A 116,929-nucleotide genomic window follows, 5' to 3' on the forward strand; every position below is an offset into this window, starting at 1 on the left:
CATGATGAATTTACAGATGACCTTTGTATTAGTCAGGGTTCTCTAGAGGAGCAGACCCAACTGGATTTGTATATATATATGTGTGTAGGTTTAATTATAAAAGGGGTTTCAGATTGACTTATGCCCCAGATGCTGGACAGTCCACAGTGGCTGTCTGCGGGCCACAGAGCTGGGGGAACCAGTAACTGTGCAGTCCAAGCAGCTGGAGCCTTAAAACCAGAGGGATCAGCGATGCCACCCCAGTCCAGGATGGAAGGCCTGGACACTCCCTGGAGAGTGGTTGGAAGAGTCGAGGAGCCGGAGTCTGAGCGCTCAGGAGACCAGGACGGCTGTCGAGAGCCCGCTGCAGAAGAGCGGAGCTTGCGTCTGCGCGTCCTCCTCCTTCAGTTGTTGTCTGGTCCAGGCCCCCAACCTATTGGACAGTGCCGCCCACACTTGGGGGAGGTCTCTGCTTCATTCACTGTTCCACCTGCCAGTCATGCCTGGAAACACCCTCGCTGAGACACTCAGAAGCCTCTTAATCTTAGGCATCTCTTAATCCAATCAAGTTGACGATTCCAATCAACCACACCGCCGCGGAGCACACAGGCCAGCGTGTGCACGGTTGTGATAAGCACACGGCCCAGAGTTCCATCTCACCGTTTCTAAACGTGCCATCAAGCACATGCACATTGTCCTGCAGCCGTCACCAGTGTCCCCTCCGGCACTTCCTCTTCCCAACCTGAAGCTCTGGCCCCATGACACAGGAGCTCCCGCCCCTTGTCCGTCATCCCTGGCCCCGAGTTCTCCATGCACACTGCAGCAGGTGTCTGAGTCCCGTCTTCTTGGGCCTAGTGGCTGTTCCATTGCCCGTGTGCCCCTGGTGGTGCTTGCCCCTGCAGGTGGACGCCCAGCTGCCTGCACCAGCTGCTGTGGACGGCTGCTGTGTGCGTGGCGTGCAGCTATTGGAGCACCCGTGTTTGGTTCTTCAGGGTGGAGATCCAGAGGCAGGGAGAAGTCCAGTTTGATGTTTTGAGGACCCCCACACTGTCCTCTGTGGCTGTGGCTTTCCCCGTGCGAGGACTGGAAAGCGGGCCGGAGCCTGCAAACGGTACTGCACTCCCGAGCTCCGCTGTGCCCCTGCCCTACAGGTCCTTGCTGTGACTGGACTCCATCCTGCGCCTGGCAGTGGCTTCATTCTCTGGCCCGATCCTCCAAGGCCTCCTGTGCTCAGATAGGAGGACCCCAGTGACTACTATGAGAGTGACCGTGTTTTCAGTGCCGCCGGGCACTGGCGATGCGAGGAGGGGCCGGGGGCCAGCAGCCTGCAGGCCGGTGTGAGTGAGCCCAGGGAGCCCAGGTGCTTGTCCCCTGGGCAGCTTGGCTCCTGGCAGAGCACCGAGGGGTGGGTGGCAGATTGGACAACAACTGCTGCCCTGTCCTCCCTCCCCAGGCCCGTGCCTCCCAGATGAATGAATGCCCAGTGTGGTGCCTTCACCACTTGCACCCGGGTCCTGGCCACCACCTTCTCTCCTCTCCAGGTGGGGGTTGGTTGGGCTGTGCTGACCTTGTACCGGGACAGAGTTCCTCAGCGAGGCCTATCCTGCTCCCCCGTTTGCTTTCTGGTTTGTTCTGGCAGAAGGACTGCCTTCCTCTGTGGTCCCTGGCCGACTCCTTCATGCCATTAGTCTGTGGCGTGGCCATCTCCACAGGGTGGTCCCAGGTGCTGTGTGCATCTCTGTGCGTAGAGTAATGCTTGCTGCATAGAAGGAAACTTTGTGGGTGTACCAGCCTCACCCTGTCTGCTCCCCGGTTCTGAGTCAAGGCGTGCCTGGCATGCACTAGGTGCTCATTAAACCCTTATTAGGTGACCAGTCATCGGTCATTGTTTCTCAGCGTCCACCATGCCAGAGTGTGGCTCCTTGCTCTGTGACTCTCTCTCCCCTCTTCCCTGCTGGATGGGGTGCAGCCTGGGCGCCAGCACGTGGCGGGCACTTGCAGGCTGTGCGCTACCCCTCGGGCCGTCAAGAGCCTGGAGGAAGACTGAACTCTCCCACCCTCACGGGACCTGGCATCTAGCCAGGGGCCAAGTGGACCTGGAGGGATTTTGTTTTTGCTTCTCCACGTAACTTGTTCACGGGACTTCACATTTTGCAACAGAGGTGTGAATGCAGGGCTGTGGAGTCGCCGGCCAGGCCCTGGGCTGGGGTGATCTGCCAGCCAGGTAGGAGCTTCGCCTCGCCAAGTGCTGCTCTAAACGCCGGGAGCATTTACGGCAGCCCATGTTGGGCTCGTGAGTATCCAGGGCGTGGCCTGTAGGTGAGCGGCCCCTGGCCGCCACTGGGCCTCGTTGAGGTAACTGGAAGCTGCCGGAAGAAGGAGATCAAGGCTGAGTTACTTGGATGCTGGATTTGCCCGGGACCAGGAGCTCCTCTGGAATCTGCCTGGTGCTGGGCTGTGTTGTGGGCCAGGGGTGCCTCCAGGGCTGCACAAAGGCCTCCCAGACCCCCTCGCATCTCCGGGCTGGCCCGCCAGGCCACTCAATCGGTCACCATGGGCCTGGAGGACCATCAGGGTGCGTCGTGTCCCGGGGGCCCACACGGGGACTGGTGCCAAGTAGATTTCAGAGACGTCCCCGCCCCTGAGACCCAGCCCCTGGGTGCGCCTCTCGCCCGGCTGGTTCTGGTTGGGCTGCTCTGGTTTCTCTGGGGTCGTTTGGAGCGTGCAAGGCCCCTCCCTGACACGGAGGGGCACCTGGCTGCCGGGAGGTGTGGCTGGGCTGGTGGCTGTCCAGAGCTGGCTGTCCTTTGTCCTCTGGGATCCACCTCCCTTGCTGGCTGGCTGCCTCAGGTGGCATGTGGGTGGGAGGAGCAGCCCAGCACTCAGCCTAGGTGGGACAGGAGTGTGCAGGGCGGCGTGGGGATGCCTCTCCGAGATTCTTCTGTCCCTGGGTCCTGGCCTGACAGCGACCCCGCCTGGTCCGCCCCGTCCTTAAGAGCACCCCACAGGTGGCAAGGCCCATGCCAGGTGTGACACTCAGGCCCCTGAGAGTGGGACCCAGGGCTTCTGGGAGGGCCAAGTTCTCCTGGCCTGCTGCTCCGTGGATCAGTGACTTAGCTTTCTTGGAGCTTTTATCACCCAGGGTGGGAGGGTCACGTGATCGCCCCTCCCCCAGCCTGTCCGCTGCCGCCTGTTTCTGTGACTGTTTCCCCGGCACAGCTGTGCCCACTGGGCTCTGCAGCAGGGCTGGGCTTTGCATGTGGCTGTGCCACCAAGCCTGCAGGGCTCACCACCTGCCTCCCGTGGCACAGGCTGGGAGCCCTGCTTGGAGCTGCTTCCCGCCCTGCGGGCAGTGCCACCTGTGTGCACGCAGGTCCTGGAGAAGGGCCTGTTTCAGGTGACTGCAGGCTGGCACCTGCTTCCTGTGGTCAGGAGCACGGGCAAGGGCAACTGCAGGGAGAGGGTCGAATCCAGGGCGTCAGAAGCTGCTTCCTTCCAGCTCTCTGCCTGCCTCTCCCGAGCTCTGGCTGCCCGGAGCGGTGGAGAGTTGGAGGAAGAGTGCCTGGGTGCAGGAAGGAATCCTGTGGGGCCTCAGGCCTCACTGATTGGCATACGCAGCAGAGGTTTTTGCCGCTCCCTGCTCCTAAGATTTAGGCTTTCTTGCTGGTTTTGTTTTTGTTAAAGTCGTGACCCCTCTGCCACACAGTCCTACAGGCAGAGGGGCCTGGGAACTGTCAGTGTGAGGGTCGCATTGATAGAGGCACCTGCCGACGAGGGCGTGGCCGACAGGAAGCTGTGTGTCTGCTCCCCAGCACGTGGCCCTCTCACCTTCCTCCCAAACTCAGTTCTCCACGTCAGTTGGTTTAACAGTAGCTCCTCCCTCTCGGCCTTGTGACCAGGACAGAGGGAGACGGGTGTGGGGAGATGGCCGTTGCAGGAGCTTGTCACCCTCGCCCTTTGTCCTGTCCTCCTGTGGGTGGAGTGTCCGTGTTGTTGTTGTGACCTTGACTTTCTTGCTTTGCTGAGGACCAAGATTCAGATGTGTCCTTAGCACGCTGGGAACAGGTTCTCTCTCCCTGGCATCAGGTATTTTGGGCCCTGAGCAGGCTCTGGGGTGCACAGAGGTCTGCAGGGAGTGAGGGTGCTGGGTGGGGTCCCCAGGAAGCCTGGTGGCAGCACTGGGCCCCCGTCCTCCAGGGGCTTCCTCTCGGGCCTGTGCTGTGTGAGCTGGACTGTGGCCTGGCTGCCCCGAGTTGTCCTCAGGCCGACAGAGGCATGCCTGTGCCAGGTGCTCACTTCCCTCTGCGTCAGGCCAGGGCATAGGCTCAGGGAGGGCGGCTGAAGCCTGCAGCGGCCTGGAAGCCTCACGCTTAGCTAGCTGGGACCAGTTGAGGGACCGGGTCAGGGAGCATGGCCTGGCATGTCCAGAGCTTTGGGGACTGGTGGCTGACCAGAGGGTGCTGTGCACTTCCTGAAGTGGCCTCTTGCTTCCCAGGGCCTCTGGCCTTAAGCTCTGCTTGTGCTTTGGGTGTTGGGGTCCTCGCTTCCTGCTGCCTGCAGCTCCCTCACCTGCAGGCCCTTCCTGTCCCGCCTGAGGACCTGGGGGTCTCTGCTGGAAGCATCAGTGAGGGGCCAGGGTGGTCTTGGAAGCTCCCCCTGCTTCTCTCACCTGTCGCTGATGCCAGCATGGTGCCCAGGTTCTGTGACAAGGCCCGTGGGCACTGTGGAGCAGCGTTGGCTGGCTCTGTCACTGAGCTGCCAGGCGTATTGCTGGGTCCTTCTGGCCCATTTCCTGTCACACTCTGACCACCTCAGCAACACAGTTACATCCTGCGTCCAGGGACCCTGGGGCGTGGAGAAAGGTCACGTCATGTCGTGCAGCCGAGGTCACGTGGCCAGGGCTGCCCGTCCACCTTTGACCACAGCTGAGTCAGAGCCCCATGGGTTCTTTGCCCACTGTGATCCTCAATGAGTGGAAGCAGGTGCTGCTCCAGCCCCGCACGGCGTGGGCGCCATGAGGGTCAGGTGCCCGACCCTGGGCGGGCAAGGTCACGTGTGGTGGTGGCTGTGGGTCCCCCTGGCAGGGTGACATGACTGCAGGTGGCAGGTGGTGGTGACCGGGAGACGTCTGGACAGAGGCAGTGGCCAGGCAGCCTCCTGTGAGGAGCAGTGAGAGCCAAGGATGGCCCCGGCGCTCCTGGCCCCTCCACTGGGCCTGGTGGTCCCTGCTCCCCAGGGCTGCTTTGCGCTCACGCCGGCCCCCATTGTGCACTTGGATCCTAGCTTCTGCCTCCGGATCTGCCCCCGAGCCTGCTGTGGGGAGGGCTGGTGGTGCGTGGCTGAGTCCTGCTCCCCAAGTGGCCGCCACAGCCTGAGCAGGCTTCCCAGGGTGGTGCCGACTGAGCGCTGAACTCTCAGGAGCTCTGTGAGCTGGCCATCCATCAACATCAAAGTAGGCAAACTTAAATTTAGATAAGATCAAAAGCAAGCAAGGTGTGGAACACCCGAGACGCCTTTCTGTGTCATGTCAACTCTGCTGTGGCATGCGCTCCCACTTTGTTCAGGTCCTTGTGCTGTGGATGTTCTCGGTGCACAGCGAAGGCCCCTGGCCAGGGCACTCCCTTTTGTTGAGCACCCAGACTTGGAAGGCGATGGGGTTGATGTGAGTGTATAGTGGGGCACAGGTGGGGAGGCCAGGCAGGCGTGGAGTGCAGAGCATATAACATCCGGGTCTCCCCACTGCCCAGCCTGCAGGACCAGGTGCACCCTGGCGGGGAGGTGGCTGCTGGGCACCAGCAGGTGTGAACCAATGCCCAACAGTGCCCAGGGCAGAGGGTGGGCTAAGGGCCAGTCCATAGGCCACAGGGCCTCTGGGATCAGACTGGCCTGGGAGACAGGCTGGCCAGTGGGAGCTGTGTGCATGTTGACTCAGGTGCTGGGCCTGTCCCGTGGGCCATCAGAGGCACAGGTGGGTGTGGGAACACGGGTGTTGGACAGGACCAGCCCACATCCTGCTGCTCCCTGGTCCTCTTGTTCACCTTGCAGAGCCACAGACTCTGCCAGTTGCTTGGTCCTCATATCCTCTCTGGCTGTCCCAGTTGACTGTCCTTCTAGGGGTCTAACTGTGATCCCAGGCCTCTCTGACCTTGAGCTTTAGGGCCACCTTCTCCAGAGGACCGCGACTTGGAAGAGGGCCAAGCAGTTGGGTCTTGCTGGCATCTGTGAGCCCCAGGCATGTTTAGGAGAGCAAGCTGGTGCCTGTGGGCGTTTTCTAGGATCAGCGGGCGAGGTACCCATGGTGAGGGCTGTGTGGCTGGAGGGCCGCGGTTCCAGAACTGAGGCCAGCCTTGGTGGGGCGTGGCGTGGCAGGGCCTGACTCAGGCAGGCTCTGGGGACGAGTGACCTTTGTTTTCAGTCCTGGCTCGGGAAGGGAAGCAAAGCCGGTGGTTTCCAAGCCCAGACCCCAGACACTGCCTCCTTTGTGTGCGGAAGCCGTTCAGCGGGTCCAGTGCTGCGTGCCTTTGTGCTCCTCTGAGGGCGCTGGGAACCTGGCGGGGTGCCGCCTGAGCTGAGGCAGGCTGGCCACTGAGCTCCCACCTCACCGGCCGGCCCACTACAGTGTCCTGGAGGTCAGGCAGCAGGCACCTCCCTGGGCCTGTGGTGTCGAGTGGGTGACAGGCATGAGGTCCCTGGGGGCACGTCCGCATGGCCACAGCTAAGGAGATTCCAGGCTTCCAGATGAAGGTACGGGGTGGTGGCCTGGGGAGGGTGGACCCTGCTCAGAGGAGCTGCTGTTCCCTGTGGGCAGGAGGTGTCAACCCTGAAAGGCACACTCCCCTCCAGGTCGGTTGGACAGATCCCGGTGCAGCCCAGGGAGGGGTCTGAGGAGGGAAGAGACGGCGCGGGGGCCACCCGAGAGTCCAGTGGCACCCAAGGAGCCAGCAAGGGAAGGAACTGGTTCCCTCAGGTAGCATTTGGCGTCAGTACCCAAGTGGAGCTTGGCGGGACAGGAGGAGGGGAGGCTGGGTGGGCCTGCGAGGGCATGGGGAGGCCAGCGGGTGAGGGACTTTGCTTCCTCCCAGGGACTCTGGGGCTGTGGGCAGCTGGGTGGGGGAGGGCAGTGCAGGACACAGGGCAGCCACCACAGATGCAGCTGTGCGCTTGGGAGTGGGTCATGGCTGGTGTCGGGACAAGGCCATCCTGGTGTGGGTGGAACACTGGTGCCCGGCACAGGGGTGCTGATGTGGCTGTGGGGTCGTCTCTCCTTGGGGGGCGTGGGGCCCTGTGCTGGACCAGGTGTGGGTGGAAGCACAGCCTGGACCCGTCCGTGGTTGGTGGCCTAGACTCGGGCCTTCTGGACAGCAGCGTGAAGAGTCCATCCTTTTGCGGAGCCTGAGGGATTTGGGCTGGGAGGGGTCTGGAGGGCATCTACATGTCAGTGTCCCCCCCAGGCCAGGTATGGGGCTGAGAGACGGTGCAAAGTGGGCGGCAGGCGTGTTCGACTCCGACGGCAGGGGCGCTTGCCGCCTTTGTCCCCTCCTGCTCCAGCCGCCTCCTTGGCTTGCCCAAGCCGAGTGGGGAGGCAGCCCTGTCCAGAATCCCGGACAAGGGATTTCTAATGACCACCGTAGGGTCTGCGGTCACAGGCCTGGGTGGGACGTGGCCTTCAGGGTTTCGGCTTCACGAGGTGAAGCGCTCTGAACGTACGCGACCTTACTGAGCTCTGAAACCTGAGAGCGGCGCGCCGGTGAGTGTCACGTCGCGTGCATCCTACCATCCATGATGGGTTAGAACCCAGCTTGGGCCGGAGCGCAGCCTGGAGCGCCAGCCAGGGCTGGACCCGGCTCTGCAGGAGGAAAGAGCTGTTAGGACGACCGCGCTGACATCCCGTGGGGCCGCTGCCGGCGTCTCCTCCACGTCTGTTTGCAGGATGCCACCAGCAGTTTGTAACTGGTAACCTACTTGTGGTGGGCGGTGGTGTGGGTGACACTCGGGGTCGCCATTTGCCACTGTACCCGAGGGGCCTTTCCACGCCTGAGACGCGTCTTGGGCCAGATGTGGGATTCTCTCTGGCAGGCGGACCCCACAGTCGGAGTCCTGCCAGGCAGCCCGGCAAGCGTGGCTCTTCTGTGGGGCGGTGTGCTGGGAGGTGGCCTTGTCACGGCCCCAGCTCCCTCAGGCTCTCGTGACAGGGACGGTTGTCCTGTGTGCCACCCCAGCTGCTCCTGGGCTTACCTCACTGTGCATTTTTTCATTTTCTTTTTAGCACAGGTGTGCTTTTTACATTTGTCCACTCGTCCCTTAGACTTTTCTACTTTGTAATTTCATTTTTCGGTCTCTTAATAAGAGACAGTTATTTTCCCCCTAGGGATTTGCCGAGGACAGACTTCTCTTCTTTGGCTGGTGTATTTTAAGTGTACTGTCCCTCGGTCCCCCGGGGTCCTCAGTTCCGGGATGTTTGTCCGCGTGGCCAGCATGAGCCCCACCCCGAGCTGTGGCCGCCCGCTCCACCCCCAGCTCCCAGGGTTCTGTTTCCTTTGTCCTGCACCAGCGTCAGCAGCAAGCTGCCCGTTGTGCCCAGTGGACTGGTCTGCTCGGGAGCAGCCCCGGCCCCTTCCCTGCCAGGTACTTTAACAGCCCTGTGGCTCTGCAAGTTCTGGTACATCCAGGCTGGGGTCCTGGGGTCCCCACGGTTAACTCTGGCCTGAGCTGTGATGCCAGGAGCCAGGAGGGGCTTAGGCTGGTCAGGGCTGTGGACGGGCGCCTCCCCGTGCAGTGACAGCCCTGCGAGGACTTCCTGCTGCTGCCCCAAACAGGAAGCTCTTCCCACCTCTGTGCTCCACGGAGTCCAGCCTGCGCACGCCCAGCCCTCTCTCCCCGTGTGGAAACCGCCTGTTTCGTTGGGCCCGGGGCCAGGGTCAGGCCCTCAGTGTGTGTCATCTTGAGTTCCCAGAACACTTCTGCCTTGTCAGGATCGTTCCTCTTTCAGAAGGAAAACCTGGGCTCAGAGGTGGCGAGCAGCAGACGGGCTGGGAGCCCAGGGGTGTCAGAGCCCTACGCTCCTGGGGACCCAGGGCCTCTTGCTGCAGTCGGGGCCAGAGCAGCCTGTGGGCCTGAACCCCAGCACTGGCCCGGGAGCTGGTGACTGGCACTGGGATTAGAGCTGAGGAGCCTTCCCTGCCTGGCCAGCCCTGCTGCAGGCCTGGGAGTGAGGCTGGCTGGACGCTGGGGAAGAATAGTCACCCTGCTGCCCTTGGGGTTGCCTTGGCTTCCTGGTCCTGTTGGGCCAGAGGTATGGACTTACACATGTCCTTCATGTGGCCCAGCAGGCGCTGTGACATGCACTAGGCTTCTGCCAGCCCTGGGCTGAACAGGGGCAAGCCGAGGGTGTCCAGCACCCTGCGTCTGTGGGCCAAGGGGACTCCTGACCCGGCCGGCTCCTGATCCGGCCTCCTCTGGGAGGGCTTCTCTAAGGAGGTGGGACCCAAGCCGAGCCAAGTCTCCAGGTGGGCGTGGCTGGAGGAGGAAGGTTCAGGCAGAGGAGAGACTTGGGCAGCGTCTGCTGCAGCCGTAGATCCACCCTGTTCTTGATGGTTCTTAGAATTTTGGAGAGAGGTCAGCCCTCCTGCTCTCTCAGTGCCGAGTCCTCGCCTTGCCCTTGAGTCTGGGGGCTACTTTGTGGGCCAGGCTGGCTCATCTGGACAGGAACATTCCCTGGCTTTCCTTCTGCCCTGCTCAGGCCAGGGGTCCTTGCTGTGCTGGAGGTGGCCAGAGGTGCTCAGCTGTCAACTGGGCTGGCATGGGTGGGTGACAGGCCACCCATCCTGCTGGGAGCAAGGTGGGGGTCTGCAGGTTGGACCGTCCATTTGGAGGACAGGGGCTTCTTGAGAGCCCAGGGCACAGGGGGTTGGAAGGTGGTGAGCAGGTGTGACCATGCCCCCTCTCTTCCAGGGAGCCCGCCCGTCATGTCCAGGTGAGGCAGAGGCACTCGGTGCTGAACATGCTCAGGAGGCTGGACAAAATCAGGTTCAGAGGTCACAAGAGAGAGGACTTCCTTGACCTAGCGGAGTCTCCAAATGCCTCAGACACCGAGTGTGGAGATGAGCTCCCCCTGAAGATACCGCGGACCTCGCCCCGCGACACTGAGGAGCTCAGGGATCCTGTGAGTACACTGGCCCTGAGCGTCCTTGTGGGTTCCTTGGAGCGGGCTGGGTTGTCTCGTCCTCAGGTGGCCGAGGGTGGGTGTAGGCAGTCTCCCATCCTGCCCTGGCAGCTAGAGACGGAAGCCCAGCCTGATTCCCCAGTGCACGACTTGCTGCCCCCGCTGCTGCCCTATGGGCCACACGGGGCCGGGGCTTGTCCTGGGTTACTGTCCTGCACCAAGGTTTGTCCCACAGCTGGGCTCCTTGCTTCCTTGTTGGCTTTCTGGGTGGTGGGCACACATCTCATGCTGAGCTTCTGCCTGGCCTCTAGGTGCAGCCATGTGGGCAGGGCAGGGCCCCTCTGGAACCTGCTGGTGCCTGGCTGGACTGCCTGGCCATGCCAGGGTGTGTCACCGACCCCTGGTCCCTTGTCCGCCTCTGCACTTGACAGTCATGGGGTGCCTTTCATCGGGCAGCAGGCAGCCCCTGAGCGCCTCAGCTGGGCCTGTGGCTGGGGTTGGAACAGCGCCGCATCACTCTGCCCTCCAGGAGCTTGTGTTTCATGGGGTGGGGTGAGTGCTCTGGGCTTCTTCTCTCCCCCGCCACTGTGGTGCCCGCCTCGGCCTGAGTCCTCCCATCAGCCCAGAGCCAGCTGTGGACGCCCCAGACGTGCACATCCAGTCTGGTGTGTTTTTCTTCCAGCCCTGAGCCTGGGTTCCTTTCCCGATGTGGCCGGTGATCTCCGCCTTCCCTGGCTCCTTGTGTCATTAATGCTTCCTAATAGGGATGGTGACGGTGCATTGCTCCTGGGGAGGATTAATAATTCACTGGCACCGCCTTCCGAGAGCCTGGCTGCCCGCCTGTGCTGCCCGTCCTGGGAGTGTGATGCTGTCCCCAGCCTTCAGAGGCCGTGGTTGGTCCTCTGGGTTTTGGGCGGGGGTGGCCTGGGCCCTGGCTTGATTCATCGCAGTGCGCAGGGGATGTCACAGTGCAGTAGGGGTGCGTCCTGTCTGACGGAGTTGTCTTGTCTCGCGCTGGCATGGAGGGCTGTGGCCACAAGTTTGGAGTGGTAGTCTTTGACTAAGCACCTCAGGAACAAGAATCTGTCCCCCCGAGTATGTGCTTCTGAGTTCATTGGGGAGGGGAGACAGGGACCCCACATGGAGGTTGAAGCTGGGCCAGTCTGTCCATCTATCTGTCCGGCCAGGGCTGTGACAGCTGCCTTGCCCCAGGTATGGTCTAGGCAGAGGCCTGGACTGCACCTGGCCTGCCAGCTGGGGGTGTGTGCACTGGGGTGGGTGTGAGGCGGTGTCGGAAGAGACGGCGGCCTGGGGTCTCCAGGGCCTGCCACCCTCCGCTTGGCTCCACCCTGAGGCTGTGGGCAGGCACCATCAGTGTAACTGCCCACCGGGCCTGCAGGCCACGGCACAGTCACCGCAGAGCAGTGCAGCCTGCCCAGCCAAGGGTCTTCTCCCTGAGGTGGTCTCTGCATGTGGCCACTGGGCCGCCAGAGGCTCTGAGGTTGTGATCGGCATGGGGCCACGTGCAGGGCAGGAAGCCTCCAGCAGGCCGTGCTTCTGTGTTGGTGATGGTGGGCTTCAGGCATGGGTGGCGTTGGGGTGGGAGCTGTGCCCCTGGACCATGCTTTAGCCACTGCCATGCTGTGCTGGACCACGGTTCTGGCCACGGTGGGGAACGCCTAGGTGGAGGCCTGGACGGTCCAGCTCGTGAGCGTGAGTTCTGGGGCTTTGAGCCCAGGTCCTGCCTTCAGGTACTTCACTTGGCCAAGGCCCTTACAAGAAGTAAGGTGGTGTGGGGGTGCGGTGGTGGGCGAGTTGGAGGGTCGGGCAGACCGTGGCTGGTCCAGGGGTGTCAGGTGCAGGTCTGGTTGGAGAGCAGGAGGTGAGGATGCAGGAACATGGCCTGGGCAGAGCATCTGGGTTTGGGGGCACTGGGAGTCCTATAGGGGAAGGTCAGTGTTGGGACTGACCATTCTAGATCAGTTAGTTAAAGAGTGGCCTGGAGAATGTGGGTTCCTGGGGCAGCAAAGGGAGGGACACTGCCAGGGCATGGGGCTGACTGGATGGTGGGTCAGTCACAGGAAAGGCAGGCTGTGGTCTAGACCAACTCTGACGTGCCAGCCAGTTCATGAGGCAGGAAGTGTCCCAGGTGACATGTTGTTTTGGGAAGGGGCGTGGCACCCTGGGTGTGGCTGAGGGAGGGGGTGCCAATGCTGAAGAGGCTTGGGCACAGCCAGACTGTGGGCCTGGGGTCCTCTCCTTGGAGCAGGGGTGCTGGGAGGGAAATCCCCACCCTGGGTTCAACCCTGACAGAGAAGCAGGCCCAGGGGCCTCCAGAGAGACGAGGCCAGGCTGTTTGGCTTTTTTTTTAAAGATATTTTTTAGTTGTCAATGGGTTTTTTATCTTATTTATTTTATGCGGTGCTGAGGATCAAACCCAGGGCCTCACACATGGCAGGCAAGCGCTCTACCACTGAGCCACAGCCCCAGGCCCTGTTTGGCTTTAATCTGAGACTCTGCCACAGGGTTTTTGTGGAACTGGTGATTGAACTCAGGGGCTCTCTGTCACTGAGCTGTACCCCCAACCCTTTTTATTTTTTATTTTGAGACAGGGTCTCACTAAGTTGCCCAGGCTGGCCTCAGATTTGTGAGCCTCCTGCTGTAGCCTCCAGGTCACTGGAACTACAGTTGTGCTGTGTGCCTGGCAGTGCCCTTAGCCTTAAACAGGGGCAGTGACAGCATCTGCCTCCTGGGTTCTGCTTTTAAGAATGAGGTGAGAAAATGCACAGACGTGTCTGGCCGGCCTCTTGCCTGTTGTTCGCATTCAGGTAGTTGTAACTGTTAATGACCGTGAAATATTAATTCAGAACTCTCCAGCTTTGGGCTCCCTTTGGGAAGCCTCATTCCTGAGGTCATGCTCCCAAGGGCCTGGGGTGGGCATGCCGTGGTGGCTTGGCCAGGCCTGGGGCCACCTTGCTTTGCCCTTCTTGAAGGTGACGGGAATTCGCACAGGTGCCTTCTGGCGTGCCTCAGCCTGAGCCGGAGTCTGGCCACCCTCAGCGGGAGTGCTAGGCGGGGGTCTCCATGTGCATCCTCCCGAGGGCTGCTGTGAGCTTCTTCCTATGGACTGTATAGCTGGTCCTCATGCCCACCCAGGTGCCCGCATGCCCTCTCCCAGCATGGTGCCTGCAGGCTCCTCTCTGCTAACCGGTGGGCAGCAGTGGCAGCTCCGAGCAGCTTCAACGCGCGTGGCTTGTCAGGAGGGCCGTGGGCCATCTCTGCACGCAGTCTGGCTTCTTTCATTTTATTTTATTCTGATAAAATAAAGTGGCAAATGTGGTAAAACACATGACATAAAATTTGTCACTTTCATATTGGGTCACAGCTCAGTGGCCTGAAGCCAGTACAACGCTCACTCTTCTCCGCCCTCCCACCAAACAGCCCTGCTTCCCTCCCTCCCGGCTCTCCACGCTACCTTCTGTCTGGACGGTGCTCAGGGACGTCGGTCCTTCTGCAGGACGTTTCCCCTGCAGGGTCCTCTGGGTCCCTCCATGGGAGGGGGCCTGGGTGGAGGCCCAGGAGGTGGGTGTGCGGGAAGGTGCAGGGCTGGGGCTGGGGTGGGCGTGAAGACCCAGGCTGGGTCGTGCCTGGGGCAGTACCAGCCCTGTGAGGAGGGGACGAGGAGAAAGTGGGCTCCAGAGTCCTCAGAGCTGGGGGCAGGCCAGGGCAGCCCCACCCACGAGGAGGCAGAGGGGCAGATCAAAGGGTCCCCAGAAGGTCCCGTGCCCCCCCGGTGCTGGGGCACCTCCCAGCTTCCTCGTCCCCTACCCAGAGAGCTGCGAGGATGGCCTGTTTGGTTCAAAAAATAGCTCTAGGAAACAGAAGAATGGCGGAGTGCCCCGCCCCCGCCCGCGGGGCTGGGCCAGCTGCCCGTCCTCTGTGCCCCGTACAGGCTCCTGGCTCCCTCAGGGTTGCTCCTCTTACCTCTGAGAAGGGCCGGCTGGGGGCCCCACGGGGCTTGCAGAGGGTCAGCCCCAGCATTTCAGAGCAGCCCCAGGGGTCTTGTCATCCTATTGGGGGCCCTGACCAGCTGGTCAGCTCCCCCAGAACCTTCCTTACTGCCCCTGGTGCCCAGGGGAATCCCAGCTGAGCTGTTACCTCTTCTGGACTAAGGCTGCCAGAGTCCTCAGGGCTGGGCAGAACCCAAGGCCCAAGCAGGCCTTCCTGGGCCCAGGTGCCAGGGACACCCATCGAGGGCCATGGAGTGGCATGCTCAAGGGTGACCAGTGGGCTGCGGGCACCGCTGGCTTTGGTGGAGGTTGCTGGGTGCAGCAGGTTGGGGCCGAGGCAGGGCTGAGGCAGGTCAGGGGCCAAGGAGGGCAGAGCTGCCCTCCACACGGCCTCCCATCTGCTCTGTGCCTGGCATGTGACCATGCCATGGCCTTTGAGGCACATTGGTTGGCAGGGTGCACCTCTAGCTTCCTTGCCCCTCAGTCGCCTGGAACCGGCCCTACCGGGCGGCGTGCTAAGAACAGGGTGGCATCACCAGCTGGTTTGCTTGGCTGTCCCGGAAACGTGACTTGGGCCCTAGGCCCCAGGAAGCCAGGGTGGGACCAACTCCGTCCAGTCTGCCTGCCGGCCTGTCTTGCTGCTGGAGGGACAGCGCCTGCATCCAGGCTGTTGGGGATGCTGGGTTGCTACTCTGTAGGCTGGGCAGCTCCTTTCTGGGGCTGTCACCCCCAGATGATAAGGAAGCCGAGGCCCTGGTGTTTGTCACAGCAGAGCCCAGCTGCCCCAGGCACAGGCCCCAGGGGCCCGGCTTAGCCACAGCTTGCTCTCCCCCAGCCTGACCCCCACCTGTGCTGGCCGACCCTTTGTCCGCACTCCTCCTTTCCCTAGAAGCCTTCACCTGTCTCCTGGTCACAGGTGAGCACTGATTGGGGGCACTGGGACATTTCCTGGGGCAACAGTCACTTCGAGGGCAGTTTGCTCTCCTTCCTCCCTGGGGAGCCCCCAGTAGTAAGGCTGGACTGGGGGGCGCGGATGTGCATTCTGGCCTTGGCCCCGGTTACCCGCTGACTCTGCCTCGCGGCCTTCCTCTCTCCTGGGTGGGTGTGGCGTGTGGGACGTCGGGTTAGGCACCGTGGGCTGGAGTGGACAGGGCTGTGACCACTTGCAGAGCTGGCTGACGTCTCCACCTTCCGCAGCCTCTCGCGGGCCTGGGGTCCTTGCTGTCGACTGCAGTCCTCAGGAGGTACGGTCCAGGCCACTGGCAAGCCCCACCTCCAGGCGGGTGGGTGGCTGTTTTCTGTGGGGCTGCACCTGGGGATCCTTGCTTCTCATTCCTGAGTTCTCTGGTCTAGAATATTCATAATGATGACCTCACATCTAGAAGTCCCCCATGCAAGGTGACCTCTGTGCCCCTGCCCATTCCTGGAACAGCCTCTGCACCGGTCACCTGCGGCAGGGCCTCTGGGCAGTAGGGAGCAGCGGACAGACCCGCCAAGCCTGGTGTGGCGCTCATTCTGTGTGCAAGGTTTCTTAAACACACAGTGTAAGTGAAACACGGAGAACTCTGAGGGAGGGACAGGCCACAGCAGGAGGCGGAGGGAGGGCAGGGTGGAGCTGGAGGAGCTGCTGGGCCGGCTGGATCACATTTCCATTCAACATTTATCACCGCCTTGTCCTTGAGACTTGCCTTGCCATGTGGGGGTGGGTGGCGAGGGGTGACAGGGGTTTAGGGAAGGGGAGATGGAGACAGAGATCAGTGTTCCTGTCCCAGAGCCGGCCTGAGGTGGGGCAGGGACAGGGTGTGCTTACCTGCTTGGGACAGGCAAGGGGGTGAAGGCAGGAGCCCGTGACCAGCCAGAGTCAGCTCAGAGGCCCCGAGCTGCCCAGGGTCCCTTGGGATGAGCAGGTTGCATGTGGCTCAGCATCTGTTTGGGGGATTAAAAAGGAGCGGGTTTTTTTGTATTTTGTCTTTGTAATAGAAAACGTCTCAAGCACCCAGCGGGCTGGAAACGAACTGAAGGGAGTGTACGTGAACCCTGGTGTCCTTCGTGTACAGCGGTCACTGCCTGCCCTCACCCTCTGGGTGACTCTAGATCAGATGCCAGGCCTTTGGCCCTTCTGCCCATCTCTAAGGCAGGAGGAGTTCGTCTGCACGCTCAGGGCTGAACAAGGCCGTGGCGGGGCTCCTGCAGGGGGCAGTGGCCCTGCATTCCGGCTACGGCCCACCCTGGGCTCGGTGTCTTCTCCAGGCTTTGTGACCTGTTGGGGCTGGCTGTGTGGAGCCACCTGTGGACGGGCGACCCGTGGTCCTGAGCCGATGCCTGCCTGCCTCGTGAGCTTCCGCGGGCTCGGCCTGGGTGCAGACTGAGGTCTGCTGCACCGTCGTGGGGCACAGGGGTTACCTTTCCTCGGGGTCCTTTTGGAGCATCTGTCCTCTGGACAGTGTTTTGGGGTGCTGCAGCACTTGGACTCCCAGCACCCAGAGCCTCTGGTGCCCTGGAGCCCCTTCTTCCTGGCTGTGGCCTGCAGGTGGCAGGTGACAGAGTAAGCTGTGCTGCTCCTGGCCACCCTGTTCAAGCACACGCTCCTTTACCATTGCCCAGCCCAGGAGAAGGTCTGGGGACCAGGTGGGGAAGTCGGGTCTGCCGCCACTGGCTGGGCACTCAGGTCAGCAGCAGGATGCATCCGTGGCAGTGACCATGTGAGGGTCCGTGTGTCCCAGGCAGGCCTGGCTGTTGATGGGCCTCTCCCTTCCCTGGGAAGGGAGCAGGGTGCAGAGCAGCTGCTTGCTCTGGGTGCGTGGCAGGGGGCAGCAGTGGCCATAGCTGGAGCCTGCCCTCGCCTGCTGGGACAGGACGTGTTCGCCTCAGCCCTCCTGCAGCTGGCGGATGAGGCCCCTCAGTGGACTTCACTCACCCTCATCCCCCACAGGCCTCGTCCTACCTGGAGCCCAGCTCTCCGCCTTGCTGCGCATGGTGTAGACATGGCCCTGGGCCCAACCCCACCGTGAGGGTGACTCCTGGCCAGGCCGCAGCCCAGCTCCCGGGTTTCTTCCTCTGCTGCTGAGATCAGTGTCAGGACTGTCTGGAGACTGGGCACCTTGCTCAGAGTTGAATTTTGGTGTCTTAGAGTTGAGCTTGCGTTGGCTCCACGGGTGTCTTGTGGTCCGAGAGACCGAGCTGCTGGCATGGACCTTATGTTATGGTGCAGGCCTGTCTCCTGGCCTCCTGGATCAGGCACATGGGGCCCTGTGGGCCTCCGTGCGACCTCATGTCCAGGAGGCTGTGGCCCCGTCCGTCACAGGGCTGCTGCTGCTGGCCTGAGGCCTTGCCCCGTGGAATTGACTAGGAGAGCGGCTTCTGTGCGTCCTCTGAGCGCTGGATGTTTTTCTTCTAGGCTGGTCCAGGGACCCTCATCATGGCCTCAGGGGTCCAAGACTTCAACCGGACAGAGTTTGATCGGCTGAATGAAATCAAGGGCCACCTGGAAATCGCCTTACTGGAAAAGCACTTCCTACGTGAGTACCGGCCAGCTCTTGTAGAGAATGGGCCGTTCCAGGGTTGGGGGCTGAGCTGGGGACGTGGTCTCGCTGACGTGTGCTGGGGCTCTGCCGTGGACGTGGGGCTGAGGATGGGCACGGCCCGCGTGGCTTTTGGAAGTCCCTGCCTGGCCCTTTGCCTCTGAGCCTGAGGCTTCGTCTGTTGCTCCTCCGAGCCTTTTGCCTTTGCTCAGTGTGTGGGGTAAGAGAGGCTGTCACGGAGAAGGGGTAGAATGTTCCATGAGAACTTGGATCGCTTCAGTCTGGCACGGTGCATTTCTAACGATTCGGAATTTATCCAGGGTTTTGTAGGAGTCGAGTTTTGCATCCTGTGAGCTACAGATTGGGGACAGTTTCCTGGTTTCTTGGCCTGTCCTGGGCAGCTCCTGCTCACTGGGCCTGCCCTCTGGGGCAGTAAGACTAGAGATCGTCTGGAGGGGCCTGCTGGGGTCCTGGCAGCAGAGTCCCTGGTGGCTCACTTTAGATCCTCTCTCCTCACCTCCACGTCCCCCGGGCGCTACGGGTGAGGTAAGGAAGCAGGGGCGCCACGTCACCCTATGCTGGGAGGATCCCCTGACTAGTAAGGGCCTGGACCAGGCAGACCAGCCCAGAGCCCGCGCACCTGACCCCGCTGAGGGCTCGTGTCCACAGCTGGCGCCACGGCTGAAGCTCTGCCATTGGGAAGAAAGCGCAGGAAGGAGCAGCCTCAGCCCCGCGTGCCCAGACCTGGGCACTGTGACCTGCACAGAGTGAGGCCCGGGTGGCCCACTGTGACGGGCAGCCCTGGGCAGAGGGAGGGCTCAGGCTGATGGGCAGGTCCCTCCATTCTGGGACTCCTCATGGCTGCGGCCTCCTCGAGACTCTGAGCTGCTGGCCTGTCCTGGTTCTGTCTGTCTGTCCTGTTCTGACTGGTCACAGGCTGGTCCGCGGTCTCTCTGTCTCTCCTCTTCCTGGCCCAGGGCCTGCATTGGGAGCCCTCAGTGGATCCGAGAAGATGCAGACATGCTAACACTAATGTCCCAGGGGACAGGTTCTTTCATTTGTTATATTGTCCTCGGCTCCGCTCTGGCGGACCCTGTGGCGCTGGGCTTCAGGCTCTAGCTGTGAGGCTAGAGGGGACAACCAGGGTGCCCTCTCCTGAGCTCCCACCTGCCACTCCTGCAGGTGGGGCCTGGCTCGGGAGAGCTGCACACTCACCTGGTGGACGGGCCAGAATCGCACAGGGGGCTCTGTGGGTTCACCTGGCGACTGGCTGGAGCCGTGTGTGTGTGTGTGTGTGTGTGTGTGTGTGTGCGCGCGCGCGCGTGAGCAGCCGGGTGCCTGTACGCATGAGTTCTTCATCGTGGCTGTAGTTACCTGCGTGCGTATCCAGCCGTGGTGGGCCGTGGTGGTAGTTGGCCCTGTGTGCGTGTGCGGTGACGGAGTGTTTGCATGCACCTTCCTGCCCATATGCCCGCGGCTGCCCCGGGCCTCCAGCCGTGGAGCAAGAGTGGTTCTGAGGCGCTGATGGCACAGTGGCCGTGCTGGGGAGTGACGCCATTTCCCTGAATCTGAGGTTGCCCTCAAGCCCGCTTGGCTGGAGAGGGGCCGCGTGGTCAGCCCTGCTGGCTACAGTCCTGGGGACCTGCTGTCTCTGGCCCTGGCCAGCTCTATTGGGTTTGCACGGACCGTCCTTGCCCTCGGCAGACGCTGCTGTGCGGAGCTTGTCCTGGGCTGGCCAGAGACCCCAGCTGGCGCCGGGTCAGCAGCCGTGGAGGCGGCCTTTTCCCTGGCCGAGCCTTGTTACAGTGCCTTTTTGTGGGCCAGAGCTGTCCGGCGTCACTGTTTCATGGGGCTGGGTGAACCTGCGTGGCCCTCAGTGAAGGGAGCGAGCCTGTGGGAGTATCCACAGGGGTTTGTGGGGACAGAGTGTCCAGGAGAAGCCATCCAGGGAGGGTCCACAGGACACTGTCTGCTCCCATTCACATTCACTTTGCGGCAGGTCAGGATGAAGTTGGAGAATGGAATGACCAGACCCAGGGGTGTGCTTTGGAGCTGTCCGGGTCTGAGGAAGAGCGCAAAAGAGGCTGCCCACCACCAGACGTCGTCCTTGCGTCCCAGGACTGCTCTCAGGTTCTGCCCTCAGTGCTGCCTAAGAAGCTGATTGTACTCCTGGGTGGCTCTTGAAGAGGCAGACTGAGCCGTGGGCTCTCCTTATGGAGAGGTTCCAAACGCGCACCGATTGAGCAGATGCCTCAATCGGTCTGTGCCCACCGTTGGCTGGGGAGGGGTGATTCCTGGCAGCCTGGCGCCCTCCGCCCTCCTCCCGGGTGCTTGGGACCCATCCCAGCCAGCACCTGCTGTCTCATCTGTGGCAGCAGGTAGCCCAACGTGTTCTAGACACGCCCTGGGCCCAGTGGGCGACCAGGAGCAGCTTTGATTCCCTCAGCGTCCGGGGTTGGTTCTGTGATATTTGGCCCCTGCGCTGGCCGCGCCAGGCACTTCTGTTCTTGCTCCACTCATCAGCCAGCACGATTCTGAGCACACACTACTTTGTGACTGTCCAGTGGCCCAAGGTTCTCCTGGGAAAGGCTGGGCCCTGCATGACTCTCCCCCTCCGTTTTCCAGGTGTGAAAGAATGAGCTCGTCCTCCCCGAGACCAACGGGGATGGGGGGCTCCTGCATGGCCTTATCCTGAGGTCACCGCTCTGGGCACATCGGGCGTGTTCACCACGAGCTTGCCTGAGGGGGTCTGATCAGTGGCTTGTGGCCTCTTCACCATGTAACAGAATGACTCCAGGCTCAGTGAGACATTCCCTGTCCAGTCCTGGAACTGACCGCCTTTTAGTTGGCCCTCATTCATTGGTGGAAAGGCACTTAGGGACGAGGGATCCCAGGATATGCTCTGCAGCCTGTTGGTCATGGTGTCTGGACCTCCTCAGTGGGCACGGCCAGGGCATCGTGAATCCACGCAGCTAGTCCAGTGGGAACTCACTTCCAGGACCCCTGGGTGTCTGTTCACCTCATCAGATTCTTACTGGGTCTCTCTTGTGCCAGAAATCCTGGTTCTCAGAGAGTGACACCACATTGCTCCCTAGCTTTATCCCACAATAATATACACACACTTCAGAATAAAACGCCAGCGCTGCCTGGCCAGCGTAGGTGCTGAACCAGCTGGTATTTGCTCCCAGACCTTTGGCTCTCAGGGGCTGCTCCACTGCAGAGGTATGAAGTATTCTGGTTGAAAGTCGTTCGCCCTGGCCGAGTTAGCAAGTTAGCACAGCGCTGGCTTCCTTGTTTCTTATCACTTTAGGTTTTTAGAGATTGCCTTTGTTTTCTTATAACTTTTAATTTTGACACAATTTCAATTTCAGATTTACAGAAAAGTTACAGATAGTACAAATGATCCCTATGTGTTCTTCATCCAATCATTCCTCAAAGGTTAGCATTTTATCCCATTTGTCTTATCTCATTTATCTGCCTATCCACCACAGACCCATCTGTCCATCTTATGTGCTTACATACACCCACCCAAGCCTCCATTCATCTGTCCATCCATCCGTTCAATAATTCAGTCATCCATCCATCCATCCATCCATCCACCCACCCATCCATCCATCCATCCCTCTACCCACTTGCCCACCTATCCATCCATCCATCCACCCATCCATCCATTCCTCTACCCACTTGCCCACCCACTCATTTGTCAGTTCATCCATTTCTCCACCCTACTTGCCCACCCACCTCCATTCATCCATCCACCCACTTGCACACCTACCCATCCATCCATCCATTCCTCCACCCACTTGTCCGTCCATCCATCCATCCATCCATCCATCCCTCCACCCACTTGCCCATCCATCTATCCATTCATCCATCCACCCACTTTCCCACCCATCCATTCATTCATCCATCCATTCTTCTACCACTTGTCCACCTGTCCATCCATTCATCCATCCATCCATTCCTCTATCCACTTGCCTATCTATCTGTCCATCCATCCATCCATTCCTCTACCACTTGTCCACCTATCCATCCATCCATCCATTCTTCCACCCACTTGCACACCTACCCACCCATCCATCCATTTTTCCACCCACTTGGTCACCTACCCATCCATCCATCCATCCATTCCTCCACCCACTTGCCCATCCATCTATCTATCCATTCATCCATCCACCCATTTTTCCACCCATCCATCCATCCATTCCTCCACCACTTGTCCACCTATCCATCCATCCATCCATTCTTCCACCCACTTGTCCATCCATCCATCCATCCATCCATCCATCCATCCCTCCACCCACTTGCCCATCCATCTATCCATTCATCCATCCACCCACTTTCCCACCCATCCATTCATTCATCCATCCATTCTTCTACCACTTGGCCACCTGTCCATCCATCCATCCATTCCTCCACCCACTTGTCCATCCATCTGTCTATCCATCCATCCATCCACCTATTTCCCTCCGTCAGATACTGTGATGTGGTTCTAAAAGCAGGGATGTTCTCTTACCTAACCACAGTTCAGTTATCGGAATCATGAATTTGACAGTGATATGATACTACTGTGTGGAGTGAGATCTTATTCCAGGTCCCCTGGGGGTGTTCTGGGTGTGAGTTGTGTTCATTTGTCATGCCTCTTTGGACTCCTTTTCCTTGGACAGTAGCTCAGCCTTTCTCTCTGTGTCCTGGTTTGGTGTTTTCGAGGCATGCTGGTCAGTTACTTTAGAATGTCCTCCATTTCTGTTTGTGTGCCATTGCCCTGTGGAGAGACTCAGGGTGTGCCACCTCGTCCAGAGAATTAGAGAAGTGGTGCTGTGTCCCCTGATGCCGTCTCATTCCATTTCACGTGGGGTCAAGAGCTTCTTCAAAAATTAAACTCTTGGGGCTGTGGCTGTGGCTCAGTGGTAGAGCGCTTGCCCGGCACGTGTGAGGCATTGGGCTTGATCCTCAGCACCGCATATAAATAAATGAATAAAACAAAGGTACATGTCCATCTACAACTAAAAAAATTTTTTTTTAAAAGTTCTTATAGTTGCTAAAACCGTTTGCCGTGGGTACACCTGTGGTCCCAGCTGCTTGGGAGGCTGAGGCAGGAGGATCACTTGAGCCTAGGAGTTCAAGGCCAGCCTGGGCAACATAGCGAGACCCCCCCCCCCATCTCAAAAATGACTGAATTAATTTATTTATATGGATCCAAAGTTGGGGTGTATTCAGAGAACTAGAGTTTCTCTCCCTGACCCCCACATCCACTCTCCCTCCCCCATCGATGACCAATTTTTAACTCCTTCTTTCTACTGATATTTATTTGTTTGTTTGTTTGTTTTGGTGCTGAGAATTGAAGCCAGGGGCACTCTTCCACTGACCTACACCCCCAGCCCCTGTTTCTGTTTATTTTAGGACAGTTTTGCTAAGTTACTGAGGGCCTGTTGAGTTGCTAAGGCTGGCCTCAAACTTAGGATCCTCCTGTCTGAGCCCCTCAAGTCACTGGGCCCGGCCCTTTCCACTGAATTATTTTCCTCCTCCTTTCTTCCCTCATCATAGTTGGACATTGTAGTTGGGTTCATCCCACAAAGCTGTGTGTGCCTGGAATTCCCTTTCGACCCCCCTTCTCTCCCGGCCCCCCTCCTCTACTCCGCTGGCCTTTCTCCCCTCACCTCTGTTTGTTTGTTTGTTTAATTTCTTAGTTGTAGGCAGGCACGATACCTTTATTGTGCTCCTTGCTGAGGATGGAACCCAGTGCCTCACACACAGTAGGCAGGCGCTCTACCACTGAGCCCCAGCCCCAGGCCCTGTATTTGTTTTTGATTGGTTCTCTCTACGTATACAAGAAGGTGAAAGTCCCTGTGCTATATTTAGATGTGCGCCCAGCATGGTATTTAAAGTTCATTCCACCTTTCCTCCCCTCCCTGCCCCTTCCTCTCCCTCTCCATCTCCTGCTCCGCTGATCCTCCCTGTATCGCTGCCTGTCGCCCAGTCCTCCCTCTTCCTTCCCTTGCTGTGCTTTAGTTTGGTGTGTAAGAGAAAACATCCGACCTTGACTTTCCGGGTCTGCCTTATTTCACGCAGCATGCTAGTCTCCACTTCCATCTGTTCACCAGCAAGCGCCATGATTTCATTCTTCATGGCTGAATAGAACTCCATTGTGTATGTGAACCACATTTTCTTGATCCGTTCATCCATTGACAGGCATCTGGGCTGACTCCATAACTGGGCTGTTGTGAATTGTGCCACCATAAACATTGAAGTGGCTCTGTCACTGTAGTGTGCTGAGTTTAGTTCTTTTGGATAAATACCTAGGAGAATAGCTGGGGCCTATGGTGGCTCCATTTTGGGGAGTCTGCACACTGGTTTCCAGAGTGGTACTAATGTGCAGTCCACCAACAACATAGGAGTCTGCCTTTTTCTCTGCCTCCTCTCGCCAGCATTCCTTATGTGTGCTCCTGATAATTGCCGTTCTGACTGGAGTGAGATCAAGTCGTGGTGCCGTTTGGGTCTGCATTTCCCTTTGTTGGCCACTTGTGTGTCTTCTTTTGAGAAACGTGTTTTTCTTTTGCCCGTTTATTGAGTGGGCTCTGTTTTCTTCCACTAGGTTTTTAATAGAAGCAAAGACGTGTCTTTGTTCTTTTCTTATCCCTTAGGTAACTATCAGCACATCCACACTTAGATTATATCCTGGCCATCACTCCAGAATGATACTGAGATCGTCCCTGTTCGTCTGTAGCAGCGCCAGTGTGACGGTGTGGTTAACCCGCCTCCTCCCATCCCTGACTGTCGCACAGTCTGCGACCTTGGGTCCTTAAGCCGACCCTGCCCTCCTGGTGCACTGGGGATGGAGTTTCTGAGCAGGGCCGGGACCCTGGCTTCTGGTTCTTGTCCCTGCCACTTGTTAGCGGGCAGTTGAACAGTCACCGCTAAGGACCTAGCTCCCCGTCCATGAGCACCTAAGTGACCGTGATGTGTTGAAATCCCATTCAGTTATCTTCAGCCCTTTCTCAGAAAGGAGCCCTTACCCTTCGCGGGGGAGAGGAAGGCCGAGTGCACGCGCCCTGTTATTGACTGGACACAGGCCGCGTTCCCGTGGGAGCATGGCCCCGCTGGGAGGCGGGGTGAGCTGCTCAGGGCTCAGACTCCTGCGTGACCCGAAGTGCGATCCAGCCGCGCAGGGCGCGCTGCAGTCTGCTGTCTGTGCCCGCGTGTCCTTCACCAACCTCTGGCTGGTGCAGGCTCTGGAAAGTGAGCACACACGGCCTCTGCTCAGGGCAGGGTGGTGTGGCGCTGGATCTGAGGGGCAGGCGCCTCTGGGCCCCTCCAGGTCTCAAGGCTTCCCTCCTGCTGGGCTGCTCTGCCGAGGCCCTGGGGATCCAGGTTCTTTCCTCCTTGTTGACACGCAGGCCTGCAGAGGCTCCCCTAGGGTGCCGCACCCCATTTCTGGGCCACTGGTACCCACAGTGAGTAGAGCCTGCCACTGGAGAGAAGGTGCTTGTGCTCCTGAGCCCCACGCTGCTGGAGGCTGCCTTGCTGTGAGGGTCAGAGGGGCCGGCCCCCACCTGCAGGAGGGCTTCTCCGGGAAACTGGCTGGGAGGAGCAGGTGAGTGGGCCCGCCGCCCCCACAGACTGAAGGACCCTCCCTGCATGCAGCCTTGAGGAGGCCCCGCCGGCTGAGTTTTGGCATGGGCAGCCTGGGTGGTCCGAGTTGAGGAGGACTTGCTCACCGCACTCGAAGACAGGAGGGTCTCGGGAGCCAGCGCCATGAGGCCTGCTGGAGCTGGGCCTGCCCAGCTGCGTCTGGACCCGCCCTGCGCTCCTGGGCCTGGGGATGGCGCGTGAGGGCCCTGGCCTCTCTTATCTCCTCCTCCCTTCAGTTCAGTGGTGTTGAGCTGAAAAGGAGACCCTCCAGGGACAGAGGCTCGGTGACTCCGGTTCTGTCCCCAGGGTGCCTGCAGCGGGCAGCAGATGGGAACCGGCTGGGTTTGCAGGTGAGGACAGATAACTAAGATGGGACTGGACATCCATATTCTGTGGAATTGTTTAGGAAGAAGACGAAATCAGCCCCCAAGAAAATTAAAAGTTTGCTTCACTGGACACAGGATTTCCTATTTCTGCGGCTGGGACAGGGCTCAGTGGTGAAGCCCTTGCCTGTCATCATTGTAAGAACCCAGAAACCACTCTGGACGCGGGAACTCACATAGGAGAGTTTATTAAGCAGATAGGCAGAGTGTCTCCCTGCAGGGTAAGAGAGAAAACGAGAGGAAGAGAGAGAGAGAGAGAGAGAGAGAGAGAGAGAGCGCACAAGACAGCGCAAGAGAGAGAGAGTGAAAAGCAGGAGGGGAAAGCATGAAATCGAGGAGGAGAGAGAGAAAATGGCGGGGAGCCATTCTTAAGCAGTGGAATTCGCGGGTAAGGGGACCCTAACGAGAAGGCGACGCGCAGGCTGACTGATGAACCAGTGGCTGGCTAGGATGTCCACAGACTGACAAGCTAGGTCGTAAGCTGGGAGGCAGAGAAATGACTACAGTGTAAAGGGCCGGGGGCAGCTTCATATTATATGATATTCCCCCACTTTTGTTTTTATAAGATCTTTTGTTCGCAGTTCTCTCCCCCCTTATCTCTCCTTCCTGCCTACGTGACTAGGCCTGGCTTTGCAGGTGAGATGTAAAAAGTAAGAAGCGGATGGGGCAGGGGGAGGGCCAAAGTGATTCAGCCAGGCAAGGGCCCAGGGGGCATTAATTAGCAGCTCCTTGCTTGCAGTTCTTGATAAGGCCAGGGGAATTTGGTAATCCATGGGCTCGGAAGATCCTTACAATTCCATTCTCCCGGGGCAGTCTCCAACTTCCAGACTTCCAGAGGCAGATGGCTTTCATGGACTTCATTTCCCCAATTTGACCGATCCCCTATTTCTGCACTAACTGCCTGTCCCCAATTCTGGCTTCATTCCCCCCTCTAGTTTTAGGAACTCCTTTGCTGTAGGGCAAGGGGGCGACAACCGCTCCGGCTTCTTCGAGCTGGAAACGGGCAGCGAGGGGCAAGCAGGGGCAAGGAGTTCCCTTTTAGAAATCAGGTCAATTGAGGGGTCCAAGGTAGAAGTCTGATTGGGGAAGAGCAAGTTGTAAAGGCATCTGGGGGCGGGTGCTTCTATGAGAGAAGAACAAAAAGACATGAGCACTGAAATGAGATTAGTACAAGATAAATGTTGCAGAGTCTGGAACATATCAGTGAATATCATGAAGATGACAGAAGTCAATAATCCCTCACCCGGAGGTGGAAGAGCTGAGAAATTGTTCCCATAACAAGGCCTAGCAAAGGCTGGAGAGGACAAGGCCTTTATTTGGGAACTTTAACATTGTTCAGGTTATCAGGAATGTAAGCACCACATTTAACTCTTAATGTCATAGAAGTCCCCAGAAAATATAGTTAAGCTACTTAATGTCATCTGATTTTTGTAAAACAACCTTTTATTGGTATAACCTGTGTTTAGTAGAGATCTCTATATCTGCTCATGCTAGCAAACATAGATTAAGCCTACCTGTGTCTGTAGGCCCTAAACTGACTAAAAACTTCTGACTCTGGCAGTTTCTCTTGATAATTATCAGGCACATTTGCCTAAGAATCTCTCTTTTGTAGCTCTCTTTTAGTCTGTACATTTTAAGTGTACATTTTAAGTTACATTTAACTATGGTTTCTTCTAAATGCCCAAGAATGGCTATATTTTGGTTTTAACTGTTTTGCTAGGTGTCTAAGATAAAGCTGGTCAAATTGACCTGTTCCTGTCTCTTAAGAGTCCACTGAGTTCCTACAGGGGTGAACTTGAGTAGCTTCTTAGCTCCTTAGTGCCATTCACCAGGTAGGGTCCCTTGGTGAAGTGGCTTCCCTTGGAAGAACCAGGGATGTCTCCCTTTTTCCTTGACCCTCCTCTGCAACAGGTGCACTAATTGGCTTTTCATCCTCTAGTGGCCTCATCAATCTCCCTGCTTGGGAGGTCGTGTGCCCCAGAGTTGCAAAGCTCCTTAGAGAAGTCCTCTTGTTCCCTGGGTTCAGGCTGACTTTGAGGGCAAGATATGGTTTTCTTGGCCTCTGTATTTAATTTCAATCTCTAAGTTTGATCTTAACCATCCAGCAAGCCAGTCTCACCAGTCATAAAGTAAGAGTGTTGGGCTTTAACTTCAATTTTTATGACTTTACAGTTATTTACCCTTTATTTAACTGGAGTCTGTATTTGTCCTGGAAGTTACCATTATATACTGTCTGTTTCTGTAGGTGATGGCTTATCATCACAAGTTACCTAGGTTCTGTGTTCTTGAAGCAGTATCTCTGCAAAACAGGTAACAGTTTTACAAAGTGAAATTAGCAAGAGTAAAAATATATTCGGCTTGTATAGTAGCTATCTTGAATTTTTGGCTGAGCTCTACATTATATCCCATTTGAGATCACAGTAGTTTTACAACAAGAACCGATCTTCTGAATATAACTTTAAAGAAGCTGGAGTCTGGCTTATTTTGGAGCCACTCTTTACATGCTGTAAGGTGGGAGGGGAGGCAGAGCCTCATCTCAGGTAAGGCATGGCTCTTTACAAATCTTAAGTGAAGTGTTCTAATTCTGATGTTGAGCTTTACTTCTTTCTTAAATGTCATTTTAGGAAGCTTACATATATTGATTCCTGATTCTATATGAACTTTAGTTAACACAATTTAACATTATATGTAAAACATGAATTAAAGAAAGGCTGAGAGAGCTTTTGACTTTCCTCTTGTGTGACAAAGTGGCAAAATGCTTTCATGTTTCATGATATCAACCTTTAAACAAATCAGGCTCTCACTAACTTTTAGAAATACATTTACATTTAAATTTTTTATCTCAGTGTAAAAAGTAATGTTTTATATATACCCTATTTTTTAAATTTATTTTTATTGTAAACAATGGGATACTCTCTGTTTGTATATGAAGTAAAGGCATACCATTAGTGTAATCATAAATTTACATAGGGTAATGGTGTTTGATTCATTCTGTTATTTTTTCCTCCCTCCCACCCCTCCCACCCCTCCTTTCCCTCTATACAGTCCCTCCTTCCTCCATTCTTGCCTCCCTCCCACCCCCCCATTATGTGTCATCATCTGTTTATCAGCGAAATCATTTGTACTTTGGTTTTTTGAGATTGGCTTATCTCACTTAGCATGATATTCTCCAATTTCATCCATTTGCCTGCAAATGCCATGATTTTATTATTCTTTGTGGCTGAGTAATATTCCATTGTATGTATATATCACAGTTTCTTTATTCATTCATCACTTGAAGGACATCTAGGTTGGTTCCACATTCTGACAATTGTGAATTGAGCAGCTATGAACATTGATGTGGCTGCATCACTGTAGTGTGCTGATTTTAAGTCCTTTGGGTATAGGCCAAGGAGTGGGATAGCTGGGTCAAATGGTGGTTCCATTCCAAGTTTTCTAAGGTATCTCCACACTGCTTTCCAGAGTAGCTGCACTAATTTGCAACCCCACCAGCAAAGTTGAGTGTACTTTTTTCCCCACATCCTTGCCAACACCTATTGTTGCTTGTATTCTTGATAATCGCCATTCTAATTGGGGTGAAATAGAATCTTAGGGTAGTTTTGATTTGCAGTCTCTTATTACTAGAGATGTTGAACATTTTTTCATATATCTGTTTATTGCTTGTAGATATATACCCTATTGATAACAGGTCCTAAAACAGAACATTAGAAATCTAAGAAAATTTACTCTTTATAAGTTTAAAATTACCATTACAGAAACGTTTAATTTGGAGAATAGCAGCTTGATAAATTTTCTGCTTTAAAGGCTTATATACCTGGAAAATATGAACACATTTAATATACAAAGAATGACCATTCCAAATTTAGTTTTTAAAGAAAAATTTAGACTCTGTAACACAGTACAATTCTCTAACAGTTGTTGCTTAACCATAATTGTATAAGCCCCAATTAAGATGAATTGTTCTTAACAGACATAATATTAAGAGTAAATTAGTGTTTTTAAGAAATCTTTGTCATTTTAACACACAGATTAAACTTTGGTTTATATCAGTACATTAGTATTTGACCTTAGGAAAAACCTTAAGTAGATTTAACTGATTGTCTCACATACTTATAACCAACTTACAAACAAAATTGTTACACACAAAATTGTTGAAGTTTGCCCTTTACTTACAAATACTTTCTTTAAAAAAAAAAAAAACAAGATATCGACAAGTGTACTAACAGTATTTGCTGTCTCTTTCCTGTTGAAGAAAAGTCCTAGAAAAAATTGATGTTAGACATTTTATAAACATTAACTTTTTATTGGTTTGACCACTTAGAGACTTGTGAGTTAATTTTAAAGACATTTTACTTTTATTAGTTTACTTAATTTAAATTGAACCTTTTAAAATCACGTGAATTAAAAGTACTTGGATCCATTTTCTTAAATTTTAATTTTATGTGAGCTTATATTTAGTTGCACACAGACAACACATAACACAAAAGCAAAGGCCTTGTAATGTTTATCTCCATTGCAATGTAACAGATGTTCAAAAATAACTCGAGTTGGATAAAAAGAAATGATCAAAAATCATTAACTAGGTAAGTAGGATCAAAATTGTGAGCTTGAAAAAATATAGCATTTAAGAAAAACAAGAGTCCTAGAAGAAAAGTGATAATGTTCAGTAATTATAGCAGGAGAGAGTGAGAAAGAGAAGGGGAGAGAGAAGAGTGAGAGGGAGAGGTAGAGTGTTCTGTGTTGCAGCCCAGAAGAAACTTAAAATGGACACTTTTTTCCCTGTTCAGTCTTAGGTTGGTCCCTCACCGAGCCAGTTGCAGTCTACATTCCAACGTAGGCTTCAGCAAGGCTCGGCAGGGGAATTGCCTAGGGCTTTTAAACTTTTTCCTGGTTGGGAATCAGGTCAGGTTTGGATGCAGAAAATCATGAAACATTATCTCCCGCAACTTTTGAGGAATGGGGCGGCTATATCAGACTCCTTACTGCGACATGCCACTGATTGTTGGGCTGGTTAGGGTTACTTCCTCCACACCAGCCACCTCCCGTGGGGGGCTAGGATATGTGCATGTGACCTGGTGGCAGGAGGACTGGGTGGGCTGGGCAGAACAGAAGCAGAAACAGAACGGGACAAAGGAGATGGAGAAGCAGTGGCCGGAGGGGCCTTCCGCAGTGGACCAGTATGGGGGTGGTATGTTAGCTGAGTTGAAGTTGGAGAAGGAGGAGGGATTAAGAGGGGGAGAAGAAGCCAAAAGGAGGCGTTCGAGTTTGCAGGAAGAGCAAAGAAGTGCAAGAAAGAAAAGACTTGAAGATAAGGACTCCCTTATTAAGCATCAGGCAGAGCGTCTCCCTGCAGGGTGAGAGAGCAAATGAGAGGAAGAGAGACAGAGTGAGACCCAGGAGGAGAGAGAGAGAATGGCAGGGAGCCCTTCTTACGCAGTGGAATTCCGCGGGCCAACAGGGGACCAAGAATGGAGGAGGAGACTCGCAGGCCGACTGATGAACCAGTGGCTGGCCAGGATGTCCACAGACTGGCGAGCTAGGTCATAAGCTGGGAGGGGGAAATGGCTGCGGCGTAAAGGGCGGCGGGGCAGTTTCATATCGTATCATGATCGTGAGTCCCGGGTTCACCCCAGTGCCACAGAAAGGAAGACACTTGCGCATCTCCAGCTCTCTTCTCTTGCCTGGTGGGCATCTACTCCAGCTCTCCGTTGTGGTCCTGACCCCTCGAGGCCCCGCTTGGGAGCTGTGCTCGAGAGCTGCTTGAGCACCCAGCCCGCTGACCCCACTCTGGCGCCTCTGGGTCCTCCCTGCTGCTCCCCCACCCTGCAGCCGAGGGGTGGAGTCAGGAGGCCGCATGTGCCATGCTCGCCGGCCGTGTTGTCGGGGCTCGTGTCCTGGGGTCGGGTGACACCACTGGATGGGCGCCTTTCAGTCCTTGGGGAGTGTTGAGTGGGGAGCCCCCGCCCATCTCTGGGACGTCTCTCACCGACTGTCCTGTCCCACGGGGCACATCACGAGCCCCTAGGCTGCGAGGGGCTGAGCACTTGTGCCGGCTTCCAGGTGGCACCGCCGTGGTGTGTGCAGGGGCAGGGGAGTTGCCTGGTCAGTGGCCTCCCTCCTCTGCCACCTCCCTGTGGAAGCTGTTGTCTGCACAAGTGAGGCCACCCGGGCAGGCAGGGTGTCCGTGGGGGTGCCAGGGTAGCACTGGTGTGTCCAGTGTCCGACTCGGGGGGTATCCTTGTTCCACATTTGTGTCCTCCACGGACTGGATGCACGGGCGGTGAAGATAGCCATTCCCCACCGTGAACTCCACAGGCGTGGACACAGAGCCTGGCAGCGCTGGGTGCTCAGTGCACTCGGGGTGTGTGTGTGCGCGTGTGCGTGGTGCGTGCAGGATGGAAGATGGGCGGGCGCCTGGCTGGATCAGCGAGCTCGTGAGCAAGTGGGTGAACCGGGTGTGCGAGTGGATGGGCGGGTGAATGGGAGAGGAGGGTGGGCAGAGGGTGGGGGACGACCCTCCACGGGGCGTGCCCCTCTGCGTGCCTTCCAGAGCCCTCGTTCTCTGGCTCCTCCACTCCTCCCTCTGCCCCCATGCTGTCCCATGTGTGTCCTCTGTCGTTTTGCTCCCTGCCAGCCCACCCACTTGGAGCCTGGGGGCTGACCTCACCTAGTGGGGGCAGAGTATCCCCGCCTGTCCAGGCCCACACTGAGCAGGGGTGGGCGTTCAGCAAAGAGCCTGTAGCCTTGGGACAGGACTGGCTAGCTGAGTGTTGGCTGGAGGGTGTCTGAACCGTCGCCACCTCAGTGCCGGGCCCTGGAGTCTGACACCCTGCGCAGTCTCGGGCTGAGAGCCCTTTATGGGTTCCTGATAGTCAGTCCTTGGGGTGGAAGCGGCGGCCAGGATCTCACTTCTTGGTTTTTACCTGGCAAGATCCCAGAGCACCGTGTGTCTACCCTAACCCCATGGTCTGTTTCCTAAAGTGCAGCGCCAGGTGGGCGTGCCCGGCAGCCAGGAGGTCGGGACTGCAGCAGGAGAGCCTGGCAGTGTCTGTGCAGCGTCTGGCGCATTGGTGCCTCTGCCTGGAGCCCTGACCCAGCACAGCGAGCCTTGAGGGGACACGGGCAGAGAAGGGGGCAGTTCTGTGGTGAACTGTTTCCCCCAAGCAGAGTGGGTCGCCTGGGCACAGACGGGAGGGGAGCTGCCTCCTCCTAATGCCCGGCTCAGGGGTCCCCTTGCACCTGTGTGCGGGAGGACCCGGCTTTGTCTTCTAGAAAGGTCCCTGATGGTGCGGGGAGGAGCAGTGGTCTGGGCGAGGTGCCGGTCGGCTGCAGGGTGCGCAGCCCCGCCTGGCGGGAGCTGCATTCTCTTTCTGGGGGCTTGCGCTCTGGCCAGTGGGAAGGAGTTTTATTTAAGGATCATCACTTGATTTTTATTTCTGGCTGAGGCTGGGGCTGTGGAGTAGTGTGCGGTGAGGACTCCTGCTGCAGAGTTCTACTTTTGCAGGTTTAAAAATAGCCTGGAAGCTGCTTTCCTTCCTCCCACGAGCTTCCCTGTGGGCTGGGTGTTGCGGAGGCCAGGGTGGTGGGTACAGCTGCCGCTGTGCTGCCCGGGCCGTGGTGGTCATGGGCTGAGGGGTCTCCTCTGCGTCCGCTAAGATCCCTGGGCAGGGAAGGGTGCTCCAGAGTCCCAGTCAGCTGGTCTAGTGACCAGCTACCTGGTCACTGGGGTGAGGCCTGGACCAAGTGGGCAGCCTGACAGCCCAGCTGCCTGGGGCTTCCTGTAGCTTCCATCCCGCGAGCTCTGCGTGAAACGCATTGCTGGGCGTCTCTCCTGACTCAGGGTCTCTGAGTCTGCAGCTTGTTTGGCTTCACCCTTCAGAGCTGTGGTCTCCATAAATAAAGTAGCTCTGTATAGGGCTGGACTTCGCTCTCATTAGTGGCCCTGAAAACTGCCACCAGAGCTTGACCTGGTTTGCTGACCGCTGCAAGACCTGTGGGCACAAGGCTGTCTCAGTCCTCCAGACCGTCCTTGGCCCCGTCCCTCCTCCTCCCACCGGTCACACTGTGCCCCCTGACGCTCCTCGTACCCTCAGGGACTGTCCTGGTTTCCTTCAGGGCCACGCACCGGGGTGGTCTTTCTGGCCTTCCTGGTGAGTGGATTGGGTTGCTGGGGTGGGTGTCGGGTTGAGCTGAAGCCTGGTCCTGAGCTGTGCCTCATCTTTTCTCTGTGGGGTGCACCCTTGGGAGGTAGGTGTCGTGGCTGCCCTGGCCTCCTGCAGCTGCCAGCTGTCCTGTGCTGACTGTAACCAGGTCAGCGGAGTGCTTGGAGCCCACCATGCCAGCAGCAGGCCTGGGAGTGGAGCAACCCCCTGGCCTCAGAGCTGCCTGTGTGATCTACAGCCTGTCGTGCGGCAGTGTTGCAGCCCAGAGTTCCAGGACTTTGGGGATAAAGTGCTGGTGGCAGTCTTTGCCCCAGGTCCCTGCCTGAGGCTGAGCTGCTGGCCGGCGGGGAGCAGTGTCCACCTCTGCAGCTTCCCGGCACGGTGTGGCCTGCATGGGGAGTGGGGTCAGGCAGTCGGAGCCTGGGCTCTGCTCCAGGCTGCGTGGCAGAGGGTTTCGGGAGATCAGGCATCGCCCGCCTCACGGGGCCTGTGATACACAGGTCTACCCAGGAGTGTCCCCTCAGCTGGGGCTTCTCCACCCCAGCGTCGGAAAAAGGTTATCATGCCCCCCGGTGCAGTCCTGGTGGGTCCTGCTTCAGGGACGTCTGGGGCCCACCTGTCAGTGGGGAGAAAGGGACCAGCTGGTGTCTGTATACCCCAGGAGGGGCAGCCAGCCTGCTGAGGGAGGCTCCTTGCTTTGTGACCCCAGAATACCAGGGGTTGAAGGGCAGAAGGTCTGCTGTGGGCTGGGGGAGGGAAGAGGGCCACCCCCATCCCTGGCTACCAGGGTCTCTCCAACCTGCATTGTGCCTCACTAGGGAGTCGTAGCAGCAGAGTGGCCCCCGTCAGTGTCTGCATGCTAATTCCTGAAGCATGAACGCGACCTTCCCTGGCGGAGGGACGAGCCGAGGTGACAGAGTTGCTGATCTGAGACGGGAGATGATCCGGGATTATCCATGAACTCAAAGTCATCCCAAGGGTCCTTAAATGGAGGCAGGAAGGTTCGAAGAGGAGAGGTGGCAGTGGAGTCAGAAGCCAGTGATGTCATTGGTGCCTGGGGTCACGAGCTGTAGGTGCCTGTGACGCTGGAAAACACCAGGACAGAGGTCCTCCTGCGGAGCAGCCCCATGCTCGCCTCAAGCCCAGCCAGACCCCTTTTGGGCCCCTGGCCTCTGGAGCTGTAAAGAGCTGTTGCCTTAAGCCATTAAGGTCGGGACTCTCCAGCAGCGCAGGAAGCCGCTGCCTGTGCGCGAGGGTTTGCTCCCCGGGAGCCCTCGCTCCGGACTGCGGGCGCTGGAGCAGGAGTCTGTGGCGGGCCCCGCATCCTGGGTAGGCCGCCCTGGGTCATTGGGGTCTGTGAGCAGCCGAGGACACACAGAGACCTTGAGCCAAAGCTGGTGGAGCCCTGGGTCCTGGCAGCAGCAGATTCACAGGACCTGGGTCCAGGCCCCCAGAGGAGGAGGCGGGGACACTGTCAGAGCCACAGTCCGCTTCTGGTTGGGGGTGTCCCAAGCACAGAACCCTGGGGGCTGGTCCCGGGAGGCCGAGTGAGCCCAAGGGCCTTTGGCGTGACCAGCACAGCCCTTTCCACTTGGCAGGAAACCTTGTTTCCTCCTCAGGAGGAGAAAGAAAACCAAGGATGGGGGGTTTGTGTCGCCTTTGTCCTGCGGAAAGACAGCGGAGCCCTGCACTGCATTTGACCTAAATGTGTCACTGGTGGGCAGCAGGCGGCCCGCAGTACCCAGGCCTCCAGTCTACCCATTGTTTGAGTCTGGGGAGGGAGACACTGGGCCTTGCAGGGGGCCATTGGCTCAAGCGGGGAGAGAACGAGTGAGCACGCACGTGAGAGAAGTGGTCAGAAAGCCTGCTGGTTTTATTTATGTGGCTCTGTGGCACCAGGAAAAGGCAGGAAGCATTCTCTGCTCTGCTGGCAAAGGAAAGCTGATTTTCCAGGCTGAGTAGGAGGGGGCATGCCCACAGGGCTGCCCAGCCACCCCACTGGCCAGGCCAGAGCTCGGGCGAGGTGGAAGGAGGGCAGCTTGGAGGTGGGGGCTGAGCTTCCTGTGCTCAGGGACGGCGAGGGCCGAGGCCAGTTTGCAGGGGATGCAGGTGAGAGGCCCCTGGGCTCCTCTCTGAGTTCCCTGGGGTACGAGGCACCCTTTCACTCCCACCGGCCAGTCTTGGGAAGGAACCACTACGTCCACAACTGTCCTCCTCTGTCCCTGGGGCTGCTATGGCCACCCTGGCTCAGGCTTTCACTGACGTACCATTACATGGTGAATCATGAGCTGGCCTTTCCTGATTTAGTGATGCCAGGAAGGGGCGTTCAGGGGTGGCCCCGTAAGGAAAGTGTGGTTTTCTGTTCCCCGTGCTGGGGCAGCTGAAGCATCTGCTCCTGTGCGTGTGGCTGGTGTCTGGCGGCCTCGAGGCCACGGGGTGTTTAGGGGCATTGGGCGTTGAGACCTACAGAAGGGAAGGTCAAAACCCTCCAGCCTCCAGCCTCCTCCTCCCAGGCACCTGCCAGAAGCAAGGCTCACCTGTGGAGTGTGGCCCTCTGGCCCCCATGGGTGGAGGCTCCATCAGCCTGGGATGGAGAAGCTCTGTGCTGTGTCCCAGGCCTGGCTTGGCGGCTGCCTGAGTGCACGTGTCCCAGGTGGCTGCTGACCTTTGCAGAAGCGCCCGCCCAGGGTTCTCTGCAGAAGCCGATGGGAGAGTGGGTCGGTCCACCAGCTCCTGCAGTGAACCTCAATCGAGCCCCTGCTGAATGTCAGACTGCAGGAGGGGCCTGGTGGCTGAGAATAGGGTCCTATGGAGGTGACCTCGGAGAGACCTGGGTGCCCATCTCAGGTGGGCGGAGACTTCACAAAGCAGGGAGGCTCAGGCCCTCGCTGTCATCTGGTGTGTGACCTTCCCAGAGGAAGGCCCCAAGGTGTCAGGGTCTCTTCCTGTTGGGGACTTGGCCCTGCCCACTGAGAGGTCCAGAGCCAGGCAGGACCTGCATAAGATCTCGCTCAGGGGCCACTCATTCACCTGATGCTATTCCCCAGGTCCCACCTGGACATCTGCTCTGGGCAGGGTATTGTCCCCTCTGTTCCTGGCCATGTCCATGCACAGAGCCGGGTACACAGTGTTTCCCAGTGAAAGCGAGCCTCAGTGGGCATCACACAGTGCCAGGGGACGCCATGTGCAGGACTCTTCAGTGCTCTTGAGTCCTCCAGGGCAGTGTTCCCTGGAACTCTGGTATGAGGCCAGACCAGGTGCTGGGGCCCCGTCACCCCCTCCCTGACTGTGGCGTCCTCTGGACTGGCCAGCACCAGCGCAACCCGGTCACCCCAAGGTCCGCATGTCCTCCCTGTCCCTGACGTGCTGTGTGGGCATATGTTGAGCTGTCCCACCCTCTGTCCCTTCCCCTTGTTCTTATCACCTTCATGAGCCAGGCTGGGTCCTGGGACCAGAGCCAACGTGACAGGGTGGGGGTCCTCCCTCGGGACCTGCAGAGATTTGGCTCAGCTCAGAGTGGACACAGATTTGGAAACCTGATGTGCTTGCTGGAGCCCTGCTTGCTGTCCCCTTCTCTGTGGACCTGCATTGCCTCGGGATCCCCATCTGCACCCAGATGACCCCCAGGCCCTGGGAGGGGAGGCAGGCCTGGTGTGTCAGCAGCTCCTGCCTGCGCTGGCTCACAAAACCCATGGGGCTGCAGGAACTCTGGGGACAGCACTGTCAGCTTCGCCCGCCTGCGTCTGCCCTGTGGGCAAGGGTGGCCGTGGGGGGCCTGGGTCCTCGGTTCCCAGGACTGACGGGGCCTGCCAGTGCCTGCCCGTGGAATTGGCCGGCCTCCTCAGGCCACCTTGGGGAGGGTCTTCCTGAGCTTGCCCAGCTGCCCTGTGGTCTGCAGGCACCAGAGGGGAGGGACTGTGGAGAGTTCTGCTCACTCCAGATGTTCCCCAGCGAGTGGACGCCAACACTCAGCAAGCCTAAATGTTTTTAGAAGGTTCACTGACCTGTGGCCTCTCCCCCTGTGCCCTGAGGCCATGCTCGTCCTGACAGCTGTTCCTGGAGGGCAGCCGGGGCTGTTGTATTGACCTCGGCCTGAGCTTCAGGGTCTCAGCGTGGTCCTGTGTGTCCAACTCCGGTGAGGTGGTCAGGAAAGGTACCAAGAAGATTCTGGGCTGGTGAGGGTCTCACTTTGACCACCAGCAAGGGAGCTGCTACCTCTCACCAGGGATCCTCTGTCCCCAGTCACAGAGCAGGTGACACGACAGTCAGAGCTCTGGGCTCAGGAATGGCTCATGTAGCTTAGGCAAATGCGGCCAGTCCTTTGGGGATTTCCCTCCTGAACAGCTCAGCCTTCCAGCCCAGGCATTGGGGTGGCCTGTGCCATTGAAACTGAGGCTGCCCAGTCACCTGGACCCATGCCTGCCCTCTGCCTGATTCTGTTGGGGTCCGGGTTGGTCCCTGCCTCCACAGGAGGACGTCTCTGGAGGGGCCTGCCAAGTTGTCCCAGGAAGATGGTGCTCCGTCTGCGGTGTCCTCCTCACGGTGGCCGCAGGGCACCCTGTGCTGTGGTCCCCAGCGTTCACGGTGTGCACCTGCCCTGTTTTCTGCAGCCGGGGTTCTGGCTTCCTCCTGCCATCGGCCCTGTCCTGGCAGGAGGCCTCCCTCCCTGGGAGACCCCAGGCTTTGAGTCTGAGGTGTGGCTCTGCATGGTGAGGGTCCCTGCAATCTGGGTGCTGTTGGGACCTTGAGGAGTGTCTCCCTCCTGTGTTGGCCTTTGTCCTTGTGCAGGTGACTCTGGGGATCTGAGTCTCAGGGGAAAGGCTCAGGGGGCCTGGCTGAGCTTCGGGGGTTCCTGCCCAGCTGGGCGTGGGCAGGGGGTGAAGCTCTGCCTTGCAGTGGCTCCTGGTGTTTCTCAGGTCTGCGGGACTCGAGGGGGCTGTCCCTTTGGCCCGGATGCCCCTGCCTGTACCCCAGCACCAGTGGCTGAGTGTGCTCTGCCCTGGGCCCCTTCCCACTGTGTCCTTGAGCTGGAGAGACGGGAGCCTCTGCCCAGGGCCTGCTGCCAGTGGATGGTGTTGGCTCCGGGGGCCGCCACCTCCGTGAATGCAGTGTGGGCCTGCCCACTGTCTCCCTGGCAGCATGACTGTCTCCCAATCACCACGGTATTTCGGTCCCGTAAGAGGAAGGGGACCACGAGGCATCCTGAAGCCATCGTCCTGACGCCCCCTCCTGCGTCTCCACGTCACACCCCCACAGCCCAGTGGGAGCTGGTGTGTGAAAATGTCCCCAGACTCACTGGGCGCAGGATCAGGCAGAAGAGGCCTCAGAGTCTAGGTGCGTGGAGAGCCAGCCTGCAGGCTGAGGCCAAGTTGCCAGTGTGCCAAGCATGGCGGCTGCTGACCAGGGCCGCCCTTCCTATAAGGTGCTGCCGGCACTGGGCCCTGGCGTGCTTCTGTGTGCCAGCCCAGCACCCAGTGGTGTGGGGATGCCCGCGTGGCTGACCTGAGTCTTCTTGGGTGAGCTCAGCAGAGGAGGGTATGGTCAGGGAGGTGCCAGCCTCTGCCCTCCTCGAGGCGCAGGCGGGCGGGCGCTCAGGTTCTGGGCTTCAGGGCTGCCCCAGGGCCTTGGAACCTCTTGCCTGCAGCTCTGGGAGTGCAGCTCAGGTGTGCTGCAGGTGCTGCTCACAGGGTGGCTCTGGCAGGTGTGTCACAGGCTCCTGGCACGCACGCGCCTTCTCCATCAGGCGGGCGTGGCCGGGCGGGGCATCCTGGAGGCGCCTCTGGGGCTGCCGGGCCCTGTGCAGTCCCCATGCTGGGGCGCCTGGCCTCCCCACCCTCCCCGTGTTCTGGTGGTGGCAAGGGAAGCAGAGCAGCCAGGCGTGCTGGTGGCCTCTTCATGCCTTCTTGGTCCTTCCCAGCGGCCACATGCCAGGCAGCGTTTGGTGCCATGCACAGGCTGCACCTGGGGGCAGTGGCTGGGCTCGTGGGCCTCGGTGTTCACAGGCACCCTGACTGGGCCAGCTGCACAGGGCACAGTGACAGCAGGCTCACGAATGGCCCCAGGCACCTGCACGGCTGCGTGGGAAAGGACCTGCCCGCAAAGCGCAGGCCATGCTTCCCCGTGGCAGGGCGCGCCAGAGGAGCAGCACAGGGGGGCAGAGGTGCGGCGAGCAGGGACAGGGGCCTGGGCGGCTGTGGGTGGCAGGCTCAGCCTCCGAGCTCTTCCATCTCGTCTTTCAAGCGTCGCCCGCACCAGAGCTGGGAGGGCAGCAGGGAGCACGTGGGACTGCGGTCACCTGAGCTCTAGTGTTGGTGCAGGAGGGAGGCTGGGGCAGGGGCGAGGGATGTGGAGGCCTGAGGTGCAGGAGGAAGCTGTCCATGCCAGACACGTGGACCTTGGCCCCTGTCTCTGAGTGTGGCCCCCAGACTGAAGGCCCTGCACTGTGCTCCTCAGCGGCCAGCTCTGGGCCCTGGGTCCCCCGACTGCAAGCACGTCTCTACCACCCATGCTGAGCTGGGCTGAGCCCTCAGCCCACTGTACTGGCCTGCAGCTCCCGCTCTGTCCTCCCCACCAAGGGCCATCTCGTCCCCACCCAGCCCCTGCCCCAGCCCTCTGCTGCCCAGCCCCCCTTCTCCTGGAGGACTACTTCTGCCCTTGTCTGCTTTCTTGCCGTGAGTTGGGGGTGAGTCAGGCAGGGGATAATTTCCTGTCTCTCAAGGCTGCGGTCCTGGCTGAGCCTTAGCAATCGGTGGGATCCACCAGTGAACTGAGCGCATGAGCGGTCACTCACTCGTCTACCCGCCCGTGTGTCTGCGTCCGTCCACCCATCCGCCCTCCCTCATCCGCCCAGCCTCTGCTGGTCATCCACACCAGCAGCTCCGCCTCCTAGCACTGTGTGTCTGGAGCCCGCGGACTCCTTTCTGCTACATCTTCATGAACATGTGGTAGGTGATTGGCACCCGTCATCCCTTGGCTGCGGAACAGGAGGACGCTCTGCTCCGCGCTGTGCCTCCGTGTCTGCTGGCCTGCTTCTCTCCCCGCCCCCATTTCCTTCAGGACTCAGATTCCACTTCTTGGGAGGCCTTTTCCCCGAAGCACACCTGTCTCCAGACCTCAGATGGCTCTCAGGTCTCTCCACACACAGTGGCCCAAGCGGTTGCTCTGCTGCACCAACCCAGGGCTTCCGCATGGAGGTGTTAAGTGTGTGGGTGGGCTGGCCACGGGCCCCTGTGTCCTGCCCCATGTCCTGTGGGTGTGGCAATGCTTCGGTGAAATGCGTTCGTGGTTCTGATTGGCATGTCAAGCATAGTAAAGAAGGCCGTGGCTGTGCAGGAGGAGTCCCAGTTAAGGGCTCCTTTCCACGCGTGCACCCCAGAGAAAAGCTGCTGCCCTGTCGGGTGACAGCCGGTGAGGACTGGGGCACATCCCTCTACCCAAGCACTCTGCAGACACGAGAAAGTGTAAGCACTCGGGTCTGTTACAGAGTAGGAACCGGTCTGCTGTTTTTGAGTTGGGCAGCCATGCCTCAGTATCTCCAGGTTGGGGGCATGAGTGCTAGTCACCTGGCTGCTCTCTCCCCCACAGAGGAAGAGCTCCGGAAGCTGCGAGAAGAAACCAACTCAGAGATGCTGCGGCAGGAGCTGGAGCGGGAGCGGCAACGGCGAATTGAGTTGGAACAGAAAGTGCAGGAGGTGTTGAAGGCCAGGTAATGCTTGCATTAGTCTGTTTCTGTTGCTGTAATGAAATACCTGAGGCTAGGTACTTATAAAGAAAAGAGGTTTCCTGGGCTCATGGTTCTGTAAGTTCAAGGACATGGTGCTGGCATCAGCTTAGTTCTGGTGAGGACCTTATGGTAATGCTACATGGTGGGAGTACATGCTGGGGAAAAATCCCATCACAAAACAGGAAGTGAGAAAGCTTTGTTCTTTTGTAACAACTCTCTTGGGAGAACCACTAGAGTTGCCATCCTCCCTTCTGAGATCAGCCCCCAGACCTGAGGTGCGCTCACCAGGCCCAACTCTCAAATGTCCCCAGTCCCTGTCCAAAGATCAGGCCTCTAGCACGTGGGCCCTTGGGGACAAGCCAGCCCAAACCCTAGTGGTGTCCTCTCCTCAGTGGGCAGGGTCTTGGAGCTGAGCCCCTGAGCAGAGGTCTCCACCCTCTCCTGCTGGAACCAGGGCTTCTCAGAGCATTGTCCTTGGTCTTGGGGAGAAATAGAGAACTGAGCATGGGGGTCCTGCCACCACTCAGGCTGGGCAGGATGGGAGGGGCGGGACTGAGAGACAGTTGGTGGGGGCCCGCAGAGACGCCAGCCCCTCTCATGTCCTGGTCTGGGCCAGCAGGTGTGCCATCCGTGGGGCCTGGCCCCAGAGGCTGGCCCCAGGAGGCCGGCTGGGCCTCTTAGGGCCTCCCAGGACCTGACTCTGCACATCCCCACTCTGCCTGTTTCCCTGATAGCTGCCCCTCCCAGGCCCTGCCGCCCACTCGGATGCTCCCTGCCTCTGGGGCCCCAAGATGGGGTGGTGGGCACCCCTGCCTCCCCAACACCCCCACTGAGCGTGGAGCCTGCCTGCCTGCCGTGGGTCACCCCATGGGAGTCTGCGCCACTCCAGTGGCCTTCGCCTCTGGCAGGGTCGAGCTGCCCCAGGTGCTCACGGTCTCCTTGCGCACACATCTCTGCCCACCCACGCAAGCGCGGCCTCTGCCCCTGGTGTGCCAGAGCAGGGCTGTGAGTTAGGAAACATTGCGCACCTGTCTTGACAGACTGCCCGCCCCGTGTGCCTCTGGACACCTCCCAGAAGGAGGCAGAGGGTGAGGCTGGAGACCCATGCCAGTCACCACCCCAGCCTCCTGCACCTGCATCCTCTGCACTGCCCACCCCACCTTTGCCCACAGCCCTGCCCCACCTGAGGGACTTGCTCCAGGGGATGGGGCACACCCTCTGCCTTGAGACACCCATGTAGACTCTGCTTCCCATGGGGGCCGGTGTCTTCTGCATAGCCACACTGGGCAGCAGCGCCTTGAGTCGGTCTGTGTGCCAGACGCCGGCTTCCGCTCGGGGTTTCCAGGTGGCATCCACTTTGAGGAGCTGCAGCTGGGAGGAGAGTCCCCTTGTTCTGCCGCCTCCCCACCCCCCATTCCCAGAGACTCCTTTGTGCTTTTGGGGTGCTGCCGATCAGGCCATGTTCCCCTGCAGTCCAGGTTCCCTGGCGCCTCCTACAGGTCACTGAGGCCAGCCTTGCTCGACCATGGCTGCTCGACCAAACCAGACCGGTGCACAGGCCACATCTAGCGTTGTGCTGCTGCTGACCCGTGAGCATCCACGGGAGTTCAGATTAGGTCCCTGAGCTCTGCACAGGGACGTGGCAGGGACCTGTCCACACTGGGAGATCCAGGGGCAGATGGCTGGGCGTGGGCGTGTTCTCACTCACTGGTGAAGGGGCCGCAGCCCCCACCAGGACAGAGCTCCCTGATGCAGAGCCCTCCTACCCAGCTCCGCCTGGGGGCCGGGCGCCCCCTGGTGGCTTGGGTGACTTTCAGCTGATCTGTGTCCCTGCTCCCCACAGCTACCCACCTGCCATCCACCCAGCCCCTCTCTGGGGTCCACCAGCACCCCTGAGTGGTGAGTGTTCCTGACCTGGGTCACTTCTGAGGCACAGCAGGGCCATCTGGGGTGGGTAGTAAAGGAACATCCAGGTCATGACCCTGGAGGCAAAACTTAAGGGTCCCAGAAGTACTAAGGGGCCCTCCCCTGCTTTACATGAGGTTGGGATTCAGGATCCTTCTGGAAACCTGAAGTAAGGCGTGGAGGGAGGAGTAGGTCTGGGGAAGCAGCCTGTCCTCTCCCTTCATGCTGGTGCGGGGGGAGGGCGGGCGTCCAGGGGGCGGAGCCCATGGAGGGCCCTTGACAAGCTCAGGCAGGCTGCAGCATTAGCCCGGTGACGACGTGAGTGCGGACCTCTGCTTTAGTTGTTAAGAAAATTCCCGAGAAATTACCTCCCTCTGTGCCCACTTGTTAGTGGACAAGGACTGTCCCGTTATGGTCCCAAACCTCCTGGAAGTGTCACCCTTTGCTTCCGGCTAGTCTGTGGTCTGGCCCCGCCCCCTGCCTCACCCGAGTCTCCTTGGAGAGGACCCTTAGCTCCTGGCCCCTGCTCCTGGACAGCCCAGAAATGGGAAGGTGGGGGACCAGGTGGCTCACAGTGGCAGGTGGAGGGCAGAAAGATGTGTAGGGGGAGGACGTGAGGCCTGTGACCAAGCCGGTGCCCACCTAGGCCAGGTCAGCGGGAGAGGGGGCGACTTTAGGCCTGGCACCCTCACCTTGAACCAGCTTAGGTCTTTGCAGCTCAGGAAGTGCTAGGCTTTACAAATTCTGTCACATTCCACCCGGACTTGTTTGGTTCATTGTCGAATGTCCGTGCAGATCATTTTTGAAGAATCAGTAGTTAGAAATCCTACAGTCCTTTTCCCCCCAACAAGGTCACATGCATATGTGGCTTCAAGGGTGCCTGTGCCCTGCCACGTCTCAGCGTCTGCAAGAGTACTGCTTACCGGGATGCTTGGGCACGGCTGGCCTGACACACTCCGCCCTCTGCTTCCTTTCTGCTGGTAAAAGCTGTGCTTCTCAGCACTGTCCTACTCAGCCTGCTTCTGACCCTTGTGCCACATGCCCCACTGGCAGGCCCTCGGCAGATCCTTGGCTGGCATCCTGTGAAGCGGGTAGAGTGTCTGCTGCTGAACATCTGCCCAGGTGCCAGCCTTCTGCCCAAGGGCAGTCTGTAATGCACCGTGAGCTAAATGCCTGTTTCTCTCTAGCAGGTCATTGTGTGGGAACGGTTGCCTGGGCAGTGATCTGCATTATTATCAGAGGTGAAATAGTACTGGCCACAGCCCCTGGGGAAGCCTTACTGGCCTCTCCGATGCCTCCCGGGCCCCCAGGGCCATGGATACTTGGACTAGGTCCTGTTCATCCTTTGATCTTATGGTGCATGCTGGCAAAGGTGCTTCCTGGTAGAATTGCTTTTCCAGAACCCCTGGCTCCCTCACTGCTCCTGAGACTGTAGCCCTCACCCAGCACCAGGGCTACCTGACCCGCCCCTTACAGAAGTCCAGGTCATCCTCTGTGCCCCCGTCCTTGCATGACGTGGCAGTTACAGATCAGTGGGGACACTGGTTCGAGGCACTGTTGGTATGTCACCATGTGATGTGAATGGAGCAGAAGGCACCTCTCACTCCACCAGATGTGGAAGGGTGCACCTGCGGAGACCCCGGCCCTAGAGGAGCCCCTCCGCGCCCTCCCACCCACTGCCCAGTTTCAGCCAGGGCCTGAGCCACCAGAGCAGCTTCAGTGCGTCTGCAGCCAAGACTAGTGCAGGGTGAGGTGGCCTGAGTACACTGAGGGTCCAGCAGGCCAGAGAGCCAGGACAGAGATACCACCAAGGGACCAGACCAGGCCACCCAGCTCCCTCAGGGATAGCATTTGGGAGATAGTTGGGGTCCATGGGTGGACAGAGCCCAAGGGGCTGTGAGAATAACTGGTCAGGAGGCTAGGCGGGGGGACAGGAAGCCAGGCAGGAGCAGGTGGCTCATGTGGTGGAGCTGGGGCCTGGCAGGCAGCTGATGTGGCCTTACCCTGGCCGGGGTCTCAGACATGCATGTTGAGTACACGTACACTGGCAGGTGTCCTCGTGAGCAGAGCTGTTCGTACTGAGCGTAACGATGGAAGAAGCAACAGTGTTAAAGGAAGCATGAAAGAAAGGAGTTGTCCTTAGAGGTGCTGTGTGCTTCGTTATTTAAAAGCAGAACCCCTGCACTTCAGGAGCGCAGCTCGGCTGCCCATGTGCCGTAGGAACCTGCCCGTGAGCACTTGGGGTTCCCAGGGATGCTGCGGGCCTCCTGCAGCTCGGTTCCACGTGAGCGCTGGAGCAGGTTTGCACTAATGGACGTTTGGTCTTCTCCCCTCTTCTCCTTAAGAGCTGAGGAGCAGCCGCAGGCCCAGCCGCAGCCCAAAGGACAGAGCCAGGCCAACCACGGAGCAGGTAGGCCCAGAGAGTGTTCCCCAGACATGCAGCAATCTCCCACCAGCTCTGGACTAGTGTGTCTCACAGGGACCTGGCCAGTCGTCACAGCAGACTGCAGGTGCGAGTCCAGCCTGAGACATGGTTTCTCATAGAAATGCTGTGTGCTGTCTGAGCTGGCCCTGCCTAAAGGCCGCAAGTCACGGTGCTCTGCATTGACCTGGTGGCTTCCCTGAGGCTGGTCCTTGCAACGAGGGTATGAGCGGGCAGGAGGGCCGGTGGCGGATGGGCCCCAGCCCCCAGGTCAAGGATAGCCCTTTCTCCTCCCCCTGCCTTCCTGCCCTGAGCACCTGTTCTTTCTCTTATTCCACCCCTGGCTTTCTAAAGTTGTCCTTTGGGGCCAGGATGGGGAGCTGTGCTCTGTTTGCCTGCCCTGGGCCCTGGCCAGTGTGCCCTGGCATAGCGCCCGTCCTACCTACTGCCTATGGGCAGGGCCCTCCCTGCCTGCACCATGAGCCCAGTATGGGGCTAGATCTCGGGTCAGGAGGAGACTGGGGCTTCTGTGCTTGCTGCTGGAGGGGAAGCTGTCCACCCCCTTTCCAGGGTTGCCAGGGCCAGACCCACCACGGGCAGCCCAGGCTGGGCTGGGCTGCTGTACCCTGGGTGGTGGCCTCCTGGGGCTCTTGGCTCCATGGCCGGTGGTCCAAGCGGGAAGCCCTTGGCCTGTGCATCTTGGTGAGCAAACCAGAGGCAGTACAAGAGACCCCAAGCCCCTGATGCTGGGTGGTAGTGAGGATCAGAGAGGGTGTGGGGGCCAGACCTCAGTGCCCTGGCCCTGGGCAGGACCAGGGAGCCCTGTCCTCCTGTCTAGCAGAGGTCTTTCTGGACTGCTGCAGGGTCAAGGGGTGGTGGGCTCTTTGTGGGACAGGTGGTCAGGGAGGAAGTGCTGGCCCTCCACAGTGGCCGTGCCACCCTCCAGGAGGTGGGGACAGTCACTCTGTTGCTGCACCCGGCAAGTGGAAGGGGAGCTCGAGGAGCTGAGCAGCAGCCGGGCATTGGCATCAGGTGTGACACCTGAGGCAGAGAGCCACTGAACTGGCGTCCTCAGGAGCCAGCCCTGAGAGGCCTGGCTAGAAAAGCCGGCTGGTCCTGGGCCCCAGGCCTGCCGTGTACACCTGGGCCTCACAGTCTACAGCCCGTTTGGTTTTACCTTTTGTAATGCCTTCTATGATTTTAAATGGTAGAAATAAAGCAAAGGAAGGTTGCTTCCTTGAGCAGCAGAACTCCTGGGATCTGGAATCTCTGTGTCCACGAACAGCTCTCCGGCCTCAGGCCCCCCTGCCCTCCACCAAGCTGTTCTCCTGCCTTTTCCTGAAGAGCCCTGCTCTGCTCCAGTGGGTCAGGGAAGCTCCCAGGATGCTGCCCCCACCTCGTCCTCCCTGGGGACTGGGCTTCCTCCCCTGCCTAGGTGTCCCTGGGGGCACTAACCACAGCCTGTCGGCCTTCTGCCCTTGAGTCAGGCACCTGGGGTGTGCTGACCATCAGTCACCTGCACTGAGCCCACAGCACCCTGGTTGTCTTTGATCTTAATGGACATATCCTATTCCTACATGTTCATGGCACAGTGGTGTCCAGTGACCACCTGCTCATCATTCCCACTCCCTTAAGTCATGGCAGGATAGCACCCCCTGCAGGCGACCCCCGTAAGGGGGTCTGGTCTGCCTCACTGTGCGCTCCCAGCGGGATTCTGCCTGCTGTGCTGCCATGCGGGAGCTTTCTAAGGTCTTAGTTTTGATGGACAGGAATTCATCCGCACTGAATCCCTGCACGCAGCCCAGCCAGCTGCTTGCTCCCTGGGCCCTGCATGGTCCTCAGGACCTGCAGAGGCTGGGGCAGTGAGCCCACCCAGTCACCTCCCAAACGGGAGGCAGAGAGGAAGGGTGCGGGTCCTGGTATGAGCAGCAGACCCCCACCGTGGCCTTTGCCATGAGCTGCCACCCCACGTTTGCTGGTTTGCACCGTGTCTTCAGAGTGCTGCACCCTTTAGAGACCCCCTGTCATCACCCATCTGCTCCATTGGGAATCCCCCATGGTCTAGGTACTTCCTGGACCCCTGCTGTGCAGTCCCCTCCCTGCCCCAGATCTGGGGATCGATCCCCAAATAGGCTGCCCAGACCCGTGGTGCCCCTGACCACCTCTGCCCCTTCCCGCAGACCGGCGCAGCCAGGGACTGTCCTCCCGCCTGCAGAAGTGGTTCTACGAGAGGTTTGGGGAGTATGTGGAGGACTTCCGCTTTCAGCCAGAGGAGAGCACCGTGGAGACGGAGGAGCCCCTCAGTGCCCGGAGGTAGCGCCTTGCGCCTGCGGGGCTGCACCGAGGTCCATGACGACATGGTGACGGGTCCTTGTTCTGGGGGATGTGCTCAGCTGGGGCCTGTGGAGCAGCTCAAGAGCTGAACCATGTCACATCCATACGGTCCCTCTTGGGTTTGTGAAGCTGCGTGTGGGGACGCTGTGTGCAGGGTCACGTGCCCCTGCCAGTGCGGCTCGACCCTCTGTAAGCCTAGTTGCCGCACCTCAGCCATCCTTGCTAGAAGAGAGAGAGAGAGAGACCCCTGCTCTCCAGGGGCGTGGCATGGGGCGGAGCTGGGACATGCTCTCCAGGGGCGTGGCTTGGGGCGGAGCTGAGACATGCTCTCCAGGGGCGTGGCTTGGGGCGGAGCTGGGACATGCTCTCCAGGGGCGTGGCTTGGGGCAGAGCTGAGACATGCTCTCCAGGGGCGTGGCACAGACACTGGGTCTGACTGCGTTGTGTTCCCGCCTTCAGCACCCAGGGAGCAGCTCTAGGTGCAGTGCTGCTGCCACCGCTCTGCGTGAGCAGTCCCGGTGCCCCTCAGCTGGGCACTCGCACGTCCCCAACCCGAGTGCCAGCAGGGAGTGGCCGGGGTGGGGCGGACCAGCTGAGAAGCTGACCCTGGCCTCTCTCTCCCCTTCTCACAGGTTGACTGAGAACATGAGGCGGCTGAGTGAGTGTGGGTGACTTTCGGGGGGCCTGGGCATCTCTCCAGAAAGATGTTCTTTGGGAGGGAGACCCCACCCACCCTCCCGGGGAAGAGGCTCTAGGTGGAGGTGTTTGGAGGGTGATAGAGGGCAGAGCCTGCTGGGGCCACCTGGTGGCATTTCTCCAGCGCTTCCCAGGCCCTAGGAGGAGACAAGGGTGTTCTCTCAGCTCTGTCCCTTCCCCTTCTTCTGCCCAACAACCAGCTTGGGTGTGGAGGCAGATGGCATTTCCCCAGGGACCCCTGAGCCTGGGAGACCGATGGCCAGCATCAGGTCTGCCAGATGCCTGTGGCAGTTTGGGCCTGGGGTTGGGTGTGGCTTGGGCTGGGAAATGGGCCGACTGCGTGCATGCTGAGAGCAGCCTGCGCTGGCTGTCTGTTCGTCCCCAGAGCGCGGTGCCAAGCCTGTCACTAGCTTTGTGAAGAACCTCTCTGCCTTGTCCGACTGGTACTCTGTCTACACCTCTGCTATCGCCTTCACTGTGAGTGGCTCCGTGCAGGGTGGGTGGGAGCGTGTCCCAGGCCCTCCCCAGCAGCTCTTCCTGGGGCCCGGCGGTGCTCGGCCTCAGCTCTCTTCTGTAAAGTGGGCACACAGTGGCCTGGGTCAGTTGGAGGGGCAGGGCTCTAGTGGACGCACCTCGCGCGGCGTTCTCAGGAGAGGCCTCTCGGTGTGCTCGCCCTTTGGTTCACCAGAGCGATTAGGGAGGGCTGTGGCCACAGAGCGTCAGCCTGCTGGGACTCTGAAGCCTGTCCTCCCCTGAGCACCTGGTGCTGGGGACCAGGGAGGCTGCTGACAAGCACATGGTAACCTGGGGAACAGGGGTATCTGAGCCACCTGTCGTGGGAGGGCTTTGGAGAAAATGGACCCAGAGCCCTGTCTGGAATTACCCTGCAGCAGCTGCCCCAGCACCCACGGGCACTTGGTCCCGGGCACTTGGTTCTCCACAGGAGCTCATGACCATAGTAGTGGGGACCAGTGTGCTGACTGCCCCTCACCTGCCAAGGCCTCCAGGTCAGAGCGGGGGACCATAGCCTCAGGGCACCCTCCAGAGTACTGGAAGGTAGCACTGTCCTGCCAAGTGGTCATCCAGATGGCCTCAGACTGGAGAGGTCCCGAGGTCCACTGTGGTCCTGGGGCAGGACCTCTGAGCAGGTCCCTGAGAGGCCTAGTGCCCGCCCACACCGGCCCCAGGGACTCACTGTCCGCCTGAGAGACTAGCACTTTGCACACTCAAGATGAAGCTTGCAGGGGAGGACACCCCTCCCTGGGGCCCTGGGACCCTTGCCCTGCTACCCTCCCACCTGCCACCTCACAACACACGCTCTGCAAGGCCTCCCTCCTGGGGTCCAGATGTCCTTGTCCTACGTCCTATTGCTGAGAGATGCTCCCTTGATCCAGACCCACCTTCCAGCCTCATTCGGTGCCCGCAGGCCTGTGGGGACCGGGGGCTCCTGTTCCTCCTCACCAGCCAGGCTGCGTCGGGTGTGGGAGCAACCCCTGGGCCGGCTGGGCCTCCTGCAGGGGGCTCTCGTCCTCTTGTGATCCTGCCCAGTCCAGCAGCTGCTTGCTGAGACCTGCCACCTCCCAAGCAGCCCCAACCCACCACCTGCCTGCATGGCTTCCCTTAACCAGGAAGCCACCTTTCCCCAGGATGCCACCTACAGCCCTCTTCCCCAGGAGTTTGGAAGCCTCTGGAGCCCGCCTGATTGGTCAGGGGAGGAGGGTGGCATGGCCTGTGCTGACCCGTCTCCTCTCACCTGCAGGTGTACATGAATGCCGTGTGGCACGGCTGGGCCATCCCCATGTTCCTGTTCCTGGCAATCTTGAGGTTGTCCCTCAACTACCTCATCGCCAGGTAGGTGCACTGAGTGGTTGCATGGTCCCATCGCATGTGCCAGGTGCCTACCTCACAGCTGTGACCTGATGTGTGTCACGCTGGCATTCAGGGATGGTCCTCTGAGAGGCTGCCGGCCCCCAGCAGGATGGCCACCTTCCTGGGCTTGCTGGAGCTGGCACACTCCCCAGCTCTTCCCTGGACAGACACCGCAGGGTCCCTCGCCTCCCATCAGGCTGCATGCGCATCTGGAAGGAGCTTCTCCCCAACCCGGGGTGGGTTGGTGAAGTTGTGGGGCCTGCACCCCGCAAGGCTGCTGATGGTTGTCTGTGGTGACGGGAGTGCTAAGCCGGGCCTGGGGTTCATAGTGAGCATGCGTGGTTTGCACACAGGGGCCTGGGGTTCATAGTGAGCGTGCATGGTGTGCACACAGGGGCCTAGAGTTCATAGTGAGCGTGTGTGGCATGCACACAGAGGGGCCCAGGATTCATAGTGAGCATACGTGGCGTGCACACAGAGGGGCCCGGGATTCATAGTGAGCATGCATGGCATGCACACAGGGACCTGGGGTTCATAGTGAGTGTGCGTGGTGTGCACACAGGGGTTCTTAGTGATCGTGTGTGGTGTGCACACAGGGGCCTGGGATTCATAGTGAGCATGTGTGGTGTGCACACAGGGGTTCTTAGTGTGCGTGGTGTGCACACAGAGGGGCCTGGGATTCATAGTGAGCATGCGTGGCATGCACACAAGGACCTGGGGTTCTTAGTGAGCATGCATGGTGTGCACACAGGGGTTCTTAGTGAGCGTGTGTGGTGTGCCCACGGCACTCTCGCGGCAGGCCTCTGATTCCAGCTGCCAACCTCCCCGAGTTTGAGAGCGGGCCTTGTTCACGCCTGTGTCCTCTCTTGAGGACCCCTCCCAGGGAGGCTGTTGGAGTGGCTTTGAGGAGGCCGGCACCCTGAGGCCCACCCTTGTCCCTTCGCTCTGCATCATGGGACAGGCCTACCCTGTGACTGCCCGGGGAGTGAATCTGGGCCCCGGCCAGCTGGGCAGAGGGGCCCTTCAGAAGCGGGTTAGACACAGCAGTCTGTCCTCTCTGTGCCGACTTCTGTTAGCTCACTCTTTTCTGGAGAAAAGAAAACCTTGACATCCTCTTCACGGAGCCCCTCGCCCTCAGTTGAGGCCCCTGGCTCCAGCAGATGCCGCAGCTGCTTCAGCCAATCACCTGTCGCCCTCTCCACCCCGCTGCTGGCTGCTGTAATTCACCCCCCAGACAGCCAGTCGGGGTGGTCAGCATTGAGGGCAGAGGACCACTTTCCCCAGCTGGGAGCTGAGTGCTGACAGTTCAAGGTTGTCCCTGACTCTGCCACTTGCTGGTGACACCATTTTAAAGATCGTGGTGGCTTCTTTTTGCCAGGGGCTGGAGGATACAGTGGAGCATTGTGCCAGAAGTGTCTGAAGCCGTGGTGAGTCCTGGTGGGCAAAGGGTCCCTCCACCTCTGCACTGGTCAGCCTCAAACCCTGCAGACACTGTGGGGAGGCCACAGATGAGTCCGGCTGTGGTGGGGAAGGTGAGGGGAGAAAGCCAGTGCCCAGCAGGAGCCTGGGAAGCCACCCACTCTGACCCCATCTGGGACAAACTTTGCCTGACTGGGAATGATGTGGGGGGGGGGGGGGGGGGGGGGGGGGCTGTGCAGCCCCTGGACCCTGCGGGTGGGGAGGCAGACAGGAAGTGAGATAAGTAGACCCGGCCCTGCCCAGGACCGTGGAACCCACCCCCAGGCCACTGCCTGGTACGCCGACAGTCCCTGGCAGCCACGCCCACCCACGCACACACTTGGCAATGCACTTGGGCCACAGTGCAGCAGCTGCAAGGGCCGAGGGCCTGGTAGCAGAAGGTGTTCTCAGGGTTTGCTCCAGAAGGGGGCACTGTGGGCATCTCCCTGGGCCTGCCCAGTATGTGAGCACCTCCTGTGTGCATGGAGCACAGGGTTACGGAGGTGTCCACGGGGCGGTGTGCCTGTACCTACCTGGCCCCGGGGCCCCACAGGCCTTGGGAGGGTCTCACTGGATCAACGGGAGACATGTGAACTCCGACCAGTAGGACAGGGCCAGGCCCCATTTGCCTGGGTCCTGGTGTCCTGCCTGTTATAGCGTGTAGGGCCAGGTGGTCACTGGAGGCACCGTTGAGGTGGTGAGCTACGAGAGGAGGCCACTCGGCCCTGCACTGTGGAGTGCTCTGCCCGCCCCCTCCCACACCTGGGTGAGGCAGCCTGTTGCCGGGGACTTCCTCCAGCAGCCAGAGGGCATCCTTCTCCTGCTGGGGCCTTGCTGGGGCCCCAGGGGATGCCCCATCCCCTTCGGCTGTGTGGGGACAGCAGAGTGACCTGCAGGTGCTGGGGCGGGAGCCTCGTGCTGTCTCGTCAGAGGCGTGTTTCTGGACTGTTGACCTCTGGGGCTACGTTCTCTTCCCCTTTGCCTGAAGGAACCTCCGAAGGAAGACCTGACCGTTGTCTGAGAAGTTCCAGCTGGTGCTGGACGTTGCCCAGAAGGCCCAGGTGACGCCCAGGCTTGGCTGGTATGGGTAGCACCCGACCCAGGCCTGGCTTATCTGCTGCCCGCTGACCTGCAGCCGACCCGTCCCATCTTCCTGGTCTCTGCCAGGTCTGGCATCACGTGTGGGGCCCTCGTGGTGGCTGGTTGTGCTCCCAGGAGGCAGACTCGGCTGCCCTCGGGTCCTTGTGGGGAGTGCACACTCATCCTTGATCAGACCAGAACCCAGGCCTGGCGTGGCTGGGCAGGCCCAGGGGCTGTGCTCGGGGCCTACGTCTTGGGCCCTCCGCACGTCTCAGTATGACTGATGGCACAGGGTCTGTCGTCATCACCGTTTCTTCTTCACACAGAATCTCTTTGGCAAGATGGCTGACATCCTGGAAAAGATCAAAAGTAGGTCGCCATCCCTCAGGGCAGTGCCAGTGGCACCTGCCACCCGCCTGACCCCTGTCTCCCTTGCAGCTTGTTCATGTGGGTGCAGCCCGAGATCACGCAGAAGCTCTACATCGCGCTGTGGGCCGCCTTCCTGGCCTCCTGCTTCTTCCCCTACCGCCTGGTGGGGCTGGCCGTGGGTAAGGGCAGCCGCCTCGGCCTCAGCAGCTGGGCTGGTGGGAGTGTCACGTGACGGGGGACTTCCCGTCCGAGTGTCGCTGGTGTCCTCGCACCTCCGAGAGCGAGGCTGGACTTGAAGTCACGTTGCATTCCTTCTGCTTCTTGTCACAAATGTCTGTGTTGGGGACACAAGGCCACCTGCAATCCGAGGGCAGGGAGGCGGCCTCAGTCAAGCTCTGCTCCTCAGGAGCCCAGCTTCTTGCCATGTGGAGGGCTTCTGTGCTGCCGCCTGGGCGCCACTGGGAGCCCCAGAGCCCGTTGGAGGTGCAGTAAGCCGGGGGGGTGGTAAGCAGCCGAGGAGGTCAGCTACGTGGCGTGTAGCCCGGGCCGCGTCTACCTGGAATGTGGTGTTCTGAGTCGGGCGGGGTCCGTGGTGTGGGGCCCGCGGGCGTAGCTGTGGCAGCAGTGGCTGCAGAGCACCCCAGCCCCCTTTCTTCTGCCTTTCCTCATTATCAATGATCGATCTGTGATGTGACCAGGTCCCCACACAGGAGAAGGACCCACGGGCCTGGGCAGGCGAAGGTCTCAGCCTGCGCTGGGTGGTTGCTTGAGTCATGAGAGCAGTGAGGGTCGGGGGAAGGAAGGGTGTGGAGCTGGGAGGTTGGGCCTGGTCCCCCTCACGCTGTCCAAAGCTTGGCGGGCCACTTAGGAAAGCAACCAGGTGACCGTGCTGTGCTCACACACAGCTGGCATTCCTCCTTTGTGCTTCGCCATCTGGGGTAGTACCAGGAGGGATGCCTGTCATGGAAGTGTGGGTCCGCTTCTCCTGCCAGCAGCCACTGGGCAGCTCACTGGGAGCTCTGCAGGACCTAGTCTGCCTCTGTGGCTCCCAGATGCTGGGCGCATTCATCTGGAGAGCTGCACCTGAGCGTGTCCATTCTGCCCAGAGGGTCTGGCTGATCCCCATGCTGTCACTTTGCTCATTTTTCATAGCATCTGTCATGACCTACCTTTGTTTGGACGCGTGGCTCCCCAGACCATTGCCTGGGCAAGAGTGGGTGTGGCCTATGGTGGTGGGTGTGGTCTGCAGTGGGAGGGGTGTGGCCTATGGTGGAGGGTGTGGTCTGTAGTGGGAGGGGTGTGACCTGTGGAGAAGGGTGTGGCCTGTAGTAGAGTGGGGTCTTATTTCTCAGGGTGGGTACGCCTGTGGCAGAGGATGTGGACTGTGGCTAGGGATGTGGCCTGTGGTGGGAGGGTGTGGCCTGTGGTGAAGAATATGGCCTATGGTGGGTGTGGCCTGTGGTGAGAGAGTGGGCCCTATGGTGGGATGATGTGGCCTGTGGTTAGAATGGGGTCTGTCTGTGATGGGGGTGTGGTGCCTGTGGTGGAGGACTGGACGGTGGTGGGAGGTGAGGCCTATGAGAGGGTGTGGCCTGTGGTGGGAGGGTGTGGGCCTGTGGTGGGGGAGGGCTGGCCTGGGCAGGAGTGGCCCCAGTCCTGGCAGTGGGCCATGGGTCCTGGCTCTTACCCCTGGGAAGGCAGAGCTAAGGGGTTAGCAAGCAGATGGGTGAGGTTTGGGAGGGAGACAGGGAGCTGAAGACTTTCTCCTTCCTGCTGGGTAGGGAAAGGTGCCCACATCCAGTGCCACAGAGCAAGTGAGGGAGGGGGCAGAGTAGCCCTTTGATTCTGGTGTGGGAAGGTGGGCAGAATATGGTCATCTGGCCACAGGTCAGAGTGCGCGGACACAGCCCCCCTGGGGTTTTAGACCACAGGATGGGTGCACTCCAGGAGAGTGAGGCTGGGGGCAGTGAGGGCTGGAGTCGGAGTTCAGGGTGGACTCAGTCCTGGGAGCTGCTTGGCCTGGCCTGGCCTGGCCTGGGCTGGGCTGGGCTACACTATGCTGGACTTGGAACAGGCCAGGTCTGGGAGGGGTGGGAATGGGCAGAGTGACGGCAGTGGCCTGCAGGGAAGCAGGCCAGTGTGGGGAAGCCACCCTGAGGCCGTTGGGAAGCTGGGGAGGGGACGTGGGCAGAGGGTACTTGGGGTGAGTGTGGGACATTCATAGCCCCAAGTCCCACTCAAGCAGGTGACGGCTGAGCCTGGGGGAGTCTGACTGGAAGGGTGTCCGTGTGTTCCTGGGTAGGAGGGTGCCTGGAACCCCAGCCTAGGACCTCCACATAGCAGGACGAGAAGAGGGATTGCCCTGCTCAGATGGGAAGGTGGAAGGGCCACCCCAGCCTAGGATCATGATTCTGAGGCTTGCTGGGGACTCGGCACCTGGACCACTCAGCTCACTTCCTCCTGGGAGATTACCCTCCCTCCCCCGGGCAGACCCTGAGCCCTGGTCCCCTGGGCACCGGGCCCTCGCAGCACAGGCCTGTCCACTATGAGAAGCCGGGGGCTGCAGCAACAGGCTGGGGTGATGGCCATGCGGCCCAGGACCGTCACAGTCCATGGCCACCAGCCCCCTCCCGCCGTGGGTTTGGAGCGGTACCCTGCCTGGCCACACAGTGCCCTCCTCCGAGCTGCAGGTGGCTTCAGCCAGGCAGATGCCTGCACTGTCGTCCTGCTGGGCAGGGCCAGGGCTCTGGGTGATGCGGACCTCTCCCCCTCTCAGGGCTGTATGCTGGCATCAAGTTCTTCCTCATCGCTATTTCGTCTCAAGCGCTGCCCCCGACTGCGAGCCAAGTACGACACGCCCTACATTGTCTGCGGAGCCTCCCCACGGACCCCAGCTCAAGGAGCGGGCCAGTGCCACCGTGTCGCGGAGGGTGAGTCCACCCTGCTGGGACGGCACCAGTGGGCCAGGCTGCCTTCCAGACAGCCTCAGCTCGTTTGGCTGATCTCTGCCAGACCTTTTGGCCCACAGGACAGCAGCTGAAAGCAATCCAAAGGTTTTCCTCTGCCACTCAGCCCTCCTGTTCCTGTGGCCCGTCCCGATCCCTATCTTCTCCTTTGGGGCCAGCAGCCCAAAGGCCCTTGAGACCTTCCCAGAGATGTCTGGGAGCTGGGTCTCCTGAGCCAGGCCTGGGCGTGGCCATGCCTGCTGAGCCTGGGGGCCTGGTACGAGGGGACCTTGGGGTTGAGCGCCGTCTCTGAGACTCAGCGTGCGGTCAAGCAGCACCGAGCAGAGCCCATCTTGCCTGGCAGGCTGGTGCCGGCCCCTATCGCAGGCCCCTATCGCAGGCCCCGTAGTTCTTGGGCACGGGGTCCTGAGCTGCGACGTGGAGGATGAGTGAGCCTATGGGGTCTCAGAAGGGTGGGGAGGGTCCAGGCCCGCAGGACTCCCAGCGAGGTCTCGGAGGGCTTGCTGAGAAGGCATAGTGGAACATGCCTCTGAGGACAGAGTAGCCCAGTGACCCACTGACACCTCTGTCTGTGGCAGCGAGGCTTTTGGTTGGGTGTGGCTTGTGCTCCCAGGTTCCAGAATAGCAAAGCTCGCTGGAACCCTGAGCTAGCCCCAGCGTGGCCCAGCCCAGCACAGAGCGACCTGCCGCTGACCCGGCTAGCCTGATGGCTCTGTCCTGCAGGTGGAAGTTGCTCCAGGAGCACAGAGGCAGGAAACCTGGCCCCTGGGGACAAGATGAGGACCCACCTTGTCCTGGGATGGCGGAATGGGGGCCTCCCTGGGGCTCGAGACAGCTCAGTGCTGACCACAGGAGAAATCTGAGGGATCATGGGTTGGGGCATCCAGGATAGAAGAGACCCAGGTGTCCTGCGGCCCTTGGTCTGTGTTCAGCTGTGCTGCACGTTTATGACCTTGTATCACCAGCACTGTCTCCTTTTGTGATGGTCACATGTGCCTGCTGTCTCCTTTCTGGCCAACTGTCAGGGCATGACACGGCGTCCCTGCAGAAGTCCCCTGACCTGCTGTGATCCGATGCAGTGTCTAATTTTCTTAAGTTGCCATCGGTGGCCAGTCCCGATTTCTGAAATGTGGGGTTCGACTGCCTCTGTGCAGACATGACAGGCAGCTGTGTCCTTGGACTCTGTGTCCAGGCGTGGCCCCAGCACCGTGGGCTGGGGAAGGTTGCGGGCTGTCACCAGGAGAGGAGAAGGTCTCCCACCCAGCTGAGGAGTGGCATCTGTGCAGCACTGGACAGGCGCACAGGGGCCCGTGGGGGCATGTGCCCACCTTCGGAGTGGAGCTTGCAGGAGGGATAGGGCCTCTTAGCTGGTGGGTCTGCATCTAGGTGCAGGCAAGGAAAGCCTGTGTATTGCAAGTCACCCGCAGGGCCAGCTGCCTCTGCCCAGAGCCTGACAGGCCCCTGTGTGCTGTTGGCAGCTACAAACAGCCTCATCGCGGAGCTACGTCTCTAGCACGCCCGCTGGCCTAAGCAAGGACGAAGACGCTGGTCGCTTCCACAGCACCAAGAAGGGAAACTTCCATGAAATCTTCAATCTGACTGAAAACGAGCGTCCACTGGCGGGTATGTGCACGAGAAGTCCCTGACCCAGCCTGGCACAGATGCCAATGGGAGGCGGGGTGGAGGCTCAACTAAAGCAGGCAGACTGGCCTCCCGCCCAAGGCAGGCTGATGGCACCTGTGGGAGGGTGGCAGGGTGGGAGCCAGGTCTCGTGGGCATGTCCCAGGCAGCAGGGGCATGGTGCACCCTGGAGAGGCAGCCTCTGCTACCCACACGCTAGCGGTGGAAAGCCAAGGGGGCCTGCTCCCTCACAGCAGGCATTCCGGGGGGCTCAGCTGTGCCCACTGGCCGCCGGAGCCCATGTCAACGTGGGGGTGCACAGGGGACAAGCCGTAAAGCTGAACGGCACAGCCCAGCCTCAGAGTGCCGAGTGTCCTGTCTCTCCGGCGCTCCTCGTTCTGCGTTGGACGCTGGTCTGCAGCAGCAAGTGCTGAGCGTGGCTTCTTCGCTGTGCCGTAAACCCGGTGTTTGTGTGCAGAAGGAAGCGGGTGCTTCCCAGACCCACAGATGCCACCTCCTTCCTGGCTGTCCACCCTCCTCTCACTGTGGACTTTCTCTGGTGCTGGGGAAGGAACCCAGGCCTCGTACTGGGCACGGAGCCATGCCCGGCTCACACCGAAGGGACTTGCGTCTTGGAGGAATCACTGCCGATGGATGGCGGCGTCCCATCGGAGGACTGTCTTTTGCAGCAGGAGGAATTTCAGGTGGTTTTCTCCCCATTAGTGTGTGAGAACGGCTGGCGCTGCTGCCTGATCAACAGAGACCGGAAGATGCCCACGGACTACATCAGGAACGGGGTTCTCTATGTGACCGAAAGTGAGTGAGAGCCGCACACTGCCCTCGACTGCCCGCAGGGACCTGGCATGCGACCCTGCTGGCAGAGGCAGGACGAGGGTCCCGGGGCAGGCCCAGCAGGTGGGACCCAGCCCGCTGCACTGCTCTGCCCTGGCCCGGCTCCCAGGGACGGGACTGCCGCCCCTGCGAGCACGCCAGAGGCAGCCCTGTCTTCTCAGCCCTGGTGCGCACCTCCTTGGGACGCTCTCGCCAGGGCAAGGCCGCTCAGGGTGGTGAGGGGCTGTCTCCGGGAAGGGACTGTGTGGTGCCCTGCTGAGCCGAGGCCCCAAGTCTTGCCACTGTCTGGACACAGCAGTTGCAGGTAGCTTTGCCTCTTCTCTGCCAGGCAAGACTGTGCCCGCTCATCCTGGCTGTCTCAGCCCCAGGCGTGGGAGGCGGGAGTGCAGGGATTCAGAGTCACCTTGTCCCCATGCCTGCAGCAGCAGCCAAGGCTCAGCTCCCTCTGGCCCCTGATGACGGGTCTGGGAATCCCATAGGAAGGGTTTAGCACGGAGCCCGGGCTGTTCGCTGGAGCAGGGGGCAGGGGGCGCTGCTGTCCCACTGGGGCTGTGGACGCCGCAGCCAGGGGAGCACAGCCCCAGGGGGAGACCCACACAGCACGAGCCTCGGGTGCTGGTGTAGACGGTGCCTCTTGGTCTCCCCCGTGTAGTTACCTGTGCTTCGAAAGCTCCAAATCCGGGTCTTCAAAGAGGAACAAAGTCATCAGGCTGGTGGACATCACAGACATCCAGAAGGTGGGGACACGCTGCCCACTCCTTTCAGTTTTAGGGACAAAAAAGTCTCCAGGGTCAGAGAACTGGGGGGTCTTACTGTATACATGTGCAGCACTGGAGTTCGCCACCAGAGACTTCCTGGGCCCAGATAGGCCAGCCTGCTGTGGGGTGGACCCACGTAGTCTGCTGGGCCGGGTCCCTTCCTTCCCACCGTTGGCCAGGCCTTGGGACAGCTGTGGCTGTTGTGGCCATGCCCTCTCTAGGCGTACAGTTGGGTAGCAGAGGCACGGTCAGGGCTGGGGCCCTCGCAGCCTGGCCTCTGGGTTGTCGGGGCTGACAGATGCCCTTCTGGTGCCAGGCCCTGGGAGTCAGGCCTGGGGCTGTTCCCCCTACGCAGCGTCCTCTGGGAAGCTGGTCTGGCTTCTCAGTCGCCGAGTGAGCAGGCACTCACAGGTCCCTGTCCTCTTGTGGCTGGTATGGCCGTGCCTGTGGAGGGCCAGCTGCAGCCCCACCCCGGGGAGGCTCCTAACGATGCCCCTGCTGTGTCCTTCCAGTACAAGGTCCTGTCCGTCCTCCCGGGCTCGGGCATGGGGATCGCCGTGTCAACGCCATCAACTCAGAAAGTAAGTGCCAGGCAGCCGTGGGGTTGGGTGTGGCAGGGGCTTGGCACCACGCACCCTGAGAACGCTCAGAGCTGTGGACCAGCCGTGGCTTCATCGAGGGCGGAGGGCCCTCCTCTCGACAGCAAGAAACGGTGTGGAGCTTGGCCCAGCAATCTCAGCCCTTGGTGGGGTCAGTCACGGGACTGGGGTCGAGGCTCCCTCGCTTTTTCTTAAGGCTGGGGCCTTTGGGCAGGAGGACGGTTGGCCCTTCTGCTCCCAGACCCTGTGTGGCCCTGGCCCCAGCCTGGCAGCGCTCAGCCGTGGCACCTTGCTCACGGGTGCCTCCTCCACCAGCCGCTGGTGTTCGGGGCCATGGTGCACAGGGACGAGGCCTTCGAGACCATCTTCAGCCAGTACGTGAAGATCACCTCGGCGGCAGCCTCTGGCGGTGACAGCTAGTACTGACCCAACGTCATGGGGACCTTCATGGGCAGATTGACGTCTGCACGCTCTTCCTCGACCTGTGGTTGCTGTGGCATTGACCACGCTCCATAGACCCCTTGGCTGAGGGGCTGCAGCTCAGGAGGACAGCACTGGATGCACCTCAGTGGACACCTGTGGACACAGGTGGCAGAGGATCCTCAAGGCCTGTTGAAAGGAAGACGGGAAGGACCCTCGCCGCCCCATCACCAGGCACAGCTCCTCGTCCATCCTAGCCTGGGCAGAGACCTGGCCCCAGCCCCCCGGTGGCTCTCGAGGCCCCGAGTCCCAGTCTCCAGAAGCCAGAGACCTCCCCCAAAGCCATAGCCGAGCACATCTGTGGGCCCTCTTGCTGGGGTTAGAGTGTCACCAGGGCGCAGAGGTCCTCCCACCCCCGGCGTGCTAGTCCTCCAAGTGTAGGGCTGGGGCGGGGCCTCCCTCCCCAGCCGCCACTGCACCTGCCACCTTGGCCCTGTGGCGGGTGACCGCCAGGGTGTGGGCATGAATGAAGGCACACCTTTCCACACTGCTCCCTGGGGAGGCCCAGGAGGACACTGCCGAGCTCCGAGTCTCAGCTGGTCTGGTGAAGGTCAGCCACAGCCTGGCGAGGCTCGGCCTCCCTCCACAGCTGGGGTCGGGGGAGGGGTCAGGGCAGCCTGAGCTTCCTGGCCCACGCGCTGTCAGGAGGCCCAGGGGTCTGATAGTGTTTCCCTTCTACGTGCCCACCAAGTGCTCCTCTGGGCACAGGCCACTCCCAGTGCCCACCTGCCCCAGGGCAGCAAGCACTGGTGTGGGTGAGAGACGTGTTGCCTGGGACTCTGCGGCTCACGGGCGGGCGCACGTCACCTGGGACGTCTGCCTTTGGTTCTGAAGTGAGAAGCCGTGTGGAGTCCAGGGGCAGGCCGAGGCCTCCGAAGGAAGTGGCTGTCCCCCGTCTGCACGCTTTCCGGGAGGCACTGCACCTCCCTCGGTTTGTCCTGAGTCCTTCGGGTGTCAGTCACTGCGATTGTTGTTTTTTGAAGAAACAGAAGATTATATTTTTTACAGAGAGCAAGCTGTTTTTTCTTATTTTTGTATCGTTTTTCAGATGTCATTTTTACCTTGCTTCTGATCCTCATTTGCTGGTTTGGGTGTGAGACCTGGTGGCGTGGACTCCGGACGCCCCTCTCAGGGGCTGCTGGGTCACACCCTGGTGCGTGGGCCGAGCACACTGACCAGCCAGGTCAAGCACACATCCCACCCAGAGGGTGGGGGCTGCCACCCGGGCACCACGGGTGCCAGCTGCTGGATGGCCCTGCTCCTCAGCCTCCGTCGATGAAGGCAGACCCTGCCCTGGGCTGGGGCGTCAGCCCCCACAGGGGCGACGCTCTCCAGTACATGAGGTGAAGTGGGGGCAGCAGGACCCCAAGGTGCCTGAGGGGAGGCAGGATGGGCCCGACCTATCCCCAGGGATGGCTGTGGGGCAGCTCCTCTGGATGGTGGTTAGACCTCTCCTGGGCCTCGGCAGTGCCCCAGGCGAGGTCCTGGGGACCAGGGTCAGTGAGTCCTCCTGTGGGTACGCTGGGTGCTCTCCCAAGCACAGTGGGGAGGGTCCCAGAGTGGAGGGGGCCTCTTGGAGCGAGTGGGTTAGTTCGAGTCCCTTTCACAGAGAAAGGGAGATGCAGACTGACCTGCCCTGCCGCGTGGCCGGGCTCCCTGGAGGGAGGGCCTGAGGCCTGTCGGGGAGACGAGTGTCCACAGTCCAGGGCTGGCCAGTCGCGGGTGTTTTGGAGCCTGCGGGGCCGGCCAAGGGGCCTGGGGGCTCTGAGCTCCCTGTCGGGGACCAGCAGGGTCTCACTGAAGTGCATAAATCTGGGCAGATATTTAATTTCTGTGACTAATCACTGAACTAGAATGAATGTTGAATTTTGTATGTCCGGAGCTTGAGTCTATTTTGGATCTGTAAATATCACTACTGGTGTAACTTTGGTTCTACAAAAGGATTGTACTGTATGAAGAACTGATGAAAAAAATCCCATCACATTTTTAAAAAAAAAAAGAAAACACTTAAAGAAAAAGTCTTGTATAAATTATAATTTTTATTTAAATAAATTAAAATGCTTTGTGCTAAGGTCTGGGGTCGTTGGCTCTCTTGGCAGGGCCTGTGGCTGTGGGCTGTTGGAGCGGCTGTGTGGCCCTCCATCACTCCTGGGGCCCTGCAGCCACCTCTGCCACAGGGTTTGGACACCAGGGCTGCCTGGTGAAGGAAGGCTTTTGGGAGGGATGGGTGGTAGCCAGTTGTGCTGGGCTGTGGGCATCAGGAGGCAGGCCTGGGCCTCAGAAGAAGATGGAGGCCAGAAAGCAGGGGACACCTGCTTGGGGGATGGGGGCTGAGACCAGGAAGTGCCTTGGGATTGGGATGCAGGCCCTGACCCCACCCAGCTTCCTAGGGGTCCTGGGCAGAAGGGTCCCAGGTGACATGACTTGGTTGATTGAGACACGGAGGTTGACAGAGGGACCCAGGATCCCACGTGGCTTCTAAAACCACTGAGGTCAAGCGGAGACCCGTGTGGGACACTGACAGTGCCTGGCCTCCCCGCCCCAGCCCACACAAGCACGAGGAGCAGAGGCCCAGCTCCCCCAGGAAGGGGCAGCAGCCAGGTGGAAACCTGGGGAGTGTGTGCAGGAGGTCAGATGCCCATGCCCCCGCTCCCCACCTGTCCACCCAGCCACTGTAGGCACCATCCTGGGTGCCAGAGACAGCGGAAGGGACAGAGCTCCCTGGGAACCTGCAGGCACCCACAGTCCGGCCTGAGGCTCTTCCATGGCCACCCGAGCCCCAGCTGCACCGCTGACCCAAGGCCAGTCCAGCTTGATCCTCCTCAGACGACACAGCCCCTCACCCGGCTACGGAAGGCAGGTGGAGCAAGGAGGGCCCAGGGTGGGGCCATGGCGTCACTGCACCCCACCCGAAGGAGCAGGGGTCTCCAGAGGCTCCCGAGGGGCCTGCGCTGTCCGACCAGCACCGTCATACTGGTTGGAGGTCAGCCCAGCCCCGCGTTCTCCAGGCAAGCAGATGCCCACACTGAGCACTCTGCCTTGGGGAAGCAGGAAGTGGCGCCTGGAGTCCGATGCGCCACCTACGTCGGGAGGCAGGGAGGCCACCTCGGGGATAGCCCAGGGCTGAGGGGCCCTTCGGTCTTGGGGCACAGGCACAGCTATACGTCTTCCTTCATTCATTCCTGTTCTTTGCACATGTGTATTTTCATGAAAATACTCTGCTTTGAAAAGAAATTTGTAAAAGAAAATGCCAGATTCTGCCCAAAGTAACTTTATTTTTGTCTTCTCAAACGTATCAGATCAAATATGCCATTTCCTAATCTTGAAACCAGCAAGATCAGGCAGAACATCAAGCCCTCTCCTCCCGGTCTTCCCGGGCAGCGCTCTGCCTAGGCACCCGCCAGCCAGAGGAAGCTGACAGACCAGCTCTGCGAGAGCCCACGTGTCCACGAGCGACCATCACTTGGGACACTTTCCTCTGAACCTCCCGAGAGCAGGGCTCAGGTTGCTACGAGCCTCCCAGAGCCAGCCCGTCGTGGGAGGGCAGAGGCCCGGCAGCTGTCCCAGGCTGCAGGATCGGCCTCCGCAGGACCCTCCACCTGGGCTGCCCAGAGGGAAGTGGGAGTCAGGTGCCGTCCAGGTGGGACCTTCCGGGAGCACCCTGGTCCGAGGGTGCTCCCAGCCCGCCCAGCTGCCGGGCACAGCGGTCACCACCCTCTCAAACAGCTGCCACTCTGACCCCAACCAGGAGCAAACATGGACACGAGCAGCACGGTCTGCTCACTCTGTCACGCAGCCTTCGTTTATGGAACCATTCAGCCATAGCTGCCTTTGCCAACACAGCCCATTCACGAAAAGCTGTGCACAGTAAAGTCTGCCCCTTGCCTGGGTGGCACTGAATGGCAAACAGGAGGTTTTGTGTAGGCCTCCAATATAAATCAATGCAAAAATCCCGAAATAGATGCTCTGCCACACACTGCCAAGACCTGGGGACCTGGGGACCTGGGGAAGAGCGACACAGCCGTAGCAGAGCCCTGGTCTCGTAGCAGCGACAGAGGTCAGGCACCATGTCCTGCCGTCCACCCGTCAGACACGCGTGGGTCTGAGAACAGCAAGGCCGGGCACAGTCGGGAGCCCAGTGCAGGGAGGCCTGCGGGGAGGTCCCCGGTCCCTGGCTCCAGGGCCTCAGCAGGAAGCATGGCTGGCTGCTGGAGGAGACGGCAGACACCCAGAGGGCGTGAGGGGAGACACAGTGGGCCAGCCCAGGCCTTCGGGCCTGCACCAGGCCAGCCTCCCCACTGAGCACTGTTTTGCCTTTCTAAGAGAAACAGCCCACCAGTGCCTCACGAGCGCCCCACAGCCACCACGGAGCGCACGCACCCAAGCACGGCTGCAGGCAGCGGGCAGGGGGCTCGCAAGCTCCAACGTCGCCCTCAGGGGCTCCTGGCCACATGGATGGCAGGGGTCACACAGCAATGCCCGACCGTAAGGGAGGGTGGATGTAAAATGAAGGCAAAGAGAAACAGCTACTTTCCAGAACCTGCTCACAAACAATTCCAGAAGAGATCTTGCAAAGCTGATCGGGGTGACCCAGCAGCTGCCCTGCGTCCAGCAGGTGGGCCTGATTCCTGGAAAGTTCTAGTATGTCCCTAAAATTATTGCGTTGGAGCCACTGGGGGCCGACCTTAGGTCTGTGTGTCGTTGCCCCCTGAGCTGGGCCCCACGTCAGCAGTGCCACTCGCGGAGACTCGGTTGTGCGCAGTGCCACTCAGCTCCCAGGGGACTTAAACGCCAAATATGCGCAAAATTGTTGACAAAAGGTATTTTTTCTAAAATCAAGATTCAACTATCAAAAATAAATTTCTAAATGTAAATGTAAATATCAACATAATTGGTCTGTGGTAATTTTCTTAAATAATCTTCACACTTCCCGAGCGTGAGGTGGACGTGGGCGCTCCTCGGCCGCAGGGCTCCTGCTGAGGCGTTTCTTCGATTCCTCTTGCAAAGAGTTGAATCAGCTGGCAGTGGACCCTGCAGGACAAAGGGCCACACTGTAACGCTTTGTGTCCCCTGCCCGGACAGGTCAGGGGCATTACCACGAGCAGGATGTCGTGGACTACCAGGTCCAGCCCTGCACACAGGCCACAGGTGCAGTGGCCCCTTGAACTCTGAGTCTTGCCCTGTGGACATGTTGATGGCCACATGGAAGAACCTCTTCCCACATGGCCTCTCCCCAGCAAGAGCCTGGAGTGGAGCAGACCAGGGTCCTGGAGGTGCCCTGCCAGCAGCTTGTAGGTCCTGGGTCCCAGCTGACAGGGCCACCTTCCACGCAGGGCAGCCCATTCACCGCTGTTGCTAAAACCACGGATGTGTTTTAGCAACTAAGACCCCGGGATTAAGTGGCACGCGTCAGGCAGCCGCTCAGCTGGGCTGCGTGTCAGGAACACCTTCCTGATTTTGAGAGCGTTCCTTTTTATCCTTATTTATGGACGTGTGTGTGTGGAGCTGAGGAACGGACCCAGTGCCTCGCAGGGCTAGGTAAGTGCTACCGCTGGGCCACCTGAGTTCTCTAACGAGTGCACAGTGTTTACAACGATCCTTCTCCCAAACTTGTAGCAGAAGCCAGTCCCGCCTGCATGGCTGGCTGTTGTGGTGGGTTTCCTGGGACCTCGGCCTGCCCTCGGGCTCAGGCAGGAGCTGGCTAACCACCAACTGCCACATGTGCCAGAAGGAGCTGGAGCCTGGGCCCAGGGCTCGGGACGTCTGGAGACATCCTGGCCACTCCCTCGTTTAGACGCATGGTGAAAACCCTTGATCCTGGAGCGGAAGGTCCCAGAGTGGGTGCTGAGGGTCCCTGGAGCCCTGCGGCTGCTGGCCTCCACAGCCTGAGCTTCCCCCACTCCGCCTTTGCCTGCCGGCCTCAGGCTCCTCCCAGACCCCTCTGCCTCCTGCACTCAGCATGGCCCTGTAAGGACAAATGTCTCCCCGTGGGTTCAGGGACCCAGGACTTAAGCAGCGCCTGTGAAGGCAGTCTCGTTTGTTTGTTTTTAAGTTATTTAGCAAAAAAGAAAGACTACAGGCAGAAGCCAGTGCCAGCTGGTGTAAGGTGTCGCAGGGAAAAGGAACAGAGAGGGCTTCGAGGCCCTGGAGGTGGCCCTGCAAAAGGCCGGCCCCGCCGCCTCCTGCGCTCAGCATCTGACGGCACAGAGAAAGGACTGGAACCAACCTGGAGCTCTTGGTGGTACCCAGGGCCTAGGGCGTGCCCCGGGCTGTCCCGACTGCGGGCCGCTGGCTCTGCTCACCTGACCTCGATGGCAGAGCTGTGCAGAATCTCCCCGTCGCAGTTCCAGGAGCTCTGGGGGGCCGAGCAGCAGCAGGCGGGGCTGTCGCTGCAGATCTGCCCAAACCGCTGCTTCCCCCCGTCCTTGTCGCTGTCCTCATCGTCCAGCTGCTTGGACGTGAACTGGAATTTCTTGACGCGGTAGACTTCAACAAAACTGAAGTCGAACTAGCGAGAGAGGGCAGGAGGGAGGGTGACGCGTGGCGGGCGAGCCTCCTGCTCTGCACCCTGGGCCAGCAGGTCCAGTCCCCGCGAGGTCCTGGTCGCGGGCTCGGCAGGCAGTCCTCTGAGCCACCCCTCTCGGCGGGCCCCACGACTGAGACAGCGACCTGGAGCTGACTGGCCAAGCAACCCCAAACTGCAGCCCTCCCTTGGAGTCCAGCCCTCCTCAGAGCCCTGAGGTTACGAGCAGTGCTCCGTGGACGCTTCCGTCCTCTTTTTGATAAGCTCTACTTAAAAGCCGCGTAAAAACTACCACTGGACTACACCTTAAATACAATTCAAGCAAAAAAACCAAATTTTACTAAAATGAAAAGCTGTGACAGAAACTCCAGGTCTGCCCCTGACTAGACCCAGCTTCCCTCTGCAGCCTGCAAGGGTGCTGGTGCTGGGCGGCCGGGCAGGCTCGAGCAGTCCTCTCCGGAGCCTGGACCTAGAGGGCCTGCCAGGGTGGCCCAGGAAGAGCCTGAGCAGGGCAGGCCAGGACGACGCATCGGCTCCTCGCCTCTGTGCTCCGAGAATCACGTTCCAGACGACCTTCACGAGGAGGAACTGACGAGCTTCGCGTCAGTGACAAGCAAACCAAGACACCTGCCCTTCCTTCCTGAAGTTGCGTGATGGACTCCCGCGACGGGGAGACCAGGACTGCCCTCGGGGACGCGCCTCGCCCTGGCTGCTGCATGCCCGCCCGTCCACTGACCTGATCGTACTGGTTGGTGTGCCTGAGCAGGAATCTCAGGAAGTTGAACCTGGAGCACTTCCGGATGAGGATGAGGTCAAAAGTCCCATCTCCCAGGTGGGCAGCTGGGGACAGGCCTCTGGGGCTCCTGGGACAAGCACAGCACATGTTCGTGGCATTGATGGCCAGAAACTTGCCACAGATGACCTGCCACACCTCCACCTTCTCTGAAACAGAAAGAACAGGGCAGATGTCACAGTGCAGCGTGGCTCAGAGTGGCCATCGCAGCCTCAGCCTTCATCCTGGCTGACGTCCAGCACATTCCCCTCCCGGCCACCACCAGAGCCAGGAACATCCACACGGACTGCCCACCCGCCTCAGGAAGCTGCACTGAGTGCTGGACCCAAGCGTCACCAGAGACTTGTGACAGTGATCTAGAGCATGGATCAGCAAACCACCGCCTGGACCAAGTCCAGCCCACCACGTGCTTTTGGCCTTTGAACTAGGAGTGGTTTCCACGCATTTGAATGGTTGGAAAAAGGCAAAGAATAATAACATGGGTTCTGCTGGAAGAGCTGGGCAGCACTGGTGAGTCCTTGGTGCTGGCGTGGCCCAGGACGTGTGCAGCATGGCTTCCAGGATGGAGCAGGGGACCGAGGACGCTAGGCAAGTGCTCTACCACCAAGCCGTACGCTCAGCCTAAAATGTGTTGAGGTACAGGACACCAGATCCAACGCTCAGCCACAGGTAACTGAGTGACGAGGTCACTCGTCCGCAAGATGGACCCTGTCCCGCTCCGCTCGGGCCTCCATGCTGACGACTGGCTGGGCAAGCACAGGGGCTCCTGCTGGGCCCAGGCTGCAGTGCTGGCAGGGTTGCCTGCCTCCCTCAGCTCAGGGTCTCTACCAAACGGCCCACCAATCATTTTGTAGAGTCAGTCTGATCAGCAGGTGCAAAAGGCTTGACAGAAGCTGCAGACTAAATAGGCCACCATGGAGGAGTCTGGGAGCTAAGAAATGGTGAGCAGGCGGGAGATACGGAAGGAAGACACACGCACGAACAGCAGAGTGCATAGTTGTGTTTCCTCCTTGTCTCAGCAGGAAGCCACATGCGCTTTAAAGAGGCAGGTGATCAAAAGGGAAGTGACCACCCAAGATGCACGGGCAGCCCAGAAATGAAAACGGCAAGGCCAGAAGCCAAAGTGGAAGAGAACGTCAGGAGCGTCAGAAGAAACAGCCGCTGCGGCGATGCTGTTGCTGCCACGCCAGTGACTGGGTGTGCAGCCAGAGAAACTTCTGGAAGGCAGTCTTACTGCCGTCCATGAGGAAAGATGAAGAGAGTGGAGAAGAGCCTGAGGCAGTGACGTGGCCCAGACTGTGTTCCAGTGGGCTCCTGGGGACATCTCATGATACCAAAAGCACAGGTGATAAAACATGGGCAGTGAAGCCAAACCTGGAAAGGACGGGGCAGCTTCCCACAGGGTACAGAAGACGTGGAGCCGAGGGCGTGGCTGCGGGCAGGGTGCACGCTCAGGACGCGAGGGCCCCTGGGTTCAAGCCGGCAGCAAAGAAAAACACCCTGGCTCTCTGTCTGCTTTGTCCAACACGAACAAGAAGGCAGGCAGTGTTTTTGAACAAAGGAGATAATAATAATAATAACAGTAATAATAATATAATAATAATGATATGTTGTGACATGAAACCTCAGCGTCCGAACACAAGCCAGCTCAGCAGCTGCGTGGTCTGAGGCAGCTGTGACACCAGCCCCGGGCGCTCCCAGCAGCGCCTCTGCTGGGCCTGTCCTTTGGAGCCATCAGGGCCTCAGTGTCAGTCGGCGGACGACGAGCTCCTGCCCCCCAGGCCTACTGCTGCTAAAGCCAGAGAGGGACAGACCACATGCTTCTGGGAGGGAGGAAAGGGAGAGCTGGCAGGGGGAAGCAGCAGGACGGGGGCGGCAGGGTGGGACTGACCGGAGTCTGGTGCGCCATGCTGAGCTTGCTCCTGCTCCAGCTGCTGCCGGCTCTGCCTGCACACCAGGCACCTGGAAGACAGAGCGTGGTCACCTGTCTCAGTGGGCAGACATGGCAACGAAGCAGGGTGCCCGGCACACGTGAACGTGTCTAATTCTCCTACGAGATTAAAAGTACAGTTTCCAAGGCTTGACTCAACACTTTAGCGTTCTAACTTGAACTCTCAAAATCAGCTCTCCTAGAGTCAGACCTTTCAGCGCTGACCAGTGGCCCTCGAGCACAGGCCGCCTGCGGCCGCCTGAGACAAACCCAGCTCCAGCTGGAGTGTGAGCTGGCCGGGAGCGCCTCTGATCTCACATGAGCCCGCAGGGGCGTTTGTCCCAGTCACGGCGGCAAACAGACTGTGCAGAGCCCTCAGCTCGGGATGTGGTCACTGCTGAGATGTGCTCTTGGTCTGGTGCTGCTGACGCCACATGCTCACCAGGGGTGCTGTGTCGACACCAGTGGATCAAATTAGCAAGGCAGCAATTAAATGTTTTGACTTGATGGCCTCGAACTCCCCACTCACAGGCGAGGACGTGGAATGGTCCTCAGCAAGGCAAGGACTGTGGGTCCTTCTGAGCACCACCCACCTCCTGGCCTCCAGCAGCCACAAGTGGCTGGGTGGACAGACACTGTGCTGTCACTGACGTGGCCACACAACCCAGGGTGGCTAAATCAAGGTTTCCCTGTGGTTCTGTCTATACAGACATGGCTGGACGCACTTGGAGGGAAGGGCCGCTTGTTGATGTGGGAGCGTGTGGCTGGGGCAGAGTCCACGCAGCCACGGGGAGGCCTGCTTCTCCCACCCTCCTCTCTCCCATCCGGGCTCTTCTCTCATGGAGCTGCCCGGTCCACCCACTTGGCAGGCACCTGGGCGCTTGCTGTGGCTGCTCTCTGCCTTCTGAGGGGCTCAGGGGACTGGCCAGGGCTCTTGATCATGGGTGAGCTCCCATCGTGGAGCTGGGCAAAGTGTGTCGACAAGGGTCTCCGCCAGGGGTGGGGACGAGGCTGCTGAGTCACAGGTTCCATCAGACTGGCCTTGCGAGTAGCCCTCCCTCTGCCGGAGCCGCGCACGCACAGCTGTGGATTAGACAGCTGCCTGGCGTCCTTTCTCGCCTGCGCTGCTCATCTCCAGCCACAGGAGGGGCCTGGGAACCCCAGCAGGAGCAGACAGCGTGGGCAGGAGCCTCGGTCCTGTACCACAGTGGGACCCTGTCCTGTGTCCTCACGGCCAGGTGCCCCCGGTGCACACTGCCAGGTGCAGCCGCGAGCCAGCCCTGCACAAGCCCAGGGAAACCAGCGTCCTCCCGTGTGTCTGCCTCCACCGGATCAAGGCCCAGACCGGGCCCCATTTCATGTCACGTGCAGCAGACGGACCCAGAGGTGTGCTTACCCCGCCCGGCAGGGCTTCTGGTCCCGTGGAGACCCTGTGGTGTGCTGGGCTGGGAGGAAAGACACCGTTCCTTCGTAGCAGTGATGTGAGAGGAAGGTCTTCACACCTGGGGACAGAGCGTGGCCAAGAGAGCACTGCAGGTCACTGCACAGCCGCTGCTGCGCCACCGCTGCGGGGAGGAGAGGGAGCTCCTGGTGGCCACCAAGGGGGCTGCGGGGGCTCTGCCCTCCTCGTCTGGGCACAGTGACAGCAGAGGCCAGGGCTGTGGCTCTTCCATGCTGGCAAAGCAGGGCCTTCTCCATCACTGCCCCGCATGACCTTGGTGATGAGGCCTGCATGTCCCAGTGGCTTGGGGTCCTGGCCTCCTCACTTGAAGGTGGTCAGCAGTGCGCCCTCCCCCAGGGCTTGGTCCCTGCCAGAGCCCCGCCGTCGCACACCTGTGGCAGCCTGGGAGGGCTCAGGACAAGGGCCAGGCAACTCTGCCTCCCTAAATTCAAACTGCGGTGCTGTCCATGGTGCTGGCTGTGGGGCTGGCACCCAGCCCTGGGGCAAAGCCACTGGAGCTAGCCTGGGAGAAAGCTGTCAGGAACGCAGGTGCCGGACAGCAGGGAGAGGGCAGTGGGCACCAGGGAACTGGAGGAGGCCAGCCAGGCAGGCTCAGGGGTGCTCTGCAAGCATAAGGGGGACGTCACAGCTCCTTCTCTGCTGCTGAGCCCAGTACAGGCCTGCATGTTCCCAGTGTCCAGCCCACATCTGCTGTGGTGTGATGCTGGCCTCGGGGGCCAACAGAGGACCCACCTCCCCTGACCCCCAACACACCGAGGCCTCCCAGCCTCACACAGAGCCCAGGCCCCACTCTCCACGAGCTCTCGCCACGAGAGGACGCGCGCCGGCCAGCTGGGGAGGCGCAGTCCCCAGCCTCAGCAGCCTTGTGGCTGCACTGCTGCCACCGTGCAGCATGGCAACTGGCAGGGCTGGACTCGGGAGCATCTGCTGGGTGGAAACGGCTCCCAAGGCCCTGGGGCTCCTGCCACCTCTTTCTGCGTGGTGGTGGCTCTGGCTTCTCTCCCCACCCCTCTGGGCCCATGAGGTGTCCAGCACCCAGGGCCCTGAGGGGCTGCCCGTGGTAAGCACCTGACACGCGTGGCCGTCTCTGAGGCACGGGGGCAGGTGCTTCGGGGCTGGCGCCTACTGTGGCAGCCACCTCCAGGGCGGCCTCCTGGAGCCTCGGTGTCCCCGTACTAATCCTCCAGGGGTGGGACGGCGCCTGCCTGCTCAGCACCACCTGCTCTACCCTCCGCTCGCTCTGCCAGACGACGGGGCTTCTACCTCACAGCCGCTGGACACAAAGCCACTTACTCCAGACCCCTGGGGTTGAAGCAGTGCGTGGAGTGGGACGTAGACAGGGAGGCGTCTGGCCTGAGGGCCAGGGTCAGGGTCAGGGCCGAGCCAGCCTGGCAGGGCAGGTGCTAGCGGCTACCCCAGGACTCGACGGGCAAATGAGTTTGTGGGAGCTGAAGGGCACTGTGCCCAAAGGACAGGCTCCCACACGGGTGCAAGCCGCCATCACTGGCAGGTTCCTGCCCCTGTGGCCACTGTGCTTGGGTGATGGCAAACGGCTCTGGAACTCACGCTGCAGCCCCCCAAGGGCCGGCTGCCCTGTGCAGACACCCCTGCGTCTCAGGGAGTCTACAGTTTACCTGTGCTGGGTCACAGAATTCGGGCTCACGTCCAGCCCACTGCTCCCAGCCACAGGAAGCCATGGCCCACAGGCCCACCTGCAGAGGCTGCCTCGCTCAGAGGGCCCGTGACTGGTCGGCGCAGCACCCGGCGTGCCCGCCACCACGCAGCGCTCTGTTACCTGAGAAGTCGTATCTGGCGGGGCCCATCCACCGCTTCTTCTCACTGTCCTTGATCAAGTCCCCATAGAAGCCATAGCCCAGCAGGGACACTGAGTACCTCAGCAGCATGTTGTTGTGGTGTACGGAGGACACGTCCATGGCCAGCGAGTCCCCTGCAGGAGAGCACAGGTGTGCTCAGGGCCAGGCGCCAGCCCAACCTGACCTCAGGAGGTGCACATGCAAAACACACTGACGGAACAGGCCCAGCGCAGGGTCCCTCTTTTGATTCCCTGTTTTTGATTCAAGTGACACTTGTCTCAAATTCCCTGGGAAGCTATCGCTGGGGACAGGGTAAGCATGTACCCACAAAACCCATCCATGTCACTGAGAGGGTGGAGGGTCTGAGACTGAAGGGAAGTAACCACAATGAAAATACAAAGTCCTAAGTGGCTACTTTAAAACACGAGCTCTCTGTGACTCTGAGTCAGACAGTCACCGTGAACAGAAGCTCACAGAGGTTCCACGACCCTCTTCTCCCTGCCAGGGGCGGGGCGCCTGTCACCTGAAGGGGTGAACCACCCTGCAGCCTTGTGGGTGCTTCGCAGAGAGATCGGAGGCGGCCACACCCACAGCCACCCACCAGCATGGCACTCCTGCCCAGGCAGAGTGGGCACCCAGGGGCATCCCAAGAGCATGCGTGAAAGCAGTGGGGTGTGGCAGCAGGACAGAGCCCGGGGACAGGCCCGGCACTGCTGGCCATGGGAGGCAGGCTGAGTGGAGATGGGGGGCAGAGTGACAGCTCGGGTCAGAGCGAGGCAGGGTTCCAGGGCGAAGCAGGGCGTGCCCCAGAGCAGGGACAGCATGTGGTGGCAGCCTGTCCCATCTCCAGGCCCGCAGCCGCGATGGCTGCCTAGCAGGGCCCCTGGGTGGGCCTGGGAGGTGGGAGGGCAGTGTGGCAGAGGGGAAGGGTCGCCACCTGGACGCTGGTGTGCAAGCAGGGCCATGGGGACAAGAGGGAGCAGGGCCACCATGAAGGCAGTGGGGCGGGGAGCAGACTCACCAAGGATGATGTGCAGGGCCGACGTCTCCGCGTCATTAGTGCCCACGGTGGAGTAGCACACGCAGTCTGTCGACCCTGCGGGGAGGGCTCAGGTGACGCGGGCACCAGGTCGGGCCCACCCTGCCTCTCCTCAAGGCCAGCAGAGGAGGAGCACAGAGCTCGGCTGAAGGATGGAGGCCGGGAGACCGACGGGTCCCTGCAGTGGCATCCAGCGACTCCTCACTGGCTGGGTGCACCCTGCGGCCTCCGAGGCTCCTGGGCCTTACAGAGCCCCGGGGAGGCCTGCGGGGAGCAGTGGGCCCCCCGCACAGCTGTGTGCGGCGCATGACGCTTGCCCACCTCTGCACGGCTGCTGGTGGCACCTTGCAACCCAGGCCTGGACAGCAGCAGAAATCTGCACTGAGCATTGCCACGGTCGACCGTGAGGGTCACAGGACACACGCTAAGGAAACCACCACACCGAGACGCCATTTCAGCGGCAGGGTGAATTTCCAGGAAGCAGCTGGGCCCTCCCATAGGGGCCTTTCTGCACAGCGCTGACCCCTGAGCACACACACACCTGCCTGTGGCCAGGGGTCACGCCCTCGTCTGCCCAGTGGGGGCCAGAGTGTGGCTCTGAGGACGGGAGCGGGCACCTGCTCAGGAGGCACCACCGCACAGAGGCCCTGCCAGCCAGTGGCCCTGCGCCATGGCAGGGAGGCCACAGGCCTCTCTCTAACCGGGTCACAGTCAAGCCCTGCTCTGTGCTCAGCCGTGGGGCAGAGGAGACCCCGTGGCACTTAAAACAGCCCCAGCCAGACTCAGTGACTTGGTGACTTGGTGGGGCTGCACGGTGTGAGCGTGAAACAGGGACACCCTGGCCTTGGTCTCCTGGGACACCCGCGAGGCAGCATCCTGCAGGGCGCTGCCACCATCACATAAGCACTCCTGAGGAGGGCCACAGGGTGACAGGCAGAGTGCCACCAGAGCCACAGACCCGCATGCTCAGCCTGGGCCCAGAGTGGTGCTCGGGTCTCGTGGTGAGCGATCCCTCCTAGGTCTCTCCTGTCAGGTGCTGACCTGGTCGGGACAGAGACGCAGCACAGGCCCCCAGTGACCTCAGCGCACCGGAGGCCTCCACGGTTGACGTCCCTGGGTGTGCTCACACAGGCACACAGACCCATGCTCCCGCACACTCACAATCCAGGGCGTGCACGTCTCCTTCGGGATCTCTTAAAGACTTGAGTAGCATCTTCTTTCAAAAATGAGTCAAAAATATCAATGTTAAGCGAACCCTTAGGGTCACAGGAGTCGCTGATTCTTAAATGTGATTAACAGAACCGGAGGAGACGAGGCCCCTCAGACTCCCCATCTTCATGCCGCAGCGACAAGTGTCCGCATTCCTGAGAGAACCCTTGGGAGAAGCCCTGCGCGGACTCCAGCCCTGGCCCGGGGCAGACGCCGCCTGCAGACGCAGCCGCCCTGCATTCCACCAGCCACGCTCGGAGCCGCGGCCTTTCAGTGGGCAGACACGCAGCCTCGTTCTCAGCTGGAATGAAGAAACAGGACCCAGGGCCTCTGGAGGCCTCCGCTGCGTCCAGGTACCTCAGAGCTGGTCTGCGTCACAAACCGAAGGGGAAACCGAAACAGGAACTTCACAGAGGGCTTTGTACCTCCAACTTCGCCACGGCATGTGGTCCTAACAGGAAGGGGCCCTCATCATGGCCGAGTGCAGCGCCCCATCCACCAGCAGCGTGCTGGACAGAGGGCAGGTGTGCCAGGCAAGGCCCACGACCTCGAGGGCTCAGGATGAATGAGACCCAGGTCCTGGGGTGCCCGCATCACTCCCAGGGAGTGACCGAATGCTTCCTACTGGACTAACAGGTGTGAGGTGCACAGAACACGGGGAGCCTGAATTCTGGAGGGACAGAGGGCTTCCTGGGACCTGCTCTATATGTCTTGGTCCCAGCGGCAATGACCACGTGCTGGACTGAGTCCTCCGATAGGTCTGCAGGTCATTCTTCTGAAGCGTTAGGTTTGGAGACACAGGAGGTGATTCCTGCCCAGGCCGCTGGTGGCAAGTCCATCATGTTCCCAGAAACCTGAACCCACTCTGACGCTGAGCCCAGAGAACCTCTCCGCCCAGCTCAGACCTGATTCTTCACCCTTCAGGTCTTTCTGCTTTGGAAACAGCTGGCTGCTCGCTGCCCTGACTTAGTGCCTGTCCACAGCTTGGAGCAAACTCCTGAGCTCCGCAGGACCGGAAGCCACCTCCCAGACGCGGGCGGTCCTGCCTCGGTTCCAGCACCAGCACCCTCGCAGGCCTCCCGACCCCAAGGCTGAGGGTACAGATCTTCAGAGCCCCTGCCCGTCCCCACACCTGGCACCTAGGCTGGGGTTGAAGGTGCCCTGGGGCCCAGACAGAGTCAGCACCTCGCCATAAAGAAATGCCCAACCCAGAATCTTGGGGGTTCGGGTACTGGGGTGGAACCACTGAGCTACATCCCAGCCTTTTAAGTTTTATTTTGAGACAGGATCTCACTAAGTTGCCCAGGCTGGCCTCAAACTTGCGATCCTCCTGCCTCTGTCTCCAGAGTCACTGGGATGAAAGGTGTGCACCACTGTGCAGCCACAGGGAAGGCTTAGAACACTGGATGGGGTTGCCTGCCCTCCAGGGCTGTACTTTCCACCCCAAGGGACATAACACAGGTAGAACCTGCCCCCAGGGCGAGCATGGAGTCAGGCAGAGCCCCACTCCCCAGGGAGGCTCCGAAAGGCCAGGTGAAAGGAGAGGGTCTTTCGCAAAGGAGAGAAATACAAAGACGGCAAACAGGACACCGAGTGCCCTCAGGCTCCAGGACGGCCAAGCACAGAGCTCCCTGTGGGTGGGCACATGGCCACCCTGGGCCCAGGGCGGGGTCCAGATGGATGTGACCTTCAGAGGAGACCCGCATCAGTGACGTCCACGAGGAAGACATCTCCTGCCTGGAGCCTCGTGAGCCACCACCACCAGCACCAGAGCCCTTAGAGAGAGTGGCGGCCAGGGCAGACAGAGGGAAGGGCAAGCGAGGTCGGAGACAGCGGGCTATCCTCAGGACATGTGGCCTTACAGTGAGAGTCCAGGTCACTAGGAGGATTAGAACTGCCCTCGAACAGCAAAGACAGCAAGACAAGAGGCCACCTCTGGCCTCCAAGGGCAAACCCTGGCCAGTGACTGTCAACTTGGAGCTTGAACAGCATGCTCAGTCAGCCGCGACCCTGCCTTCCCGGAGGGCTCCTGTGCTGGGCCATGGGGAAGTCTGAGCCCCCCCTGTGGGGCAAGAGACACCGGCTCCTAAGGCCTTGTATGAACAGAGAAATCCATGGCCTGGGAAGGGATAGGGACATTGGGGGCCCTGCTGCCATCCCACAGTACAGTTTGCTGCTGGCCAGGCCAGCTGCAGGGATCTGATACAGGATGGGGCCTGCGTGCTTTTCCTCTTTATCCTCAATGGGGGGACCAAGTCAGCTGGGGTCTCCCTGCTGCACTGTTTCTTTCCATCACACACAACCGTCTGGTGAGTCGCCCACCAAGTCAGCAACACTCTCAACATGCCACAGAAGCAAGTAACCACTCCGTCGGATCGAGGGGATCTCAGATGACGACCCTTCAGCATACGATGGAAGCCACGATCCTAATCGGCCCAAGATGTGATGCTAACGCAACCCCAGAAGAGAGGCTTCGTCCTGAGGACAGCCATGGGCTGCCACCCGCAGGCACGTCCTTGGTGCGGAATGGGGATTCACGGGTTAAGATGAAGGGCGACATCCCTGTCGGTCAGAGCTGAGGGGCAGAGGCTGGTGCAGTGACCGCGGCAGGGCAGCTTCCGCTGTGGGAGCACAGCGTCGCTCCAGGGAAGACGCTTGGGTGCAGCGAGGGCTTGAGCTCCATCTCCTGACCTGCCCGGTGAGTGTGTGACCGCACCCCAGTGCCTCCTGTCTGCAGCCTCAGAACGGGGACGCTCACCGCATGATTTCAGGAGCCACGTGGGGGTGAAGTCACACGCATGGGCAGAGGCTGTGTGGGGTCAGCCTGCAGCCGGGAGGCACAAGAGGGGGAGCTGCTGGCTGCTGTGGTGTCGCAGGCCAGCAGTCGCTCTGCCTGGCTCTAATGTTTCTAAGAACGCGCTGCTTCCTAGAAAGATGGCAAATACACCGAGCCCAACAGACGCCTTGGGAGCAGAGGCCACCGGCCGGCGGTGGGGAGGTCCCCTCCTTCCTCCTGCCTGCCCACTCCCACTCCCTACTCCTCCAGGTCAGCTAGAGGCCATCTCTTGCGGAAGACCCCTTGACCGCCTCACCTACCCCAGGCCCCAGGCGTCCCGACTCCAGGGCTGCAGCCCCCACCCAGCGCCCACCACCAGCTCTCGAAGAGCAGACACGCCCTCTGCCGCTGGTCCCTGGGCCCTGCACGCGACTGGTACTCCTGGAGCAGATGTCCCTTATGAACACGCGTAGGTGTTCATTTCATTGGTCACACACTATCTTTCAAATAAGGAGGCGACCGGGGGCCACTTACCTGGCATGTGTGAGGCCCTGGGTTCTGTCCCCAGCACCAAAAAAAAGAAAAAGAAAAAAATATCGAACAAGCAAACAAAAAGCCCACAGAGAACACAGTCCCTGTAAGGGATAAAGTCACAGTCTGAGCAATGAACCTGGAGGACCCAAGAAGGGTCCTTCCTGAGAGCACCTAGGGGCAGGACAGGTGTGCATGAAGCGGAGTAGAGAGGCGGGGCGTCAGGAGCGCGGCGGGGCCCCTACCTGCGGGGATGATGCCGATCCTGAGGGGGCTGGGTACCAGCGTGGCGCAGGACTGGTTCTGGTCGACGCCGGCGCTCCTCTGGGTCCTCCCGATCAGACCGTGCAGCACCTCGCTGAACATGCCATCGCCGCCCACACAGACGATGCTGTGGGGAGCGGCAGTCAGGGCGCCCGCCAGTGAGAAGCCCCTGGCTGGTGTCCTGGTGAGCAGCTGTGCCTCCTTGCCAGCCCAACAGGGCACAGCCTACGCCGTCTTTCCCTCCGGGGCCTGGGACTTCAGTGGTCGCCAGGCAGAGAGTGGCTATGAGACCAGCTCCTGCCAGCCCCCTGAGACCCTGAACTCAGGCTGGGGATGTAGCCCAGGGGTAGAGCTTGTGCCCAGCACGTGAAAGGTCCCGAGTTCAACCCCCAGCACCAAGGAAAAAAATCCATTTCTAGGAATTTACCTTGAAAAAACCAGAATATGCCGAGATGTATTTACAAGAATGCTCTCTTACTTCAAGAGCAAAAAGTGGACAGAGCCCAAACATGCAATAGTGGGAGACCAGTTAAGTCACGGTACGTCTGTGTAACAATGTGATGGGGCATTAAAATAAAATGGTCGGGACGTGGGAAATTGCTCATAGCACAACCAAAACAAAAGCAGGATCCAAAACCATAAAAACACCATCAACTTCACGTGATCATGTCCTTGGCCGGGTCACTGCTGTCCTGCGGGGCTGTGCAAGTGTCCTGGGAGACTGAAAGGCAAACAGAGCCTCCAACCCAGGGTGGGCCCCAGGGGGCGCGTGGGACCCTTTCCCGGCCCTGTGCTGACGCTCTGTGGATGCATGTTTACTTGCAGGGTCAGGAGGACATAAGGGAAGGCACCGGGGGAGCGAGGTGGCACTGTCCGCTGCTCTGCCGGTGCCACTCACCCATCATACTTGTCCGTGTTGACCTCGTACAGAGTCTCCTTGGCCTGGTTCGCACGCTCGGTCACTGTGGGGACAACATTGCACGGTAGTTTACGCTCACGCCTGTGAGCTGTGTCTCACGCAGACGGCGAGGGCAGTGGCCGGGGCCCTGAGGGGCCTCCCAGCACCCCCAGGAGGGCACGGGGTGGCCTGGGCGAGCAGTCCCCTCTACAGGGTCAGGTCTGACTTTCTCGGGGCCTGATGATCAGCTCTCCTCGACAGCGATCACACCCAGCCTCCATGTTACGCTCCTCCCCCTGTTGGGGTCACTTTTGCAATTTTAGAACACAGGGACATGTAGAGAGGAAATGTTTGCCCACGGTCTCCGACCCAAGGTGAAAGGTCTCAGAGCTGAGGGTCCCGTGTGCAGAGTCCTGTGCGTTTGTTTCCCCACAGTCACTTTTTTATCATTAGAATTTTTGTAAATACCCTTCCCCTCCCCAGTCCTGGGGAGGGAACTCAGGTGCTCTACCACGGAGCTGCATCCCCAGCCCTTTTAATTTTAAGGGTCTCACTAAGTTGCTAAGGCTGGCCTCAGACTTGTGATCCTCCTGCCGTGGCCTCCTGAATCCTGGGACTGTGTCATGTTTACTAAAGGCCCTACGGGAAAACGATGCGTAGGCATGAGCCTGAAGCTCTCCTTGCAGGATGTCCTGCCTGTGGCCGCGCCCCCTGTCTTCTCAGTGCCTGATTCGCTGAGACTTGGCGAGAAGAGATGACACTATTGATTCTGTGCTCTTCCGTTCTGGTGTGTAAACTAAGTCCTATTTTGTTGAAAATGGTCTTATGGGACAAAGACCTCCCACGCTGACTATGTCTGCTTGGTGCTCAAGCTTCCTCCCGCGCGCCAGCTGGGCCCGCCTTACCGATGACCTCGGTGGTGATGGAAGCCAGCAGGAACAGCGGCGCCACTTTTCTCTCGTAGATCCGCTTGCCCTGGCCTTTCCCTCCAAACGGGTTGATGAACACCAGCAAGTGCTTGGGCCTGGACGCTGCAGAACCACATCACCAGAACACAACCAATGCGACCAACGTAAAACCAGAAATGTGGGCCAGGGGCGGGGGCGGCGACTCAGTGCTGAGCACCGGCCTGGCACGTGTGAGGCACTGGGTTCGATCCTCAGCACCACGTAAAAATAAATAAATAAATAATTCATAAAATTTTTTTAAAAAAGAACGTGGGCAAATCAGACCTCAGAATTCTGCTTCATGTTGTCCGATTAAAAAGTACACGTAGATCTTAAAGAACAAAGATAACACATTTTCCCACTTTGGTAAGGGAAAGCCAGAGTCTAATCATTGGCTGGCAGGAGTGTGCTTCCGCCTGGGGCAAGGAAGGCTCAGGACTCCGGAATCCTGCCTGGGGACTCTCCCTGACCACGCCAGGTGGTCTGGGCACTGGAGGACACACTGGTCAAGTCAGCAGAGACCAAGAAGAATGAGACAGATGTGCAGAAAGGAACACGTAGAGAGAAAGACAGACTCCAAGTTTCGTGCTGAAATGAACACAGGGCACGGCGGAGAGGCCGATGGCCGAGACCTGGCTGAATGCGGCCCGGGTTTCCTGTGACACCCGGTTTTCTTAAGACCACTTCCACATGTCTGTTCTGGTCAGCTCAAGAAGAACCGGTCAGTTCTGCAATTTAAAAACACAAACTGGGGGCTGGGTTGTGACTTAGTGGTAGAGCGCTCGCCTAGCATATGTGAGGCCCTGGGTTCCATCCTCAGCACCACACAAGAATAAAATAAAGGTGTTGTGTCCAGCTACAACTGAAAATGTATATGTTAACACACACACACCCAACAAACTGAACTAACTAATCAAGAGGAACAAGATGGGAAGCCCCAAGAAAACAGAACTTTGAAAGTCCACAGCAAAACTGGAACTTAAATGCCTATCGCAGCACACCTCAATATAGCCAGCGTGGGGTGACCGGGGTCCCTTGGTGGGCAACTGGACAAACAAGAAGAGTGTGCTTCACTTACAAAGGGAGTGGGCCATAGACACCACCAATAAGAAAACACGCCAGACCAAACAGGCCATGCTCAGAGAAGCCTGGGCCAGCCACTCAACCCTGCAAGGCCAATCCCAGCGGTTCCAGAAGGGAGAAACAGGCAAGGCCAGCCTGACCACTAGAGAGGGCCTACTGGACAGGGTCGGAGGGGGTGTGTGTGACCAAGACCCAGTAATCAGAGGCAAGACCGGTGTCACCAGGCTCACCATCTGCAGAGCAAGGGGACACGGTGGAACCACCAGAGACCTCTGGACACTCTGTGACCTGGACAGCAAGGGGACACAGTGCCGCCACCCAGAGGGACCTCTGGACACTCTGTGATCTGGACAGCAAGAGGACACGGTGCCACCACCCAGAGGGACCTCTGGACACTCTGTGACCTGGCCAGCAAGAGGACACAGTGCCACCACCCAGAGGGACCTCTGGACACTCTGTGACCTGGCCAGCAAGAGGACACGGTGCCACCACCCAGAGGGACCTCTGGACACTCTGTGACCTGGCCAGCAAGAGGACACGGTGCCACCACCCAGAGGGACCTCTGCACACTCTGTGACCTGGACAGCAAGGGACACGATGCCACCACCCAGAGGGACCTCTGGACACTCTGTGATCTGGGCAGCAAGGGGACACAGTGCCGCCACCCAGAGGGACCTCTGGACACTCTGTGATCTGGGCAGCAAGAGGACACGGTGCCACCACCCAGAGGGACCTCTGGACACTCTGTGACCTGGACAGCAAGGGACACGGTGCCACCACCCAGAGTGACCTCTGGACACTCTGTGACCTGGACAGCAAGGGACACGGTGCCACCACCCAGAGTGACCTCTGGACACTCTGTGACCTGGACAGCAAGGGACACGGTGCCACCACCCAGAGGGACCTCTGGACACTCTGTGACCTGTTCAGCAAGGGACACGGTGCCACCACCCAGAGGGACCTCTGGACACTCTGTGACCTGTTCAGCAAGGGACACGGTGCCACCACCCAGAGGGACCTCTGGACACTCTGTGACCTGTTCAGCAAGGGACACGGTGCCACCACTGTGGCCTTCTGGTGTCACCCACACCGCCTCAGGAGGTCCACACGCACCTCCTCTCGCGAGTGGCTCTGCTCCCGACGCAGGGTTGGCTCTGGAGAGCCTTATTCAACAGCTTAGCTCCAAAAGCCCCGTCCCGTCAACTGTGCAGAAAAAGCATCTCCCCACGCCCCGAGCATGAGTGAAAAACCAATATTCCGCAAAAACTGGGACTCCAAATAATCTCCTTAATCTGAATTAAAAACACCTTCCAAACCCCGAGAAGCTCCTTTGACGGTGAACGTTGGAAACGTTCCCAAGGTCAGCACACAGGGTGTTGCTGCTGACCTGCATTGTGGTCCAAACCCGGGAAGGCAAGGGAGGCCCAGCACTGCCCTCGCTCAGTGGGCACCGTGGGGTCTGACGGATCAGAGGATCAGCTCGCACAGAGCCAGGCGGGAGCTGGCACGGCTCTTACTGGTCCCCACAGGAGCAGCAGGAGGCACCGGGGCCAGCCCGCCTCCCACAGGTGGCAGGGCCCCCAGTCTATCTGGGGCCATGGACCCTAGCTGGGTGCAGCAGCTCCCCGTGGTCCCAGAGACCCAGGAGGCCGAGACAGGAGGGTTGCAAGTCCCAGGCAGCTGGGGCACCTTAGAGATACTCTTTCTCAAAAGTAATTAATTGGGACTGGAGTTGTGGCTCAGTGGTAGAGCACTTGCCTAGCATGTGTGAGGCACTGGGTTCAGTTCTCAGCACCACATATAAACAAAAGAATAAAATAAAGGTCTATCAGCAGCTTAAAAAAAAAGTAATTAAGTAATTAAACAAAAAATGAAATAAAAATAAATAAGTAAATAAAATGGCTGGGGATGTGGAGCGCACTGCTGGGTTCAATCCCAACTACAGCAAAAATAATCCTAAATGTAAGTAAGGAAAATGAACCTCCACCGCTTTCCTCAGAGCACACCATGTCCATTCCAGAAGGACCGAGGGCCAGCGTGAGAGGCGAGCAGCAGAGCGGGGGAAGACAGCACCTTCCTGACGGGGGGCACGCAGGGCTTCCCTGCAGGAAAGCTAGGAAGAAAGAGACAACCGACCTACGCTGAAGTCAACAACATCTGTCCACCAAACGGCACTGAGGACGGACCCAGAGGCCCGCGCAGGCGGGAGGGTCTGTAACTCAGGTCCATGACACACTCCCACCGCCCTAAGGAAAGGAGACAACCAAACAGAAAATGGCAGGAGCCCTAACTGACCCAGGAGGGGGTGGGAGTCCCCGTGAGCCTCAACCGGCGGAGCAGCGCCAAGGAAGAACATCACGCAAGCCACCTCACGGAGGCCAAGAAGAGGGCGTGGGCAGGACGGGAGCAGCAGGAAGGCCCCCAGACCCAGGGCGCCACGCTACTGCACCTCAGGAAGCTGCGGGGTCGCCCTGCGCCTCCTGCGGGGGCACTGGCGTGCACAGGGGCCCCCAGAAAGCCTTCCAGACGACCGCCCTCAGCACAGCGAGCAGACGTGTTGCAGAGGAACCCCAGGCGCCAGGCAGGAGCCCCATCCAGACACCACGTGGCAAGCGTCACACTCCGACGCTCAGCCACAGGCAGACGAGAAAAGAGCGCAGGTCGCACCACCTGGCTAGGCAGGGAGCAAAAGGGATCTGGCTGTTTAGAAGGCAGGAAGCAGTGGCCCCTGGAGTAATGACCGTGGGGCCGAAGCCCGGGTGGGCAGTACTCAGCTCCCAGGCCTGGGCACTGTGGCCCGGGCACCTCGTGCGAGAGCTCCGAGCCCCACACTCAGCACTTCTCTGCATCTGAGTTTTACTTCAGTGAGACACTAGAGCGGGTGACAGAACGGAGGGTAAGACTAGGTCACTGGACAGTGGACCCTGTACTCCTTTAGACGCCAGGAGACCACACCGCACACACAACCCATAGGTTTTCCAAGAGCCACGCAGACAAAATCCTCACTGCTCAAGGGGAGTCTGTGCCATCAGACTCAGACCTGGGCTCCGGCAGCTCAGTCTCAGGAGAGCAGACTTGGGGGAGGGCGGGAGGAGCCTGGCGTCAGACGGAGGCAGGAGGGGTGTCCGGGACTGGGAGGGGCGCAGCACTCACAGAGGGCCGTCAGGACAGACAGAGGGCCGCAGGGGACAGAAGCACAGGAACCCCAGGCCTCCCGCCAGGGTGGTCACAAGCTCGCTTCCCTCATGAGGACGTCCTCTGAAGCGGCGTGCGGAAGCCTTCATCAGTCGCACTGTGATCCACTTGTGGACAGTGGCGACAGAGCTGTCCACTAAGGCCAGAACGAACCCAGCACATGGCATTGCTGCTCTGTGGCTGGAGCCCGAGCAGAAAGCCTGACCACAGTACCGAGGTGTCAGGACTGTGCGCTGGCCGAGCCAAACCATGAGATAAGGCTGCCGGCACAGAATGAATACAGCCTGCCACTTTCAAGGCGACAGAGGGACCTGCCGCTCAGCACGCAGTCACGAAGGCCCTGGGCTCCCGCTCCACCACGAAGGCTCCGGCCAGGGGTGAGTCCTCCGTGACCTGTTCCATCCTCACCTCCAGAGAAAGAAACTGAGACCCAGGAGGTTAAGTCACGTGGGTCTCGCTGCCAGGACATTACCCTGGGCTCCGAGCCAGTGCCCTGCTCCAGATCCCACCCACTTCCACTGCTCCACACGGTCCCCTAACTAGTACACTTGACCCAAAAAACCCACCCGCTGCGCCCGGGACGCCAGATCTGCTCCCCGCGCCCACCACCGCTGCTGGCACCAGTCTGAAGGTGCACACACGTACTCAGTCTCTCCAGCAGCTCCCGGAGGGTCTGCAGCCACAGGTGACACAGATGCTCGTCCGCGCTCCAGAAGGTCACCCGCGCCCACTTCCAGCGGTGATGTCGAGCTCGCTTCACACAGTGAACTGCAAGAGACGGGCACGCGCGGGTCAGGGCACAGCGGGTGGCACACTCAGAACGTGACCCAGGGGCTCACTCGGCTAAGCAGTCGGTGACGGTCACTGTGTATCAGGTAAAACGTGCCGCTTCTCAGATCCTTTAAGCCATGTTAAAAAGTAAAGAAAACAAGAAAAACGACGGTGGACAACCAGAACTCATGAAAGGTAGATCTTTGGGAAGCGATGTCAGGAAGCCGATAGGGAGCGACCAGACCACCGAGCCAGTCAAACTGGCGGTGGGGCGACCCCTTCCCCGCGTCACCTGCACAAGCTGAAGGAGAACCAGGAACGGGGGAGCCAGGCACCCTCACCTGTGAACGCGCAAGGCTGTCCCATCTTCTGCCATCGGCCGGCGTGCTGCTTCCCACGAGTGTCTGCTTCCTCCACGGTGATGATCTCAGACACCGGCACCGAGATGGCATCTGCAGAGACGAACAGGCGTCAGCCTCGCAGGAGACGGCCCACTCCAAAACGCTGAGGACGCCCTGGCTTGACCCCTCGTTAGAGACAAAGGAAGGAAGCCCGACGCCATGTCCTAGCTCAGGGCTGAGGCCACGGGCGGCCGGGTGCCCCCAACGGTGGCGTGCGGCCTACACGCCCACCAAACACCGCCACTCACACACCGCCACCACCACTCAAGCAGCAAACGCTGACCGTTTGGCCCGGTCACTATGATAAACTTGGTCTCTGGAGGGGACACACAGGATGCAGGACACCAGAGCCACCAAACGTGTGAGAGCCAGGGTCCAATGTGGGGGCTCTGGAAAGTTGTGGGCTCCACCGGAGCAGGAGGAGGAAGGGAGACTTGGCCCTCGGGCAGCACAGCACAGACGTGCTCTGCACCAGCCCAGGAAGCCGCAAACTGAGCCCCGCTCCCCAGCAGGCTGCGATCACAGAACGCAACGTAAAGGAAGTTTGGGCTGGGAGCAGGGCTGCAGGGACGCAGGCTGTGAGAGGAGCGACAGGCCTGGAAGACGCTCCAGGGGGCACGGAGGGCTGGGGCAGCAAGCTGGGCCCCTCGGAACAGGCTGGAGCCCAAAGCTTTTCCACGAATCACTGTTAGGAATTCACAACATATTTTTAGGTAGATGAACGTGACAGTTTTCAGTGGCTTCAGGTTGGCACAGCCTGCGACAGCAAAAACACTGCATCTTTGCAAGAGGTGAGAGAAAACATCTGCTGCTGCAGCCTTCAGGTCATTTCGCATCTGCTTTAAAGCCACTGCCTGTGGGAATCAAGTCCTGAGGACCCAGGACCCAGGGAGGTGGTCTAACTGGGCTCCTGGCTCCTTTGAGGCTCCAAGAGCTGACCGCAGGGCCCTTGGTCCCAGCACACCACTCCCTAGAATTCCCGTGTCCTCTGTCTCTGAAATGCAGTCTCTGCCTGCTTCTTACCCTCCCCTCTCCCCTGTGAGTAAGTGGCACACAGGACCAACCCACTGGGCTCCAGGGCAGGCGTCCCGACACCCACACCCGCACACCCAGTGGGCTCTCCTGCCCCCAGACGGCACCCCCGTGGCTCCTCATCCCCGCAGCTCCCTTCCCAACCTGTCCCGTTTCTGGAGGGCTGGCCTCGTGAAGCCCCTCCTGCTTCACTGTGACCCTGCACTCAGACCCCACTGCCCTGACCTCTCCGTCCACTTCCCAGGAGACCTGGAGGCCTCTGTGTGTCTCGGCAATGAGCTCAGGGCTGGCTGGGGCAGGTGTCAGGAACAGGGCAGAGCAAGCCACACGTGGACTGTGGTCAAGCCGTCTGTGCCGTGACCTCAGCATCTCCCCACTCCCCACGTGACCCTTGTGACTAAGATGGCTGAAGAAATGGCCAACAGAAGGGTCAAAGGCTGGGAGGCATGAGGCTGGAGCCAGGCAAGCTTCTCAACATCCAAACAACTGACAGGGTTGAGACAAGAGTCGGTACAAGCCACTAAATGACTCAAAGTCACAAATGACTCACAGGATGACCCACTTAAAAGCATCCACAAGTGAATAATTTCTAGTCCTGCAATTTAGATCAATAGACTTGAAAAACCAAAGGAGGAAGTATGAGATTTTAAATGTGTCACACGCCACGCTGGCCAAACCCAGAAGGCCAGACTTCTCCAGGACACAGGAGATGGTATCCAGAGGTGCTGGGCACCAGGGACCAATGGGGGTGCCAGTGGGGGCAGAAAATAAGCCAAGAAGGCCACAGAGACTGCAGAAGCAGGGACACAAGGCCAGGCAGGTGGAGCCTGGGAGGCCTCCTGGCCAGCCACGCAGTTCAGAGGGAGGGAGCAGGCCCAAGAGGCAGGGCCAGGGAGGGAAGCAGAGGCCGAGGAAGGAGGCCAGCAAGGTCAGAGCAGGCAGCAGCCTCGGCCTAAGATGGGAGCTTTGAGGAGAGGTGGGTGGTGACCCAGGTCTAGCAGCGAGTGTCTATAAGTGGGGCTGGGGGCTGGGGCGAGGTCTGTAGTCGAGGGCTTGCCGATCACCCATGAGGCCCTGGGTTTGATACCAGTGGCACCAAAATGAAATTTTTTAAAAAAATGTGCGAGACAGCAAGAAGGAGGCGCCCCTGGGCTGGGTCCAGGTGCCCGCTGCACCAGCCATGCGCCCACAGAAAGCTTCGTCTGCTCCCCGGGTGAGTAAAAATGAAGTCCCGGGTGCTCGCAGGCGGCTGCCTTGCCCCCCTCACACATGTGCGATGCGTGGAGTCCTTCTCTGAGGAGGGAGGGAAGCCTGGCAGAGCACAACACTGACCTAAGGAGCGCCAGCGGTGGGCAGGCTGCCCGTGCCGTGGGCAGGGCCGCCCTCAGGGGCCCAGCGTGCAGCCAGGCCTGGAACTGAGCCTGGTCCTGCCAGAACCAGGGGGACGTGCAACCAAGGGCCCAGTCTCCTGGTCAACGCTCCCCTCGCCGTGGACAGAAGGGGCAAGGCACTGCGTCACCTTGGGCAGTGCAGCCGGCCAGCCCAGGGTCTGAAGACGGGGTGAGAACGGTTCAAGCACACGAGAAGAGTCACAGAAAGGCAGCCAGAGAGGGGCTCTGCCTCCTGCAGGCCTGACCTGTCCACCCAGAGCCACCTCTGCACCTGGCGCCAGGCCCACGAGGCAGAAGCCTCCAGCGGGGCGGCTCCCACAGCGTGTGCACGTCCCGCGTTTCTGATCAGCAGCCGGCTAACAGGACAGGACTCCGAAGGGACTCGGGAGCTAGAGCTTCTGTTTGGCTGCAGAGCTGGGGTGGTACCGGGGCTGGTGCGCACTGGGCCGGCACTCTAGCCCCAGGCGGCCCCCCGCCCTACGGTCACCCGCAAGTCACCAAGCGCTGAGGTCAGGTCCCAGGGGCAGCAGGAGAAGGGGGCACCGAGGCCTTCGAAACAGGAGAGCAGCCTGTCCTCGAGGCAGAAGGACCCCTGCCGGCCACTCCACAGGCACTGGCCCAGAGAGGCGCCCACACCGGCGTGTGCTATGTGGACACCAAGGGCGGCCACCGTAAATAAGGGCTTGCGCTGGGGAAGACCTCGCAGGGATCAGGGGGACACCGGCACCTGCGGGTCCTGTGCTCTGTGCCCTGGTGCGCTGGGTCTTCCTGAGGAGAGCGACTGTCCAGACCAGCCTGAACCGGCTGGGCCAAGGCCCAGAGCCACACGCTGTGGGGTGTCCTGAGCCATGGGAGGCGGGAGGTGGGATGGGGGCCAGGACCCCAGCCGCTGCTCGAGGGCCCCAGTGGGTCCCAGCGCTACCCGGGGGGAGCACAGCCCCGCCCCTAGCGCTGCCCCGCGGAGCACAGCCCGCCTGGCTCCACATCTGCAACACTGCCGCCTGCCTGGCCTGGCCTGGCACTCCGCAGGACTCCCCGGGGGGGCTTCCCTTTGCAGAGTGACAGCGGCCACTCCCTCTGAAGCAAAGCTGGGGCCGACATTCTGGAACACAGGGAACTTGTGGCGCCCCCTCTCCTGCTGCTCTCGTAGACTTAAGGAAGGCCAGCCGTGGGCACAGGTGTGCACCCGAGACAGACACCAGAGCACAGGCAGAGCCACCCGCACGGCCTCTGAGGGCCCCAACTCACCCTTCTAAATCCAAGTCCATCCTTGCTGCCCCTCTGCCCCTTCCAGAAACTGCCCCTGCCTCCCACACCCAAGCCTGGTGAACCCTGCCCCACCCACATGCCAGCTTGCCACAAGCCAGGGCCCCTCTGGCTCCTCCCCGTCTCCATCCCCATGTCCACCTCTGACATCACACCCCTACCCTGAGTCTCCCAAAGTACCTGTCACTCCACAGCCACCCCTGGTGCCCACCCCCAGGCTTGTGCCCCTGAAGAACCCTCTTGCCTGCGGCCCAGTGAGCACCCAGGACACAAGTCTGTCTGACAAATGTCACCGCTCTGCCCGGTCTGCCAGTGGCCTCTCCCACACCCCTCGAGACATAACGCAGACCCCCGTCCCCACCCAGCATCCTGTGTCCCGCCCAGCCTGCCCCAAGTCATACAGGTAGCACACCCTGACCTCAGGACGTCAGCACTGAGCCGATGGCCCCAAGACCCTGTGTCCTGGGCAATGGTCCCCACCCAGCACAGCTTCAGGGTCACCTCATCCTGACCCAGTGCCCACTCCACTCAGAGCTGCGGCTGTCCCACTGGTGGTGGCCTCCCCGACACCCAGTAGCCTGGCCCCCTGCTGCCAGCAAGTTTTCACCTGGCTCTGCGGGCTTACTGGAGGCCTGTCCCAGGAGCGAGGGTCACCCTGAGTGTGACTGGGTGCCAGGGAGCAAGTGGTGGGTCCCCCAAAACACCCCAAAGCTAGGTGCCAAGGTCCTCATGACAGACAAGGAAACCAGAGCTGAGGTCAGATGACTCATCCAAGTCACAAGCAGCAGCTTTGGAAATCTACCGGAAAATCCGTTCCTTCCATGGTCCAGAGCCCAGGGACCCGTCGCTCAGATGCCTGTGTCTTGCCCAGCCACACCCGTCCAGGGTTGGCTCTGGCAGAGTCCCTTCTGGTCAGTCCTCGTCCCAGAGCGCCTTCCCACCACCACACTGGAGAGCAGGCCAGGGTCTCATGGGAACAGCGACTACGCCACTCAGGAGCTGGCTGGGGAGGGCATCCTGGGGCAGGCGGCAGCCAGGCCCTCCTTGTGCCGAGGGGCACTGCTGGGTTTTGCACATTTTACAAAGCCACGTTTTCAACAGCCTGCACTTCTTTCTGGAGTGGAGCAATCGAGCCTGCCGGCGGAGAGCAGCTAACCCCGAATGCCCGTCACCTCTGAGCGTGCGGGCTTGTCTCCCATCTCTCCTGTAACAAGGAAAGGATCCACCCCAAGGGCGGTCAGTGCTGGCTCAAATACCACAACTGCTACAAGTTCAGAAGAACGTTCTCCTCCAGCAGTCCTTCCCCCAAACGGGAGGGAAACTTGCAACCACCTCTTGGCTCTGACCACAGACAGCTCCCCTCGCCCTCCTGACTAGCGTGACTGCCTTGGTGTGCGGTGCCCGCCAGTGCCAGCCCAGGCACAGTCAGATGGCCGTCGCATTCCAGAAAGCCAGGCGCCTGTCAGCCAGGGGGGCTCCCGTTGTCAGCCACCGTGCCCGTTTGCAGCTGCCCTCTCTGCGGACCAGTGCAGCACCGCAGCCCCGGGGACCGCGTGGGCTGGGCCAGCGAGAGGACTCCAAGGTCCAGCACCTGCGTTTCCATCCTGTTCTGTTTCTCAGCTCTGACGTTAGGATTCCTGGATGCCCCGGGCAGCCCGTGGGCTTCCTGTGTTCCTTGGGGCAGCCAGGTCTGTCCGTGACACAGGTGCACGGCACCTGTGGGGGGCGGGACGGGGCGGAGGGACGTGCTCCTCTGCCAGGCCTCTGGCAGCCACCTGGGAGGCCAGGGTCTCAGGTCTCAAAGGGACACGTGACAGAACAAAACCAGCTTGCAGCCGAGGGCACACTGCTGGCCCTGCTGTCCAAGGTGGGCACTCCACTGCGAGAGGGTAGTCCCCGAGCTCAGGCGAGGCTCCCCCAGAGGAAGGACACCTGGGAGTCACATTTCCTGGCAGCAGCCACGCCCCGCCTTTGCTGTGTGAGCGCCTGACCCTCATTAGATTGCAGGTGAGCATTCGCCTGTGAAGAACACTGCCCAGCGCCACTGGGGACCCGGAAGTGCCCTGCAGGTAAGGATGCGCCTGGGGGCTGCGTGTGCAGCTCAGCAGGAGAGCACACGCCTCGCCCTCGGCCGGGGTTGGATCCCCAGCACTGGGAGAAATAAAAACGAAACAAGCCGGTGCATTTAGGTGTGGTCCCAGCCATCGCACCCCTCCCTGCCAGGCCCGCCCACCCGCTGCACACCAGGGAAAGGTCAAAGCTCCAGGCCGGGTGGAGCGGTTTCCTCCTTAGGCTGAGACCCGTCTCTGGGATGGAGCCTGAGGCTGGAAGCAGCTCTGGACGCCCTGACGAGCTGGTGTTGGGCCACGGCTCACGCCTGTGTTTGGAAAGGAGGCCCAGGAGAGAGCCCCCTGGTGACCTGAAATGACTTCTACCTCCGGGGTTGAATCCACCACCGCCCACAGAGGCCCCCATGTGGCCTCGGATTCCAGAAATAGACAAAAACAGAGTCGCAGACGGGCCCGACCCCAGGAGCTCTGCGCGGATCTGCAGAGCTTGCTCATGGGCCCTGGAGGGGGTGGTCCTGGCTGCTGTGCCCTCAGCAGACAGCGCACGGCTCACTATTCTGGCTGTTTTCAGAACACATGGGTCAGCTGCTGTCCTGTCTGGGCACTTCATGTCCCCGAACCTCCGTGGCCCTTTTGGTAGACCCAATTAATAACCCTATAGGTCCACGCAAGGACACAGAGACACCTGAAAAGCAAGCTGGGGCCCCTGCAAGGCCCAGCTGTCCCCAACCACACTGTCGGCAGGACATCGGACAGCATCCCTGAGCACTAGCATGTGAGGTGCCCCGAGACCCAGCCACAGTATGAGTGGGGCAGAGGCTGCTGGACCTCCTGCCTGGACCTCCTGCCTGGGCCTCCTGGGCCTCCGGCCTGGGCCAGGTGAGTGGCAGCACCCAAAACTGTAGTGTGAACTCAGAACAGGACAAAGGCCACGCCTGGGACAGACTGAAGCCTCAAGAAACTGCCTCCACTGAGGACGGAGGCACTATGGAGACACATCGACGCCGGGTCTCCACGCGCTTCCCGCAGCATGAACGTCATTTAAGGTGACTTTCCGCTCCTAAAAACGCAGCCAGGACCTTGCTGAAGTCAAGTCCTGATGCTGAGGCCCCAGTGTCCTGCATTCACCTCCCCTGCCGCCCAGGGCGGCCTCCACCAGCTCCTCGGTGAGGCCTGGGGCCCAGGCAGTCCTCGCAGTTCCGCTGGCTGGGCCTGGGCAGTGGCACCAGCTCTGTACGCTTGATTTCTCCGTGAGATCTTCGGGCTTTAAAATGTTGGCTGCGGTTTCAGAAGGAACAGAAGAACTCACCATGCAGGTCGGACACAGATCCCCGGTGCCACTTCAGCTGAGGCCCGGAGCACCGTCCCGGTGAGGCTGACTGAGGTCCGAGCCCACGGGTGGCAGCAGAACCAGCGACCGAACCCCATTTCTCCATCGAGTCTGAAGCGGGCCTCCACCCGCCCCCACCTCTCTCATCCCCGGCCAAAAGTCCAAGTTTCAACGCCCATCTCTTGCTCTCTGGCCCAAACCAGGGGGATGGACAAAGTCAGGATCAGGTTCTGAGGTCCAGCCCAGGCCCTAGGTGCCGCCCGGCTGTGTACCTTGGGGCCCCTTGATTCACTTCTCCTTGCTTCTGTCACTTCATCTGCAAAGTGGGTGTCCATGAGAGTGGATGGATCGTCACAGGGAGCATGCCTGGGCCCGGTCAGGGCTGATGAGTGGGTGGTGGTCTTTGCTGCCCACTCCTCTGACAGGAGAGAGGCCAGAGGCCACCAGGCCCGAGGACACTGACTCACACCTGGTCACAGCAGGTCCAACACCTGGGAAGGGGCAGGAGGGTGAGGGCGCTGCAGGAAGGGGAGGCAGGGACAGGACTGAGCCAGAGGGACCCAGAGGGTGGAGGGCATGGAGAGGGCAGGCGGAGGCCACCCAGGTTCCCACTGCTCAGTCAGGCATGTGCCAGGCCCGGGGAGGGCTGCCAGCTGGGCACGGGTGACGTCCAGCCAGCTGTCCAGTCCTGCTCTAGCCTTTCGAGATCGTTCGAGGCACAAGTCTTTGGAATCCCGTGCCCGTCAGCGCCTCCAGCTGGGCTGTTCTCTTGGAGGGCATTCAACCGTCAGGTGCATCAGTGGATCACGCAGACCAAAGAAGACCACCAGCCCCAGTGGAGACACCAGCCTCCATTCACAGTTGGGTGTGCGGAGCCTCTACCTGCAGCAGAGGTTGGTCTAGACAGGGAGGCACCAACAGGAAGCCCTACCCTCTGGCAGTGAGCATTCTCACCAGAGGACGTCCAACAAATAATACAACCATACAAACCAGTTCACCAATTCACCAACTTATCCAGTGCCCCATGCTGTGGAAAGCAGGGCTGGCAGTATGGAGGGGCAGGTGAACAAGCCTCACACTGGGGGCACAGCTAGTGCAAAGGCCCTGAGGCCCCAAGAGATTGGCAGCATATAAGCAGATGAGTGAGAGGTAGGAGCCTGAAACCACAGGCTTGAGGCCACTGAACTGCTTCTTTTAGGGGTACTGGGGACCCTGAAGACTAAACTACCAGGACCTGAGCCCCCCAGTCCTCTAGCCCTGAGTGGGGACAGCTTACCCAGAGGCCTGGGGCTGCCCCAGGGAGAAGCGCACAGAGGAGCAGAGGCTGCAGGGAGGCTGCTGGGGACGGGGCAGCGGGCCCAGGAATAGGAGGAGTGGCAGGGGAGGCGCTCCACCTGGGGCTGTGGCCTGCTGGGCAAGGGACAGCAAGACAGGAGCTCAGGGCCCCACGGTCCCCAGACCCAAATTCTAGCCGAAATCATCTGGCGGAGCACCACTCTGGCTAAGGAGCAGACGGGGGGAGCACTCAGCACCTTCCCCAGAAGGTTCCAGATAGCCACCCAGGACAGGCCCCGCCAGGAAGGCAGTAAGCCTGGGGCTCACTCTCTCTCCCCACTGAGGACGACTAGCAACTCTGACAAGCTGAAGAAAAGGCAACTGACCAAGGACACGCCAAGTCAGCGTCCAGCTGACCCTGGAGGAAGGAGCGAGCGTGGTCTCGGGTGCTCCCTCTCTTGTCCCAGCCATGTGCCAAGGGGCAGCTGAGCTGTGAGGCAGCAGGTGGGCAACTCAGTGAAAACCAGAAAGCACCAACTCCCTGGCCAGAGACCAGAGCACGCAGGGTGGCTCCTCGTCCAGGGGATGGGCAGGACAAAGGTGGTCTGTCTGGTCCTGTGAGTAGACGAGTCCTGCTCACTCGGCTGCCCACATGCAGAGCCACGGAGAAGCCCAGCTGCCATCCACCCTGGTGACAAAGGCCACGGCAAGGGCTACAACCTGGGCTGGTGCGACCCGGCCTCCTCTGCGAGAGACTTCCCCTGTGCCCAGCCGGGCTGAGCCCATGTGAAGAAAGGAGGAGCCTCCAAAGCGAGGGCCAAGGGGAGTCACGGGGCCACCTGAGCTCGGCGTCCTGACCCAACTAACCCTGATCAGCACTCTGAGTGCCAGTAAGGGGCGGTCTCCAGGGGGCAGTCAGCCAGATGCCGGCCCGGGACCTGCGAGGGGGTCGCCAGATAAACCGGGTGGCGGGGGTCCCCACGCTCGCAGAGGCAAACCTGTGCCTCCTAGAGCGGCTGCAGAGAGGCTCCTAGAGGGGACAAGGGGACCCCACAGGGTGTAGGACAGGATGGGCCAGAGTCACTAGGGGATCAGCAGCAGACCACAGGACGCAGGAGGGCGCACAGACCGGCTCTGTGGAAGCGTCCCGGGTTTCCAGCAGTCAGCTGACTGAAAAGAGACCGCAGGTTGCCATGGCTGAGACCACCCCCTGGCCAGAACCACTGACCCAGGACGCGAAAAGCAGACCAACACACTCACTCCCACAGGCAGCTCGGCCTGCGGAGGCCAAGGTCCAGGAAACCGGCGCTGCAGGGAAGAGGCTGGTGGGAGTCCAGAACTGAAAATCAGGGACCGAGACAAAGGCCTGGGAGCGGAGCGCCCGCCCAGCACGCCGGAGGCCCTGGCTCCAGCCTCGGCACCACACAGACATCAGACAAGGTGCCGTGTCCACCTGCAACTAGAAAGGCGTCCGAACACTGAAGAAGCGGCTCTGGGAGCACGCCCCGCAGGACGGGAAGGCGAACGGAGCAGCCCACGGCCCAGAGACGGTTCAGGGCACCGGAACAGAGAGGGCCGAGGGCAGACGAGGTCAGCAAGGATGTGGGACGCCATGCGCCTCACTTCCTGCTTCCCTGGAGCGCTCCTGGCTGGGCTCCAGGGCTGGAGATGAAACCACAACGCCGGCAGGCCGGGGAGGCAGCCGGCCGAGTCCCCGGGAGAGCCGCCCAGCACTCAGTCCAAGGGTCTGCGCCACCCAGAGACCCAGGGGCACGGCGCACAGGAGGGTGGGGTCCTGAGCGAGCCCAAACGGCCTCAGAGAGGCCGGGAAACAAGAAGGGGCATCGTGTCCACAGGGATTAAATGAATGAAATGTTTGAAGACACAGATAAATCAAAATAAAACTGAAAGGCACGTCAGGAGGTGCTCAGGCCGTGGGGAAGGGAGAGAGGAACGAAACTCAGAAACCAATACCAGGCGGCAGCTGCGTCCCCAGCACCCCACTGTCTACACTGGGAAAAGCCCAGCTGCTCAGGGTGATTCACATCCCCGGGCCGGGGCGGTCGGAGTAGACGGAAGTGCATGCTGTTCCAGAAATCACGGCAAAACTCAGGGCGTGAGCGGCTGGAAGCCAACGGACAAGGCCAGGCACACCACGCCAACCTGGCCAGAAAGAGGCAGGCGCAGCTGCGTGAGCATCAGACCAAGGACACGACCAGAGACCGAGAGGACCCTGGGGTGGACCCCCACCATCGGCAGAAACCACCCCAGCATGTCCTTCCTTATGCTAGCCGATGGAAGGAACTTCTCGATTTTCACTTAAACATCTTTCTGGATTCCATCTTTTTCAGGAAGGCCTCACTCCATTCCAAGCCTACAAATTGTCCTCTATTTTCTTGTGAGAATTTACTTTTACATGAAAATCTTTAAAAAAAAATTTTTTTTTTTTAGTTGTAGGAGGACGCGATACCTTTATTTATTCATTTTTATGTGGTGCTGAGAATCAAACCCAGTGCCTCGCACGTGCTAGGCAAGCGCTCTACCACTGAGTCTATCCCAGCCCCTACAGGAAAATCTTAAATCCACCAGATTCCGATTTCCAGAAACTTTCTATCTTTAAACAGTAAAAAATATTTTCATAATGATCGTGTAGTGAAACACCGCACAACATGTAAAAATCACGACTTGGAGTGTTGGGCTGCCTACCTGAACTCGCACTGGAGGGAAAGGAGAGCAGAGGACACAGAACCCTTATGCATGGCCCCAAGCGGAGCCAGTTCAAGAGTCCATCACCAGAGAGCCGTGAACAGCACCACACAAGGCAATGTTAGCCACCCAAAGACGGGCCACTGACACATGGTGGACCTCCAGACTGCATTCCTGAGACGCTGGCAGAGTGACGCCTACCTTGGGAAGGCAACAGGGCAGAGACCAGCTGCATGGAGAACTTCTGGGGCGTGGCTACTGTTCTTGGGCTGGGGAAAGCTCACAAGGTTGCATAGTTATCAAAACTCATTGAACTATGCTCTTAAAATATGGGGACTTCACTGCATGCACGTTAGACCTCACTAACGTCGTTCTTTAAAAACCATGTTTTAGCTGTGCACGACAGTGCCCACCTCAGCTCCTTGGGAGGCTGGCGCAGGAGTAGCCCCAGTGTGAGGCCAGCCTCAGCAGCTCAGCAAGACCTTGTCTCAAAACAAAGAATAAAAAAGAGGCTGTGGATGTAGTTCAGCACATGTGCAAGGCCCCAGGCTCAGACCCTAGTACCGCAAAAGAGGGTTCAAGTGGTAGCAATGGTAGAGTGCCCAGCACCATAATGAATAAATGAATAAATAAAAAAATAAATATGAAAATACAAATCATGTTTTAAAAGATCATACTTTCCCAGTTTTCTTTCACATATATTTACATAAAGAGAAATACCAAGTATAATTGTTTTTTCTTTTATCGGTTGTACTCTAGGGATAAACTGAAGGTCTTACACATTCTAGGCAAATGCTCTGCCACTGAGCTACAACCCCAGCCTATCTATCTATCTATCTATCTAGAGATGGGGTCTTGCTAAATTGCTGAGGCTGGTCTCAAAGTTGCAATCCTCCTGCCTCAGTCTCCCAAGGAGCTGGGCATACAGATACGCACCACTGCGCCCAGTTAACTACTTCTTAAGTTTAAGACTAAGGGAGACTTCCAATTTCTCTCTCTCTCTCTCTCTCTCTTTTTTTTTTTTTTTTTTGCTTTCTAGATTTTATTAAATCAACTTTTATTTTTTCAGTGCTGAGGATAAGACCAGGGTTTCATGCAAACCAAAACAGGTGCTCTACCACTCAGTTCCATGAATCCACAGATTATTCTTAAGGAGAAAAAAAATGTTTTAAATATCTGTGGCTTGCTTACAATTTGCTAGGTACTTGCTATGGAGTCCTGGGACACACTTTATAAAGACAATAGTGACCTGTCCAAGAACTGCCCCAGCCTTGGGGCACCCTGGTGGGGGCTGGTGGAAGGCAAGGGAGGGTCCTCCCACAAAAGAGGGACCTGGGCACTGGCTCCCACACTACCCTGGAGCCCCAGCACACAGACACACAGTCTTCCAGTCCCAAATCCAGAAGAATGAATGCAGTCTGTTTAAGCGCCCTTCTCTACAGCTGGGGGAACAGGCCAGAAACTATTTCGGTCTGCTTCAAGTTCAACTAGTCACCCACTTTGAGAAACCTCCCCACCCGGGTTTCCTGTTTTCAGTCTGCCCTACTTCCGACCAGGGCCTGGCCACTGGATCATTGCTGGCTCAGCCTTCTCAGTGGAGGCCCCGCCCTCCGGGTTGCTAGTCCTTATCTCTGCTGCTGGGCCCGGGTCACTTTCCCAGCTGGGCCCTGGGGAAGAGTACATGCCTGCGTTCAGAGCCCACTCTGGGCTGAGCACCATGTGCAAACAATTTCCAGCTTCTGCTTTTCAATCTGCAATAGGAGAGAATGAAAGACCTGGGTAGCCACCCAGCCTGGTGCCGTGTCCCAGCCTGTCCCTGGATTCCAGGACGGCCTCCTTTGTCCTCTCACACCCTCCAGCAGCCTGGTTTTGCCAGTCCCCACCTCCCATCGCCGACCCAGTAATCCAGGTGTGTCCAGACACACCTGGGAAGGGGCAGGACCGGGAGTGCCACCCACTAACATTAATTAAATGTCCTGTGAATTGGCTCATAGTCTGCCCTACTGACTCTACTGACCTCAGACGGAGAATGATCTAACTTGGGCCTGATTCCCTTTGGGGACTGCAAAATCAGAAGGGACAAATAGTGGCTGCATTCGGCATTTCCGACCCACTGCCCCCCACCTGGCTCTCATTTTCCTGGTGCTGGAGAGCACCCAACAGGCTGCTTCCGGAGGCAGCCCAGGCCTCTTGTGAGGGCCACTGCTGGCACGCCAGGAAGCTCAGGTGATCCCACACAAAAGCCCCTGCATGCTCAGCAGGAGTGAAGCAGTGACCTCTCCAGCAGAGAGGAAGGGCGGGTGTGGTGGAAGCACTGGCCAGCAAAACCAGCAAACCAGCAGACTAAAAGTAGACACTGCCACCACACCAAACCCAGAATCTGGGGACTGGAGACTGTAATAGTAGCTGGCCAAGTATGTCAACACAGACGACGGGCAAGGAGCTACTTTCCACCCACACATGCTACGTGGAGGATTCTGTCCATGTCCACACAGCCACTCAGGCCCAAGGGAGGCCAGATGGCCCAGTGGTTAGGAGCACAGTTGCTGGAGTTGGGTCAGAGAGCCTCAAACCCTGCTGGGCCAGGCACTTAAGTCCCCTGGGCTCAGTCTCTTCCTTACTGAAACGCAGGAGTGGCTCCCTCACAGAAGCCATCGAGTCTGGCATGACAGAACAGAGGCCCTGGGACTTGTACACAGTGGGCACTCTGTGAAACCATATCCTCCTCCAAAGCCAAAGATTTATAGGGAAGCGCAGCCCTCTTGGGCCCCAGGCCAGGCGTCAGTGTCACTGAGGCAGAAACAGAGAAGTGGGCCTGGAAAGTGGGGCAGGAGGTCAGAGGGTGACTTTGAGCATGACACTCTCCCAGAGGGGACATCAGGAAGACACGAGACAGTCCAGTCTCAGCCACTCAGTCACAGATAGGCTCTCAAACACAATACTGCTGGAAACTGGGTGTGGTCGTAGGTCTGTGGCCACCCTCGACTGACCCCACCCAGTTCCACTGGTCCTCAGAGTCCCATGGCCTCTGAATGCCCACCAAAGACACCTGGGCTGGGCTGCAGCTCGGGTAGAGCACCTGCCTAGCATGCTCGAGGCCCTGGATCTGAACCCCAGCGCTGCAAAATAAATTCTTAAAAGGCATCTCAAACTTAGAACAGCCACCAGAGACTCTTGACCCCCACTGTCACCCCATAATCAACAACAAAACAAAAGCAAAACCCTGCTTCTGCCATGAGGGCCCTCTCTGGGTCTCGCCGGCCAATTCCTCCACTAACCCTGTGGCCACCATCATTCCCACCTGAACTGGACCCAAAGCCTCCCAGGTCCCCTGCCTCGTCCCTCCTGTGTGTCCATTTTGCAGAGCCACAGGAATCCTTTGAAAAAGTTAAATTGATTACAACCCTCCAGGTGATCCCCCCACTCACAGTAAAAGCCAGTCCCCACCTTTGCACTTGCCACTTGCTGTTCTGCCTGCCTGCTTGGATCCCTTCCCAACACAGAGTGTCCACCTCTCCAGGTCTCTAGAAAGAATGCATGTATGTGAGGTCCGCCTGGCCACCCTGTACCAGACGGCAACCACCCGCCTGGCTCAACCGGATGCTGTCTCTGGGGCTCTCCTCCGGGGGCCCAGCTCCATCAGACACACCTGTCCCTGCTTCTGTCTCTGCTGTGATGCAAAACACCCTACACCCATGCCACACAGGATCCACCTGGCCCATCCTGACCGGGCACTTCCACTCGGCATGCCCGGGGCCCTGGGTTCCATCCCCAGCACCAGAAAGAAAAGGAAACAAAAACTTGCAGAAGAGGGAAGAGATGAACCTGAACACTGGCACTTCCCAGCCGGGGTTCCTCTGCCTTCAACGTTGCGCACTCCCTTCCAACCGCCCCCTTCTATAATCCGCCCTCCTCCCCAGGCCAAATGACCTCTCCTTTCTCAGCCTCTGCCAATCCGTCTGCCACCAGACAGCTCTGCACAAGGGCCTCAGGGAGGGCAGCCTGTGTCCTCCTCCACTCCAGTCGCTGCACCAGGGCCCTCCAGGGTGGGGTGTCTTTTCATGTTTACCTAAATTAGGTTTCTCCAAATCCCCAGGTCCTCAAGGCGGCCTACCTGTTGCCCCCGAATCACCCCACCCCCAAGCAGGGAGCACACCCCTACAGGTCAAAAGCCCCTTCGGAACCATCTTCTCACTCGGGAAGTTCCTGCCCTGCCAAGGTGCCTCTCCTTTGAGATCCTGCTAAACAGAAGCATCTACCCGGGGTTCAGCGGAGAGGGGGAGGGGCCCGGCAGCCCCTGGGGGCCCATCATAACCAGTCTCCGGGCCGCCCACTGGCACCCAATCCACGGCTGGAGGGCCCCAAACGGGTCTCGCCCCGCAGGGGGCTACCGGCGCCGCCCTCCTACCCCCTCTGGCACCTCCTTGAGGCTCACAGTCCTGGTCCCTGGAGTGATGTGCCCTCCGCGCCGCACCTTTCCCCCGGCCCCCACCCCCAGGCGTCCCCTTCCCGGAGTCTCGGAGTCCCAGCCTTCCCATCCCGTCCCCCGACCCGGGTCCCCCAGCCGGGTCCCCGGCCTCCCCATCCCGGCCGCCCGCCCTGCCCGGCGCGCTCGGGCGGCGCAGGCCCGGGGCGGACGCTGGCGCCGGACCCCGCCGGACCCCGCCGGACCCGGGGGCCACACTCACCGGCGCCGGGCGCGTCGGGCCCGGGCCCCGGGCTCCGCACCAGCCGCAGCAGCGCCCGCGCGGCTCCAGGCTCACGGCGCAGCGCTGCTGCTTCACCCACAGCACCGAGCGCAGCGGCTCCGCCGCCCCCATCGCCCCAGCGCGGCCGGCGCGGCCTGGTCGCCGGGCCGGGGGCGCGCGGACGCGGGGGGCGCGGGACCGTTAGCGGCCCCTGCAGTCGCCGGGGCGGCGGCGCGGGCAGGCGGGGAGGCGGCGCTGCGTCACCCCGTACGCAGGCGGCGGGCGGCGGGGACCCGGGAGGGCGCCGGGAGGGGACGCTGCGGGCCAGGTGCCGGCCGGGAGCGGCTGGTGGGCGCGCCGGGCAGGGGCGCCGGGGGACCGAGGAGGGGGCGGGACGGGGGACCGAGGAGGGGCGGGGCGGGAGGAGGGCTTAGGTGGGGATCAGGGGAAGGGGCCTGAGGACCGGGCCGGGAGGGGGCCGGACGGAGGGACGGGAGGGGCAGGGGTCAAGGGCAGGTCTGGGTGGGGGAGTGAAAGGGGCCTGGGCGAGGTGGGGGGTCAGAGGGGGCCTGGGGACCCAGAGGGGGCCTGGGCAGGGTCGCAGCGCCACCAGGTGCGCTGGCAGCGGCGGGGCTGCGGGCGCAGGCGACTCTCCTGTCCAGCTGGACGCCGGCGGAGCTCAGCAGCGTCTGCCTGGAGGGCGGTAATGACAGGCGGGGTGGGGGCGGCACAGCAGTGCCGCCTGGCAGCGGGCCGCGGGCCTGGCTGTGGGGCCCCGCGGCGGTGACCTTGGGCGTCGATCTTCCTTGATCCCTGGTCTGCTGTGGGCTGGGGAGGGGCCTGCGGCTCGCCGGGGAAGGCTTGCTGGAGAAGGAGGTACCCTTCCCGGGGCAGAGCTCCGGGGCCTGTCGCCCCGGAGAAGACAGAGGAGGGTGACCAGGTATCAGCGAACCCCTCGCCCCTGAGCAGGCCCAAAGGACAGAAGCCACAGAGCCTGAGTGCTTTGTGGGGCCATCACCCCTGAGGCCCCAGAATCTCCTGTCTCATTATCCAGCTAGAGGAGCGTCCCCTCCCCTGGGAGGTGACCCTTCCTCCCAGCTAAAGGGACTTCCAGCACTACACAGGCAGGATCTGTCCCTGCCTTCTGAGCATGTCTGTCCCCCTTCATGTCCATCTCTTTCCCCAGAGCCAGCACATAGCAAGCACTCAAATATTGGTTTAGTGGGTACATTTATTCCTAATTTATCATTGAGGGGTCCACAGCTCAGGCATTAAAAAACGTGTCAGAGTATAGGATTTTTTGCTGGCACAGTGGCAGGTACCTGTGATCCCAGTGACTCAGGAGTCTGAGGCAGTAGTATGGAGTATCACAAGTTTGAGACCAGCCTTAAGAAAAGGGGGGAGTGCTGAGGAAGTAGCTCTGTGGTAAAGCACCCTGGTTTAATCCTTAGTATGGAGAAAGATAAAAGAGAGAGAGAGAATACAGGGTTCTGACCTGGCATACCCAGGACTTGCCTCAGGGTCTTGCTCCAGGGCTGACAGGAAAGCCTGCCTTACCCCTGAGCTGTCCCTGTCCAGCCCTGGTGCTGCAGATGGAGGTGGGTGGGCCAGGTGCTGGGCCCTGACGCCGTGCCTGGCACCGGGTGGTACATGTGCAGGTCTGGTCCTGCCAGCTCCCTGTGCCTGTCTGCAGAGTAGTTACAGCCATGAATCACTGCTCCCTAGGAGCCCAGCTCCCACTTGGATCACTTGCAGCCAAAGCCCCAGCATAGTCCTGCAACGTGGGATGGGTCCAGAGTTTGAGCCACACCCTTGGGCAAGCCGGACCTGATCTCCCAAGGCAGTGGGTGGATGGCAGCAAGGCCCGCCTCGCTTCCTCCCTCCCACACTACTGCTCTGAGGCTTGGGAAGTATGGATATGAAACTTCTTTGGAAACCTTGTGCCAGTTTGAGGCTGGTGCAAATACCAAGGCTGGTATGTGTGGAGGGATTTCCAGGTAAGGGCAGAGTGGGCAGGGACTTGGGAATGCCAGCCTCCCTTCTGGAACCTCTTCCTCTGCCTCCCTGTGGCCAGGGACTTTCTGCTTCTTCAAGTTTATTCATTCAGTGTCCTACCGATGCCACGCATAGGTCATAAAATCTTGCAGCCAGCCTGGGAGGCCCAGAACCTCAGGCCTCCAGGAGCTACATCCAGGGAGATGGCCACATCAGCCACAAAACACCAGTGCTCTAAGCAGCACCCTGGTATGCAGGGGCCCTGGGACAGACCCTGCCCTCTTTACCCAGAGGACTCAGCCCACTGGCAGGCCCAGGGGCTTAGGCCAAAGTGCCCTAAGTCCCAGTGCATCAGAGCATGACAATTTGGACACTATTTGGAGATGATTAAATGAGACCATTAGTGGCCCTATCCAATCCCATGTCCTCTTTAGAAGGGAAAATTTGTACACACACAGCAACTTCAGGACGTGTGTATCCAAAAGAACATCCTTCTGAAGAGGCAACAAAGGATGGCCATCTGCAGGCCTCTGGGCCCCAGCCCTGCCAGCTCCTCGGCCTCGGATCTCTAGTCTCTATGAGCTAGAACCACGAGGTATAAACGTCAGTCCTTTTAGCCGCTGAGCTTGAAAGTGTGCCATGGAACCCAGCTGATGGCGGCAACGCCTTTCAGCCCAGGCACTGTCATCCGTGCACAGGGTGGAGAGGGGCCTAGCCAGCGCAGGACCCCTGCTGCTGCTGGGGAGCAGAGGGTGCCCTCATGAAGGATGTTTTCAGAGGAGGCACTTCCTGCAGTTGAGGTGCTCGGATTAGACAGGGTCAGGCCCTCTGTGGGGCCTTGGGGGTGGTTAAACAGAGCACGGGGGTGGTTAAACAGAGCACGGGGGTGGAAGGAAGGAGGCAGCTTGGCCCAGGGCAGCTGCCAGGCCTCCGCTGTGTTGGGTCCCCTGGGGCCGTCCAGGAAGCAGGTGTGAAGTCAACTGGAGCAACCAGTGGACAGCCAGTGGGCAGCCAATGGATAGGGTCGTCCCTGGGAGGCCTGCTCGTGTTGGGATACACCCCAGCTGCCCTGAAGCTTCTTAGTCACCTGGCTCACCTCTTCCCTAGCAGGCATCCCTTCCCCATGCTGGGCTGTGGCCACGATGCCCTTCGCACACGTCTGCCTGGGAGACCTCCATTCATGTTTAGCCACAGAGGCTGCTGGCAGTTCGCCCCATGGTGCTACCCAGGTGCCAGGAGCCTCATCTTTGCCTGTGTCCCTGAAGCACAGCAAATGCCCCAGCCTGTTGCTGGCCTGGTGTGGGTACGGCTGGGGCCTCGTCCTGCACAGGGTTAGCAGCTCTCTGAGCTGCCAGATAGGCCAGACTCATAGCCCACAGCCCCGATGAGTCAGACCCTGCCTCGTCCCTGCCCCTTCCCCTGTGACTTGTTCAGTCTAGAGCCTGGGGCCACTGGGGCATGCAGCTGTGGCCAGCACCCTCTGTCCCTAGTGTCCAGGGTCTCTCATGTGGTTTTCCTGGACCCTGAGGTCCTCTCTAGGGCTACACATTGCTCCCTGAGAGTCACTAGTGTCTCGCCCATTGGGTCATCCACCCCAGAGGCCCCCTGGCCACCAGCAGCAGCAGCCAGCCCTGTCGCTTCAGTGGCCTCTGATCTCCTTTGCCCCTGCCCTCATGTCCTAGAATGGTACTGCTTGCTTAGCTCCCAGGCCTCCTCTCAGATGAAGTCAGAGGACCAGCTGACATCAGAAACTAGGGTACTTCTGGGAGGGGTCGGGGCAGCCTGGCTCACCTCTGCACCAGGCTGCCAGCCATGCTGCCCTCTGCCTCTGCCCTCCAGGTGGGGCCGTTAAGCACGGCCCATCAGAGCCCATGGCCTGGAAGGAATGTCCTGGGCCCAAAGAGGCCCACACGTTTGGAGAGTGAGCTGATCGTTACAAAATGCACATCCCTATGTTGCCTGGGTGAAGAGAGGAGAATCTGGAAATGGGCAGCTTTAGTCCGTCTCACAGACGGAAAATTGACCTGCGACACTAAGCTGACCTGCCCAGGTCGTACAGAAAGGAAAGTAGATGGGCGAGCACTGCAGCTGCCCCTGCGCAAAGCGGCAGAGATCACACTACCACAGGACAGTCTGACCCCAGAGGGCAAGAGGTGGCACGGGCTTCACCAGTGCGCTTGGCAGGCCCTGCTAACTGGGGACTCTGTGGGACGTCCTGGTGCCCTCAAGGGCGTGCAGGACAGTCCCGCCTGAGCCACTGTCACAGGAATAGCTGCCCACCCCATTGACTTAGGCTGTGCATCTGGGAAAGCCTGGGTCCAGGCTGGGATGCAGGTGTCCCTCGTGGGGCAGTTGCCTGAGGGCAGATCTGAGCTGGAAGGGCCAGTGAGGCAGGGCTAGGTGAAAGTAAGACTGACGCTGTGGCCAGGGATCAGGGTTCGCATGCACCTGGGGAGCTGGGGGTGACGCCATGCCCAGGGCCCCAAAGGCCAGTCTTGGCTCAGGTTCGTGAGTTCCCCAGACCTGCCTCAGTTGGGCACATCAGGATGCCTGCTACTCTGCTAAGCATTAGCTCATGCAGCCCTCAGGTTTTACTGCCCTCCAGGTAAGGAAACAGTCCCTAAAGATTAGGGACACAGTGCAGAGGCAGGCTTTGAATCTGACAGTTCTGCTCCTTCTCAGTCCTGTGCCTGCCCACAGGTAACCCTGGCCAGTTACCTGTTGGCTCCCATCTGGGTTTCATCCCTGGAGAAGGATGTCTGCCCCGTAGCAGCCTATCTTGGGGAAAAGGCCACTTCCTATTGTGCGAACTTGGGGCAACTCAGGAAGTTCCTCTTCCCTGTCCCTGCGGCTGGAAGAAAGATGACCAGCTGCGTGGCTTCACAGTACATAGCACCATTAGGAGAGAAGAAAGACCAAAGGTGCAGGCAGGCCCCTGGCGTGGAAAAGAGAAAACTTGCTTGAAACAAAGGCAGGAACTTGGAAATAAGTCCCTCCAGGAGGAGGACACTCTTAGAGCATACAAAATAACCTGTGTACAATCAACGAACTGCAAATGATAAGTATTGAATCCAAAAACGAAAGCAGAAACCAACAACAAAGTAAAAACCAAATAAAAAATTAGGAAAAAAGCAAACAGCAACAACAACCTCAAAAATTAATCCCAAGGTGATCTTAGAGATGTACGGAAATGGGCTCCCAAGAAGACGGAAGGCGGCAAGCTGTCCTGGCCCCAAGAAAAACAAACTCAAAATATCCCTGCAGGGTGGTGTCTGGGGGACCCCGCAGAGAAGGACAGGTGTGAGGCGCTCCAAGTGCTCCAAGGGCAAACTGCCTCCCCACTCACAGCTTGCCAGTCGGCAGGGGAGGAGCCTGAGGAACAGGAGTCCTGCCTGAGAACCGGACCCACCCAGGTCCGCTCGCGCCACCTTCTGCGCCTACGATGCGGCTCAGGGCACCACACTCCACATCTTCCCCATCTTCCCGTCACTTGCTTCCCCATTGTCATTGAGCCTAGAAAGCCCTCCTGATGTCACCTTCCTGCATCTGTGCCTGCCTGTCCACCCATTGACCTTTCCCAGTGACTGTCTGAAGTTAGCAGGGGCTGGTGAGAGCCAGTTATGAGCTGATGGGTCCAGGGCACAGCTGTATGCTGTACTACCATCCTTCCCGGGCACCTGTGGGTCAACCTCGGGGTTGGCCTCCCCAGCTCTGGTCCTCTGGTCCATGCCCCATCCCTGGGTGCTGAGTCCCTGCTCTTCTGTTTTAGCATCATGGGAATCTGACCTTGTCCTTCCTGGTGCTACGTGATTGGTACTGGGGCAACGTGGGGACCGGTCGGCCTGTAGGCAGCTGGTGGGTTTTTGATGAGGGGTGGGCGAGGCGTGGAAGGGTGGAAGGTGACGGGTGCAGGCCAGAAGGCCCAAGAGCCAGGGGCCTAGTCTTTCTTATTTCTGTGTGCCTGGTGCCAACACAGAGCCAGAATGGCAGACGTACAATAAATGATTGTTGAATGAATAGTAGAAGAAAATACAAGCACAGGCAGCCAGGGGAGCTTTTTGTCCCCTTTAATCCTGGGCATTGAACCAGGACCTCGTGTAAGCTAGACAAGTGCTGCATAGGGGCTTCATCGCCAACCCTTTTCATTTTATTTATTTATTTATTTATTTATTTATTTATTTATTTATTTATTTGGTACCAGGGATTGAGCCCAGGGGCGCTTAACCACTGAGCCACATCCCCAGCCCATTTTAATTTTTATTTTGAGACAGGATCTTGCTAAGTTGCTTAGGGTCTTGGTGCTGGACTGCAATGAAGCAATTTTGAGACCAAACTGAGTTTAAATCAGGGGTTGTTTATAGAAACATTGTTGGGGACAGATAGTAGGACCTGGTGGGGGCAAGGCAGATCAGATAGCTCCTGTACACTGTGCAGGATGGAGCTGCTCCATGCAGGAGCGTGGACCCTTGTCGCCAGCTCATCATTGCTATCAAGAGAAGCCAGAAACCCTCATTTTTATGTGAGCTCTTGTGATTTTTGCGTATTGGCAATTAATATGATTCTAAAATAGAGAATATTTCTCAGGATAACATTGTGGGATGACAAAGCCCAGATGCAGGCCAGAGGAATTCAGAGGCTCACACATTTGTGTCCTTGTCTTAACACTGCAAGGAGTTGAGCTGGACTGCAAGGCCGTTATGTGCTAATGGAGACCGGTGCATGCATCCTGGTATCATGTGTATGTATATGCCCCAAACAGCAAAGGCACAAAACTGCAAAGGAAAAGCTGTTGGGAGTACCAGAGGAAATCAGGACAAACACACTAGGAGGAAGTGGACTCAGCAGACTGCTCCGGATGCTGGCACTGTGGCACCAGGAATAGCAGCCTCATGCACAGAGCCCTGAGGGCTGAGCTCATCCTAGAGAGGAGCAGGTAGGAGCACGTGGAGCCACAGCCCTGGGTGCAGTGGGGTGGGTGGGCCGTCTGGATCAAGGGAAGGACCAGGGTAACAGTGGCCCAGGCAAAGTCACCAGCCAGTGGTGGCCAGACCCAGTCACAAATCCAAGCCCAGCCTCCAGCCTGCCTTTGTTGAGACATAGCGCATGCGCCATGTGATTCACTCGCTCAAGGTTATCCATTCGTTATCAGGGTCATGCAACCACCAGCACCGGGGGGTTTCAGAACATTTTCTTCTCCCATGAAGGATGCCTGTGCCCAGTAGCAGTTGTCCCCATTTTGTCACTCCACCCTCCTGTGCATACACTAGTCTGCTTTCTGCCTCTATGGGTTTGCCTGTTCTAGACATTTCATATGAATGGAATCATCACACCCCATGCCCTGTGCAGACAAGGGTGGTGAGCCACATCACTGAGCCTCATCCCAACACGTGGCCTTTGCATCTGGCTTCTTCACCTAGTACCTTAATCGATTCCTGCTGCCATAATAAAATACCTGAGGCCAGGTGATTTATAAGCAAGAGACGTTTATTACTCTCAGTTCAGGAGGCTAGGAAGTCCCTGATAGAGGCAGCAGCAGGTTGGATGTCTTTGTGAAGTCCTGTTCCTCATAGATGGTGCAACTGGCTGTCTTCATGTGGCAGTAGCCTACTGGAGGTGAAATGCTCTCTCATTGTGGGTTTTTGTTTTCTGTTTTTGCAACACTATGGACCAAACCTAGGCCCTTGTGCATACTAGGCAAGCGCTCTACCTCTGAGCTGCATCCCCAGCCCTCACTGTGGTCTTTACTGATGTTTCCCCGGTTAACTAATGCTACAGAACATCTCGTCATGTACTCTAGTCATTTATACACCTCTGGCAAAATGTCAGCATTGGCATCGTGCACATGGTTCTTTGCATGGTGGCTATTTCAGATCTCAACCCTGTCATGAGTATTACTATTTTGTAAAAACACTGCTATAGAATTGGAGGTCAGACTCTCTGAACTTGGAGGTTTCTGGGGCTCTGACCCAACACAGCCTCCACCGCTGGTTCTATAGACCCCCATCATGTGTGCCACTGCCACCCCCAACAGTACAAGACATCACTAATCAACCATGGCACTCCAGTAGACTCATCCACTGGTCCCAGTGGATGGGCAAATGGACAAGCTTCAGTGCTGAGAAGTTCTCTTACAGAGATGAGGAAAAGGCATGAAGGGACCTCAGTTTTCAGGTGCTGCAATAGAAATCTGTACCTGCAGATCTGCATCCAAGAAGGGCGCATTAGTTCTCCCTGAAGGGTATATTCCACACGGAAGTGGCTGTTGAGATTTGGGGGTCTAATAACTAATAAATGCAGCCACCATGGAAAGCAGCGCAGCTCCTAAAAAAATGAACGTAGAATCACCAGTGGTCAGCCGTGAGCAGAAATGCGGATACTTGTGAATGCTGTTCAGAGCATGCCCATTGCAGCAAGCAAAGGAGTGTCCCTCAGTGGATGAGTGGATAAACGAGATGCAGCCTGTCGTACACTGGAATGTCACTGGTCACCAAGGAGGACGAAGCTGATACACACTAAACAAGGATGGGGCTGAGGACAAAGCATCCCCGCCCGACTCCAGAACTCCTGAGTCTGGCTCTGAGTGTCTAGGGGCCCTGAGGAGTGAGATTCCATGACTGCCGGGAGTCCCCCACAGGGCGGGCACACCCAGATCTTCCGGGTCCAGGGTGACCAGCTCCTCCTGCTTTCAGGGCTTCAAGTCCCATGTTCAGGGAAACTTTCTGTTTCAGGCTCTTGGTCACCCTAGTTGTCCTGATTCCAGGCTTAGGGCCTTCCCAGCGTTGGAGCCAAGCTGGCTGGCCCTGGGCCACTGAGCTCTTTCTTCACTGGAATCATGTGGGGTGGCACCAGGTGGGTGACCTCATTTAGACTTAAGCTAAAGTAGAACAATCGTGCCAATTAGCAGCTGCCCAAGGCAGAGCCTGCAAATCGGCCACAGTCTCTGCTGACATCTTGGAATAAGGAAAATTCTTGGTGCAATCTTCTTCCACTGGCGGGTGCGGCTGTGAGGATGGTCCCATCCCTGGGGACATATGCTTTTTCAGTAGGTCGGGGCAGGGTGGGGACAAGAACCTGCATGTTTTATTTGCTCCCTAGGTGACCTGGACATAACCAGCACAATAAGGGACTGCCTTGCTCTGTCCCACCCAAGGTCAAGGCCCTGAACCTGCTTGTGGCCCCAGCCTCCAGGGGGCAACTGAGAGGCAGATGAAGCCTGAAGGCGCTGGGAGGACTGCTGCTGCGCGAGCAGCCTTCGCCTCTCCCTTCAAAGCTCTGGCCTCTGGCCCGGGGCGAATGGAGAAGGGAAGAGCCCTGGCTGGGAGTGGGAACCTCTGCTAGCCAGTCGGATGACCGTGGTCATTTGCCTTCCCCCCACTCAGCCCCTTTCCCTTGAAAACAGACATGAGGGTTGAGGGAGCCGGAGGGTCTCAGGGCCTCATCCGTCGACCTGGAACGTGCTTCCCCGAGGCCCCCCACATTACCTGGGTCTTTGTGGTCAGGGCACAGGCTGCTCTGCTCCTCCTGCAGGCAACTATTTAAGGATCTGGAAGTGGACGGACCTGTCTTGGGACTGCCCCACTGACTTTCTGCAAAGCTCCTGCAAAGCTGCCCAGGAGCCAGGGCTAAGAGGGAAGCCCGAGAGGCCCCCGTCCTTCGTACCCTCCTGCCGGCCTTCTTCCCGAGGCAGCTGCCCTCTCTGCCATGCCTTTTCCTTTGTCTCTGTCCCGCGTCCCTCCTTTTCATGGGGTCTGCTCACTGTCAAGAATGGAAGGGTGGGGCTGGAGTGGCTCAGTGGCACTGTGCACGCGGGAGGGCCTGTGTTCCACACACAGCACTACAAACGAAACATCTGCAAACCACCAAAGAAACAAACACCAAAACAGACAAACACACAGAGGGCTAACAGAAACTACTTTCGCTGGGAATCAGGGACCTAAAGCTGCTTGCCTTGGATGTGGCCTTGGTTTTTAGACCTCAGCTTGCCCTTCTGCAAAGTGGGGGTGCAGGAGATGAATCTCAGGTGCCCACCAGCTCTGACGCTACTGCTTCCTGGACTCTTCTTCAGCTTCCAGTCGTTGGGTGGGTGTCTGTTGGGTCTTTTTTTTTTTTTTTTTTAATCTTGTGATTCCCCAGGGAGCAACATGTAGGAAGCGCCAAGTCTCCAGGTGCACAGAGCTTCCTTTGTCTCAGGTCTAAGCTCTCGCAGAAGAAGGAAGAAAGAAGCAATCCCCCTCTCACGTACCCTCTTCCTCTCCCAATAAGGAGCAAGCATGGCAGGGCTTCACAATGTCAACTCGGAGCCACAGGAAGACATTTGGAAAAGACACTCCCCTGCCAGGCAGCCAGCACCCCCTGGGCTCACAGCCTCTGGGGAGGGCGGCAGGGTCCTCTCCAGGAGCTTCCGGTCGTCCCTGAGGGAAAACTCCCTGTGGCCCCTCGCAACCCCCTGGGACTGGGCTGCTTGGGAGACCCGCCCTGTGCTGGAGCTGGGGCTGGCCTCGGAGGAGGAGCCAGCAGAGGCGGGTGAGGCCTGGCCCCTGACGCTGGCGGGTGCTGGCGCCCTCGCAGCTCCCTATTTATTACCTCCTTTGATCTGTAGAAGAACCTGCGAGGTGCGCCGAATGACTGACGGCCACTACCCATCCTACAGATAGAGCGGGGAGGCCCAGTGAGGGGCTGGGACTCACCTGAGTCACACAGGTGGGGGCTGCCTGACCCCTGGCCATCTCCGGCTGCACCTGCCATTTCCTGGTTTATTGTGGGTGACGCGATGCCTGTGACCAGGGAGCCACAAGATGAAAGCAGAGGAGCCTTGGGGCAGCTGTGGGCACCTCGCAGGATGTGGGTCAGGGCTTTCCCAGGCCTCCAGCCAGGGTCCAGCATGGTGTGGTGCTAAGGTCCGAGAGCAGGGCTCCAGGAAGCTGGCACCACCTCCCTGGGTGGACAGCACAGGCGCTGTGGCTCGGACATCATCCTGTACCTAGGAAACAGCACCCAGCCCTTGTCCGTGTCCACCATTGCCCCAGCAGTGGGTGTGATGACTCAGCCGCACAGCTCCCTGGGGGAGGAGAGGGCAAAGGCCAAGTTCCCGAAGACACCACAAACTCATGCTCAGGAAGAGCAGGGGACAGGCGGTGGGAGGGGCACATTGTGGGGGCTGGAGGCCCTGAGGGGTTGGTGTCTGTCAGCATGCAGTGATTTTGGCAAGAGAAGGGTGGGGGACACCAGCAATAGATGAAGAGGCACCCTGAGTTTTGAGGGGCAGAGAGTACCAGGGATCTGGCTATTAAGGTTTGGAGGTGAGGTGTCCCCAGAAGCTCACATGTGAGATGGTGCCGGAAGGTTCAGAGGAGGAGTGACTGGGTTTCCAGAGTCTTCACCCACTCAGTGAATCAATCCCGATGGGATTAACGGAGTGGTAGCTGAAGGGGTGTGGCTGGAGGAGGTGGGCACTGGGGTGTGGCTGTGGGGTAGATATGTTGTATCTGGAGAGTGGAGTCCCTCTTTGCTTCCCTCTGCCATGATGTCCCGCCTCACTGGAGCCCCAGGGAATGGGGCTGGCCTGCTATGGACTGAGACCTCTGAAAAAACCGAGAGCCCTCCATTAAACCCTTCCTCCTCTGTAATTGTGCTGGCCAGAGCCTTTAGTCACAGCAGTGAGACATTGGCTGAGACCGGCCACCTTGGAGCGGCTTGTGTCTGGAGCGTGGAGATTGCCCCACAGACACGGTCGCTGCCGGCTCTGGGCCACACGCTCTGCAGCAGTGAACAGCAGTGGTGGTGCGAGTTCCCTGGGGTGTCAGCAGGAGTCAGGGCCCCTTCCTGGCTTGCACAGCCCCCACCGTGCCGTGGGCAGGATACCTGGAGGTTGGAAAACCAGGTGTGTCTGAGGCGGAAAGCCGTGAAGAGGCATCTGAGGTCAACGGTCGACAGGAGTGACGAGGAAACAAGGAAATGGACAGGGCAGGGCAGGTGTGGCATGCGCCTGGGCCAGGTCCCCATAGGTGCTCCGTCCCCCACACACCCCTGCCTTGGCCCAGTGCCTGAGAACTGCCCCCGCTGGGATCTGGGCCACAGCTCAGCTCTGATGGCCCCTGGGAGTGAGCGTAGGATCCAGGGGGACCCTGGTTCACCTGCTCAGATGGGGCTAAGATGACAGAGGACCTTCAGTGGCTTCCTCCATCTTCTCTTCCTCCTGCCTCTTCCCTTCCTCCTCCCTCTTCCCTTCCTCCGGCCTTCCTCCAGGTCACCCTTCTCCCTGATCTTCCGAGAAATCTTGCGTTAGGGAGGGACATGGCTTAAATCCCTACCTTGCCCGTGGGGAAAATGAGGCCCAGACAGGAGCTCAAACGTGCCACGGCCACTTCCGTGCCCTACCAAATCACATTCTGTACCAGGAACAATACGAGTTCGGGTCTTGGGTCTTTCCAAGTCGAGCTAATTTTCCTGGAATTGCCATTAACGTGAGCAAACAGCCTCGCCCAGCTGGGGAACCAAGCCCCTTTCCTTTGATAACAAACCTGGCATCTGAATCCTGAATCCTTTGCAGGTCGTTGTGGTCACAGGCTGGGCTCTGGCAGTAGAGCTGGGGCGAAGGCCCAGGAAGGTATGAAAGGATTCTCGACCAAGTGGTCTGGAATGGCCAGGTGAGGTACAGAGGCAGGTTGTCACCCAGTGGAAGTCCTAGTAGCCAGAGCGATGGAGACAAGAGTGAGGAGCTGGCTTGCAGACTGAGCTCACTGCAGCAACATGCAAGATGTGGCCCAGAGCAGAGCGAGGCAGGCAGCATTGAGATTCCTGTCCGTTTGGAGGGCCTGGGTCACTGTCCCCTGTGGAGGCCACACCTCTGCCTGCATAGCTGGCCCGGCTTCTGCCCCTGCTCACCAACACGGCCCACACCTGCTTCACAGAGTTGGTTCCCTCCTGCCCTACACGGGAGCGGGAGAGGGCTGCTGGTGGGAGGGAGGTCTTGGGGATTTTGTGCACGTGACCCAGGGCTCATGTCTGGAACACGGATGCATTCTTACTGCTCAGTCTCCCCTCCACGCAGCTTCAGGGGTCCATTCATTCTGGCCAGGGCTTGCTCATCATGGGCTGCAGGTGGCTCAAAACTGTGCTTCGCCCTGTGCCACCTAGAGACGGCCAGGTGACATGGGTGGGAGGAGGGGTAAGTCTGCTCACTGAGCAGCATAGACTGGCCCATGTGCAAAGGGTTGGCCTCTCTTCGCCTCACCAACCCGCTGTTCTCACCTTCACCACCTGGAGGCATGGGGACCACGCTGGCCCAAGGCAGTAAGCAGGTGAAGCAGGAGGGGCATGGGAAGCTGGGGAGCAGAGGCCAAGCCTGCCCCTGGGAACCCAGGCCAGTGTTCCTGCACAAGGCTGTCCCCTGGAGACTCCCCACCAGGCACCACCCTGCATCTCCTCTGACCCTGGTCACCTCCCAGCTCTTGCCCACCCAAACCCAGTCCCATGCCTCTCCTACCCTGCTCCCCACCCCTCTGGCTCCCTGCCCTGTTCTGTGCCTCTCTAACCCTGTTCCCCCCTCACCCCTCATGTCTCTGCCAGTGTTCTTATGTCCCCATCAAAGCAGTATGGACATGAGCTTGGAACCTGGGCCATTTGCTACTCTCTGCAAACCAGACAAAATCTAAGTCCAGTTGTGGTTCTATGCCCTGGCTTGCCTCTATCCCTTGCCCTCAGGCTGCCTGTGGCACTGTTCTCCCATGGGGGCGTCCATCCAGTCCCTTCCCAGGCCATGACCTCCAGGTCTCCATCTGCCCAAAGGTGCTGTTTGGGCTGGTGACCTACTTGCCCTTGCCATCCTGCCTCCAGGCTGCCAGGGATATAGGGGCAGGCTCTGTGTCCTGAGTGTGTGTTCCCGGTCCTCAGCGCCTGGCGGGGCCCAGTCAAGTATCCGGGGACACTGTTCTGGTCCTCTGGCCGTGTTCCCTGGGGAGCTGATTGACAGACCAGCCTCTTCCCTTCACTGAAGGAGCAGTTGCAGGAAGTTCGGGGAGGGTGTGTGCCGCATGGCCCTGGTGGCCACTGAGGGATGGGTGTCCTGTCACAAGCTCACCTCCCCACTCTGTTTCTCTCTATTTGCTCAGGGATTTTAGTTGATAAAGTGCCTTCAGATCCTTGTCTGAGTGGATTCCCACCACCACCTTGACAGACACACGGGCAGGTGACCTCACCTCTCCCTCACGGGGAGAAAACTGGCTGGCAGTGTTGGGCATGACGGTGGCCACCATGGTCATTAGTGGGGGACTAGAACACAGCTTGCAGATGGCCATTCTGGGCCCCCTCCATGACCTTGTGCTGTCCTGCCAGTCACCCCAGCGCCTGCTGGCTATGAGTCACACAGACTCGTGGCTCCCTGCACATTTGCCAATGGTGGGGGAGGAGAGCCACGTGCTACAGTGGATCCTGGGACCCAGCTCGTGTGGACAAGGGAGGAACTGCATTGCTGATTCTACCTCCTACCAGCTGTGTGGCCTTGGTTGAGGTCTGGCATGACCAAATCAGCTGAGCTGAGCGTGCATTGTAGTCGCCTCCGAG

General features: G+C 59.4%; 2 protein-coding genes across 2 annotated transcripts; one reads left to right on the top strand and one right to left on the bottom strand.

Annotated features, from left to right (window-relative positions):
• Positions 1-9,930: 9,930 nt before the first annotated feature.
• Positions 9,931-61,636, top strand: GRAMD4 (GRAM domain containing 4). Its single transcript, XM_079140183.1, is given in 22 exon segments — positions 9,931-10,141; positions 17,549-17,669; positions 41,434-41,554; positions 45,823-45,887; positions 48,080-48,212; positions 48,866-48,891; positions 49,315-49,406; positions 50,689-50,780; positions 52,177-52,225; positions 53,245-53,271; positions 53,273-53,317; positions 53,663-53,709; positions 53,775-53,884; positions 56,482-56,516; positions 56,518-56,572; positions 56,575-56,595; positions 56,598-56,635; positions 58,150-58,294; positions 59,015-59,111; positions 59,796-59,880; positions 60,414-60,482; positions 60,816-61,636. Coding segments are annotated over 22 exon segments (1,740 nt in total). The 5' UTR covers positions 9,931-9,979; the 3' UTR covers positions 60,921-61,636.
• A 4,218-nt stretch (positions 61,637-65,854) lies between these two features.
• On the bottom strand, positions 65,855-102,884 carry CERK (ceramide kinase). Its single transcript, XM_079140180.1, is given in 14 exon segments — positions 65,855-66,011; positions 67,283-67,488; positions 68,240-68,445; positions 70,188-70,258; positions 71,623-71,728; positions 73,484-73,636; positions 74,524-74,598; positions 79,303-79,448; positions 80,220-80,283; positions 81,125-81,250; positions 86,090-86,212; positions 86,557-86,667; positions 102,374-102,433; positions 102,436-102,884. Coding segments are annotated over 14 exon segments (1,638 nt in total). The 5' UTR covers positions 102,506-102,884; the 3' UTR covers positions 65,855-65,890.
• Positions 102,885-116,929: the final 14,045 nt, after the last annotated feature.

This window comes from Sciurus vulgaris, assembly GCF_902686455.1.
Source record: "Sciurus vulgaris genome assembly, chromosome: 5".
NCBI classification, from domain to species: domain Eukaryota; kingdom Metazoa; phylum Chordata; class Mammalia; order Rodentia; family Sciuridae; genus Sciurus; species Sciurus vulgaris.